Genomic DNA, 134,908 nt, shown 5'->3' with positions numbered 1-134,908 from the left:
TAGTGATGATTGGGTTGCAGACTTTCTCCAGCTCCTTCAGCTGATGTTCATACTCCTCCTTATCAGCCAGCTGGTTGTTCTCTAGCCAGCTGATAGCGGCGTTGCATTTGTCAATGACTTTCTTCTTGTCATCCTCACTGATCTTGTCTTTCAGGTTCTCATCTTCTACACTGCTCTTCATGTTGAAGGCGTAAGACTCCAGGGAGTTTTTGGCAGCAACCTTCTCTCTTTGCAGATCATCTTCAACTTTGTACTTGTCTGCGTCCTGCACCATTCTCTCAATCTCCTCTTTGCTCAGTCTGCCCTTGTCATTGGTGATGGTGATCTTGTTCTCTTTTCCAGTGCTTTTGTCCACCGCTGACACATTTAGGATTCCGTTGGCGTCAATGTCAAAGGTCACTTCAATCTGCGGGACTCCGCGTGGTGCAGGTGGAATTCCTGTGAGCTCAAATTTACCCAGCAAGTTGTTGTCTTTGGTCATGGCCCTCTCTCCCTCATACACCTGGATCAGGACACCGGGCTGGTTGTCTGAGTAGGTGGTGAAGGTCTGGGTCTGTTTGGTGGGGATAGTGGTGTTGCGTTTGATGAGGGCCGTCATGACTCCACCTGCAGTCTCGATGCCCAAAGAGAGTGGCGCAACATCCAGCAGCAGCAGGTCCTGGACATTTCCAGATGTGTCGCCCATGAGGATGGCAGCTTGCACCGCTGCACCATAAGCCACTGCCTCATCTGGGTTGATGCTCTTGTTCAAGTCCCTGCCGTTGAAGAAATCCTGCAGAAGCTTCTGGATCTTTGGGATTCTTGTTGATCCACCAACCAGAACGACGTCATGGATCTGAGACTTGTCCATCTTGGCGTCTCTCAGGGCTTTCTCCACAGGCTCAAGTGTTCCCCTGAAGAGGTCTGAGCACATCTCTTCAAAGCGTGCTCTGGTGATGGACGTGTAGAAGTCGATGCCCTCGTACAGAGAGTCGATCTCAATGCTGGCCTGAGAGCTGGAGGAGAGGGTTCTCTTGGCTCGCTCGCACGCTGTTCGCAGCCTCCTCAGTGCCCTCTTGTTCTGACTGATGTCCTTCTTGTGCTTCCTCTTGAATTCATCTACGAAGTGATTCACCATGCGGTTGTCAAAGTCCTCGCCACCCAGATGAGTGTCTCCGGCGGTGGCCTTGACCTCAAAGATGCCATCTTCAATGGTCAGGATGGACACGTCAAAGGTGCCTCCGCCCAGGTCGAAGATCAGGACGTTGCGTTCTGCTCCTTTGCCTTTGTCAAGGCCGTAGGCGATGGCTGCAGCCGTGGGCTCGTTGATGATTCTGAGGACATTGAGCCCAGCGATCACTCCAGCGTCTTTAGTGGCTTGCCTCTGCGAGTCATTGAAATAGGCAGGAACTGTGACAACTGCATTTGTCACCTTCTGCCCCAGATAAGCTTCAGCAATCTCCTTCATCTTCACCAGGACCATAGAGGAAATTTCTTCAGGATTAAATGTCTTGTTTTCTCCTTTGTATTCGACTTGAACCTTTGGCTTTCCGCTATCACTGACGACTTGGAAGGACCAGTGCTTCATGTCAGACTGCACTACTGGGTCATCAAACTTCCTGCCAATCAGCCTCTTGGCATCAAACACGGTGTTGTTGGGGTTCATGGCCACCTGGTTTTTAGCTGCATCTCCAATGAGCCTCTCTGTGTCAGTGAAGGCAACATAGCTGGGTGTTGTTCTGTTCCCCTGGTCATTGGCGATGATCTCCACTTTCCCATGCTGAAACACCCCCACACAGGAGTAGGTGGTGCCCAGGTCAATTCCAATGGCTACTCCTTTTGCTGATGACATGTTTGGGTTCTTTTAATGTCTACCTGTCTTCAACAAGCAAAAGAAATAGGAAAATTACCATGTAAATCCGCTAAATTGTAACCATGAAATTAATATTATGCAGTTAATATATTATTGCAGTATATATATAGCCTAATATAATTGTCTCTTTATCATTTTTTATTTTTGTATGTTAATTGTTCACACTAATTATTTGAAAAAATGAGAAGACCATATTATTATTATTAATAATGTATAATAGGACTAAATATAATACATAGTAAAATATAATTCTTTGTTAAAAACGTAAATCAATTCTTAAGTAGGTTATTAATTCATTAGTTGGCTCTTCATCACATATTTTTGTTGACATTTAATCATGAAACAGATAAGTAGTATATTATACAAAATGATTTACTGCAAGCATTTCATGTCTGATATAGTGGTAAATGTACAAGTTTATGTCGTAAGTATATAAACTCAATAGAAAAAGAACAGTTGTAGTTTAAATTAATTTTCCACTTACCTTTTATGATTTAGATATTTTGTGGCAGGCGTATTGTGGCTCGTTGTCTAGAAGATGGCACACTTCGCTGTGTCGCTCTTTCCACAATGTTCCGAACTATCCCGCAGTTTATAACGAAGCACTGCCACAGTCCTATTTTATATTCTCTTACACAGCCCTGTTGAAGTTTCTCGAAAGCGCCAGCGAGTTCGACCAATCAAAAATCAGCACAGGCGGAATGGCTCCACCCACTACGCTGTATCATCATAGTCCTGCTCTAGCTATTTCTGGAGGTTTCTGTTGGGAGTGGGACTGGGACCAGATATGAAGTCATAACATTTCAGTGGTCTCGTAAACGCTGAACAGTTGTAACTCTTTATACTTAAGTCCGTGAGGAAATGCAGTAATGTATATGCTTTATTATTTTAAACATAATTTATTTTACAGCTCAATTAATACACAAGTGTTAACAGATTAATTAATGTAAGTTCTTTTCTAAAAGTATAAGCTTCACATTTCTGCTTTTAAATCTTTCACAAATTCCTATATTAAATCCGTAATTTACTTAAATAATTTAAATATTTTATTGTAATAATCAACATTATGCCACTTGTTTAAAATATGTATTTAATTGCTACACTTTTTAAAATAAAAGTTCTTTAGTTGGAATATGGTTCCATGAAGACCCTTTCAAATCAATAAAAACTTTCCACTATACCCAAAAGGTTCTATATAGTGGAAAAGTCTTTTAAGATTATTAAAAATCATCATCACACACACACACAAAAAAAAGGTTATTTCAAGAACTGTTCACTGAACGGTTCTTTGAATCCTAGATGGTTCTTTCGCGTCATTGTGAAACTGTGGATGGTTGGCATCACTTTTTTAAAAATTCTTCTTTCTTTAAAAAAAGAGAGATAATTTGTGTTTTCTCTGAATATTTGTCAATTTATTAGTCATACGTATAAACGGTCATATACATGTTTGCAGTCACGTGGCCATGGTGAACAGTGTCACCTGTGTACTTAATCTTGAGGATGTATTGAACATCAATAACTTCACACATATAACACAGAATCATTGAAATAGGATATGAGCAGTAAAAGTAAGAGTCACCTCATGTACTTTTGTGCATCTTTGCAATGTGTGCTACAATTTGACATTCAATATCATTTTAGTAACTCCAGATGGTGTTGCACTCTAGTCTAGATGAATTGCATAATTCCATTAAACATCTGATGTATGTGTGAGGGATTGTTCCACGAAGAAGCCAGTTAATTAGTATTGGAAGGGTGTTTGGATGAGGCAGGGATCAGTCTCTAAAGTCGAGGAAGATAATGTCATAGTCTCTTTTTGGCTGTGCTCATGCCTGGGTTCAAAGCCTTCCAGGAAATACGACAGAGGGATTTGTGTTTGTCTGTTTTACAGTAAGTACGTACTGCCCCCTGCTGCTTATGTCAGTAACTGCAGCATAAATGTGTAAGATACAAATCCATTTAGCCCAAAGTCATCAGTGAATCTGCTCCTTCAACTCTGGTTATAATCTCGGTGCATTTTGTGTTATTATGTCAGTCTTTATGGCCTGTAGTCATTTTTGATAGATATTCATTTGATATATGCAATGTGACAAGTCCATAATACATGGATACTGCCTGACTCTTGTTTGAGAATGCCATCTACTGGTTTGTTTGTTTATTTATTTGAAGAAATATAAAGTCACTGTTTAGATTTATTTTTAGAGTACATAAAAAAACGACAACACTTTTTGAAATAAATATTAAACATTTTATTTACATAGTTTACATAGTACATATACCACAACATTTATCAACATGTAACTTTAGGAAAACATGAATGAAAAATAATGTAAAATCACCTCTTAAAAATGTCAAGCTTATTTTTTTAAGTCAAAACATATTGACTAAATTAATGTCAAGTTGCAGAGCACTTTGTTTAGTAGCAAAATGTTTTCAAGAGCAGATGGAGTAAACTAATACTATGCAGTGATATGATGGTTTACATTACATTTTTGGACTGAAGAAAGGTGTGAGCATTAGGGGTGTAAAAAAAGGAGTCCCTGCACCATTCAGTTCATGAGGTGTTTTAATCCACCTCTTCAATAGTTGGTCCCTGGGAAGCGGCCCCTGATCCGCCACGTGCCTGAGCTCCACAGCCTCCAGCTGGCATCCCTCCCTGATAGAGCTTAGTGATGATTGGGTTGCAGACTTTCTCCAGCTCCTTCAGCTGATGTTCATACTCCTCCTTATCAGCCAGCTGGTTGTTCTCTAGCCAGCTGATAGCGGTGTTGCATTTGTCAATGACTTTCTTCTTGTCATCCTCACTGATCTTGTCTTTCAGGTTCTCATCTTCTACACTGCTCTTCATGTTGAAGGCGTAAGACTCCAGGGAGTTTTTGCCAGCAACCTTCTCTCTTTGCAGATCATCTTCAACTTTGTACTTGTCTGCGTCCTGCACCATTCTCTCAATCTCCTCTTTGCTCAGTCTGCCCTTGTCATTGGTGATGGTGATCTTGTTCTCTTTTCCAGTGCTTTTGTCCACCGCTGACACATTTAGGATTCCGTTGGCGTCAATGTCAAAGGTCACTTCAATCTGCGGGACTCCGCGTGGTGCAGGTGGAATTCCTGTGAGCTCAAATTTACCCAGCAGGTTGTTGTCTTTGGTCATGGCCCTCTCTCCCTCATACACCTGGATCAGGACACCGGGCTGGTTGTCTGAGTAGGTGGTGAAGGTCTGGGTCTGTTTGGTGGGGATGGTGGTGTTGCGTTTGATGAGGGCCGTCATGACTCCACCTGCAGTCTCGATGCCCAAAGATAGTGGCGCAACATCCAGCAGCAGCAGGTCCTGGACATTTCCAGATGTGTCGCCCATGAGGATGGCAGCTTGCACCGCTGCACCATAAGCCACTGCCTCATCTGGGTTAATGCTCTTGTTCAAGTCCCTGCCGTTGAAGAAATCCTGCAGAAGCTTCTGGATCTTTGGGATTCTTGTTGATCCACCAACCAGAACGACGTCATGGATCTGAGACTTGTCCATCTTGGCGTCTCTCAGGGCTTTCTCCACAGGCTCAAGTGTTCCCCTGAAGAGGTCTGAGCACATCTCTTCAAAGCGTGCTCTGGTGATGGACGTGTAGAAGTCGATGCCCTCGTACAGAGAGTCGATCTCAATGCTGGCCTGAGAGCTGGAGGAGAGGGTTCTCTTGGCTCGCTCGCACGCTGTTCGCAGCCTCCTCAGTGCCCTCTTGTTCTGACTGATGTCCTTCTTGTGCTTCCTCTTGAATTCATCTACGAAGTGATTCACCATGCGGTTGTCAAAGTCCTCGCCACCCAGATGAGTGTCTCCGGCGGTGGCCTTGACCTCAAAGATGCCATCTTCAATGGTCAGGATGGACACGTCAAAGGTGCCTCCGCCCAGGTCGAAGATCAGGACGTTGCGTTCTGCTCCTTTGCCTTTGTCAAGGCCGTAGGCGATGGCTGCAGCCGTGGGCTCGTTGATGATTCTGAGGACATTGAGCCCAGCGATCACTCCAGCGTCTTTAGTGGCTTGCCTCTGCGAGTCATTGAAATAGGCAGGAACTGTGACAACTGCATTTGTCACCTTCTGCCCCAGATAAGCTTCAGCAATCTCCTTCATCTTCACCAGGACCATAGAGGAAATTTCTTCAGGATTAAATGTCTTGTTTTCTCCTTTGTATTCGACTTGAACCTTTGGCTTTCCGCTATCACTGACGACTTGGAAGGACCAGTGCTTCATGTCAGACTGCACTACTGGGTCATCAAACTTCCTGCCAATCAGCCTCTTGGCATCAAACACGGTGTTGTTGGGGTTCATGGCCACCTGGTTTTTAGCTGCATCTCCAATGAGCCTCTCTGTGTCAGTGAAGGCAACATAGCTGGGTGTTGTTCTGTTCCCCTGGTCATTGGCGATGATCTCCACTTTCCCATGCTGAAACACCCCCACACAGGAGTAGGTGGTGCCCAGGTCAATTCCAATGGCTACTCCTTTTGCTGATGACATGTTTGGGTTCTTTTAATGTCTACCTGTCTTCAACAAGCAAAAGAAATAGGAAAATTACCATGTAAATCCGCTAAATTGTAACCATGAAATTAATATTATGCAGTTAATATATTATTGCAGTATATATATAGCCTAATATAATTGTCTCTTTATCATTTTTTATTTTTGTATGTTAATTGTTCACACTAATTATTTGAAAAAATGAGAAGACCATATTATTATTATTAATAATGTATAATAGGACTAAATATAATAGGCTACATAGTAAAATATAATTCTTTGTTAAAAACGTAAATCAATTCTTAAGTAGGTTATTAATTCATTAGTTGGCTCTTCATCACATATTTTTGTTGACATTTAATCATGAAACAGATAAGTAGTATATTATACAAAATGATTTACTGCAAGCATTTCATGTCTGATATAGTGGTAAATGTACAAGTTTATGTCGTAAGTATATAAACTCAATAGAAAAAGAACAGTTGTAGGCTAGTTTAAATTAATTTTCCACTTACCTTTTATGATTTAGATATTTTGTGGCAGGCGTATTGTGGCTCGTTGTCTAGAAGATGGCACACTTCGCTGTGTCGCTCTTTCCACAATGTTCCGAACTATCCCGAAGTTTATAACGAAGCACTGCCACAGTCCTATTTTATATTCTCTTACACAGCCCTGTTGAAGTTTCTCGAAAGCGCCAGCGAGTTCGACCAATCAAAAATCAGCACAGGCGGAATGGCTCCACCCACTACGCTGTATCATCATAGTCCTGCTCTAGCTATTTCTGGAGGTTTCTGTTGGGAGTGGGACTGGGACCAGATATGAAGTCATAACATTTCAGTGATCTCGTAAACGCTGAACAGTTGTAACTCTTTATACTTAAGTCCGTGAGGAAATGCAGTAATGTATATGCTTTGATTATAGGCTAGTAAGGCTACTCATGTAGAAACTTTTATTTCAATTATGTTCGAACTTCGAATGCCATAAAAAAATAAGTTTGTAATATAAATATTGTAATTAGAAATAACCAATAGTGTTATCTTTGTGAATTAAAATCGATGTTTAATTAAACTGTCCAAATAATTAAATAACTTACAATTAATAAAAAAGTTTCATAGGAGAATGTGTCTAGCCAAGCTTATTTATTTCATTCCAGAATTATTTTTTGTGGGAACTGTCCTTTTAAGTAGCCTACCTGTATTTCTTTGTATGTTCCCTTTTTCTTTTTGTTATTTACCCTAAGTTTTACACTTCTGTATGACTGCGGGGATGATTCTGGAACATTGTGACTTTGTGGCACGTTGTGTCATTCTGCTCTATTGTCAACAGAGGTCACTGTGAAGTGCATTCAGGGCGTTATTTGTTTTTCTCCCATTTCACTCATTATTCTTTCTCAAATGTTATAATGTAATACAATTAGCCTATTCAATGCGTACAGTTGAGAATTTTTTCTTTATACAAATTATAGTTTATTCCATCATTAATAACTGTCTGATATTTTATTATAACAATCGTGTTGCCCTGGGGGGAAGCATCAAGCTTCAAGCTTTACTCCAAACTGGAATAACACAAGATGCCATATTCAAATAACTTGACATTTAAGTCTGTGAAATTGATGCCTACATAACGTTACATAAACCAAACAAAAAGTTCAATTTGGAGTGAATATATTGTTTACTCAATGTTTTTAACGATCATGATCAGTTAACTCATCAGGCGCCGCAATCATTACGCGATTTACAAACTTAAACCATAGATAGTTAAAAGCACTATTAAGCTCTTATATAAAATACTTGTTTAATAACTGCAGGGAGGCCTAATGCCATTTTATTTTTTATCTTAGTCTACGATAAAGTGACCAGACTATAAACCCCACTTTGTTCATCTTTCACTAATTATCAAGCACTCAATTATGACAGCTAAAGACATCTTTTTATAGTTCATTGCAATTCATTTGACTTTTCTTCTCTGTTTGGCGTAATTTCACAGCACAATTCTGGAAGCGTCCAGAAACTTCCTCTCAGTGACAGCTGACGTGACGCTGCCGCTTTCTCTGTTTTGATTGGTCTGATTTCACTGGACTTTTCCAGAAGTGTATAGAGTTTGAACGGGTGCGCGCTCTGGTGTATTTAAAGAGCGGGTGTGTGGCAGAAAACGAAACTCATCCGAAGAAGAGCGATCTGTGAGCAATTAAGCGATAAAAAACCCCAGTCTATATTGACTTTTTCCGCGACGAGGTGTAAATTAATTTGATTGAATAATCACTCTACGGTAAGTCTACATTTATTTTACTTTAGGGTCTAGGTTAAATGCATTGTGTAGTAGCCTACTACTCATCTACTCATCCATCTACTTAATATGTTTCAATATTAGCTTTGTATATTACTTAAATTATATTTTACATGCAGACAGCTAGTCTATATTCTCCTGAATAAACAAGCAGGGGCCAGGTTAGTTGCATAAACGTAGCCACCTGTGTAGTTTGACCAACTAGCAGTTTACCAAGATTTAAGTGAATTTTGAATTCAAATTAGAATGATCTACCATTTTATGTAACTTAAAAAAAAAATAGGTCCAGTCTTGAAAAAATAAAATTCGATGACTAATTTGTAAGAGTAGTCTAAGCAGTTTATGCAACTGGCCACTATATTCACTGTTACACTTTTTTTTTTTTTGCATTAAGAAAAACTTTTTGTAACTTTTATACTGTATGAGCACAAAACCTATTTTCTTTGGACACATTTTTTTTATACATTTAGAAAAATTCTTATTGTTCTTTTTTGTGTTTTAATAGTTTTTTACTAGTAACCAAACATGTCATCAGCAAAAGGAGTAGCCATTGGAATTGACCTGGGCACCACCTACTCCTGTGTGGGGGTGTTTCAGCATGGGAAAGTGGAGATCATCGCCAATGACCAGGGGAACAGAACAACACCCAGCTATGTTGCCTTCACTGACACAGAGAGGCTCATTGGAGATGCAGCTAAAAACCAGGTGGCCATGAACCCCAACAACACCGTGTTTGATGCCAAGAGGCTGATTGGCAGGAAGTTTGATGACCCAGTAGTGCAGTCTGACATGAAGCACTGGTCCTTCCAAGTCGTCAGTGATAGCGGAAAGCCAAAGGTTCAAGTCGAATACAAAGGAGAAAACAAGACATTTAATCCTGAAGAAATTTCCTCTATGGTCCTGGTGAAGATGAAGGAGATTGCTGAAGCTTATCTGGGGCAGAAGGTGACAAATGCAGTTGTCACAGTTCCTGCCTATTTCAATGACTCGCAGAGGCAAGCCACTAAAGACGCTGGAGTGATCGCTGGGCTCAATGTCCTCAGAATCATCAACGAGCCCACGGCTGCAGCCATCGCCTACGGCCTTGACAAAGGCAAAGGAGCAGAACGCAACGTCCTGATCTTCGACCTGGGCGGAGGCACCTTTGACGTGTCCATCCTGACCATTGAAGATGGCATCTTTGAGGTGAAGGCCACAGCCGGAGACACTCATCTGGGTGGCGAGGACTTTGACAACCGCATGGTGAATCACTTCGTAGAAGAATTCAAGAGGAAGCACAAGAAGGACATCAGTCAGAACAAGAGGGCACTGAGGAGGCTGCGAACAGCGTGCGAGCGAGCCAAGAGAACCCTCTCCTCCAGCTCTCAGGCCAGCATTGAGATCGACTCTCTGTACGAGGGCATCGACTTCTACACGTCCATCACCAGAGCACGCTTTGAAGAGATGTGCTCAGACCTCTTCAGGGGAACACTTGAGCCTGTGGAGAAAGCCCTGAGAGACGCCAAGATGGACAAGTCTCAGATCCATGACGTCGTTCTGGTTGGTGGATCAACAAGAATCCCAAAGATCCAGAAGCTTCTGCAGGATTTCTTCAACGGCAGGGACTTGAACAAGAGCATTAACCCAGATGAGGCAGTGGCTTATGGTGCAGCGGTGCAAGCTGCCATCCTCATGGGCGACACATCTGGAAATGTCCAGGACCTGCTGCTGCTGGATGTTGCGCCACTATCTTTGGGCATCGAGACTGCAGGTGGAGTCATGACGGCCCTCATCAAACGCAACACCACCATCCCCACCAAACAGACCCAGACCTTCACCACCTACTCAGACAACCAGCCCGGTGTCCTGATCCAGGTGTATGAGGGAGAGAGGGCCATGACCAAAGACAACAACCTGCTGGGTAAATTTGAGCTCACAGGAATTCCACCTGCACCACGCGGAGTCCCGCAGATTGAAGTGACCTTTGACATTGACGCCAACGGAATCCTAAATGTGTCAGCGGTGGACAAAAGCACTGGAAAAGAGAGCAAGATCACCATCACCAATGACAAGGGCAGACTGAGCAAAGAGGAGATTGAGAGAATGGTGCAGGACGCAGACAAGTACAAAGTTGAAGATGATCTGCAAAGAGAGAAGGTTGCTGCCAAAAACTCCCTGGAGTCTTACGCCTTCAACATGAAGAGCAGTGTAGAAGATGAGAACCTGAAAGACAAGATCAGTGAGGATGACAAGAAGAAAGTCATTGACAAATGCAACGCCGCTATCAGCTGGCTAGAGAACAACCAGCTGGCTGATAAGGAGGAGTATGAACATCAGCTGAAGGAGCTGGAGAAAGTCTGCAACCCAATCATCACTAAGCTCTATCAGGGAGGGATGCCAGCTGGAGGCTGTGGAGCTCAGGCACGTGGCGGATCAGGGGCCGCTTCCCAGGGACCAACTATTGAAGAGGTGGATTAAAGTTATGGACTATATGTCATGTGTCAGTTAGAACTCACTTAAACTTTGAGCAAGGATTTTTTAAATGACATTGCTGCTTTAATAGTCCTGTTTTGTTATTTATTAACCATAAACCACTGTATTTTATGTACTCAATTTGTATATACTGTTACGATGTAAATAATGCAAGCCTGATTATCTTTTATGGACAATGAAAAAAATTTTTTTATTAAATATTAAATGTTTTCTCATTCAGAAGGTCTAGTCATGTAGTTTCTTTTTTTCAGTTATAGCAGTTACATGTGTAAAGTGTTCTCTTTTTTACACTCTTCGCAAGCACACTTGCAACCAAATGATAATATAAAACATGATGCACTTTTTTAATTTGTTAATACAAGTTCAGCTGAGTTATTTTGTTCATTCTACTTTTTAAGGTGCATCTTTTGCAACAGATTTCAAACAAGTTTACTGAACCTGGTGTTTACTGAACTCTTCCTGGTTAGAGTTGTATAATGTATTGTGAAGATATAATGAAGAGATGAAAAAAGAAATGCTATATTGTGTTTTTAAAAAATGAGGTCTTTTTTTATTTAAGATGAAGGTAAAAAAATGTATTGTTAGAAGAAGGTACAAAATTGATTGTGTTAGATGAAGGTAAACAAATGTATCTATCTCACCCTAAAGACCGCAAGACAAATCCTGTTAATGAAAATATTACTCTAAAGTATTTAAAGACTAAACTTTATGAAATGTTCCTATCTTAAGAGGGACTAGTGAGTATTTTCACTAAGTATGACATCATGCAACAGCCACACACACACAGATGTCAACACTCAACAAAGGTGATGATCAACAGTTTCCAGTAAAAAAAAAGAAAAAAAGTGTACAACAATTTTCACTCAGAAATGCTTGCAAATTTGACAATTTATTAGAGAAACAGCAAGTAACAATACATTAATTGTGAAAATCTGAAAATAGTTTTTCTTGCAAAACAGGTAGGCTACTTCAATAATCATTTTATTTACAACTTCGAAAAATCCTTTTTACATTGCTGTTAATATCTCTTTTATCTGTCTTCAGCTGTCAAAATCACCAAGAATACCAATACCAATATTTCCAACCAATATTCTTATTTATTCATTTATTCAAATACATTTTTCATAAAGGAAAATTCTTTATGAAAAATTGATTTGAATAAATGAATAAACAAAATATTGATTTAGCTATTACCAAAACCATTAAAAAATCGATTAAAAATTAGATAATTAAAAACATCTGATTGCGTAATGCACGTTACTTGTAACGCATTACTTTACTCGTAACATCAAAAAAGTAATTGATTACATTACATGTTACTTAATAGTGCGTTACGTAATGTGATTGAAAACACCTGATCATTAGGTTTTCTCAGAGGAGAGCTATGTTAGAAATGTGTCCATCTTGATACATAATCTTCACATAATCAAAATTATCAGCTAATAAATTGACATACTCTGGTACACATGGAGGGAGAATCTGAGTTGGTTTCTGTTGTACTTTGACAGGCTGTAGAGATCTCTGGAATCACGTCCTTATGTTCTGATATCAAAGATACGCGAAGTTCAACTTGTATGAAGTTAAATTGCATTTGCAATATTTCGCATTTATATTTTTTTGTATATATTTGATAGTTTTCACATGTTTTTGTTTCACATGCTTATTTGATAGTTTTCATTTTATATCATTTTATTAGTTAAATATACACAATATCGCTGTGTTATTACTGTATTATGTTTAATACAGTATCTCTTCGGTTTAAACCATAAACCCATGCTTCCTCTCAAGTGGACATCTGAAAATCTCTTTGAAAAATATGTGTAAAAAAATAATAATTCTAATAATTAAAACTTAAAAAGTTTTTTTTTTTTTTTAGTTTTTTTCCTACGTGTTTTTATTGATCTTAGGGCATGACCCCTAAGAGCAATAAAAACACACACAAAAAAAAAATCCTGACTAAGATTATCATAATTCATGCATGAAAGGGTCAAAACATTGAACGTATGATTAAAAATAAGATATATAAATGATTGATTCCACCCATCATAAATTGAACATTCTCAAAAAAAGAAGTTATTTACTGAATATTTCTTTTCTTAATGTTATTTAATATTTACCACGGCGGGTGACGTGTATCAATTCGAAGTTGCACCTGCTGAGCAAAAAAAACAAAAACAAAAGTGTGTGAAACCAGAATGTTTACACCAAGCTGGCCTTGTGATATCAGAGAAAGCTCAAACATTTAAATCAGAGACAAAGCAGTTAGACGGACCACTTCAAATGCAGCGCTTGTCTCTGGTGTGCAGACTGATGTTTTATTGCACAAATGGAGCAGAAAGTTGTTCTCATTACTGGATGCTCTTCAGGGATTGGGCTCAGCCTTGCTGTGCATCTCGCGTCAAATCCGTCAAAAGTCTACAAAGGTAACTGATGTTGTAACAAAACAATGCATTTCTATGGTTCATTTTACTTATAGTTTATACTGACATGTATGTCTAAAAATGACTGTTAGTGTTAGTGGAAAGAGAGCTTTAGTTACAATCATTGTTTAAAACAAGTAGCCTACAAGTGATTATTGATGTTTAGTTTACGCTACCATGCGGAACCTGGACAAGAAGCAGCGGCTGTTGGAGAGTGTGAGAGGACTGCATAAAGACACTATGGCCATACTACAGATGGATGTGACAGATCAGCAGTCCATTCTTGATGCCAAAAGAAATGTTACAGAGGGCAGAATTGACATACTGGGTAAGAGAACGTAAGACATTATGCCCTTTCGAAGGGAAAAGGGGTGTATAAAGATTAAAGTTAAAAGTCCACATGAACAGGCATTCTTTATATTCACTGCTTACATGGTTTATATTATATAAACCCCATGTTTTAACCAAAGGACTTTGGGATAAATGATTTAATTGATTCCCTCCTAATATCTTTGTTTTAGTTTGTAATGCAGGTGTAGGTCTGATGGGCCCTCTGGAAGCTCACTCGCTGGACACTATACGTGGAATCCTGGACGTCAATCTGCTGGGCACACTTCGCACCATACAGACCTTCCTACCGGACATGAAGAGAAAGAGACATGGACGAATCCTTGTGACAGGCAGCATGGGAGGACTACAGGGTGAGTGAGTGGGGATGGAGATAGAGAAAATGAGATTTTTCAAAAACATGCAGCGATTCATTGCAAAATTGAGTTTCTTAATCAGAATATCTCTTGTTGTCATGTTAATTTATATAGCACTTTGTATAATACAGATTGTTGTTTTCCAGTTTATTACCGTGGAGTTGCATTGACACAGTGTTGATAATGTTGGAGAATTCATAAATTATGAAACAAGTTAAATTCAGATATAAAGCAGCTCTAGAGGAGACGAGTCATTATCCAGCTCAATTCAGTTCACATTTTGTTCACATCTGACAGTGTCAGTGCAGTTGATAATATAACTGAAAATGTGTATTTTAAACCCCAACTGAGCATGCCAAAGGAGGCAACATCCTCATAAGAAGTGAAATAATTTTCAGAGAATCACTTGGAGTGTTTATTTTTCTTACATCATCGGCAAAATGCTTTTTTTTTGTTTTAAGCTTTAATCCTGTAAGATTTGTTTTGCTTGCAACAAGAAACAAAACCATATAACTTGCCAATGGGGTTACATAAAAAATAACCGTGTATGTTCTCTGTCTGAAACTCAGGTTTACCATTCAATGAGGTCTACTGTGCTAGCAAATTTGCAGTAGAGGGCGCTTGTGAGAGCCTGGCTATTCTACTCCAGCACTTCAATATTCAGTGAGTATATAACTATACAATGTGCTTGTATAACCAAACAGAAGCTTTTTGACTATTAAATGTTCTTCAGATAAATTGCTTAGGCACCCATACAGTTAGCTAAGGCCATCTAAACGTTCCATCTCCCATGCTGCAGTGTGAGCCTGATTGAATGTGGACCGGTCAACACAGACTTCCTGATGAACCTGAAGAAGACTGAGGCCAGCGACGAGGCGCTGGAGGTGGACGCACACACACGCAGCCTGTATGATCAGTACCTGCAGCACTGCCAGTCTGTGTTCCAGAACGAGGCTCAGGATACCGATGACATCATACAGGTGCTACATTCAGCACTGGCAGCAAGCCGTCAACCTCTGAGTGAGGGTGTCCGATTTAGAGTTAAATAAATATAGATTTGAGTTTAAATTATTTTATAATCTTACCTGAATATTATTTTAATGCTTACACACACACACACACACACACACACACACACAAAAAGGTATGTAAGTAATTTACAAGCAATCGGCCTATAGCAATACGAAGAAAAATTTAATAATATTAATCTTAAAATAATAAAGTAAATACTGAAATCCTATGAGGCCCTTTTTACAACAATAATAATAATAATAATTTGTTACATTTATATAGTGCATTTAACAATCGCATATGTAATTATTATTTTATCTGAATATCAACATCATTGAGATTTAGTCTGTCGAAATAGTTTTGAGATTAATTTATCTAATATTGTGTTTATTCATTGTTAGATATTCTATACCAAATATATTTCCGTGACCATTTTAACATATTCCATCCTGCTCTTAATTCTACTTTTAGGTGTATCTGGAGGCAATTGAAGCACCGACTCCATTCCTCAGATATTACACGAACAGAGCCCTGCTACCCATGAGCAGCCTGAAACTCACCTCCATGGACGGCTCTCAGTACATCCGGGCAATGAGCAAACTCATCTTCTCTGCACCCGATACAGGCCCAAAGATATGATGCTAATACATCCTGTACCATTCTTTTTATAAAGACCTCAACTATGAAAAACAGAACATTTACAATTTAAAAGTTTTGATATATTAAGCATTCAACTGAAACTGAAGTGTCTCTGCTGGCACTTTATGCTCGAATCACTAACATACTCTGAATAACTGTGATTTGTACAACAGAGCCATGGAGTGAAAATAAAAGCTTTGGGTGTTTTGTCTACTAGTCTGTTTTCTTCTTTATGCCTTTAGTCCTTGAGTTGAAATTCTGTACAGAGTTCAGCACTGTCTGTTCCTCTCACCTAAAACCGTTAGTTTTTTCACATCTTTTGTTTACTAGAATCAGAGAACAGCGAGTCTGTGCAAGGTCAATATTTTTCTCTATAATGTGAGCGTATCATTCCAGGACACTGATCTTGATCGTCACATGCAGACGTCACTGATGCCCAACATATCACAGGGCAGGCTCACAGAAGCCTTACACCTACATTCTCATTTTTTAAATCTGTAGAATATATATAGCATTTGAAATAGCTCCTTAACCTAAGCTAAATCAGTTATGAAAACATTGTGTGATACTTTGCAAACTATACCTTTCATTTGCCCTAGATTAGGAAAGAAGATGAGATCTTTCATTGATACGGTGCAGTATCTTCCTTATATAGGGACTCTGATCAGGGACTGTATGGGATTAGATCTAACACGAGAGATCTGTTTTGGTGGGACAGTCACATAACTTAAGCCACTTAATGCAAGGATCAGCCATTGCAATGCATAGTTCATGGGTTTCAAATAAATCAAAGGGGTGACCCTTTTGTTTAAAGTCATAATATATTTCAATTTTAATAAGTGGAATAATACCAATAGAATATGTTGAACTTTCTTGGCCTTGTAAGAAAATAAGACTGATATCGGACCTTGTGAAATAAATATAGATATAAAATTTTAGCAGCCGGGCCATTTTAGCAACTGTGTTTAATCTTGAGCATGTCTTAGTTATAAAGCAGTATACAATGTGTGTTCCCGATAAAAGCAAAATAGTTATAATGACCAAGTGTGTTAGAGTGCTAACTTAACTCTTTATATCACATGCACACACACACTGCTCCTCTCGGCACTAGGCTGATAAAGTACAAATATCATGGACTGTCTTTGCCATGTGTCCCGCAGCGCCAACTCACCTGAAATTGTGGACTCTGATCTGACTGAGACTCTCTGAGAGACCACATTCTCTATCAAGACCATTTTTGCAATGTCAATGTCCTGACGTTAGTTATTACACAACACAAATAAGTTGCACTTTGCAATCCTGTACCAACTGAAAAGTTAACATTTAAGCCTTTCTGTGACGTTGCCTTAATTCCAAAGGCGGCGACTTACTGAATCTGCCTTATCAGGATTATTTCTGTTCCTCTTCATGGGTTAATGACATGTTGGGTCAGGCTGAGGCAGAAGCGCATGATTCCTCCCCTCCAGTCGTTTAGATCAGGTCATGGCCCATATTCTCTGTAAAACATATTTGATGGCAAATATCACATTCAGAAAAAGATAATAATTGAATTTAATGTTTTAGGGCAAGTCAATTTTTTTCAAGTAGTTATAGAACACAACAAAAACAATTCTGTAGGAAGAAAACTGTTGTTGTAGGATGCCATTGGTTATCTGCTCCCCATAAAGCAGTGATTCTCAAACAGGGGGCCTCAGCAAACTTCCAAGGGGGTCTCAAGACAACTTAAAATAATTTAAAGTCAGCAAGAAATGGAAACTATGATTGCCTTTCCTTTTAATATATTGATTGACGTAAGCTATATCGAATTTTTTTGTTTGTTCACTCTCTCAACATCTGCTTTCCAACATAGTCCTGGAAAACCTGTACTAGGCTACTAGTAGGCCTACTACTATATATGAGTTTGAACATCTTTATCTTTCATCTTTTTATCTAGTAAATCACAAACAACTGAAATGTCACGAGGGCAAATGTTGTTGAGAACAATTAAGGGCTTTGGAGTCAAAAAGGTTGAGAACCACAGTCCTAAAGCTTGTTCCAGACAGTCGACTCGCCAGAGTGAAACCCCTGAAGGTGAATGACTTCATGCAATCGACTAAGCACCTGCGGGAGTCTCCACTCCTCCCCTCTCAGTGCGTCACGGACTCTACAGCTCTGCCCTTAATAGTAAACCTCTCCACTTTCGCTCAGACAGTTACAGCGGAGCCGCAGGTTATTACGGCCATCGACACAGTTAGCATTGCGCAGAGCGCTTTTTGAATAGTTTCAGTGATTTCACAAGCTTCGAATAGCACAAATGGCTAAAAAGGCCACTTCGCTTCTACTCCGGGCTCTGGAGATGTCGGAAAGACAGTCGTGCGATGTCATGAGGAGAAACTCCAGCTGCTCCCTCAGGTAAAAGCGCATCACTCAACTTGTACAATACTAACTGCAATGTAAAAACTTTTTATAAAAAAATAAAAATCGATTATTTATTACACCTAAACATCACAAAAAAAGCTATGTTGAAGAACGCCTAATGTAACAGATAGCCCAGGCTCCTTTTGGTTTGTTACAACATAGTTTAAAATAAGTAGGCCTATCTTGTGTTTATTTATAATGGTTGCTGTGGTGAAAACCTGTTGAATTGGGCGACTATGTTGTAGGTTGTTGTCAATTGTGTGGGAATGTCGAACAAAGCAGAAGAGCAGCTTGTAGTGTAGTAAAATAACTCACAGGGAGGGGAGTGAGAAGTCACGAGACGGTGAAACTGAAAGTCCTGTGATGGAAAAGTACCAGAAGAAAAAACGATAGTATTTCTGTCAAATATTCCTGATTCTGTATGGTAAATATATCATAAAGCTTTCATCCAGTATATACATTTTGCTTTTGAAAGATCTGAAGGATTTTTTTTTTCGATTAGCAAAGCGCGTTCATCTTTTGAATAATGCAGTGCCAGCCCAGTGCGCGCGCTGCTGGCCGCGTGCCATGCAATGCAACTGAGAAACAGGGTTACGTATTGATCGTCTACTCTTTACTATTTACTAGAATGCACGTAATTTTACCGGGTCAACACAGAAATGTCTTAAAACACTGCGTCACACAACGTATTTGTAGAGAGCAAACCTGTCAACATGCAAGTTGCATAGTGCAACCCTCTAGACACATATCGACATATGACAATGTATTCTAATTTTGTTAAGTGAATAACTGTTTATGTTTATTCTGTAGACATTTGAGCTCATGTGGCATCTTAGAAGCGCGACGGGTGAGTTTACCTCCTCCTCCAGCTTCTTCTCAAGTGGTGCCTACCCGGAGCTTCATTAACTTGTTATCAGCCCCCCTCATAACACGGAGAATGGAGTACTTAGAGAGCCGAAGCATTGGGTACGTAGGGTACACACTAGATATAAAAACCATAAAATCTTCACTTTTAATCCAAATTAATTTTCATTTAACAATATCTTTGGTAACGCAAGTTCATTTCCCCCCCAGTTACTCACCTGAGCAGATGTACAACGTTGTTTCCAGTGTGGACCAGTACCAGCAGTTTGTGCCTTGGTGCAAGAAGTCAAAGGTCACGAGGAGGCGGAACGGCGACATGCAAGCTCAACTTGAAATCGGGTTCCCTCCGATCGTAGAACGCTACACCTCTGAGGTCACAGTCATCCCGAACCACCAAGTCCGAGTGAGTCTTTTTAGAAATTAGAAAGCACATGTTTCAATTGTGAATGGAAGACATTATTCTTGTTTTGACAAAAAGAGGTAGTGATTTGGAACTAGATTTCTTTAGATTGAGTGATAATCATTTAACAAGGGTAAATCTGACTTAAGCCTTCAACATGTCCATGCATCATATGATCAGCTTACATATTGGCCAAGTAAACTGTCTGTGGCTGTCTGTCTGAAGTATGTGCATGTGTTTCAGGCGCTGTGTACAGACGGGACACTCTTCAATCACCTTGAGACATTGTGGCGATTCACTCCGGGAGCTGCAGGCCAAGCCGAATCATGCAATGTGGAGTTCTTTGTAAGTAGTGCAATCGGCAAAAACAGACACTTTTACAATCTACATTCATCAGTTTGACACTTGCTTTACTCCTGTTCTTCCTCTTTGGTGGGTTATAATCCAATAATTCCTGTTGTGAACAGAAAGTGATCAGAAGTATTAGACCAGATTAGTGGCTATTTTTACCACATGTGGGTTGCCTTTCCGGTTCTCCTTAAATAGCCAGTAACGAAGACAGGCATGATAACCATTCAAGTGCTGAAGGGAATTATATGACCTAAATGTCACCGGATTAGACGTGGTGCGATGAATATCACAGGAAAGCGACAGGGATTTGGGATATTGCAGGAAGACCCATTGAAGAAGAATCAAAACTGAATGAATGTTAGCATCAGTACAAAGCAGGATTATTATGTTATATACAAACTAAAACTAACACCATAAAAAAAACAAAAACATTTTTGTTACTAAAACTGAAATAAAAACTATATAGACAAAAAAATAAACAAATCAAATACAACAAAATACTAAAACTTAATCTTGAGGCCAGGGGAGTAAGATTTACACGCACAGCTTTTACTGGCCTACGACGGTTACATAAAGATAATAACTAATTCAAAATATCTCAATGACACTGGTATAAAGCCCTTGTTGAATAAAGTAAATAAAAAAGAATGCTAGTTCGAATCATACAATTACATAAGTTCATTTTTGCAAATTGTGCTAATTTTATCCAAAAAACCTTTGTTCCCCTCTCTAGGTGTCATTTGAGTTCAAATCTCTGCTCCACTCACAATTAGCGACAGTATTTTTCGACGAGGTGGTCAAACAGATGGTCAACGCTTTTGAGAAACGAGCAAACAAACTTTACAGCACCGGCATCCATCGACAGCAGACTTCACTCAGAAGAGCAACCTGAGAACACAATCGACACAAGGAGTTACATTACAACCACATACCGGTACATTGTTACAATGTATCAGTTCTGGAGAAGAACTGCTCCTCTTTTTAATCCAGTTTGTTGGATTTTGGACAGTTAATGCCAGCACAGATTTTTGTCTTGTGTTTGGAAAGTCTATTTATTTAAACCAAAAGAGTTATAATTTATGGAGATGAGCGTGTGTGTATAATTTATATCAGTGGAATGAAAGAGGAAGACGATTGCAGTAAAAAGTGTTGAGGAAGGATGCTTTTTCATATTTATGATAATGTTCATATGGTTGACCAAAGGAAAAAAAAAATCTAAATTATTATTCAGTGCACTTTTTCCAGACTTGTAATAAAACTAAATATTTTCTTAATCCTGTTTTTTCATGTATTTATTTGCTGTCAGAAACACACAACACTACAGTCATCCAAAGTTCAATCCTTTAAAAAAATTAGTTAAAAAGAGTTACAAAAATAAACCTTAAAATCTTAAAGGGATAGTTCACCCAAAAACAAAAACTCTGTCATCATTTACTCAACCTCATGTTGTTCCAAACCTGTATGAGCGTATGTCTTCTGCTGAACTCGAAGGAATAATTTTTGAAGAATGTTGGTAATCAAACAGTTGACGGAAGCCATTGACTGCCATAGTAGGAAAAAATACTTTGGAAGTGAATGGTTACCGTCAACTGTCTGGTTACCAACATTCTGTAAAATATCTTCTTTTGTGTTCAGCAGAAAAAAAACTCATACATACAGGTTTAGAACTATTTGAGGGTGAGTCAATGATGACTGAGTTTTCATTTTTGGGCGAACTATCCCTTTAACATGGCCAGCACAGTCAATATTTTGAGCAGGTTCATTTTAAAGCTAATTTTCTTACTCTAACTCAACAATATCTGGTTTTCTTTACACAATGTTTTTGAACACATATACGAAAGATACAAGACATGACATAATATATGCATCACTTCCTGTTCATGTGTAAGTGTATACCTTCTCCTTTAGGTGACGTCACTTGCCATATTTCAGCCATATCAAATCACGATATGCTGAACTCTAATTAAGCTGAAACAACAGCTTATGTGCCTGATGGGTGCAACTATTTTATACTTTATCTCGGCATTATGTGTCTCACAGTATCATGTTCAAAATGCTCTTTCAGTGTGAAGTCTTGAAGATGTTCCAAGAAACTCACATGATTTCAGGATCACTTACATAAACCCAAGCAGAGACCACACCCCATTCTTTCTAACCAGCCAATTTCTGCCTGTTTCTTCAGTGTGTTGACCAATCACAGATGAGCTGATAGCACCGCCTTTAGAGTGAAAATATTTTCTTCCTAAGACATTCTTGGCCCAGCATAACAATGCACAGGAAGAAACTACAGACCTCTCAGAACAGGAAGACCACACAGACCATTCAGAGCCAAAAAAAACAAAAGCACCATGTGAAGGAAGTGCCCCACATCTCAGTCCACAGAAGGGCAAATGCACATCTTCCAGAGGAGGTCAACTTGAAGAATGCAGTGCGCTGCAGAGCGACAGGCTGTTCTGGGAAAACTCGAGTCCAATGTGTAACATGCAAGCTGTTCTTCTGCTTCTTCTGTTCTTCTGAACGCAACTGTTACATAGTCTTTCACAGGGGTAAAGTGTGATCAACTGTTCCCACAAACAAAAAGGACATTCCTAGTTTGGAGTAGTGAAAGTTTTGGAGTGTTACAATAAAGCAAAAACGAAAAAAAAATCTAATTGTCAAGGTTTTTTGGATATAGCTTGTTTCTTATCAATTTTGTTTTTCCATATCCATGTTCAGAAGTTGAAACAGCTATATATGCAAGAGTAACAATGTAAAATGTTCAGACAGTCCTCAGGCTGTAAATAAAAGAGATTTGCACTTTGTTACACAATGGAGTCTTGATTGTTTTCTGTGTTTTCTGTACAGACCGAGTGTCCACATATGAGGACATAATACATAAAAAAAAAAAAAAAGATAATATCTGGTAATTATATTTATTGGTTCCTCCTAACTCCAAATAGCTAGAAGAAATCTAAAATGCAAGCCAAACCAAAGCCCGGGTCTCAGGAGGTTAAAGAGGTTCTTACACACACCCTAACTGAAAATGTTTCAAGAGTCAGCCTAAAAGTTTTTTGTTCTGTCTATATATATCTGACTGTCAAATGTCACATTGCTATCATGATGGTGCATTTCCAGCTAATAGCTTTTGTTGTTCCCTGCAATGCAATGCAGTAATTCGACCTGAATTGTATTTCAGTTATGAAAGAAATTCTACTCAAACAATGCATTATAATGCACGCAGAATGCAAAACAAGTAAACCAAATTTGTGTATTATTTTGCTATTTGTTTCAGAGGCAGCTGGGATTTTTCATATCATGTGGCACCCCAGGATGCAGCCTGGAACAAACTGCAGAGTAATTAAGTCATATGATAGCCGAGCTTGTAGATCATGACTCGTTCAGGGCCGGTATCTCTGTATATCAGCATCTCTCCCAAATATTTTTGCTGAAGGGGGTGGATTTACAATCCCTCTTCTTGTATTGTTTTAATAATTGAGAAATCATAGTTTTCTTAAAACCAGTGTATCTATTGTAGTATTTCTGTTACAGGTAATGTCTGCATTTGGTATCTGAGAGGTGACTGAGGGCCTGACCCCATGTCAGGAATGCAGTTACCGTTTTTACTCATTTAGCCTGGCTTCCAGTCAGAGAATAAATATGTACTAGTTTTGCACTTAACTCATTCAACCAAAAGGAACCAAGAGTCATATTTTGTAAAAAGAGAATTGTCGGTTTGAACTTTATTATTATGATAGCTGTATAATAAGACATGTAAAGGACAACAATGTCTAAGATCATGAAGGTCAAAAATGTATCCACTGGCATATGCATATTTAGCATGTGTAATTCTTTATAGCACCATTGGTTACTATTATGTTAAACTATAACCATGAATCGTGTAGTAGCTTCTATCAGTGGATGTAGTTTTCATGTTTCCAGGAAAAAGTCCCAGATGAGAAGAGTCCTTCCTGAATTTATGATTTAACTGTAATCCTTAGAACAAACAAAGCGTGTCAAAGATATTGTCTCATTTGCGTAAAGAACAGAATACAATTTTCGGATCCTGCTAGAATTATCTGTACTGATAACTTATAAGAACTTGTAGAAATAACGTCAACATCCATATAATCGTTGTAAACTATATGCCTTATGCTTCGGACTCCTGGGTCCGTATGAATTAGCTCAAATGATCCATAGGGAATTTTAATAACTAATCATGAATATGATTAATATTTTGCATACTTCAGTTACATTAAATTGTCGAAAGTGAAGGGGGATTATATGAATATATGAATAACCAATCACAACGAATTATAATTCCTCATTCATATATCAATAATCCTACTTAACCTCGATTGCGAGATAATCTTTAAGGGAAATCAATGTAATTATCAGATCGTTGTTCGTCCAGCGACCAACGATTAGATTAAGTGATTAATCTCTCAATAAAGTTATCCTTCCTTATAAACTCCAAGAAACACCAACCTTCTGGCCGTGAACATTAATATTTCTGGTGTTTATGAAATTAAAACTACTTAATGTAGTGAACAGGGAGCGCGGTAGCTATAATCTACCTCATTGACGTTTGTGGTTTTACGAGCGTTTTTCACAGACACAGTCTTGAATACATTGTTTTAATAAATGCAAACTACAGAGTATAACGGATTACACATAGTGATTATAGGTTTTATACGTCTATGTACAGTTACTTACATTAAACAGACAAGACAAAAACGGGTAACAGCTGATGAGAGAAGGAGAGTTATAGAGAGTTGGGGAGGGGCGCTATGGGGCCCGCGCTCGATTTGATTGCGGGACAGAGAGAGAGAGATAAAGAGAGGATGAGAGAGAGAGAGAGAATGGTCACGTGTGACCATAGAACAGCAAACATCACAGACCTTTGAGAGAGACATCAATCAAAACAAACCTTAAAACATTAACACTCGTCAGAGTTTGATACTTGCAAAAAAGGTTCGTTTGTGTGTGATGAGCTGTGTCCAGCATGCGCGTGTTCTCGTGTCTGAGGCGCGTTCTCCCGTGTCGTTTCGGAGCAGGGCGCGTGCTCGTTGCCAGAGCACGTTTCCGCGGGAGCTTTGAATGCTGGTTGAAAGTGAAGTTGCTGAAGGAATTCAGGCTCCGTTCGTTCGACTCGTAGGTGGAAACGACCAAAGGAGAATTTGAAAATGGCACAAAAGGAACTTTATAAAGAAAATAAAAGCAGGGAACTCCGTGAGGGAGTTTAGATCGGAGACGTCACATGATGAGCAGTGATGAAGGCAGGAAGCGCAGAGCAAGAGAGCGCAGGAAGAGCTTTGCTCTTTCCTTTAAAGACTGTATGGGTCACTCCTTCGTTCGGCGCGTTGTCCAATCACCTTCAGTGATCTGGGAGCGGGAGAATCTTCTTTGTCCTGCCAGAAGACCCCAGTCTGTGTAGTTTATGACAGAGCTTTGCCTTAGTCATTTCTATGACTAAAAAGGATTCATCTAGTAATAATCATATCATTGCAGTCTATTATCGAGATTCAACTCCGTTAGGTCTCAAGATTTAAAATGGTATCAAACACATTCAGGTTGGATTATATGATAACGAAGTTACATAAGATATACAGATTAGAAGCATTTAGATTTTGATTAATACACATTAAAACTTACATTAAATCCCAAAACTGTCATGACATATAAATGGCAACACATAATACATTTGGTAATGTTTTAAATATGATTCGTTTGAAGAAAAGTCTCTTGTGTGTGTGTGCGTATCTCTCTGGAGACGTGGGTGATCTATTTCGACCTCACTCAGACCGTCACCACGGTCTTACCTTGAATGACGCCATTCTGCTAGCTCTCCTCGAGACCTAATGTAAACAATGTCAGATGACTGACCCCAAGTGGTTGGTTCGCTATAAAACATCCGGATGAACCGAACACTTCCTCTTTGCCTTTCTCGCCTCTTTAGAGACCGGTTTGGAGAAAATCCGCGTGTATACAATACGCTGTTATTTGGAAATCTTTACCCATTCAATCCGTCACTGTAGTGCAGGCGCCTGGTGCCCCTGAGGATTGCGGTAAAACATTTTTTTCCCTTTTTCTTCTATATTTCAGGTGAGTGGTTGGTATTATTTACAAATTTACGAATTTGATTCATGTTAATATTTGTTTTGTAGGAATTGTATTCCGACGCTTGTATTCCGACGCTTAAGAAGCGTACGGAGGTGGTGAGTAATTTATTTATTTATTTGCTCAATTATTCACATCAGTTGAAAGGAGGTTTATTTGTTTACCCGCTGATCTGCTGTTCGCAGCTGAGCGGACTCTGTCACCTGTCTTGATCTGTGCGTACGCGCATAGATAGGTGTTAATAAAATAAAATAAAATAAAAAAACCTTGAAAAAAAAAAAAAAAAGAAATTTAATTATCACACTGACTCCATTGTTCGCAGCGGCTCAGTGAAATTAAGTATATATATGATTTTGATTGTGTATACACACATTTACATATAATTTGGCAAAACTCCTGTGCGCAGGAGTAGAGTATTCATATTTTTGTGAGTTATCCGAGCTACAACTGTACGCAGCTGTCCTACAGTCATGAGTCAACCTCTGTGCCATTATTGTCATGCTACCATGCATCCTCGGGATGGACATCGGGAGTGTCCATCATGTCTGGGTATGGCCCATTTACTGGAGGACATTGAAAAACCATGCCCTGCCGCAGCTGAGTTCTCCCTACAAGAGAGAGTGCAAAGAGCTAGCCTTTTTGAACGGGCAGCTCATGATAGAGGTGCATCAGGATCAGTGGTCGGTGCACGCTCCCTTAAACGGAGAAGGGAACATTCTCCTGTTGAAGTCCATGATGGACCTAGCTGTTCTGATGGAAGAAGGTCAAGGGCTTCAGACCCTCAAGCTGACACCCAGATGCAAATTCTAGCAACTTTACGGGATTTGGCTGGGAAAATGGATGGTTTTAGGCCCCACGGTAGGGGGTTAGTTGGACAACAACATGCAGCTCCATCTGTTGTCTCTGAGGACGATATCCCTCCAAATCAGGGAGGAAGAGGTAACATTCCTGACACTATTTCTCTCCATGCTCATGACTCTCTTTTTGGTAGTAATGATCAGGATGTGAGTGAGGAAGATCAAGGAGATGAGTCCAGATCTTCTGTTATTGATAGAGACAGTACACAACCTGACATTCTTAACAGAATTCTTAGCGCTGCAAGAATTTTAGGTTTGGAAACCCAGGCTGAGGCATCAACGACACCAGTGGTGCAAGGAGTGTGGACTGGGGTCTCCCAGTCTCAACCATCTGTTTCGATTCCTGTTTCTGAGGACTATTCACAAATGCTAAGCAAAGCTTGGAATCACCCCAAAGCTGCACCCCAGTTCAATGCTGGTTGCAGACGTTTTGCTAATATACAATATGCTGCAGAAACAGGCATGGGAGGTATGCCAGCGGTGGAGCGTGAAATGGCATCTTTAACGCCTTTGGGTCTAGACCGGGTGACTGATGACCCACGCTGTCCCCGGAAAGAATGTGAGAAGACCGATAACCTAGTGTGTCGAACCTACAACTCAGCCACACGTGCAGCCCGATCTGGTAATGCCTTAGCCATAATTCTGGCTTCTTTACGGAAACTTATAAATCCGGAGGATCAGGACGTTATGGGTTTGGTTGATGCAGCCCTGGTTACGCACGCCCAGCTTACTAGAGACATTGGGGCTTCTATGTCGTCTGCAATCCTTTCTCGTAGACAGATTTGGTTGGCACAGACCTCCCTACCTGATACTATCAGGAAGGAACTGACCTACATGCCCGTCACACCAGGCCGTGTGTTTCATCCAGACTCTCAAACGACACTCGATAGAGCGGAGCAAGCGCGGCGTAGAAGAGAATCAGTGCAACGCACGTTTGGTCCCGCTAAGGCAACTAGACAGTCATATCGAGGCTATCAGCCCCCTCATCATCCCTATTTTAGTCGGCCAGGATCATGGGAGTTCAACAGAAAACAAAATACCCATCCTCAGAGGTTTGATAACAGCCAAAGTGCCAGACAAGTACCACAGCATTCACAAATGGCTCGGTCTCGTACATCAGTTAGAAATGCACCACAAAAGAAGCGAAACCCCAGGGGCTCAGGCCCCTATGGGGGAACTGCGTAGCAATCCTGGAAGAGCCGCCGGAATCTCCTCCCAGCTATGCCTGGACAGCTGGGAGAGAAAAATCTCAGATCGTTGGGTACTCGCTACGATAAAAAGCGGATACAGAATCCAGTTCCGGCGGCGACCGCCTTCGTTTTCAGGGATTCACTTAACTGTGGTCAAAGACTCAGTCCAGGCAAACATTTTATCCAAAGAAATCGCAACCCTTCTTGGGAAGAAGGCAATTACTCAGCTACAACCCAACGAACAGCACACTGGGTTTTATTCGAACTATTTCCTTGTGCCCAAAAAAGATGGTGGTCTCCGACCCATCTTAGACCTAAGACGTCTGAATGCATACATAAAAGTGTTGCCATTCAAGATGCTGACCACCGCCCAAATCTTGGAGGTTATAGAGCCAAACGAGTGGTTTACAACACTAGACCTCAAAGATGCATACTTTCATGTGCCCATTCATCCAGATCACAGGAAGTTCCTTCGCTTTGCTTTTCAAGGCCAAGCATATCAATTCGAGGTCCTTCCATTTGGCCTTTCCCTCTCTCCCCGTGTATTTACCAGGGTGGTGTCAGCCGCTCTTTACCCTCTTCAGGCTGTGGGTATAAAGATCCTCCCATACCTGGACGACTGGTTGATCTGTGCACCAAGCCGTCACCAGGTTTTAAGAGATACAGAGGCTGTTATCAACCATATACAAGAGCTTGGGTTCCGCATGAATCACGAAAAGAGCAATGTCGAACCACGGCAAGAAACCGTATTTGTCGGGTTAGTTTTGAACACCTTAACAATGACAGCATCTCTATCTCCACAGAGGGTAGCAAGGTTATCTGCCCTGGCACAATCCTTCCGCTTAGGCAAGCGGATGGAGTTGGCACAATTCCAAAGATTACTGGGGATGATATCGGCAGCAATAAAGGTAGTGCCTCTGGGATTGCTCAAAGCACGACCACTGCAATGGTGGATCAACAAATTTCAACTCCACCCCAAATTACACAGGCGAGTGAAGTTGAAGGTCACGCAGAGATGTGTTCAGGCTCTGCGTCCTTGGATAAGGAGCAGCAAGTTGAATCAAGGTGTTCCGCTGGGGAATATACCAGCGAGGAGAATGGTGGTGACAACCGATGCTTCTCTGACAGGATGGGGGGCTGTCTGGCAAGGAAGATCAGTCAGAGGCTCATGGATGTTCCCCTGGACCATGGAACACATCAATGTGCTGGAGCTCAGAGCAATCTATCTGTCTTTGAGACACTTGATTCCGTTCCTACAGGACAAGCATGTCCTTGTAAGAACAGACAATATGTCGGCAGTTTATTACATCAATCACCAAGGAGGCACCAGGTCATTGCGCTGCCTCCAGGAAACCAGGAGACTTCTGTTTTGGGCCCACCCGAGACTTGCCTCTCTCAGGGCAGTCTACATACCCGGAGAAGTGAACCGGGCGGCCGATCTCCTCTCCCGAACTGGACCTCTCCCGGGGGAATGGCGATTACACCCGGAGGTGGTGCATCTGATTTGGACCCGTTTTGGAAGAGCCCACACCGACCTGTTTGCATCAGCCGAGACAACCCATTGCAAGATGTGGTTCTCTCTGAGCGGCCAAGGGGGGCCTTTGGGACTGGATGCACTGTCTCACGAGTGGCCGGGAGGTTTATTGTACGCTTTTCCTCCCCTACCATTGATTCCTCATGTGCTCAAACGGGTGGATCTGGGACATTGCAGGATCTTACTGATTGCCCCGAAATGGCCAAAGAGACATTGGTTCCCACTTCTCCTACGTCTGGTACAGGGCCATCCGTGGCCACTACCAATCAGAGCAGACCTTCTCTCTCAAGTGGAGGGACAGATCTGGCACCCGAGCCCAGCCACGTTACAACTCTGGGTTTGGCCCCTACTGAGCCCCTCTCTTATCAGCTAGAGGAGGCAGTAAGGAAAACCATAAACAATGCTAAAGCGCCTTCCACTTGGGATAACTACTCGAGCAAGTGGCGTGTGTTCTCTAACTGGTGTCAGGACAAAAATTTAGACCCTACAAATTGTGGTCTTGATTCTATTTTATGCTTTCTTCAGTCACTTCTAGACTCAGGAAGAAAAGTCAACACAATAAGAGTTTATGTGGCAGCTATTTCTCATTTCCACAGTATTGTGGAAGGTTTATCAGTTGGTAAACACATGTTGGTTACTCAATTTCTCAAAGGTGCACGTCGCCTCTATCCAGAGAAAAGGCTGAGATCACCATCCTGGGATCTTCCCATGGTTCTACAGTCATTGACTAGAGCCCCATTTGAACCATTGGCCCAAGCGGATCTTAAATCACTGACGTGGAAAACAGTTTTCCTTCTTGCTATCTGTTCAGCAAAGAGAGTGGGTGAGTTACATTCTTTAACAGTAGATAAAGACTGTCTGAGATGGAAAGCAAACTATTCAGGGGTCTCTCTTTGGCCGAACCCGGCTTTCCTGCCTAAAGTTCTTAATACTTGCACGATCAATCAAGTAATCGAACTTGCAGCGTTTCAACCTGATCCTGATCTCTCTTCTACAGAACTTGATCTTGCTACCTTATGTCCAGTTCGAGCACTTCGCACATACATTGAACGGACACAGTCGTTACGACATTTACACACTCAGTTGTTTTTGTGTTTTGATAAGAAAAGTGTCGGAAAACCAGCCTCGAAACAGCGCCTATCACATTGGATAGTAGACACTATTGCACACACATACTCCAGTCAGAGCTTACCAGTCCCAGGGAACCTGGTAGCTCATTCTACCAGGAGTCTGGCCACATCCTGGGCAGCACTGAAAGGGGTGGCACTAACGGACATATGTGCAGCGGCATCATGGAGCTCACCTTGTACCTTTGCCCGGTATTACAGGGTCAATGTGGCGGACCCAGTTACGCTTGGGTCCACAATTCTGCTCTCGGCCGCTAAGCAGGGATGTGAAGAAGGAGAGGCTTACATTCCCTCGTGACCTTGATGGCACTAGTCATCCAAGGTAAGACCGTGGTGACGGTCTGAGTGAGGTCGAAATAGATCGTAAGTTATGACTATAACTATGGATCTATGAGACCGAATGATGACCGTCACCATTTCTTGTCACTCGGGATGAACTGAGGCGTTCCAGGCAAGAGGAAGTGTTCGGTTCATCCGGATGTTTTATAGCGAACCAACCACTTGGGGTCAGTCATCTGACATTGTTTACATTAGGTCTCGAGGAGAGCTAGCAGAATGGCGTCATTCAAGGTAAGACCGTGGTGACGGTCATCATTCGGTCTCATAGATCCATAGTTATAGTCATAACTTACGTTCTGTCACGTGTGTTCCTTGGAATTTTTGGGGTGTCGTGTTACGTGTCTCTTTGTGTGTGTGTAATGGAGAAAGAGACAGAGACCTCTTGTTTGTTCACACAACGAATGAAGTGTTTGCAAGAAATCACGATTCACTAAATTTGATAAGCACCTGTCCGGATGTCAATGTTGCTACATCGTTTCTTAGTTTGAGGCTGGATCCTTTGGAACTGTGGAGAACTTTGTCTTCAGTAAACTCTGTGTCAACTGATTGAACCTCAACTTTGACTCCTGGTCTTCATTAATTCTCCTACATTGGGTGCACATAATGAAGTATTATGTTTGCAGGCACAGCACCTCAGCATTATCTCCCTCGCAGCTCAGTTAGCATGCTAAGGTGTCTATATACAAACCCTAGGGTTCATATCTGAACTTATTTTGGGATTGTCCTGGGCTAGATTCAGGGTGCTCATCACGCTAGCAGCCTAAGATAGTTGCAGGTCGACAGTGTACCCTGATACTGTGACATGCAAGGACAGATGCACTGTTTGCACGTCTCGCACTGCTTTGACCACATTCACCCTCCTGACCTTGCATGATACAGCACTCAAACCTTTACTGGCATTGACTTTTTAGTGGTATAGGATAACAATGCAGATAGGTTTTTATTGCTAATCTATTTTTGATTATTTTTATTAAATAATGCATTTAAAACAGCGTTTTGCTTGCAAGGCAGACCTGTGGTCACAATATAATATTGCTACATTGCAAGGATTGGTCTACTTATGCTGTTCCATATCTAATCAACTAATTTAACTTTTAAACACCTCGTACTAGAAGAAGACAGGTCTTCACAATGCATCATGTTGCAGCCATGACTGTAATATCTGATCATGTTGCTGCACAGACCGTAGTATCAGATACAGATTATGAAATCCTAGTAAACTCATGCTGGCATTGGTGACTGCGATCCTTGGTTCCTCTGACTCAGCCATCTCAACTCACCTCAGTTTTACAACCTTCAGCAGCCAGTTTTACAACCCCCTAATTGAGTCTTAACAGGACTTAAGACAACACAATTATGGCAGTGTTCATTTAAAGGGATAGTTCACCCAAAAATGAAAATTCTGTCATAATTTACTCACCCTCAAGTTGTTTCAAACCTGTATGAGTTTCTTTCTTCTGTTGAACACAAAATAAGATATTTTGAAGAATGTTGGTGACCAGACAGTTGCTGGACCCCATTGACTTCCATAGTATCTTTTTTTCCTACTATGGAAGTCAATGGGGTCCAGCAACTGTCTGTTCACCAACATTCTTCAAAATATCTTCTTTTGTGTTCAACAGAAGAAAGAAACTCATACAGGTTTGAAACAACTTGAGGGTGAGTAAATGATGACAGAATTTTCATTTTTGGTTGAACTATCCCATTAAGGCACGTGTCGCATACAGAATCAGAAGTTAAAACGCTTTGTGCTTTGGAGGAAATCAGACAAACAAAAACCAATGTTTTACTAAGAATTACAGGGAGGTTAAAAGTATCAGAGCACTTTGGAATTCAGTCCCCTCCCTTCCATCTGAATCTAAAAAAAATTAGTTACATTAAAACAAGATAGCCTATAGGTAAAACTTAATGAAAAATAAATACTCAAAATAGTATTTAGCTACAGTTTACCGGTATACAATTTTAATTTCAATGTTTCTTTTCTGGAAAATCCGTAATCCGTAGTTCAAACAGCATTGATGGAGGTCTGGAATAAGTGGGCCATTTTGTTCCCTTTCGAACGGTCACTTCGTATTGCGTAGCTAGCTATACGGGAAACTCCCTTTCCTCAATTTACTAAAGCTTATATGTAAAACGCATTTGCAGCTGCACAGCTAGCACATTGAGCATCTGAACCGCTCATAGGCTGTGCTGCAGCAACTGCACCCCCCTAGGGTCGTGGCCTTAGCATAGCCCCGCGAATTCGCCATTATAGCAGATCTGTACTCCTTCGCCGACAACTTCACATCTATGATTGATTACTGAACTTCGACGTCGAACAAGCCCTTCAGCCTGAGCGAGCATCATCTTCAGCAGACTATGCCTTCTCAGCCGTTTTCTCCTGACGCCGTCTCACTGGCTGACATCAGTGATGCGCGGGTTGATCCTAAGTGAGTGGGTGCCTGCGGTCATCCAAAATGACCGAGTTACGCGGGTTACGAGTCATCCAAAAATATTTTTTAATGATATTCGGGTCGCGGTCGGGTCGTTTGAAATGAAGATGCAAATTCAACCTTTGTAATTTCTATAGTACTAGACACAATTTTCTATGAAATACATAGGCCTACGCTTTATTGTCTGAATAGCCTATCTGGCGCGAAGATGACGCACGAGCTCAGTCTGCAGGCAGAGATGAAGGTGGGAAATTCTTATTTACCTTTTGAATGTTGAGCGCGTTATTAACTTTTTAATAAAAGCTGACGCGGGACAAAATGCCCGATTTCCCAACACGTTGAACTGAGCAATGCCATGTGCCATTTTAATAGGCTACTTTTAAACGCATATAGATAATGTCAGTTTTATGTATTTTCTGAGAGGGGGCGGGATCTTTGTTGGGAAAGTCGGGGGAGGGACGCATACTTCGATTAGACTGGATAAACACACGCATCATCTTAATTGTTAAGAAAATGAAACGAAATAAATGAATAAATCAAGCCTTTATTACATAACACTAGGCGATATCAAACAGCATTCAGAAAAATGCTGCACCCGCACCCCTAGTTCCTATGTCTATGGCCCAATGATGCTACTATGAGCATTTAGCCTACTAGCTACTTTAAAAAAATGCGGATCAGGTAGAGGGTCGGGTACAATATTTTCTTTCTTTTTTTTTTTGCGGTCCGAGTTGCGGGCGGGTTAGTTGAAAACGTCGGTCGGGTACGGGTTGTTTATACATTGACCCGCACATCACTGGTGGCTATCCGGCGACGACGCTATATCCTTTTTCATCTGTCTTAAATTGTGCGAGGCGTTGTTTCAAATGCTTTGCTCATCCTGTGCCACGTGCGGAGGCAAGTTGCACAAGGCCGATGAACACGCAAGCTGCATTTCATGCCTGGGATCCAACCACGCAGAGAATGCACTCTCGGCCGGCGGATGTGTGGCCTGCGAGAGCATGCCCATCTCCATGCTGCGAACTCGGCTAGCTCTCTCTCGAGACGGCGACGCCGCGTCACCCGCACTTCCCTTTCCGGCCCTACTTCAGCGGAGAAAGAAGAAGCGCCGCAGCCAAAGGCATCCGGAAAGCATGGACGTCAGTGAACGCACACCGGCCACGTCCCCACGTGGTTCACTGTCACCAGAGCAATCACCCTCACCGGTCCTGTTCGCGGGAGACCACGTGGCGGGCTATATCTCCTTCGGCGAATCCGGCGAGCACGACGACAGCCCCTCTTCCCAGGCAGAGAGCAGTGTGTCGGCTACCAGGACCAACTCCAACGCTAAAATGCTTCGGATCCTGACAAAGGCCGTCGCGGACCTCGAGTGGTCCTCGTCCGAGGAGCCTCCTCGAAGCCGGCTGGATGGCTGGTTTCTCCCGGGGTGCCAACAGGCCCTTCGTCACAAGCCGCCGCTATTTTTCCCAGAGGTACACGAGGAGCTGACCAAGGCGTGGCATACGCCTTACTCAGCACGTGTGGGATCTTCGGTTTCCGCAACGCTCTCCTCCGTGGACGGGGCTGCAGAAAAGGGCTATGAGTCGTTGCCAATCCATGGACGAGGCTGGCCCGGACCCTGAGGCCTTCCGCGATCTCCAAAGTGCCACGGACTTGCGCTTTGCGTGCTACCAAGGCAACAGCAAAGGCCATCGGGAGGAACATGGCGAGCTTGGTCGTGCTCGAGCGCCACCTCTGGCTTAAGCTCACTGAGATTAAGGACACCGACAAGACGAGGTTCCTCGACGCCCCGGCCTCTTCGGCGCTTGGGCTCTTGCCCAAGCGCTCGAGCTCAGCGTCCAGCAGACCCAAGCCAGCACCGTCTTCGAAACAGCCAGCCAAGCCGGCGAAGCAGGTCTCTCAGCCCCGCCCTGTGGCTGACGCCAGCCACGTTCAGCGAAACGTTTCCTGACACCCCGGCGCCAGGGCCCGCGTCCCAGCGTCGTGCTCGATGTGGTGCCGCCGAAGTCGTCCTAGCATCAAAGGTAAAGAGAGAGGGCTCGTGTCTTGCGCTAGCCGGACCACCCTCGAAAAGACCTCCAAAACTTCCCACAGCTCCCTGTTCAGTTCAGCCGGCTGGGGATTTTATTATTGTAAACAGGCTGTGAGCGCGTCTCTACAAACAAACGCCGTTTTCACGGCGACCCAAATAAAGCACAAAAAGGGTATGTTTCACAATCACAACTAACGGGTTTACGGCCCCCCTTCACCAGGTGGCCCCTTCCCTGTTGTAACACTGACTTCCCCTTAGGCGAAAGCCTGCACAGTCAGTCCAACACTCAGTATGTGCACAAAACACAATATAAGGGTGCTAGGTCCCCATATATTAGGCGACCCATTCCAATCAGTCGAACCCTAGCCACACGGGTGCTGGCCTGGCAAGCCATCCCGATGTGTCGAGTTGGGTCATAAACACTATTAAGGTTACTCACTCCAATTTGTTAGCACACCCCCAAAGTTTCAGGCGGTTATCGAGACTTCGGTGAGAAGCAGCGCGGGTCACGTGCTTCGCGCCGAAGTGCAGAATTTATTAGCAAAAGGGGCGATAGAGATAATCCCCCCGGCGCTAAAAAACTTGGGTTTCTACAGCCGCTATTTTCTAATCCCAAAAAAAGACGGCGGTCTCAGACCCATTCTAGACTTAAGACATTTGAACAAGGCTCTCATGAGACGGCCCTTCAAAATGTTAACTATCAAACATATCCTTGTGCAAGTTTGCCCCCCGGGGATTGGTTTGTCACAATGGATCTGAAAGATGCATACTTTCATATTCAGATAAACCCTCGTCACTGGCCATTCTTGAGATTCGCCTTCGAGGGTCAGGCTTATCAATACATCGTTCTGCCGTTCGGCCTGTCATTAGCGCCCCGTACATTTACAAAGTGTATGGATGCAGCGCTTTCTCCCCTGAGACATCAGGAAGTGCACGTGCTGAATTATCTCGGCGATTGGCTGGTGCTAGCACAGTCGAGAACCGAGCTTCTACCTCAAAGGGATTTGATTTTCGGCCATTTGGAATGCCTGGGTCTCACAATCAATGTTTCCAAGAGCAAACTGATCCCCAGTCAGAGCGTGATCTTTCTGGGCACGGTTTTAGACTCTATAACGATGACAGCGCGGCTCACACGCTCTCGGTGCGGACGCTGGCAGCCTCGTTCAGAGCGTGCGCCCCTCAGGAAATTTCAGAAACTTCTCGGTCTCATGGCAGCAGCATCATCAGTACTCCGTATGGGATTACTGCGTATGCGCCCGCTGAAGCGCCGTGTGCCAACCCATGCATGGCAGTCAGGCAGCGGTGAATCACGGTTATTTGAGAACACTGATTCCCTGGCGGGCTCAGAACTGGTACAACGAGGGTGTGACCATGGGAGTAGTTTCCACCTAGGTTGGGGAGCGCTGCACGAGGGCAAGCCTGCCTCCGGCAGAAATTGTCTAGAAATGAAAGCAGTTGGTTTGGCCCTCAAAGCATTTCTGGCCAATCTAGTGGGTCACCACGTCTTAGTCCGCACGGACAACATGCCGGTGGTGGCCTACATAAATCGCCAGGGTGGCATCAGGTCAGACAGCCTGCATGCCATGGCGAGAGACCTCCTCATATGGGCACAGACCAATCTGAGCTCTCTGTGAGCAACGCATATCCCGGGCATTCAGAATCTGGGTGCGGATATGCTCTAACGGGGCAACACTCCCCTAGGCGAGTGGTCCCTGGACTCACAGATGGTCAGTCTGATATGGAGTGTGTTCGGAGAGGAAGAAAATTACCTTTTTGCCTCGAGAAGCAACACTCACTGCACAGTGTTCTTCTCGAAGAACAGGGACGCGGCTGGCCCAACCGCTCTCTATATGTTTCCCCCCCGGTTTCGATGATTCCACAAGTCATCAAACGGGTCAGGGAGAGCGGATGCCCAGTCCTTCTGGTAGCCCCTCTCTGGAAATCCAGGCCATGGTTCCCGGAGCTGGTTCAGCTGTCAGACACGGTCCCGTGGCCTGTTCCAATGCAGAAAAACCTCCTCTCTCAGGCAAACAGGACAATATAGCATCCCCGACCCGACTTATGGTCCCTCCATGTATGGCCCCTAAACGGGTTCCTAGGGACCTTCCTGAGGTCTCAAAGTGTGTATGTCATGTTAAATTTGTAATTATGATTAACACAAATAGTTAGGGGAAATACACGTTTGACAAGTTGATGTATTGTTTTGTATGTTTTTCGATACCTAAAGGCAGAATATAAGATGAAAAAGTTAGTTATTTTCAGTACTCACTTAAAACTGCTCCTCCCCCCAAACGAATCGCTTGACGTCATACGAGGGAGACGTATCCCCAGGTCGCTGAGCTGTGTTGATAAATGAACGAGTGATAGAGCGAGAGAATTAGTGATTAGGACATTTATTTATTTAGTTAGTTATTTAAGTTAGGTAGTTAGTATACGCAGGTGTATTTTCACGATGGTGAATTACTGCGTTTGTGCTGGGTGCAAAAAACACAGTTTAAACCAGTCACAGAGTCCACTTTTTCCCATAAAGCAGGTCTGTGTTCCGTGCCTGGGTCAACTTTGTTCGGACAAAACGTGCTGACTTCAGTGCTGCTTCGGTATCCAAGACTTCGGTCATTTGCAGCGCCCATTTCACTGAGAAGGACTACGCGGTTGGAGATCTCATGAGTTATAAAATGGGATTTAAAACCCGAGTGAGACTGGTAGCTGATGCGGTGCCTACGGTGTATGCTACTGTAGTAGAAGCAGTCGATCGCGCTTCAGAGCTAAGGCGGAGCTACAGATTAGGTGTCCCTAAATAACCCGCGTATCTAACAGTAGTTCCGCATTAATTCATTTGCACGCAAGTTTTATTTATTTTTATAGCGTGTATTCTCCGTGTATATTCATGCCCCGAACCGTGACGCCCGTACCGTTTCGGTTCAATACGAATACATGTACCGTTCCACCTCTAATACCCCTTTTCCACCAAGGCAGAGCTGGTGCTGGTTCGGAGCCAGAGCCTAGTTTCAAATCGGTTCTTTGTTTTTCGACCACCAAAGCACCAGCTCCGAACCAGTAAAAGTTCTTAAGTATGGTTCTTAAGTAGCACCAAAACATTTCTGGGCTAGAAGTAAGAACCGCTTGCGTCAGGGGCTGGGGGCGGGGTTACCGTGACCAACAAGACGAAAAGAAACTTGTGACCGCCATTTTTAAAAAAGCTGCTAATCAAGCTAATAGCTGCTCGATTGTAATCTCAGTCTATGCAAGTTACGGCGAGCTGCACGAACGCGTTTGATTCGCCGTGTTTGGATGCCGATGTAGGTTCGCAAAGCCATAAGCATGAATAGTAACGCAACGACCGCCATTGTTGATGTAAGACTTGTTCGAGATGCATCGGAGCGGCGCGGACCGATCAGAGCTCCGGGAGTGTTTGGAGAGCATACGACTCCTTGTGCCTTTGGATCGCTTTCGCAGTGCTTTGATGTCTGCGAGAAGCCGAACCATCTCGAACAAGCCTGGTGTGTTTTTGTTTGGCGCTGCCGCGCTAGCGTTGCTGGGCAACATGAGATGTATACACAGTGACGTAAGATCTGGCTCTGTTGTGGCTCTCTAGCATGTGGAAAGGCAAACCGGTTCTTAGAAGACCCGTCAGTAGAACCAACTCCGAACCGGCAATAGCTCTAGCTCTGAACCAGCACCTGGTTCTTGCTGGTGGAAAAGGGGTATAAGTTATGCCTATACTTACCAGACTCCTGACCAACTCTCCACTGGTTCTCTTCACACCAGATATTTATGTTTCTTCGATAGGAATTATAAAAATTTCTGTTTGGCTCCTCATCTGTCTCACGCCTGGGAGGCTCAAAATTGTATGGCTGTGGGCCATCGTAGGTTTGAGGGGGATTGTGGATCTCCTCAGACTCAAAACTCTCCATACTTGAATAGAACTTTGTTGGCACGTCTCCCTCCTCTGACGTCACAGCTCAGCTGTGTTTTAAAAATACGATCTTGACAGAAATGGCTATAAAGCTTATTGTAGGGCAGTTACAGTAATAATATTAATGGTAATTACATTTTCACTCAAACATCTAAACCTTATTTAATATATCTAAAAAAAAATGTAACCTGACATACACACTTTAAGGTCTTAAGCACTATCTCTGAAGCCAGGGCCCCATCTACTCGGCGCCTGTATGCTTTGAAATGGTCGGGTTATTTTTGACCCAGAGTCATGTTAGGTCTCTTTCCTACAGGAGCTGTTGGATGCGGGTCGTTCCCCGTCCACGCTCAAAGTATATGTGGCAGCTATTGCAGCGCATCATGCTCTGGTAGCTGGCCAATCATTAGGAAGAGATGAACTGGTGGTACAGTTTCTGAAAGGTCATTGGAGGATTAACCCCTTCAGACCTCCTTCTGTGCCTCCTTGGGACCTTTCCACGGTCCTGGGAGCTCTGAAAGGTCCGCCCTTTGAACCGCTCCAGTCGGTTGACTTTAAACCTCTCTCGCTAAAGACTGCTCTCCTGTTGGCATTGGCATCTATCAAGCGAGTAGGTGATCTGCAGGCGCTCTCTGTGAGCCCCTCCTGTTTGGAGTTTGGAGTAGGGAACTCTAAAGTCACCCTCAAACCCAGGCATGGTTATGTACCTGAAGTGCTCTCAACGCCGTTCAGAGCTCAGGTTATCACATTATTGGCCCTTCCCCCTTCTGCCGAGGATGGGGAGGTTAATCTTCTCTGCTCTGTCAGAGCACTGAGAATCTATCTGGAGCGTTCTGCGTCTTTCAGACATTCAGAACAGCTTTTTGTCTGCTTTGGTGGACGATCCGGTCACTAAACAAAGAATGTCTAGATGGATAGTGGATGCCATTTCTATAGCTTATACCTCAGTGTGTCATGTCTGCCCCATAGGTATCAAGGCCCATTCGACCAGAGGCATGGCTTCGTCATGGGCTTGGTCAGCTGGGTTTCCCATTCAAGATATAAGATACCAGCCAGCTGGTCCTCGCCTTCCACATTTATGAAGTTTTATAATTTGGAGGTGCCTTCCCTTCAGACGAAGGTGTTTTCGGTATGATAAAGGCCTGACGGTCTCTGGTCTGGTCTAAATACTACTATGCACAATCACATTCAAATATAAAACCTGCTTTTGCTGGTTAGAGATTCCCATACTATATCCCGACGGTGTCGGGGTTATTGGGTATATTATGTCGGTGGTAGTACTGACACATATATATTATTCTAGACCCGACGGTGTCCGGTCTGTTATATATATGTATATATTGGGTTTTCTGGCTTGTTCTATGTGCTCAGGGGACCTGAGTCACTTTGGCAACCAGTTACTTATGGTGCGGCGTTTTGCATGGCGTCCCCACTGCGTACAGCTACGCAATACGAAGTGACCGTTCGAAAGGGAACTACTCGGTTACTATCGTAACCTCAGTTCCCTGAGATAGGGAACGAGTATTGCATAGCCGGCCGCACCATAGTAACCTGGAGAGTTGTTGCTTCAGTCGTTAAAACCTGCTACAATGGCGAATTCACGGGGCTATTATTGGACTAAGGCCACGACCCTAGAGGGTTCTGACGTGCATGACGTAGGCCTCACTCATTGGTCACGCGTCAGAGGCGCCCACGCCATTTGGTGTGCAGTTGCTGCAGAACAGCCTATGAGCAGTTCAGATGCTCAATGTGCTAGCTGTGCAGCTGCAAATGCGTTTTACATATAAGCTTCAGTAAATCGAGGAAAGGGAGTTTCCCCACTGCGTATAGCTACGCAATACTCGTTCCCTATCTCAGGGAACTGAGGTTACGATAGTAACCAAGTAGTTTTTCTGCGAGGCCAGAGCACCAGCATTTGTGCATTAGCACACTGCCATCTAGTGAGCATTGCTTTTCAACAAGTCATCACCACCAAAGTTCATAAAGTAAACGGTCTTTGATATCTTTATTCATTTTTATAATTACTACAAGAAAAAAAATACAGAACCAATGCATCTGCTTTAAAACAAATTAAGGTTAATGGTCATTACAGATGATATTGGATGTAATAAAAAAAAGTACCAGTATATTGAATATCTGTAATGAGTTTATTTTTTAACCAGCTAATTTAAGTAAATATTAGACACTGAACTGCTTCATCTGATCTTCATACAGCTGCACTGGCAGACAGACTGTAAACATTGTGAACTTTATGGCACACTGTATACGTTTACAAATAACATTGATGGCCAAAATACCAGTTTAAACTGTATATATATATATTAGTTATTAAAAATAGCAACTTACTTTTGTTCCTGCAAATTAGTTGATCTGACATTTAAGACAAGCCTTATAAAACACACACGAAGCTATTGCTCGCTGTTAAGCGCAGTGGATTATTGCACTGTTAATTATAGACATCACATCACCATTGACAGCACACTAAATAAAATAACATTAAAATAAATCACAATCTAACTATTGGGACACTTAAGTCTGCCAATCTCATTCTTTAAATGCTTCTTCAAAAGTTCAGTTTAAGGTCATGGCTGCTTGGAAAAACATTACGCTGGGAAGATTCCAGCAACCAGGCATTTTAGTTCCCTTTTGTAGGCACACTGACATGACAAGCAGATTTACGTGTTGCAGATATACATGAGATGTTTACTACAGAGATATGGAATGTGTTAGGATGTTTTCACAGTTTTAAAACGGCTTTGCAATCAATACTGGGCAATTAGGCTAATGACAGGTTACAACTACAGTTTATAGCAGGACAGTAACTCAGGTTTTACACACTCAATTTTCACAAGATCAAAAAAACAGAGAGAAAAAAAAGAAAGAAAAATGTAACACACAAACAGCTGGAGGAGTGTATATACACATTTACACAGACACACAAACATCTTTTGACTTCATAGCATACAGGTTCAGCGAGATCTGGATTCTGTCATCACATGGTCATGTGTTCCGGAAGTACATAAGAAATATCATCCCAAGGATGGCGGTACAAACCCTGCTTCAACCGCTTCTGGTCCAGATAATGACCTGCATAAAAAGAGATAAGGTTGTTTAAAGTACATTACTTTATAACAGAGACAGAGATCTCTCACATACACACACACACAAACCTATGAATCCCATGCTGCGTCCCAACACAAAGATTCCATTCAGTGCTCCGATTTCCACAAACTCATCTGCCTCATCGCTGTGTGAGAAAGAAAGTGCATGAAAGATCAGTCTTATTTTTACGACTATTTACATGAACACTTATCTTCACTAGTATCATTATTGTTGTTATCTAAAACTTTTAAAAGCAAACAATTTTCGTTTATTGAAATAAACTGAAATAAGTTTATTTTCTAAAATTAACTACCGGTAATTCTAAAATAAGTTTATAACTACTAAAATGACAAACTGAAATAAAAATAGTTAAATAGAAATATTAAAAAACTACTAAAAAAGACAAAAGCACATACAATTACTGAGACTTAGGGCATTTTCAACACCTGGCTTGTTTTGAGTGTTTGTTTCCCGTTTAAGCATATAGGAACATGGCAATCGCGCTCGGATACGCACCAAAACAATCATTCTAAGATCGCCTGAACGAGGTGGTCTCGTCCCAATTGAAAATGAACTCAACAAACCAAGCAGTTTCAATTCATAACGGGAAATGTCATATAAAAAGCAGCAGTGTCTGATTCTGTAAGAGAGCACATTAGGTACACAGTTGAAAACTAAACCATCATCTTATAATGTTGTTAACTTGCTCTTTTTCATGCATTGGAAGAATGCTATCCAGAAGAAGCCTCCAATCCAGATAAAAATATAATTAAACGTATAATTTATCAGTTAGAGCAGGAATGACTGCTTTATTGGTATTACGTGTGTCACGACAGCTACAGTTAAAGCCACAATAAGCCCACAGAGTGACCTTGTCAATCAATCATGATGGATGACGCAGAGGAACGTAAACAGGTGAACTTTGACCAATAATTACTCACATGTGACTTTCAATAAACACATTTTGGTAGGCTTTGAACTGTTGCCTTGTGAAAGACAACCAAACCAAGAAAAAAAAAATCCAACATTGTAACAAGTTAAGTCCCTGTTTTGGAACAAGCAAACAATCTACAGGTCTGAACCACTCTTAAAAGAAAGTTAAAAAAATAAATAATAATTATACTATAATAGTATATAAATAATAAAAAAATAACCCTGTTCTTTTACACAAGATGTTTTACTCCTGTTTTACTGACCGAGTGAAGCCGCCACAGTTCCTCAGCAGATCCACAAATGCCACTCCAATGAAACCATCAACATTCAGGATAAGGTTTGGTTTCTGACAGAAAGAGAGATTTTATGAAATTAAAAAAAACAACAACACAAAACACTATACTTGAATTTTCATCTCGTCACAAACATTCAATTACTACATTTATTATTTTATATTCTATTTTAGCAAAAACAGATTATCATCTCATGTTGTTCTGTGTTTTTCCTTATTTTCCTTTTACAGCTGCAGTTCACATTTGCAGTTTTTCTGTGAATATTCACTGTCAAAATCTAGCCTTTTCAATTGGAATCCATGCATTTGGGAATTGTGTGAGAGCTCGACTCGTGTCACTAACTGCGTTTACATGGACCCTAATAATCTGTTTGTAATCGGACAAGAAAAAAAAAAAAAAAAAAAGTCAAGTCAAGTCGATCAGGGTTGAATTAGTCAAATCAGATTTAAATTTCCGTCGGATTATAAATGGTGGTTTAAACCTTTTCTAATCCGTTTGATAGCACATGTAAACACTTGATCGATCGAATTGAAAATTGAAACTGGAAAGTTCTGTGCATGTGAAAAAAACCACAGAAATGGCACACGAACGAGCTGTTGTAGTTGAATATACTGTCATAAATGACTGTCGTGCCATTCTTAAATTCTCCTTCCACTCATCATCTGTGAAGTGGCGCTGGACAATGTTGTCCCACCAGTCCTTGCTTCAGACTCTCGTTCAGACAACTTATTTTGGACAAGGGAAGGGGCATTTTACGGATTAATAAATAAAAGCAGCACTATTTGATTTGAATCTGATTTGAAGCTTGTGACATAACTGCGCACATCCACCTGATCGCTTTATGTAAGTTCATGTAAACACGATGTTCCGATTGAAAAAAAAAGGGGTTCATGTAAACTTTTCTACTGTTAATACTAGTGTTGGGTCCGAGTCCACCTTTGTCGAGTCCGAGTCGAGTCCAAGTCCTTAACAACCGAGTACAAGTCCAAGTCCGAGTCCAAAGAGGGTCGAGTCGGACTTGAGTCCGAGTCCTTAACATCCGAGTCCGAGTCGAGTCCGGCCGAGTCCACAAAGATTTAAATGATTTGAAATTGACCTTTCACAAAGACCCGCCCCTCTTGGTTACTGTTGCTACGTCCGACAAGCCATTCCTCTCTCACTCCACATGTTCTCGGTCGGAGCAAAGAGGACACTAACAATGTGCCAACAGACAAGACAGAGCAGGGTTTTGGTTTGAAATAAAGTCTCAGCTTTCAATTTTTTAAATTTTTATGAAATTCAAACGATAAATACTGTTTTGTGGTGCTTTAATGTGTAGGCCTCAGTTCAAGCAGCACGCGAACTGATAATCTCTTCTAGTTATAGCACAAATTTCTAAAAAAGAAATCAATACACACTATTTTTCAAGTTAAAGTCCACTGCCTTTAATCTACTAACTGATTTGGTTTGTTTGTCGAACAAAAATGGCGTGTATCTGCATTATAATTGGTCAGATCACCTGTCAATCAAATCCCGGCGAAAGGTCTCAACACTGAGCTCTTAAATTAATATTTTAAACCTTACAAAATGATTGCAATGTATAGTTACAGTCATACGTTTACCTATTGTACATCTTTTAGAATCTGCAAGGTAATGCTTAATAATGCAACACGATGCATTAAGAGCCAGGGGTAAACTTTTGAGCAAGATGATGATGTTTAAATTTTTCTTATTGTGTTGTACATGCTAATATCTTATTTAGCCTCTGAAGGGTTGGACTAAATTAATGAATGCATTTTTAAACAAATAAGACCAATTTACACCAATGATCCAGTTCAAAAGATTACACCTCTTGGCTCTTAACGGATGCTTCCTTCTTGTGCATCACTAAATGTTTGCAGGGTTTGTAATAGTTGTGTATGAGTCCCTCAGTTGTCACCAGTGTGAAAGTATGGATCTTACAATCATAGTCACTCTTATTAAGGAGTCAAATATGCAGAAGATGCTGGAAAAGCAAAGAATGTGCAGGAGCTGGATGATTTTTCCTCAACCATTAAAAAAAAAAAAAGTTGTGGATCATTCAGGTAGGCTAATGACACAATATTAAAATCGAGCCTATGTAATTTGTCTTTATTTTGTGTTTGTATTTTATTTAGGCTATTAAACATCTGTTATGTGAAAAAGCTTTTTCAGGGCAGTACTAAATAGAAACAATGTGTATGATCCGTCTTATTAAAAAACATAAAAATAACATTTTGGAGATTCTGCAAGGAGTATGTAAACTTATGACTAAAGTATAAATGCAACAAAAATGATAACATTATTAGACGCCAAAATGTTGCTATGGTTATCACGTTCTTATGTTGCTAACTTATGTGTCAAATCATCGCAATTTCATGACTCAAAGGACAAAAATTAAGTGGATTCAATCCCAGATTTAAATGCAGTTATCACTATTTATAATTTACAGTGTGAACGTAACCACTGGTCCTCTAGAAGTATGAAAAACAAAACTATTTAGATTGTCAACAGCGCTCCCTTTAAGCCATCACTTACCGCGTTCGGCACTCTCCCTAAAACTCTCGTCATAAACACTGACTGAAGTTGTCCGCACTGCACAGTGAATATCTTATTTATATTGCGTCTAGAGAGACTTTGTTGTTTATGAGGGGATTTGCGAAAGGATAAAGCTCGTGCTGATTCTAAACATACATTTTGAGCGAATTATTCGCATGCGGACTCTAAAACGCCTCTGATTTGCCACTGTGTTTATGCACTTAACTGTGATTGGCTACAATGCTCAACGCTGAAACAACGTTGTTTCGTTTCGTTTTTGAATAAAAAAAATTCACAAAATTTAGTTTTGTGTCATCCAGTGCCCGGACTCGACTGGACTCGGACATTTTTCCGAGTCTAAAATGTCCCGAGTCCGTGTCAAGTCCGAGTACAAATTCATTCGAGTGCGTGACAAGTCCGAGTCCATTCAAAATTGGACTCGAGACCGGACTCGAGTCCGAGTCCGAGTTCGAGTACCCCAACTCTAGTTAATACCAGGTGTAAACGAGATCCAAAACACATTTGTACCTTTGAGGTGGTGATCTTCTCCACCTCCAGAGCGTAGTCCAGCAGCTGAGTGGCAGGAAAATGCTGTTTCACAAAGTCTTTGAGGATCTGCACCCGCATGTCAGGATTATTGATCTGAAAATCAATCAATCAAGCATGAAAAGCAGTGAGAAATTGACCCATTTGCAATATTACAGGTTTGCGAACATTTTAGATTTGTGTGTGTTGGTATACTTACCGATTTTACCCGGTGTCCGATGCCCATAATGAGTTTGCCGTCTTTCTTCATTTTGTTGACAAACTCCATAGGCAGCATGCCACTGTCAAACGCCTTACTGAACTGCTTAGCAGCTGCGTCCAGGGCACCTCCAAAACGGTCCCCCTAAACACAAACAGAACCAGTGATGAAACGGATGCTCTTCTGATGCTAAACAGACTGCATGTGGAAAAGTCTGTTTTCCGTACAATGGTCAGGAGTCCCGAGGTGAGGCTGGAGATCAGGTCTTTGCCAGCACGTGCACACACGATGGTGTTATGAGCTCCAGACACAGCAGGGCCGTGATCCGCCGTCACCATCAGACACATCTCGATGAACTGACATGCATAGCGCGGCAGCCTGCAATATGCACATGAAAATCATTTAGGACTGAGTAATTATGTGAGGTACTGGTGGTAAAGAGTGAAAGAAACATGGCAGTTTTCAAAACAAAGAGTGAAACACACCTTCTCTGAAACCAGAGCAGGCCGAGGGTGCCGCCCAGCCCGATCTCAGACTTAAAGACCTCAGTAATAGGCATGCCGGCGTAAATGAGCTCCTGCCCTCTCTCATCACAGATACTCGTCATGAAAGACGCAGGCTTACGGATCAGACCCAGCTCCTACAGAGAGAAGGACAAACAGATGAATATAAACCACCAGGCGAGACTCAAAGTAAGTGAGTATTTGTCATCCGAACGTATAATGTTCATACTCACGCGTGCCCAGGAATAATCCATTGGCACTGTGGGCGGAGGAACCTCTTTAGCAGGCACAATCACACCCTTGGCTACTAGATTATCATACACAGATCTATAGGATACACAAATATGTGGTTACTGAAGGCCAGTTTTAGTTGTTAAATTCATAAGTAGACAGTGGACATACTTGATGAGTTCTCCTAGCTCATCAAAGCTCTTGGGCACAAATGCTCCTGCCTCTTCCAGAGATTGGTTTTTAGCCACTGCAGTCTCAGACGCCTGGTTAGCACAAGCTCCAGCGTGGCCAAACTGGACCTAAAGACAAAAGTCAGGTTAGAGTCAGTTAATTCAGCCATTAACAATTGAAAGAGATTAAAATCACATTGGTGCCATAAATAAGTCATTTGAACACATTATACTCAACGCAAATGCTCAATACAGTATGTCTAATATCACTGGGTCATAGACACCTCAGAGGAGAACAGGGTGGCACAGGTTCCGATGCACCAAGAGACCACAGGTTTGGTGATCCTGCCTTCTTTAATGCCGTTGCAAATCTTGTACTCTTCGTTTCCTCCAATCTGTAAGTGAAGAGAAGACCCATGGATGTCATATTGCAGTTTTATAGTGACAGTAAACTCTTATAATATTTAAAAGGCAGGCATAATGGTGTAAGTGGCTGAATAAATGGCACACTCACCTCTCCAAGCACAACGATCATCTTGACTCCTGGTGTGTCTTGATACCTCAACACGTGATCCATAAACACGGAGCCTGGATACCTGCAGGAAAGACATAAGCCACAGGTTTAAACTCTCACGCAAATTGTTAAACTGATGAAATGCATCAAACTATATTTAGTATCAAAGAGATGTTGACTTGAACACACACCTGTCTCCTCCGATGGCAACTCCTTCATAGACTCCATCTGTAGTGCGCGAGATGATGTTGTTGAGCTCATTGGACATTCCACCAGAGCGGGAGACGTAGGCCACACTGCCCGGCCTGTACAGCTTAGACGCCAGGATGTTATCCAGCATCCCACCCGTATTACCAATCTTAAAACAGCCTGGTTTAATACCGCCGACCTACAGCATACATAAAACATACACCCACAGCACAGACTTTTATTATCATCAATAAATCATAAATGATATGATTATATATAAAATAAAACCTCATTTTTATTTATATACATTTTTACATAATAAATTAATTATAGTAGTAATAATAATAAATTGCATACGCATTATAATTCAAAAATATATATTCTAAAAATGTATAATTTCATAATAGCAATATTAAATTATTACTAATTCATTAATAAAAAAGTTTAACTATTAAAAAGTATTATTTTAAAATTAAATTATTACTACTATCATAAATAAAAAATTGTTTTAGTTCTAACAAAGTATTACTACTAACAACAAGTAATACTTTTATATGCACTGTAGAATAAATACTTGTCACTTGATTCTAAAATGTATAGTTAATAAATATCTATTTTATAATAATATTAAATAATATAATTTATAAGTCAAATCATATCGTTATTTAAAATGCATTATCTTAGAATAATTAAATTATTACTACTACCATAAGTTATACAAAACATTTTTTTTTATCTAATAAAGTAGTATTACTAATAATTTTATATTGATTGTAGAATAAAAAAAGTTTCAGTAGAATAAAACATCTGTATTTTTATTTAGAAATGTGTAGAATAAATATATTTTCTACTACTACTACATATATTTTTCTATTATTATATAACAACACATTTATAAATAATTTTTCCAATTGAAGAATTTCTGGTCTTCTTTAATTGGCCTGTAGATGGCACACAAACCTACCATTAATCCAACCAATTTGTCCCCAAAGTTTTTTTTTCTTTCTTTTTTTTCTTTTTCTAAGTGTGTACACAGACACACAGTTTAGAGTCATACCGTTGCAGGTCCAATGATAGTGACTCCCTTTTCATCTGCCATTTTGATGATCTTACGAGTCAAAGCCTCCGGGATACCTTCAGCTATGATCGCTATTGTGTGAATCTGTATATAAAAAAAACACATGAACAATCAGACCACATTGGTTTGTGAACATGTAAAGATTTGTCCACTGCACAGCACAGCCAAATAAATATATACAGTCAGCTGATGCGGATCTCAGACCTGTGGGTGCTGCATGGTCTCTATAGTGCTGTCATAGGCAGAGCGGAGGGAGGCAAAACTGATGAGCACATCCACTTCTGGATGTTTCTTCATTGCATCAGCCATGTTCTTATAGACCGGCAGCAGGATCTCCTTATGGCCCCAGTAAAACTTCTGCTTATGGTCTCCACTGATTAAAACAGAAATAATGTGTATTAACATTAGATATAGATATGGGGTTAAGTGACAAGCTCAAGGCCACATTGTTGAATAGAAATTCACTCAAATACAAGGTTTCCACCACTAGATATCACTCTATAATGACAGCCGTTCCAAACTAGGGTTTTAAATGCATTCATAAGACTCACGTGAAGGGGTAAACCATGGCTGCTACTGACGGCTCCTGACGTGAGCACACATAATCAAAGTCCAGCATGCCCTGCACCGCACGTGTCTGCATCCCCCACACTATGGACTTGGTTTGGTTACTGAACAGAGTGGTGCTTTTGGCTATAGAGATAAAGACAGGAGGACAAAGAGAAGCAACAGAGGGAAGAAAGAAGAAAAAAAACATTACAGTGCATCTGAGAGTATAACAGTCAATGGGTATAATATTAATATTAAGTCCATCAAAGCGCATCCATCCGCAATAAAAGTGCTCGAAACAGCTCTGGGGGGTTAATGAAGGCCTTATGAAGTAAAGCGATGCATTCATGTAAGAAAAATGTCCATATTTAAAACTTTATCGACTAAAATAACTAGCTTCCGGCAGACAGCCTACGCAAATCGACTTACACCAAAAGAGTAACACTTGACGATGTGAGATGTAGGAGTAGCGTAAGCCTTGACGCCTCTGGTGGTTCAAACAAACAGGGCTGGGCCACCGCGTTCATCATTACGGTGTGTGTCAAGTTCAAGTGTTACTCTTTTGGTGTAAGTCGGCTTGCGTACGGCCGTCTGCCGGAAGCGAGTTATTTTGGTCGATAAAGTTTTAAATATGGATATTTTTCTTACACGGACGTAACGCATCCCCCCAAAGCCGTGTGGAGAACTTTTATCACAGATGGATGCGCTTTGATGGACTTCCAAAAAATATACCCATTGACTCCCATTATAAAGCTTGGAAGAGACAGGACATTTTTTAATATAACTCCGATTGTATTCGTCTGAAAGAAGAATGTCATACACCTAGGATGGCTTCAGGGTGAGTAAATCATGGGCTAATTTTCATTTTACATAAAATATAGAAAATCGTTGTAGAAATTAACATTACACACTGTGACCCAAGAAAACAAAGGCCATCAATGTTTAATAAATAGTTTAGTTTATTAGTAGTAATAAGCATATAATAATATGCTAAGATGCAGGCCATTTACAGCAACTTGCCACATTAATTCAGGATATGCGGCCAGAGTTTACAATGAATGTGTTTACAACAGCTTTGAACATAGCTGTAAATAATTCATTTAATTATCGACAGGTGTGTTCGTGTTTGATGTCATACACAGATCGGTCTGGGCAGCGCTACTTTAGGTCGAACACAACTTTTGAGTCCACGACTGTTTAAAATCCTCCTAACATGGGTCCGTAGGGGGCGCACAAGCCTACCATAAATCTATTCAGTTACTGTGATTGCCTCCTTGTGAGTGTGGTCAAATTTGCACTAACCTGCAGGAAGTCCAGCACGAGTCTTTTGAGCCAATGAGTTTTCTGCTCCAGTTTTGACCTCAGAAAAAGAGGCCGATCTGGAGGATGCGGGAGTCTGGGAGCGGGAGAGAGGGCGGTAGTAGAAAGAAAGAGAATTATGTATTGGTCATAATGCGATTTTGTCACTTTACGGTGACACTTAGGGGCACAAACAGCATATTAAGATGTGATCTCTAAAACCAGTGAAGAAAGACTAAACAGAAAACTTTACTGAAAGCCCCGAATCATCAAATGACATCCTTGAGGCTATGAGACGTTTTTAATGCAAGCACACTGAAAATAAGACACAATCACTCACCGTGGTTCCACCGCTAGCGTTGAGAAGGAAGTTAGCGGTGTGGGCGGCACCACGAGGCTGTGTGGCGATTGGCCTATGACCTAATGCCATCCCAACAATAGCGGTCATGTGGGTCTCAGTGCCAAAAACATGAATGGGGATACCGGTGGTCTTTCCTACGCACGCACGCACACACACACACAAAAGACATTAACATGAGATCAGGTACGGAACTGTTGATTTTTTTGTACACCACGCACACCTGAACAAACTCACCAACTTCCCCCATCACTCTTAAACCTTCCTGGTAGTTTGGTCCACCACGACGGACAAATACAGTGACCTCATGCTCTTTTAGCGGGTCCTGGTAATCTTTGATAGCCCTGACGATACCCTGGTATATACAAAACAGCAAAACAAACACATAATGGGTGTGGGTTACAATATTGAATGAATGAATGAAGCACGCACGCACTAATATAGCGCTTTCATATGTACTACTGTACACCAAAAGCGCTTTACAATCATATCAGGGGGTCTCTCCTCAACCACCAACAGTGTCCAGCATCCACTTGGATGATGCGACGGCAGCCACAGTACAACAGCGCCAGTGCGCTAACACACACCAGCTATAGTGGAGAGGAGAGAGAGTGATGGAGCCAATTCAGTGGATGGGGATTATTAGGAGGCCATGATTGGCAAGGGCCATTGGAGGGAATGTGGCCAGTGCACCGGGGTTACACCCCTACTCTTCACGAGAAGTGCCATGGGATTTTTAATGACCACAGAGAGTCAGGACCTCGCTTTTACTTCCCATCCGACTTGTTACAGTATAGTGTCCCCATCACTATACTGGGGCGTTAGGACCCACACAGACCACAGGGTGAGCCGTACCCCCTAGCCTCACTAAGACCTCTTCCAGCAACCTGGTTTTCTCAGGAGGTCTCCCATCCAGGTACTAACCAGCCTCAACCCTGCTTAGCTTCACTGGGCAACCAGTCTTAGGCTACAGGGTGATATGGCTGCTTGCATATCATATATATTCATATTCTGCTAATGCTAATGCAATAATATTCATATTCTATCATATTATGCAGATAGATAGCAAAAATGCACATGGACAGCTTGAGGGACTCTCTGATCTAACCTTGAATGTTGCTGCTACGTTAGTGAAGTTGGCAATGCTGCCTCCAATGATCAGGACTTTACCTACACAAGAGAAACGAATGGTGACACATGCGATACCACAAATACATGACACTTCTTTAACATACAGATTACAGAAGGTTTCATGTAACATCGTTTCAAACATAATTCAAATTCTCAGACAGCAACCGGTTTTGTAATGACAGCAGTATTCGCACTAATAATTATTTCTAAAATAGCTGTTGTGGTTGTTATTCTCATTAATAATAATTATTTCTATATCACTAAAAATGCTTTTTATACTTTCTATGTTCTTATAGAGGGAGATTTGAAGTCTGGGTGTGGGACAACCCCCCCAAAAAATGTAATTCTTTCAAGTGAACAACTTTAACATGTCAACACTAAATATTAGGGGGAAACGAATAAAGAGTTTACACAAAACCTTTTAGACAAAAATTGTTGTTAAATCATTCTAATAAATCATTCTAATCAGTGAAAGACTAATAAAGAAGCACTTAGACAACAAGATTATAATGAACGTACCATCAGGGTGTTTCTCACGGGTCATGAGGGAGAGGATGGTCTTAGCATAATCATATGTTTGTTGCTCACTAGGAGCTCCTGAATACTCGCCGTAATTGGCCAGTTCATTGACACCACCCAGGTCACAAATTGTATCACTATGAGTGAGGGAAATTATAATAGGTTAAACTGTTGACTAGTACACACAGACAGACACAAAAACGCATAACATCAAACATGTGAAGTCAAATGTAATGTCAAAAATATTTATCAGGGAGATCCAAATTAAATCCCCAAATTGCAGAGCAAATAGAGCAAGTCAAATTATCCAGTAAATCTAGCATGGGTTTTATTTGTTTTTTTGTGAGCATTAAATAAGAAAACATTTGGTTTCTTGATCCTCCACTCTCAGAGGACAGCACATATGCATCCTAATTAGTCTCTCTCGCTCTATCTCCTCCCTCCATCCAGAGAGAAGGACAGATGCAGTAGTGAAAGATAAACCTCCAGATAATAGTTATCAAGCATGGATGGGTAACGTCATTTAGCTCTCAGCGTCTGGCTCAGACAGGTATCTGCTTCATCTCTCAGACCATGAAGCACAAGAGTTCTGCTCATTATACCAGCATTTCCCTTCTAACTGTCTCAAACTATCATTTTGCTATTCCAAGCTACTCTATTAAGATTTAGGATGACTATTTTGTCTGCATGATTTTTTATCTTCTGTGGAACACAAAATATAATATTTTGAACAATGTCTTGGTCAATGGTGTCCAATGTTGTTTTGGACCCCATTGACTTTATTTGTGTGGGCAAAAGAGTTAAGATATTTTTCTAAATATCTTTTGTGTTCTGAAGAAAGTTATACAAATTGAGAATGCCATTTTTGGATGAAATATCACTTTCAATTTACTTTACTTTATAAGTCCCATCGCTGGGAAATTTGTCTTGGACAACGTGCAGTCCATACATACAAAACAACATAGTGTTAATTGCTTAAATCGCTTTTAATGTAAGATTCATCCATACGTGATCCATTTGCCAGTATATGAAAACTGGACTTAACTCTTGAGTGACAGGTACCTGTACACAACAGAAGCTCCGCCCCCAGCCACCATGGTCCAGATCCGTCCGCGGGGGTTCAGGAGAGTGAGTTTGAGGCTGGCGCCACTCTTAGCATCTAGATCAGCTATGTATGCCTCCTACAGGAAGGTTATAGAAAGGCTTTTATCATGCAAATTTTTGTTAATTCACATATTGTATCTCATAATAATTCTCATATTTTGTTAATTCCCATATAGCTGGGTTTGGTTAACATCATTTGGTTAAAAAAAAAAGCAACATGAACATGTCAGTTCAGCAAAAGTGGATATACTAAGCAAATGCCATAATGAAGCAAATAATTTGCGCATAAATTACAAAAAAGTAGAAACTTGAAAATAAAATGTCATAAAATGGCTTGTGAACAGTGTTGGCAACATACTTAACGAAGCAAAGACTCGTCTCGGTTCAACCCATATGGACCAATTATAACAGCACATCAAACAGAAAGGTAACACATTGTACCTAAAGTTATTTATTAATAAGCCAACTCTGATTTTATTCCAGCTAAACCAGTCTGTTATAACAGCTATTGTTTCTGTGTGTTAGAGACCAATTAAACCAGCCTTCTGTCAGACAAATACATCCTGCCAACAGTGACGAAGAGCAGGAGACACACCACTATCTCCCTGCAACGACTCATCACTGTCTGTATGTGGTGAGTTTGGACGCCATTAATGATTTATGAAAGACTGCTTCCAATTAATTATTAAATCATATACTTTAGAAGTGAAAGTAAGCCAACGCAGCGGAATACGAGAAGCACAAGCTTCCGATTGATGAATCGACAAAAACAAAGTGATAAAGGCAAGCGATTCCTTCCTGTTCCTTGTTGGGCTTGTAGATGAACTCAAAATAATATTCAAATTAATATTTAGATGGCAACTGAAAATCTACAATTCTATGCAACAAAATACATGTGACAAGTATTGTTACCTCAGGATAGGCCTCTCTGCCGAAGGGAGGGGGAAACTCCACATCACCCCACTTGGCCTTACACAAGTAATCGGCTGTGGCATCGATTTTAGCAGCCATGTCCAGCACATACACTCCATCCTTAGTGACCACTGACAGAGAAAGAGAGCATTTGTTCTTACCGGCTAGAACTTCACAAACTGATTGCACTTTGTGTTTTTTGCCTGCCTTAGGCAATAATGAATTTAAATCTCAGTTACTGAATGCTTTGGGTTGTGCTGTGGATATGTGATGTTGAGGTGATGGCATGTGTATTCAGCCACATCCAAGTGTGGCAATATTTAGACATTTATTGGTGTGTGTATATATATATATATATATATAAATATATATAATTCTTCAGTCATGCATTCCACTGGATGACAAAGCACTTTTATGGTTTAAAGAAAATGTGAAACTGTGCAGACAGAGCATATTTTCTAACAGGCCGAGAAGTAGACTTTTCACACGTGTAATGATAAAAATGTGATTTATATAGACAAATCACAAACAGGAACATCAAAGGAAGTTAGAAACTCAGTTCATAACACAGAAACAGATGCCACAGGGCACAAGGGATTATTAATTAGCGCACTATGAAACATCTCTAGTCACCATCAAACAGCATCCATGTTAATTAACTAGCAATCTATCGCCTTTCATTTTCTCAAAATTAAATCTTTCCTCAAAACATTCAGATTTTTTTTTTTTTTAACACCAGGTTGGACCAGAGTTCGGCCTTTAGTAATGAAAGAAAATAAGGGTAAAATATTTTTAACATAAGACTTGTTCTTAGTCATTCAAACATAATGAGCAAGTAGAACTTTACTGCCTTGAAAAGAACAGGAAGTGGTTTGTCTTTGGTCTCCATAGAGCGAACCAACAGTGCCAAGACCTTAGGAAGAACTGAATCAGAAGTCTGGCTGACAGCTGAGGTGGGCTGTGACTTACCAAGAGGGTTGATCTCCAAGTATGTAAAGTATAAGTCTTCATACAGGTTGAACAATCCCACCAGGAAACTAGTCAACATCCTGCAGAGACAAAAATAATAATACCTCCATGTTAAACTGACACAAAGTAGTTTATTTTAACACCACAACATCCCATCACTGACCTAACACACAAAATAAATATGGATTTGTGGTTTAATGACTGTCATTTAAAACTCAAATAAATGAACAAACAAATGAAAGTACAGAGAGTCTGGAATTAACCTTATTTGTCTTACTCCATTGGCACAAATTTCTAAAAACGTTTAAGAAAGAAGTCTCTTATGCTTACCAAGGCTGCATTAATTTGATCAAAAATTCATTAAAACCTGCAATATTGTGAAATATTACTACAATTTAAATAACTGTTTTCAATTTTAATATATTTTAAAGTTGCATTTATTCCTGTGGTGACAAAGCTAAACTTTCTTATTATTATTATCAATGTTAAAAACAGCTGTGCTGCTTAATTATTTTAGTGGGAACTGTTGATACGTTTATACCAGGATTCTTTGATGAAAAAAAACATACATTTATAATGATTTCGGTTTCAAATAAATTATTTACTGTCACTACTGATCAATGTAATGCTTCCTTGCTGAATAAATTAATTTCTTAAACAAAAAAAACCTGACCCTAAACCTTTGACTAGATTTTAAGAGAAATATAATACAGACTGTGTTGATGTGATATTGCAAGCAAAACTAATTGAAAACAGAAAGTGACTGGAAACAGTAACAACACTCAATTTAATGACAGAATCGGTTACCAAAACAGCTGGTGTTTGGAGTAACGAGGGAAAATAAAGGGAGACGTGAGGGAGGAGAGAGTGAGAGAATCAGTCATCCACCTCATAAAAAAAATAAAAAATAAAAACTGTGACGGCCCGTAGTCCAGAGAACACAAATTACACACGAGAAACGACGAGGAGACAGAATAACTGGAGGAAGAGGGATGGCCTCGTGGGATGCCAGTAAATCAGTAAATCCACTTAGTGAAAGATGACAAAAGGAGATTTAGGAGGAAAAATTATCCTTTATGCCGCAATATTTGAGAGAGGGAGTTGTGTGCCGTTTTTCAAGCTGTAATTTTTCTTCTAAGAGCGTTGTATGCATGTCTGACTGAGAAAGAGAGAGTGAGAGGAAGAGTAAAAACAGATGGATGAATCGAAAGAGAAGTGTGGATATCAGCCAATGTTGCCAAACAATCTCCCCGTCAATCTCAATGTCAGCCAAGACGGTGAGGCCAGCCAGAACGAGATGTCAGAGTATGTGTGCGTGTGTGCCATCAAAAAGACAGACAGGGTTTATAGACGTGAACTGAATAATACTGGGGGGTGGGTGGACACGGGGAAAGAGGAAAGATCTCATTTGAGTAATGGATCAAAGTGCCTTCAACTACTGCCAGCACAGCTGAGAGCACCTCATTTGATTGTTTTTCCTCCCTTCCCCTTCCTCTTCCACTCTCTCATTTTTGCTCACCGTTCTCCTGATATGCATGTACCAGGAGAACCAAGAATTGCCTGCAGCCTCTTGTGTTCAGCGATACAGAGGGGACCCTTAAAAGGGTTTTGAGGCAATTAAATTATGCTTATATTTCCCCTAGAGTGGTCTTCACAAGGAAGCTAAATCAACAAAAAATAAAGAGAGTTAACAGACTTTGATGATTGTCTGATTTAAAAAAAAGAAGACTGCCATATTTAAACTTATTTAAAAAATAGAAAATGTAGTATAAACACCTCAGCACAACCGAGAAAAAAAAAAAAGCCAAATAAACTATACAAAAAACTATAGATGACTAGAGTTAGAGACTATACATGTCACCCCCACAACAATTTTTGGGAGAAAAATAAAATCAGTGCAGTCCTGCTGAATGGAATTAAACATGGTAAATTGTATTTATATTCATTCAATATGTTCCATTTATGAATTTGATCTGACTGTCTGACTCACTCTTTCTTATCTGCAGCAGCGTGTGTGAGGAGCTGACTCTTGACTGTGTCCGCGCTGATCTTCTCATCCACTCCCACCAGGAGTTTCATGGCTTTAGAGTCCACGTCACCCACGTCCACACCGCCCTCATGATGGAAGAGCACGTAATCGCCTTCACGTGTGGCATAGATGCACACATAAAACTCCTCCTCCTGAGGGAAAGTCACGATTGAACAATGTTACCTCTCTTTTTCTGAATTTTTGCTCATGCCATGCTGTAATCCATTAAGATACATAATATATATTCCCACCATGTAAATAATATAACCCCTACTATAATAATATGAAATATTTTTGATGTAATACATTTTTATTATTATTAAATAATTCCAATAAATATATTAATAAAATAATAAAGTATAATACAAATATATTAGATGCAGAATTGTTTAATAACAATAATATAATCATTCTGCTTCTAAAATGAATTATAATTATTATCAGTAGTAGTAGTAGTAATAATAAATATTACCAATTAAAATTATTATTATTATTGTTATAATTAAATAAGCCAATTTATTCATGGACATAGTACATAGCATTTACTGGACAGGCTCACCTGCTTGTGGGCTACAAAGGGCTCAATCAGGAAGTTCTTGAGAATGCCTTTAGCCTTCCCCACCTGAGAGACAGAGAGATTTTAAAAGCTTATGCTTGTATACCAGGCGTTCCTTAAGGGATTAAACATCAGAAACTGCCTTCAGTCTGAATCTAAAAGCTTCTCCTAATGAAAAACACACAATGAAAAGAGAATTATGTAAGAGGCAGAATAAAAGGAGGCCAGGGATGGGGAGGAGGAGGTAGAGAAAGAGGAGAGCAAGTGTTCAGACAGTATAAAGACTTGTGCTGTGCACCAGTGATTGTACTTCAGTGTTTAGAGACTCGCTGAGAAAAGTGAAAGATTTGACAAAGAGCTGCAGGCCAAACACACACACACACCAATCTCATTTGTGCTGCAGTCACAACAGTGTGCCAAAAGGCCAGTTGATATAAATCAGCTAGAGAGAAAGAGGAAGGCGAGGTGACATTTCAAAGAGAGGGAGAGAAAAATAAAGGGATGACAAGGTGGGAAAAACAATGAAACGCTCCCATGAAAGTGGGAGAGTCAACAGGGGCTATGACCAGTCTAGCAGAAGAAAGACAGAGAGATAAAAACATTACAATATTAAAATTATCATAGAAAAATAAATAAATAAATATGTCTTTCTCTCAGCAAAAATGTTTTTGGCCCTCAGGCAACAATGTATGCATGGGCATGACATATAATATATTGGGATGCAAAAACTGCACGAGGCAGAGGTATTTGTCCGTACCGCGGTCTCCTTCATAAGGCGTGGTTTGATCCATTCCTTCACACCCTTCAGATCCAGGTTCACACCCACCAGTCCCAGTTTCCCTCTGCGCTTGATCAGCTGATCTGGCTTAACGACTAACCGCTGGACAGAAACATGAGAAACGCATAATAATCAAATATTGATTATAACTTACAAAGTCATGCTGCTAATATTATTGCAAAACATTGAATGGAAAATACACAGATGTTACAATTTGTGACAAAATCCAAATCTGAACTAAAGTGAAATGGACTATAAGATCTAAACAGTTTGTTTGAAAAAAAAACTCTAATTTTTAATGTGGTCACAAACAGAAGGCAGGAGGACGATCAGATGAAATTTGAGATCTATATGGGACTTCCTAATTAAACCGTTCTCTATAGCAGTCTCGGTCGCTGGAGAAGGAGAGACATGAGTCATATCTAATATGATTTTACCCTCTGGGCTCCTCCATAAAGGTGATTAAGAGTGCTTTTCCAGCAGAAACTGTCCCTGTACTATCATTTGAGAGATTCTGCTATGCTCACTTTAGCTGCTTTAATTGACCTGCTAGTGAAGTAGCATACTAATGACTGCCATCCTCGATGTCTCTCTATATGATTTCTTTTACTCATTGACCCCTCATGCTGAGCCCTCAACAGAACTGCCCTGCATAAAGGTCTCAGAAGTCTAATTAGATGGACGTGTTGGCAATAGTAAGATTTCACATGATTCCTGAATCATTTTAAATCAGGTACAACTGCTGAGAAGCTGAGAACCCCCCCAACCCCCTCCCAAATGAAGATTCAAAAGACATAGCATTATTGCGGCAAACAAGTAAACCATTGAATAGAGATTAAAAACAAGTCACCAATTACGGTCCAAGAGCACACAGCCTTGGTAAATCTGTCTGACTCAGAGACACAGAACGAGTTCTCTAATTTTACTTGCACTATTTTATCATTTTTGGCCTTTGTACAAGTGCCTCATGTTCATCGATCAAGAGATCTTTGGTTATTGAGTTGCACCACATGGCCGTATCAGTTTCATCCCAAGCCCAAATGTGATCCTATTCCCAACAGCGGTCTTACCTCCGTCAGAAGCCAGGGGTGATCCTGAGCCAGTCGCTCCCAGTCAGTTTCTGCTGTCACATTAGCATAGCGGAAGCGGTTCTGTACGGCGGCTGTAGTGCAAATGTGTTTGTAAAGGAATTCCTTCCCCGTCTGCTCGGAGATGGCTTTGGCTGACATGGTGCTAGATGACTGCAGAGAAAGACACACAGCAACTCATTAACCATCAGCCACTTGAGACCAATAAATAAGCAGCAACCTTTCAAAATGCTTTACGAACCTGCAGCGGGTATGCATGCCTGATCAGTGCAATGAATAAATCAATAGAAAGACTAATAAGGCTAAATAAATAAATCAACAAAAAAGCTAAATAAAAAGTCATTAAAATAAATATGCTAAATAAACAACATATATACATAGTTTCTGCTAGATTTGCATATGTTAGGTTGGTATGTCTTTAAAATGCAATATACAAATTTAACACATGGCTTTACAATAATTGCTTCGTCCGTTTCGCTTTATCCAGGAAACTGACCAAGAACTTGAGTGGCTAAGTAAAACTAACACAGGTAAATAGCACATCGACATAGCATCCTGCTGAAACAAACGTAACATTTACAAATATTCTGTAGAATTTGTCATTTTTGCAGGCATTTTCTTTTATGCTGGATTACATTTGTCTTTGTCACCCAGTTCATCTGCTGGTCTCTCTCTTTTTACCTTTTCCTGAATTAGGGAAGGCAGCTAAAAATAGGCGTGATGCTCACCCTGGTTTGATTAGACATGGACTTCGTGCTGTGCCACAAGACAAGAGCAACCACTGCAGTCTGACTGACATAACAGAAGCACAATCGGGTACAACTGCACTAATCTACTTATCTTTCTTAAACCAAAAGAAAAGAAAAAATATCCAAACATGCATACAGTATAGTATGACAGTCCTTATAACCAATTTCACCAAATCTTATGGCACACAACACCTATACGAGCTAGAAGTTATTATTCCCATTCTCTCAGTCAACAGTGGCAAGCAGTGAAAACTCTCATGCATGAGTGCATGTGTGATTGGCAGGCTAAAGTCCCATTCAAATGACATCACAGCCGCCTGTCTGAACCCTGTCAGGACGTGCAGTAGAACTAAAGTGCCAAGCTGTCAGCGGGGTCAACACAACCCGTTTTTGTTTAAAAAAGACAAGATAAACCAGTTGGCAGAGAATGACAAGCGGGGCCAAATATCTCAATCTGCATTTAGCACTCTACTGGTCTGTGTTGTTTTAGCAACATAAACTAATGCTGCAAAAATTATCACACAACCATTCAAAAGATTTTTGGCCGGGTGTGTTATAAGAAATTACGAGTTTTACAACTAGAAATTGTTACTATTACTTAGCAATGCATTAAATTTATACAGTAAAAGTATCAATAAAAGTTACAGTAAAAGACATTTACAACATTATACAAGATTTCTGTTTCAAATTATGTTCTTTTATTATGTTCTTTTGAACATTCTATTGCAAAATCCTGATTTTTTTTTTTTTTGTAATACTGTTTCAACAAAAATATGAAGCATCACAGCTGTTTTCAACATTGATAATAGTGATAAATGTTTCTTGAACATGAAATTATCATATTAGAATGATTTCTGAAGGATCATGTGACACTGAAGACTGGAGTAATGACGCTGAAAATTCAGCTTTGATATCACAGGAATAAATTACATTATAAAATATATTTTTATAAGTAGCCTAAAACATAATTATTTTAAATTGTAATATTTCACAATATTACTGTTTTTATTTTGATCAAATAAGCCTTGGTGAGTACAAGCGACTTATTTTAAAACAATTGAATAAATCTTACTGACTCCAAACTTTTATATGGTGGTGTATGTGATATTCAGAATTTATTTTTTAACAGATAATAAAAATTTTCCATACACAAGCATCAGCAACTAAATGTTCATTACAAGATCAAACAGTCTTTAAACAAAAAATACAAACAAATAGGCTTCTCACAACATTACAAAAAAAAACTTGTTACTAAGGAATGCTCTAAATAAGAATTACATTTTATCTTCTTTATGCACGTAGATAATAGTCTAACTGTTTCTAAAGCTCCCCGTCTGTAATGAGAAGGAATGTGGATGCATGTGGCGAGGACAACAGAGCGTTCAGTTAGTAGACAGTCAGGTCCTTGACCCAAACGATTTACTAATGAAGAGAGAGGACCACTCCACCCCCAACATCCTCCCTGCACACCTCCCATCCAGCTCACTGGAGTGCTGCAGACTGAGAAGAAAGCAACGGATTTAAAGCCAAAAAACTAAACAACTTCTTACTCGCACAAATACATATGCACAAACACACATTGCTGTATCAAAGTAAATCTAGACTTGATATCCAGGATCACTGCAAACATCCGCCAAAAGGAAGTGATGAGTCATTGCACTGGCCACACTCGACTCACAGGTCAGTGATATAAAAGACGTTAACCACAATACGACAGATAACCAAGTAGACTTGTGAAACCAACACTGCATCCAACAATATTTAATGTGCAGCTTTTAAAATGAAATAACCAAATAGAGACAAAGCAGGTATATTATGGAGCAAAGCTATATATAGCTATATACAGTATATTACATTTTTCTGATTTTTGCTGTAATCTGAGGTCTACAGTCACATCTCCTAAAAAAACTAAAAACTAAATCTCCACCAGTAACTTCCTATTAGCCAATTTCATCAAAACAAGAAAGTACTGTGAATGATTCTGACAGCTTACAATCACTGACAAGGATCTCATATTTATTAATTACAGTTTAAAGACAAGAAGTGCAGTAACAGTGATGGTTTCTGTGGTACATTTTTGTAAGATGGATGAGCAAGAGAAAAACTGTCGGTGTATCTCTAGATTCAGTAGATAGTCTCCACTCCAGCGACTGATGTGTCATGTACTTTCCTATATTACTGAGAGCGCTGCGGAGCTTTTTAGTATTGATTTTACTGCACGCTGAATCACATCACCAGTGCCCTGATCTGATCCCGTTTACAATGGTGCGGTCAGATGGTAATGCCGTGGTACTTTTCTGTTCACCAGCTGGTTAAGGGGTCATGCATCACACTAGTAGTGATGCAGCTGATTTATAACCGCGTTTCCCTCACTCACAAAACAGCAGCTGTATCATTCATCACATAGGAAGGATGCAGGGAGAAGGGGGAGTCACACTAAAGATATTGATCTTAGTATCCTCCACACAAATCCAACACACAGGTCTTGTCTGATACAAACATTTGTATTAGACTGTTCATTTTTGAATAACACTAAAGAAATTGCAACACCAAATCTAAAGTTTATGACTGGCGGTATTAATCTCATCTCAATCCTGATTGATCTACTCATCTAAAGCGCAAGGATGGATCCTCCTTATTTAAGCTCAAGCTTATATAATGCTTTATTCAAATGCAGATTCACTTTAATTTACTTTTTTTATATGCCACACTACAGCAATCCATTTTAACATTTATTCTTATAAAACTAATCAGTATGTTAGTTGTTACTAGTATTTTTTTTAGTTTCTAGCGAGTAATTCATTTGAGACTCAATTCCACTAGTAACAATTATTTAGATACAATTACTTATTCCTTTGGTAGCCTACTAGTCACTATACTAATAGAATAGTTATTTGGTGCTACAGGGATAGTGACTAGCAGCAAGAGAATAAGTACTAGGATTTAATGCATAAGTACTAGCGACTAATTGATTAGTCATCACTGCAGTATACACTAGTGACTAATTGAATAGATACTAATTAATAGAATTAGTAACAGTGTGTTGTACTCAAATCTAATGGTAACATAAAATAGATACTGGTACTTTTAAGGAATATATGTTTAAACGGCTTGAAATAACCTGACACACATATCTAGACTACAATTAACTAAAGGAAATTAACATTTGTTATAATTATTGTGTGCTGGATTTGTTTATTTTGTTTTTCAAGAACATAACATGCACCTTACACTTCCGTATACGTGAAAGGTGTTAACACAGCCCTTTATTCGTTAATTTAAATGACAGGTAGAGACCAGTAGAACCTGTCTCCAAACGGCTCTGACTGATATTCAAGAACAATACATGTTGATAAGCAAAGCTACAATAAGGTTCGTCAACACTGATCTCTAAAGCGTTTTGAGCAAAAAGAGCTGTGTCACTGTTTCATTTATTTCGCTAACGTTACATTTAACTTACATCCAAATGAAAGACTGCTTTCAGTAGTCAGTGTTTATATTACTACTAGTAATGTTACCTTGAGTCTTAAGCCACTTACCGGTCTATGTAAGATTAAGGATAGCAAGTTTTCTCCTTTGAGGGATTTCCTACTGTGCGAAGTCTCTCTGAGTGTGTTGACAGTCGAGATATGGTTGCAGGAGGAGACACTTTTCCTCCAGACAGCGTGGCTGCTCGATCCCTCCCTCACTATCCTTTCAGCCCGTTCCTGTTTTCTCTACGCCGACATCTGACGATGGCCTTGGCTGATTTCTTCGGCCTCTGATTGGCTCTCATCATCCGCCGTGATTCGAGGCCGCGCCCACTTGAACAGTGAGCGATTCATCGGACCAGGGTTTGATTGGCTAATTCCGCGCTGCTCGGCCAATCAGACTGCACCATCAGGCGTTTAGCAACGCGCCTCAATGAACCCCATTATGGAGAGAAAATGACCCGAATGTGCAATGTGGACTTGAGTTTTGAAAGTGAGGATTTCTAAAATTAGTTGTCACAATCATGTATATTTTGCCAGACAAGTAAACAAGCATTGCTAGTAATTGCGTCATAGTGCACACAGAGTCTGGCCACATATTCAGGTCATATATTAATTATATTATTTAATTTATAATAACTTAACTATGGATTAGCAAGAAGAGTGGCACTTATACAACAGATAAAGCAAACAAAAGTATTGAAAAGTACAACAATCATTATTGTCATAAAATAATATTCACATTTGCCAACCAAACATCGAATCATTAATCATTATAGCCTACACAAATTCAGAGGCTTTTAAAGGCAGGCTCCCCTGGCAGCGCAATCTTTCTTTTAAAATTACATTTAGCTCCATATCTAATGCTCAATCGCAGATTAAATCAAAGTGATGCAGCTTCTCAGGTGAATGAATTGGCCTTTACAAAGGGCATTGCAGCACTGGCTGTTGCTAATGCACGGTTTGGCTCCTCTGTCCACGGCAGCATCAGTTAATGGGTTTGAAGGGCTCCAGCCAAGAGATATGACTCAAGCTGAATTTACAAAACAGACAGTACAGGCTTTAAATAGAAACATTGCCATTGATCACTGGATGTCACCAGTGTTTGCAGAAGCAAGACTTTGATAAGTCAGTCACAAGTTTAACAGCGTGGCATCGAGGGCCAGTGCCCAGTTGCAAGAAAAGCATCAGAATATGTGAAAAGTTAGCTTTACATTTGTAATGGAGTGAATTTTAATGCTAAATCCATCCACACACACACACACACACACATGCATACCCTTTTTTTTTCTCACACTTGCTGCTGCCTATACACTCCATACACATAATGACAAAACAAACAAACAAACAAACAAAAAAACAGATCTGTGAAAACTTTGCAAATGTATTAAAAATGAAATAAGTTTAACATTTACAGCCTCAAGTCTTTTGGGGTATGATGTGACAAGCTTTGCACATCTGCATTTGGCGATGTTTGGCCATTGTTCTCCTCAGATCCTCTCAAGCTTTGTCAGGTCAGATGAGGTGTTCCAAACTTCTTCCATTAAGGATTATGGAGGCTACATGCTTCTGTCAACCTTCAATGCAACAGTCAAACTTTTTTCTCTCTTCGTCAGATCTGTCTTAATCTGTGTCCTGTCTCTGAGCTCTACAGACAGTTTCTTTGGCTTGGTTTTTGCTCTGATATCCATTTTCAGCTGTTTGACCTATTATTGAGAGGTGTGTGCCTTTCTAAATCACACCCATTCAACTAGAAACGAAATTGTAATTTCAGTTTTTTTATTTTAAATAAATGTACTAAGTTGTCACAAATCTGTTTTTGCTTTGTCGTTATGGTGTATGGAGTGTAGATTGATGTTGGACAAATAAAGTAGTTTAACAAGGCAGCAAAATAATAATGTTAAAAAAGGAAGGCGAATACAGTGTTTGAATACAGTGTGTGTGTGTGTGTGTGTATATATATATATAGTATATAAAAGCACCTCAAGCACATTTGGAGAAATGAGACGTGGCAGGAAATCATCACCTGGCTGGGATCTATTGAACAAGCTGATACAGACATACTGTCAAGGCAAGTCTTGCGTGTCAGAGAGAGACAAATAAATGGGGGAGGGCATTTTTATATCAAGACTTAACCAACATATGCTTGCCTCTCTGACTCACTAGCTGTTAAGCTACATCAGCATGATTACATGGGCTTCCATCTAGATTCTAGAAGCTTTCAGTGGTGACATCACCACCTACTGGCAAAAGCAGAACACTGACACATCCAGGACTGAAATAAGAACGAGAAGATGCACTTCTGATGACTGTCAAGAACTAAAACTTGTCTATTCACAAGCATCTCAAACCACAGTAATCATCATTTGAAGTGGATCAAAAAAAAAAGAAGTTAATCAAAGTTATCCTAAGACAAGAACAGGTAGTGTTCAAAATTCATGTATAACTTTAATGAACGCTTTTGATTCACTTCAAATGTTGACTACTGAAGTTATTTCCCCTGCATTTTTAAGATAGCTACATTTCCTATGAATGCAGACACCGGTGCTGATTAGGAACCGGAGGTTAGCTGCGTTTACGCATAAACTCATTTTGGGCAACGGTGGACGTTATTTGAAGTGGAATGAATGATCATTCAACCACCCATTTGGTAAAATGATTACATACGCCCTTAATTAGAACAAGCTAAAGAATAAATTCAATCCTAGAAACATCAAGAACATAATTCACTTAAAGCAAGAACAGAAAGCCAGGGTTGTCAGAGCCAAGCACATTCTTTATTAAGTGTACAAAAACAAATGAAAAACAAGGTAAGTGCAAAAATGTAGTGCCTTGATATCAGAGACCTACACGAAGCATGGCTTCGGCCATCTAGAAACCTACAGAAGAGGAAGGCACCAGACAGATGCTTGTCACAGTATTAAGAGTGCACATTTTTTCAAAACTGATATGAATGAGCGAGAGAGAGAGAGCAAATTTCCTATCACATGTGAATATACTGGATTTATGAAAGAGCTGATCATACAGATATAATGAAGAGAAGCACAGGCATGTCTGACATCATGGGCTATAAATTCATAAAGATGTCTCCGATGGTTTGACCAGCACTGTGTAAACGGTAAGACAGTTTAGGAGAATGTTCACGGAGACAGACACACACATACACACTTTAGCATAGAAACGTCACAGAGAGCATGTAGTCTTATTGGATAAAAAGAAAAACCTTGGTAAATATTACATGATTGAAAGAATAATGTGGGTTGTTTTTTTGCAAAAGGCATGCACGCACACGCTCACACACACCTGATCACAATCAAGAGTAGTGAGAATAACAACGGTGCAGAATGAATTCTTGGAAATTATCAGCTCCACAGAGGCAGAAGAGAGGGACATCACATACTAAACTAACAGATTTATACTCAATACCAAGACATCCTGTGTTGAAAGATAAAAATGCTCTAGATTTCCTGAAATAGATCTAAATGCAAATTTAGAATGAAAACCTTCTAAAATACAGCAAATTCAGTTTGAGACTGGTTTTGAAGGCAGTTCGAACCATGTTTCTGGACTAATCAACAAGAACGGAGCTTGGACAGAGTACAAATCCGTTAATCAAACCAGCAAAGTTGTGCTAAATCTAAGTGTACTACATGAGTCACTTGTAAGGAAGACCAATCGTGAATGTACCTGTGTAAAGGGAACAGGGATGGTGTGGCGGCCAAACAGCCGTGTGAACTAGCTCCTAACGCAAAGTGAACTTTCCAGCAGAGTGAACCATGACCTTAAGGCAGATACTAAGGCCTCTGAGCTTGTGTTGCCAGGAAAAAGCTAAAAAGGCACCAGCTAAGAGAAACCCGGGAGCCAGCAGGCCGCTTTGGAACGTCTGGTCTCACTGCCTGCCAAATCATCCCAAGCCATCCCTGTGCACACACTAAAGCTGCGAAACATACACGCAATCCACCTACACGCATGCAAAAACACAACAACATCCTCAGCCAACCGAGGGCCAGAGCCCTTAGGAAAAATGTCTTCTTCCCCCTCTCTTCTCCTCATCGCTTTCCACTCACAGGATGGTACACTTTTTCTTTTTCTTCTCTCCATCCTTTTTGCCCTGGTCACTGGCAGGCTTGTCCTCAGAGAAGCTAGAGTAGGTGGTGTCTGCGGTAATCGGTTCCCTCAGGGCAAGGAACCAACGGCCCTCGCTCAGGTAGGACAAAGTACCCAAGTCCATCTCAACCTGGGTGCCCTCCTTGCCCTCTTTCTGCAGAGCCAGGATATCCAGCAGATCCAAACCGGTCTGAACCGACTCCACGCCAGCAGAGCAGCCTAACGTGACGTGGGCACGGCTACCCCCTGGGAGAGACTCGGCGCTGGGCAGGAGGGCCGGAGGAACGCCTTCCTTGTCCGCTCCCTCGGGCCACAGCTTCATCTGGGTTTCGGTCAAAGCCACACGGGCCCCAAACGTACGAGGGGTCACTATGAGAGCAGTGACTGAGAGCTCATCAGACTTGCCAAACGATTCTTTGACCACCTGCAAGAAAAATGATGGTCAAATAAGTACTGTATATTTTTGTAGGACAAATGCAGTTGGTTTCATGAACTAACAATTCTACAGCATTTTATTAATTTACAGTCATTTACACATGTATCCATATATACACACCGACACATTTACATTTTATTTACTTTTTGTTCTGTTTATTTGTGCTTTATAAATTAATGAAATTACAATTGTATTAAATTATTAGCTACCATTTTTTTCTACTGTACATAAAAATGCTTTAAAGATTGAATCCAACTGTAATATTATAACACTAATATTTTATATTGAAAAAAAAAAAAAATTAGCCAGAGTATTAGTTAATGGCTACTAAAGTAAATATCTTCCAAAAACACACCTGTAGCTCTGCATACTCTTTTGCCCCCTCTGCTTTGCCATAGTCACAGAACTTTGTAGTGCAGTGGAGGGGCAGTGCATTCTGGAAGTACTGCTCAAGATCCACCTCTTTCTCTGCCTCACCAGTAACTGGGAAACCAAAACCAAAATCAGCAACATATCCACAAGCTCTGAGAATAATCATGCGTATGCGTTTACACGGGCAACTCACATTCACTGATGTGTTCTTTGAAGGCCTCCAATGTGTCCAGAGTCTTGAGAAAATCCATGGTTGCACACTTAATTCGCTCCTCTTCCTCTGGAAGCAGGAACCAGCCAAAGAAGAAGGGCAGCTCTGGCTCTTTCTGCTGGGTCTCTGCCTCTTTTGGAAGCTCGGCTTGAACCCCATCACCCTCTGGTTGTGGTACCTTATCCTCTCCTCCTCCTGTCTTAGTCTCCTCACCTTTATCAGATTCTTCTGGCTTGGCTTCATTCACAGCAGTGGGTTTGGACTCTACCTCTTTGGCAGACGGCTCCTCTTTCTTAGGCTCCACCTCTTTCACAGCTTCTTCCTCCTGCTTCTCGGGTTCGGAATTCACTTGAACATGTGGCTCCTCGGATTTCTTCTGCTCTTCTGGCTGAGGGAGTTTCTCCGATGACTCGGCAGCTGGGGTTTCCTCGGGAGATTTCGCTGGAGCCAGCTCGGGTTCAGATAGTTTGGCAGGAGGCGCTTCAGATTCTGTCGCTTTCTCCTTTTCGGGCAATTCCCCAACAGAATGCTCCATCTCAGGGGCTTTCTCCTGCACAGAGGCCGCTTCTGGAGGACCTGCTGCTTCTGAAGGTGCCTGAGCCACCTCTCCAGACTTGGGCTCCAGTTTCTCCTCTTGCTGCACTGCCACTTCCTGTGTCTCAGCAACAGCCTCTGGAACTTCCTGATTCTGTTCAGCTTCCATTGCTACACAGCAGGCCGCTTCTAAAAAAAAGTACAAGTTTGCAATAGTGAGTGAGACTGCATTTAAGGGAGACCACAAACAAGATGAATTACATGATCAGAACTACATGCAAATGTTAACTAAGGGTGAAATGACAGGCAGGTCCAGGAACGCTTGGTAAAGATTAACTAACTCACTGCAAGCCTGTCTCTTCCAATTGCCCAGAAATGCAAAGCAATATACACCTGAAATTGGTAGTTGAAATGACAACTTCTTTAGACCCTTCACAGCACGTAGGCTCTTGGAAATGTCAATTTTACTACCCACAACTGCATATTTCAGTTCAGCAATCTCTGTACGGAGCCCAGCTCTTGTCCTTCCAAGAAAATCTGAAAACCACTGCCCAGTTAAGACCAGTGCACATTCAAATTCATATGAAATAAAACACCACAGTACATTTCTTGTGAAATTTGAGCAGCCATCAGACTGCCAATGCAAGAGCTGCTTTTTCTCTGGCTTACACATTACTCTGCTTTTTAATCAATATTTCTCTTGGTCTCACATCTTTAACTCTTTTAAAGAGGCCTAAAGAAACCGACAGAAACTATGCTGGAAGACTTCCGTTTCAATGATTCTTAATTTGGACCGTCATATAGCGGTCTTCTAAAGTAGGCCTAGTAGCTGCTAGATTTCAGAATAATAAGCAGAAGTACAGCTGTAGCCCAGATACATGAAAGAGTCATCCGATGACATGCTTTTATTGTGAAACCAGTTGTCAACATCTTCTGGACAAAATACATCTGTTCCCCATTTTAAATGGAACTATGCAAATCTTTAGCGCATAATCAAATGACAAACCTATCAGCTAGGCAAGACCATTCACATCTCATGGGTTCAAAAGGCACATATTACTTACACTAAATAACATGAACTCTTCAATGCAGAGGATGGATTTTAAAAAGTAAGGCTTTAATTTAACCGTAGCCACCCACAGTCCAGATTCTGATGAAAGTGTGTGAAAAGCAGAGGCCTGTTTTACTAGAGTCCAGCAGGGAGCCATGAGACACAAACACCTGCACATAATTTGGGCCACTTCTTTGTCGCTGTGCCTAAATATCAAGTGTGCTGCCTACTTATAATGGGTTTGCGTCCTAGAAATGCTTTCTGAGTCATTTCAATGTGTCTGATTCCCAAAATGCTGTCTAGGTAGGCAGCTCACTGGATTTTGAAACGCAGCCTTTGTGTGATCAAATTAGATTCGGGCACGCCACCTAATCTATGGAAGACAAAGAAAACCCAAAACGCCCTAGATTCACTAGACAGTAGCGACGAATCAAGCAGAGGTCACGCGACACACGCACATAACCGTACTTGATTTAACGACATTGAGCACACACATTACAGATAACTTGGTGGCCAATTTGTGGGCCGATTCAAAAGAAACACAAACTACACTTCATTCAACGAATGTCTAAATCTAGAGAAGCTTGTAAATGAATATGGTGAAATAAGCGAACTCCGTTAATTAGCGGTAACAATGTAAAGCCAGGGATTCGGGGAGTGGCAGTGCCCGGCCACGCTGCATGCAGACAAAACAAATCAGCGTGGCAATGCCTCGCGCAGCTGGAAAAGAAAGCACAGCACAAACACATTTTTTTTGTTTAATCTAAACCCTCTGTTTTCTCCCCGTTTTGCATAAACTTAAATTTGCATAATCAAACTTATTGGTTGCAAATATGATAAACAAGATTAAAATGTAATAGTCAGTGGACAGCGTAAATGCAACTCACTTGATTACAACGTTGGAAGATGTATGAAAAGCTGTCACCGTTTCCCGAGGCTAATGGTTCAAAGCACCGTACAGCCAAATTCCACGTTTCTCCAGAGCGCTGCGCTGAAAACCCCCGCCTGGCCGAGCACTAGCAATAATCAGGAAACAAAACGGAAACCACTGGCACTTGAGCACGCTGCGTGCACGAGAGCGCGGACACGGAAGGGAGAGGCAGATAGGCAAATTTTAAGCGCGCTCCCGCTACTGGTATGTGCACGTCACTAGCCGGAATTTGTAGATGTACTTTTTTGACATCTTACTGCTAATTTTTTTCTCAAATTATCATATGGTTTAATTCCTACATTACAGTTCCATCTTAACTTTCATTTTTATAACAATGACAAATGTTAAGTCTAAATTGGCTACTGTAAATCTCTTAACCCCGTTTTCACAGACAAGGTTTTGCTTAGTCCCAGACTAAAATGCATGTTCTTAACTGAAAGCGACTTAAAAGGCGTATCTTAATATGTCAGTGCCATTGTTTTGTCTAAAGATATACACACCAGTATTGTTTTTTCTTTCTTTCTAAGGCATGTTTATAAAAGATACTTAAATGTCCTAATTGATCATGACTTAATCTAAGCCGTCTAATACTGTTAGTAGAGGGTGCGAATCAATTATGTTTTGGAGGGTCACATACAGGGCAGGACTGAGGGTCCCTGTACTTGAGTTTGTGTTTGGGCCCTACCTACACTATGCCATCAACTAGAACATCGTTATGGAGTAGCACAAACTACACAAACATTTAAATGTTTTGAGGTTCCTAGACCAATTGATATGCAACATGCCTAGCCTAGTCAAAGTAGAGGTAATGTTAAACATTCATTAAATTCAATAACACACATGACATTCTCTCTCTGTTGAAAGATCAAAACCCTGAAATAGCCTGCAATAAAGCCAAAGAAGAACAGTCTTTTTTAATGCATTCTTATGTCAGATTCTTACATTTAATCAATAAATTCAATCAGAATTAAAATACACCTCAATCAGAATAAACCTACAACAGTAAAATGAACCTGCTGACAACAACAAACCACCACACACACACACACACACACACACACACACACACACACACACACACACACACACACACACACACACACACACACACACACACACACACACACACACACACACACACACACACACACACACACACACACACACACACACACACACACACACACACACACACACACACACACACACACACACACACACACACACACACACACACACACACACACACACGTATGAACTTGACTTCTGGCAGACTAAAAAGGAATATGAAGATTGTCAGATTATATTATAATGAATTACATTTTCAAAGTATTAATTTCCATTGTGCATTTTAACATTTTTGAGGTTTTGGAAAGATTAAAAAAGGATCCATATTAGGCACCTCTTATTCTTTGAATGTATGCTTACAGGACTGTTGTACAAGAGCCTACCTAGCAAAACTGAGAGCATGTTATTTCTTGCTGATGTCTGTGAGGGACGTGTGAAATGTATGACGGGCGGCAGAGTGGTTATGCGCTTTGACATTGCACTGACAGGTTTTGCAGTTAAGAATCGCTTCAGCTTATCATTGTAGACTTCAGCGCAAATGCAGGTTGGCTGCGACCACTTTCTCACAAGTGTTTGTGGTGTGTTTACGTAATTAGCAGATGTAACACTCACAAACTCTCACACACACAAATTGGCAGCAATCTGTCAGGGCATATACTTGTGTTCATTTTTGTTGAGCACATATGCTAAGTCAATATCGACTCAATAGATGGTGTAAACTTAAGAGGTCAAACCAAAACTCATTTGAATGACGTTCAATTCAAACATGTTTGGATTATGAGTATTTCTCTTTATCAACAGAGGGTAACAGCACAAGTGTGTGTCTATAGCAAAACATTAACAGTATCTGGGCAACATCGCTTGGACACTGCATCACAAATATCAAACATGACTTGTTATAACTCTGAAACTGTGACAGTCTGTTTATGTAAAACTATGCAAAACATCTTTTTACCATATGCAAACAAGCACAGAGAAGGCAGTCATAAAGTAATGACATAACAATGACACCCGAATGCAATCCAACACAATGTTCCTCAGGCAGATTTTATTCCACTAGTAAGGATCCATTAGTTCTGACTTGTCTTGGAGGTGGATTGCAGACATTTTATTCAGATGGGTTTCTCGTCTTACTGGGTCACTCTGTGTCTCGCTTCACGAAGAGCCTGCAGGGCGAGAAATAGAGGAGTTGATTAAAGTGAGTCAAATAATAGCAGAGCTACATGAACTATGATATTAGAGCAACGGGATAGTCAAGAATCAGGTAGCATGCAAAAAATGAAAACTGATCAATGAATGCATGTAAATATTACAATTATCAGTTCATATTATGATAAAACAACTACCGTAGTATTGATAAGTATTCTGTCACCATGTACTATCTATGCACAACGAAGTTCTAAAATGAAGACAACGTTTTCGTAACTTTTTATTTTTATGACTTCTAAAATGCTTCTCCAAGCATAATCTTTGTCATTGCTTTCTTACGAAATTCACAGTGGTTTTGTCATATAATATAAGCTATATTTCTTAGCTTCCATAATCAATCTCGTTTTATCCACTTTTAATGCTTAATATGCACAAGCCCCACAAGGTGATGCCATAGAAATAGAAACCAAGCGAAATACAAAATATAGTGTGGCCTGACCAACAGTGAGTAACAGTTCAAAGGGAATTCTACAGGATAGACATTGCAGAATATTACTACCCAGACTTGCAAGGTGTGAGGCTTTAGGTGTGGTCACATTAGCGAAATTTCGGCAAAATTTTGCTGGCAAAAAAGGTCCGTTGTCCATTGTCAGTAGCGATGTATGAAGCATAGGCTCACAGTTTCAAACCAAGCAGCTTTACAAACCAAGCGTGACAAATATAAACCCAATGCAAAATCTGCATAGGGGAAATCTTTTAAAAAATTTCTGATCGCATGGCTTCCAATTAAAATGACTGGAATTTGCCTGCAAACATTAGCCGAACAATGGTAAATGTGACCGCACCTTTAGTCAAACTGGCAATAACTTCCATATTGGTCCTCTGTGACATACAGAGAAACAATAGCGTGCATCTTGTGTGATTTAGAATCTCAGTCATTTTAATGTAGTTTGAAGGGGACCATGAGCGAGATGGGTGGTGAGAGGGATGAGGGAGAGAGTGAGAGAGCAGGACAGGAATGTCTGTGTTGACCTTCTGGATGGCTTCGCTGGCAGAGTCGTCCTGCAGCAGTTTTGCCCGGTCCAGTGCTCTCTCAAAGTGTAACACACTGGCCTTGTAGTTACCCAGCTTCACTATGTAAGAGAGAAAGAGGAAGTAAAGTGATCTAACCGCACAGCATGGCATAGATCAAATATACATAACGACCACATTAACTTCCTATTGATTCTGAGCATTGTGGGAAATCAGATTATTCATGGTCACAGAGTGCATTAAACTGCTGAGGATTCTGGGTGATGTAGTTGGACTCACATTCGGCCTGCGCCATGAGCACACTGGCATTGAGCTGCCATTTCTCATCAGTGATGTCATCCGCGGCCGTGAGCGAGCGGGAGCCATAGTCTCGTGCTTCGCCGTAGCACTTCAGCTCAAGATAACAGCGGCCGATCTCATGGAACAACCAGGCTTTCTCTAACCCGCCACAAGCTAGAGGCACCTTCTCCTCCCAGCTATGCAAACACATACATAAACACACACAGAACAAAATGAAATTACTATTACAATAGACTTGTCTGTACATCAACACCAAAGTAAACATTAATCAAAGACAAATGCACTTACACTTCTATAGCTTGTTGGAACTTGCCAATCCGTGCGTACACACGGCCAATGTTGTCCAGAGCCCTGGATTTACTGTCCGTCAGGTCGCTATGACACAAAGCACAAACCAAACACACCTGATGAATAGTAGTTTATTAACCAACCAAGAAAAACAAAAGGTAGTTTTCCTGCTCTCATGAGCGCTCACCCTTTCTTGGCCAGCTCCAGATCTTTCTCATGATGATGCAGAGCCTTGTCCATATTCCCAAGATCCATCAATGCATTGCCTACACAGAACATAAAAGAAAATCTTGTATCTCTGATTCTTGTGCTATTGATATTATATATTTAAGTATTGAGCAGATGCGATTCCCAGACTCTACCAATGCAGCTGTGCAGGTTCCCAAGCACTTCTCTCTTATTGGGCAGCACCTGCTCAGACCATTCCTTCACCCCCTTCATGAGCTCACGGGCCTTCTTCAGGCCGCTTTCTGCACTGCCGGCACTCAAGGCTGCCAATTAAACAAATCATTCTCAATAAACCATATAACATACAGAACATTTTCTGAAAATGTTTGCTCATCCAAAAGTCATGCGATACGATGTTGCTAAGATTGTTTCTATGAGTCTATAGGATTTTTTTGGCCTGTTTTATTGTCCACCAGGCAAGACAAGTCACCTAAAAAATCTCACAAAAGTCATTTTCAAAACAAGAAGTTTTCTGTTGGTCAACGTGGTGAACCCATGTGACAAATGTGAATCTCTTGTGAAATTTGTTTCGCCCTCATGTGAAATTCCAGAATGTGTGGACTGGATTCCCATTGAAAAGACTGGATTTCACCCACGAAAATTCACTGAACAACAGTAAATCTGCAGCAGCTTATAAAAGTGATGGCACTTCTCAACAAATAGCAGAATTTGATGTATTGTTCATGTCCATAGCACAAATGACACAGTTATGTGCCAACGTTTCATAGTTATATTTAGGGGTTTGTTCAAATGGGGTTTCGCAAGCACTATTTCGCAAGCACTATAACTTTTATTAATAACATTTAAATAATCAGCTGGGTGTGTTATGTATCTGGTCTGCTAACACAAACATTGTGGACTGACCTAGAGAATAATTAGGACCATAATTCCAACATTTTCTCCAGGTTGTCATAGGTCAGTCACTCATCAGTTAGCTAATAAGCATAGGCATACACTGCAGTTCAAAAGTTTGGGGTCGGTAAGTTTTTTTTTTTTTTTTAAAGATAAATGACTTTTATTCAGCAAGGATGAATTCAATTGACTGACAGTACAGACATTTATAATGTTACAAAATAAATTATCACATTTTCCACAAAAATATTAAACAGTACAACTGTTTTCAACAACGATAACAATAAGAAAAAAATGTCTTGAGCATCAAATTAGCATATTAAAATGGTTTCTGAAAGATCATGTAACACTGAAGACTGGAGTAATGATGTTGAAAATTCAGCTCGGCCAAAAGGAATACATTACATTTTTCAAACAGAAATTCCTTTAAACCGTAATAATATTTCCCAATATGATGGAACAAATGCATCCTTGATGAGCATAAAATATTTATTCAAAAAACATAAAAAAATTCTTACAGACCCCCAACTTTGACAGTAGTTCATGATTTTGCATGTGCAACATGAGTATGCAGCTAAACTTTCTTGTTAGGAACCTAATGCTGTGAACTTTGACCCCTCTCAAACTCTGCAGAGGTTCACCTTTGTCAATATCCTCCAGACTGGTGAGGACATATCGGGTTGGGTCTGAGGGTGGCTTGTGTCGAACCCGGTTCCACTGCTGCTGCATCAGTTTTCTGTCTCGTTGACGAGCATAGATGGGCTTCTGCTGCTGCCAGAATGCTGTCCGCGTGTCCAGATAGGAGATACAGCCCACGATCAGATCTTGCACACGCTCTCCAGTTCGTATCTTACCTTTTATTAGATCTGTATAGGAGCAGATTGCCATACTTTATATAGAATATGCACCCTCATAGATGCAAACTAACATCAAAAAAGGCCTAAAAAAAAGGAAAACCCCATGAAAACAAACACCTTCATCTTGTAGAAGTTTATCTAAGTATTCTCTGTCACTGTACAGTTCTCCCAGAAGTTGCTTGGCTGTTTTTTCATATTTGCTCATCTTCTGGCCATGCTTTTTGGATTGCTTCTTATGAGAATGATTCAAATGCTTGGGACGAACCTTTGGGAACGCATCAAACAAAGAAATATGCATTATTAACTGCTAAAATGAACATAAACTATAAACAATGGTTGTATGAGTGACGGGGTAGGTGGTATAACGGAAGAGAGAGAACGAGCAAGAGATAGCTCACCCCATTAGACTTGTGGAAGAAAGACAGGTCTCCTTTATTTTCCAACTTCACAGAGGAAGGACCTTTTAGGTTGGGGAGAGAGAGGCAGATGAGGGTTACTAACTTAAGTCACTTTGTTGTGTAACCAAAACATGAACTCCTCATTTCTCATCATGTTGTGTCTAAGGACTTACTGCCCACTGAGTTGTCGATTGCCTCTTGAGCTTTCTGGATTCCCAGCCTGAACTCCTGTAGCTCTGGACGTAGCTTATGGCCTCTGTGATAGTAGACCAGTGCAAACTCAAAATCACCCATAGTGTAGAGGGCTTCAGCCTTCTGATACAGACCCTGCAGGACACAGGATGGAGAACCAAAGAGAATCAGGTTACTTGTTAGCACATCAGAAATGGTAAAAACAGGAATATTGTAAACGATTATTACAATTTATTAAAAAATAATTGTCTTATATTTTAATTAATTTTGAAATGTAATTTTCAACATCATTACTCCAGTCTTCATTCATTATGTCACATGATCCTTCAGAAATCATTCTGACATGCTGCTTCAGTGCTCAAGCATTTTTTCATGATATAAATGTTGAAAACAGTTGTGCTGCTTAAAGTCCCCCCCGTAGTCATTCATTTTATCGTTTAAAACTCATCTTTGATTGATAACTAAAATTACACATTTAAACGTTTTTTTTTTTTAACTCTACATGCACCCTTGCTTTATTTAGTATACGCGGATTCATGAATATTTCAAATTAGCCCCGCCTCCAGTCACTCACACCAGCTCAGAGACCCTCTCAGTCAACTTACAACGCACAATGATATCGCTCGACTTTACAACGTCGGACACATTTTTTTTTTTTTTTTTTTAATTAAGTATTTACTATAACTTTGCATCCTTTGTGAATGAATAGTGACCCCAAACCTTTGCTAAACATCAGATAATTCAGATATGCTAGCTTTTACTGTGATGTTTAGAGAGCTTATAGTGGCTCTACAAAAGCCACAGTTAAAAATTCATGAATTTCATTGGATTACATGCAAAATACCAAGCTAAGTGTCAAGAGTCGTGACGTTACACTTTCCACAGAACGAACCTCTCTTTTCTTGGCTATTTAGCATTTTAGTGGATTTCCCCCTCACAGGTATGCATGCAGGTATCACAGGTAACGTTATAGCCTGTTTCACCAAGTGTCATTTTTGCCTTACAATTTTTTGTGTTAATCTTAAATAGTATATTCATTCACAAAGTTATATTTGTAACATTTTGTGTTCGAAAAACGTGCTTGTGACTGATTATATCAAGGTCACTTTTTCTGAGACCGAATCGTCATCTGATAAAGTATCAGTAAATTCGCCCCCTTCAGGACAAGTGTCTTACTACAAGTACACAACGATACAGTGACCCAAAGCTGTGGCTGGCACTTTTGGAACAAACGATGAGACGGAGAAGAAAAAAAAAGCTAGGACGGATGAACACACCTTGAAGTAGTTTTTGTTGTCTTTGAGGGAGGTCTCGGCGTCTTTCAGCGCGCTCTCTGCATCACCTAATTTCACATAACACCTAGATCTGGCGACCAGACAGTTCTTGTCATCCGGCTGTAAACTTAAAGCCTGTTGGATAGCAGAGAAGACGCTTATAAAATGTAAAATAAAGCAATCAATTTTAATTTCGTCTGAACTTTAAGCAATGCAATGTGTGTTCCGAATAACAGTTAGTTTTTAGCTCACCATGGAAAAGCACTCGATAGCTTTGACATACTCGCCCTTCTGAAACAGCTGGTCACCTTCAGCCATATAGGTGGTAAAGGTACTCTTCGGCCCTTGTTCTTCCTCGTTATCAGACATTTTTAATCGTATTCTTAGCAGAATTATATCGAAACCTTTCAGTACACATCAACAAGAGCAGTTGTAGTATGGGAGCGTCCCGTCCGCTCGTATCCTAGCAACTCTTCTAACAAAACCCAGTGGGAGTGGGGCCTAGGAACTTCACATGCCCGCACGTACTACGTCATTCAATCCGAAACGTTTAGGTATAATGAAAATATATAGTTTATAAAACGTAAAATAATACTTCGTCCAACAAACGTTTCTTAAAAAAAGATATATATATATAAATAAAACGATTGTTAACATGCCTGGTGACAAAATAATCTGAGAAAAAAAATAAAATAAATCTATATATTAAATAGAGACAGAGAAGTGAAGTATTTGGTGAAGGGGAAACAGAAAGAGGCTTACTTTATTTACATGGCTTTTTAAAAACGGTCCATAGTCAAGACTGTTCCAGCGGAGTGAGCAAAGTCAGTGTGGAGGTTGACTTTGAATACACTGAAGATCTTGCAAGATAAACGATATGAAAGTATTCTGACAAATGCTCAAATCTTACATTTTAGTACATGGTCAGGTCAAACAAACAAGAGAATGCTGGAACACAACAAATCTTCAGCAATCCAATGTCAAGGAACATTTAGTTCAAATGGGAGAGATCCCCAAACATGGCTCACTGATCATGCCTGCAGTTTACATGGATCAATATTACATACACTGTGGAGTTAATAGTATCAAGTCCACAAATAACCAGATCAATTAACTTCCGACATCACTCCCTCCGGAGGCTCTTAAATTCAGAAGTAGCCAAGCATGGTCTCTCCCTGGGTTTAACCTATAAGAGTGCAGATCATAGTGTATTTAAAGATCATCCATCCGTCCGAAGCTCACATCCAGCAAATTTACAATAAATATACATATCAAAAAAGTGTGTATTTCAGTTAAAAAAAATTAAACAGTCAAACTATCAACACAAAGAAACACTTTACATTCCAGTAAAATGTACAATGCAGCAAGGGGTTGAATGGCAACATTGACAGATGAACCTTACAGAGAGCGGCTTGGCCAACCGGTGCTCCAATGAACTCGCTCTCCCTGAACCTCTGTATGCAGTAGTCCAACAATCCTAATGCGTGCCGGAATCGTCGGACGAGAACTAGCGTTATTCTTACGATGAGATTTGGCATGAGGCACTGCATTCACATAAATTTGCTGAGGTCTTTAAAATGGTTTGCAATGTTGCATAAATATAATCTGTGTGAATTCTGGCTTTGTACACATTTAAACAATCTATACGTCACTAGCAGTAATGAAATTCCTGTGCTAACCAGTGTTTTTTTCTGACATGCTTTGGATTTGGACCATGTGAATCTGTAAAATGCTTGGTAGCAGAGCTGTCCAAGGGGCTGATGGGAAATGAGATTAGAGCATTACCTACTCCTATGCAGTGTCAGGGAGAAACAGCAGATTTGCATCAATTTGTAGTTTCAGCTTTTGAGAACTAAAAAAAAAAATTCAAACTGATTTTCAAAATAATAAATGTGAATATGACAATGCAGCCGGGTACATTCAATACAGAGGATTAAAAAAAACAAAAGAAACTAAAACTAGAGCTGTATTATAAGGGTCAAAAAGGGCACTGATCAGAAAGAGAAGTGCGCAATGCATCATGTTTTTCCTGGTACAGAAAGGTCATGGCCCAGCCGTTGTTGTCTTTGTGCGTAAGCAGTAAAACAAGTCAATGGCACAGACGCAGGTCCAACCGTGGGGCCTGAGGGCCCGTTACACCAGAAGGCAGGGATGGAGGGGAGCAGTCCGGTTCAGGGGAATTCAGGGGTTGTGGAACTACTGCATACATGCTGGATTCTGCCAAGTTAACCAAACTGGAAGAAGAAATTTCCTGGTCCAGAAGCTGCAAGACAAAAAATAAATTAAGTGAATAAAAAGAAAAGAATCATAAGTGAAGTAAACATTATGAACTCAGATGCTGAGAGTATTTTTTACTGTTGTCTTAATTTCAGACACGTACAAATACAAATTCAGGGTCAGTAGGATTTGAAACCACAACAAAAAATAAATGAATACTTTCATTTAGAAATGATGCATTAAATTAATCAAGTGAAAGTAACATTTATAATAGGGACGCACATCTGTATCTGACCGATAATGTGCTCGTGTACTCAAAATCCACACAGCGCGTGTTTATGTCCAGTCAAAGAAACACGGACAACTGCCCACAAGCTCATAAGTGCAACGTGGAGTGGATTAAGAGCGCAGCATCCCTTTTCACAGGAAAATGACATGCGATTACTGTGCCACTGGACTAAGGGTTAATGACTTCAGATTTTTGTCAGTCAACATTTATGTGATTAAAGTTGTCGACTAGTCCCGGAGGACGTCATTAATGAACAAATAAGCCTGAAACTCATGGCGAGACTCGAACGCAGGTTTCCTTCTGCACAACAATGGCATATGACACAGCACTCAGTTAAGTTCTTTTGGTCATATTTCCTCACAGATTTCTATTCATACATGTTCTAAATCGGATTTAGATTACATGAATGCATTAGAGAGAGAGTGACTGCGTGTGAATTGCACCTGGCAGCGTCTCTCTACTACAGTAAGTAAAGCTGTGGGTTTTAGTTACTAAGAAATATATGCTAGAACTTTTCAGTTTCCAAGTTATTTTATTGATAAATCAAATAACTGCGATAAATACATTTCTGAACGTTTGTGTGTGGGCAAGACGCACCTGATGTGCGAGCTTCTGTCTGTAAGTGTGTGTGCGTGCGCTACAATGCAGCAGCGCATTAGTTCAGAATGCGATTAACTTACGCGTACAAAAAGCGGTTTAAATCGTTGCATTTACCGGAACAATTTTGAGCATACAGATGGTATATCAAACATATCTTGTGGAGTGCTCTCAGAGCATTTATTTGTCATTTTAACTGTTAAAAAAAAAGTGGCCTTCATAGATTTCTTGTCCTGTTGCGCCCTCTATAGGGCATAGTCAGTGACTAGTCGACGTCAAGCTTAAAGCGTCATGGCAGACCATTAAAGTCGACTTGTCTGTGCAACCCCTACACCGGACAGGGCTTGAAAATATGGACGATAATAAGAAATGTTTCTTGAGCATCAAATCAACATGATTTCTAAAGTATCATGTAACACTGACAACTGGAGTAATGATGCTGGAGTAATGGTAGCTTTGCCATTACAGTGATAAGTTACATTTTAAAATATATTAATAAAAAAAGACAATAATAGGGATAATTTACATTTTAAAATATATTAAAATAGAAAACAATTATAGGGATAAGTTACATTTTAAAATATATTAAAATAGAAAACAATAATAGGGATAAGTTACATTTTAAAATGTATTAAAATAGAACAATAATATCAGGAAATATTTTTACGGTGTAAAAATTTAGTTTGTTGCATTTAAATTAAATAAATGGTTTCTTGCTAAGCATAAGAGACATCTTTCAAACACATTTTAAAATCGTACTGCCCCCAAACTTTAGAAACTTTTGTATAGTTTATTGTTCAGTCTGAGCATCTGAATAATGGTTGATTATGAAGAGAAGTAAAAAAAAGCACTGCCTTACATGAATTGCCTTCGAAACTAAACCCCCCAGGGCCGCCAAAGAACGCTTTGAAGATGTTGTTGGCATCAAAGTCTGAAAGAGAACAAAAAAAAAAAGACACGTAAAATCATTAGTCATCACATGCCAACATGCAAGTTTTTTTTAAAGCTTCAGTTTCATGTACAACAACCACAGTACTAAGTAATGAAGCATGAAACATTCAAATTAGTGAAACTCCAAAACAAAATTGTGTTGACAGAAAGGGGAAAAAAGACAAGAGCCTGAATGTGTAAAGAGACAGACCCATGTTCATATCATCATCCTCCAGGTCGTGGCCGCTGTCATAGCGGGACTTCTTCTTGGGGTCAGAGAGCACGGTGAAGGCCTCGCCCACCTCCTTAAACTTTTTCTCTTCCTCTTTCTGCACCTCAGCACTCGCTCCACTGTGTCGATCTTTGAAAAATACAAGAGATCGACTTTGTCAGGGAAGCAGAAAGAAAAGCAAACATCTTGAGGACTTTTACATGCTGCCTATAGAACAGATTTATGGGTAATGTCATGGGATTTTGCAGATAGAGACTGTATATGGAGAAAACGCTTGATTCTTTCAATGAAACACGTACCCGGGTGGTGCATCAGCGCTCGTTTGCGGTAGGCCTTCTTGATTTCATCTTCAGTGGCATGTTTATCCACCCCCAGAACCTTGTAATAATCTTTTCTTTTGCTTTTCTTCAGCTCTAATTGAGCGATCTTCAACAAGTTCTTGTGTTCTGAAACACACCACAGATGAAATGAGATTAGGCATTAAGGGACATGAAAAACATTTTCATATCCAGTCAAGATGGAGACACACCTTTAGTCTTCTCTGTTTGATAAACCTTCTCATAATCTCTGACAGCCTCTTCATACTGCTCTGTGTCCATGTAACTAATACAAAATGCACAGATTAACATAACCAATAAATAACCGTTTAAAGTGCATAGAAAGAACTACAAACGTACCACTGGGCTCTTCTCAAATAAGCCTTAATATAGGTCTCATCCAGCTTAATAGCCTTTGTGCAGTCCTCAATGGCCTGCTCCAGTTTGTTTAACTGAAGACACCAAGAAGAGAGAGAGAGAAGCATGTGGTAGCATCAAACAATGACAAAAATGAGACTGACACACTTGAGGAAAAAGGTTGTGTCTGGCTTTGTGGGGCACTCCAACACTGATAATGCATTCAAACAAAATGTACAGAAGTACAACTCCAAAACAAGGAGTAAATCAAATGCTGACCTTGGACCCAACAGTGGCTCGGTTGCAGTATAGCTTGGCGTTGGTTTTGATATTGTTTGGGTCGATGGTCAGGGCCTCAGAGTATAGGTCATATGCTTCCTCATAGCTGCCATCTTTAAACGCTTTGTTGCCTTCCTCTTTCTTTGCCTTTAGGGCTTTAGCATTCTATAACAGAGAAACACAGACACGGCACATTTAATATAAATACTTCGATGCAATCAGTTAAAACTCCCAAGTAATGCTGCACTTACTCTGCAGGCTAGACGGGCCTTCTCATGGTCTGGTGCCATGCGCAGTGCTTGAACGAAAAACTGCACAGCTTTATCAATGCAGTCTTCATAGTACAGACATAATCCTCGCACGTAGAGGGCATCACCGTTCGTGGAATCCATCCGCAATATGTCGCTGAAGGTACAAAACAACAAGTTATATATTAATATAAAAAATATATGAATTGCTAACTAATATGTATTTTTCAATGGATGATGAAAACAATAGCTTAACAATAGGGTGCAACAGCTGATAACAATAGCTTTAATATATAGAAACTGTGCAGTCTGAAGATTCAGACTTCTGCTTAGCCAATCAAGCAGTGTTTTAGCATAGTAATAAAACATAGACCAACATTGTCCTCACGTCCACTGCTAATCTACTGCTCAAGCAACTCAATTCTGAAAAAGTTCAGAAGAAAGTTTTTGGCTGATAGAAGAAAATCATATACACCTAGGACGGCTTGAGGGGTGAACTATTTAGTACAATTTATATACAGTACCAGTACCATACATGGACATTTTGCTCAGTATACCTGCTCTAGAATTTTTTGCTTTTTAATGCCATGTCAGAACCAAAGGCTGTTTTACAGAAATAACTAAATATTTTAAACAAGACAAATATCTCTTACAGCACTGTTATAAAAACTAATACATATTTCAGAAAATAACTTTCCTTGTGAGCTCTTTTAAAAACAAATAAAATAAATAATTATTTCTCTTTTAATGGGCTTTTAAGAGAAATTTGATGCATATAATTTGCTATCATGGAATGTTGTCTAGAGGTCGACCGATTCATCGGCACCGATTGTTGACTGGTGGAACTATCGTTATCGGCAAAAATATATACCGATAGTTTTTCCTGGTTGCGTCCATTGCTGAAGCGGCTGAGAAGCGCGCGCTGTCATTCAATACACAGCGTAAGAGCTGAGAAGGGTCTGCTGGCATGATGCAGTACAAGAGCGGCCTCTAGAGGTGTAATAAAAACTTGTGCCTCGTGTTGTTTATTTCGACACGTGATTCTGCGTGCTGCACTGAGAGCACATGCTGCGTGGAGAGCGCTGACATCAGATGCGCGTTTAAAGCACCGACAGCTCAAATGTATGTAGCCTATACAGTACATTTTGTCATATCATTATAAAGTGATTAATTTGTTGACTAAATGCTGCATTAGTAGAGACAGTAGGCGTTTGTTTGCCTTCGAGGCTGAGAGGACGCTAACATTAGTAGTACCTCAAGCGGTTAAAACACTGACAAACATAAACGTAAGCCCGACCCGAATGTTTAATGTCACAATTGTTACCTCTATTTGCATTAGTTCATATCCAGCTGGTCACTTTTATGCATTACATATGCAGATAAGTTGCATATTTAAAGCTAGAGACGTAAGCAAACTGATATGTTCATACAGCCGACAGAAACATAAACGAATCAGAAAAGCATTCGATTTCGGTAATTTATTTTTTTCATCTTCACTTTAATAGAAATTTAGTTACTTTTTAATTAATTAAGTTGGCTTGAAAAGAACAGTTAAATAGTTACATTTTGAATGTAACTGGTTTTATTTGTTATTTAGAGTATTACTTTTTGTTTCAGTTTGAATGAATGTCTTTTATTGACTTAAATATTTATTCACATTTATATATTTATTTCATTTAGCATGTTTTCATGGTTCAATACAGTTTTTTTATTTTTATAATAAAGTTCAGCACTGTTTTACTTGGAGTGTTATGTTTGTTTTTATCCAGTATCAATTTTAAAAACTATCGGTTCATTAATCGGTTATCGGCAAGTATGGCCCAACCTAGCTATCGTTATCGGTAAAATCCACTATCGGTCGACCTCTAATGTTGTCCACTACTAAACAAATTTCATAATACTGTAATGCTATTACCTGGCAACAGATTGTGCCTCTGGGTAGCGGCCCAGCAAAGCCAGACACTCTGCTTTCAGCACCTTGAACCGATGACAAGCAGATGCAGACTCTAACGCCCGATCCATACAGAACACCACCTACACAGAGACAGACAGGCACATATTTTAGGGATGCACCGATATGAAACTTTTGGCAGACACCAATAATTATTTATATTTGAAACCTGGTAACCGGTATATTGGCCAATAAATCTGAGTCTATACAATTTTTAGGAGCTTAATTACAAAAACAAAAAGGTCTCACCATTAAAAGCCATGTCCCAAGCACTTCAACATTGGTTCAAACTAGGCTACTGTATATGTTTGATTTGTGTACGTTTTAAAATTAATTTTACACTCCTATGGCCAACTTTCTTAATAAAAAAGTCGATTGCCTTAAAAATAAATAAAATAATGCCTAAATAATGCAAACAAGTCATTGGACAACAGTACTTGCGAATAAATAATCGAAATGCATGTGCAATGGATAAATCAAATGGATTAGCCCCCGCATGGACAATAATGAAATTATATTAATTAAACCATATTGTTAAAGAATATTTTTTTTATTAAAAATGTAAGTACAAGTTATTATTAATAATGCATCAGTGATTTAACTGACTTTTAACTTTGATTTTTAACTTTAACCTGAAGAGAGAGGTGTGGAGAGGCGAGGTATCCAAAGCACATCAACTGACTACAGGGGTTCCTCAGGGTTCAGTTCTTGGACCGCTCCTCTTCTCCATTTACACCACATCACTGGGACCCATCATACAGACACATGGTTTCTCTTACCACTGCTATGCTGATGACACCCAGCTCTACCTCTCATTTCAACCTGATGATCACACAGTAGCTGCACGCATCTCAAGCTGCCTGGCGGACATCTCGGCATGGATGAAGGAACATCACCTGCAGCTCAACCTAGCAAAGAATGAGCTTCTCGTCCTCCCTGCCAATCCGTCTCTACAGCACGACTTCACTATCCAGATAGATTCAACGTTAATCAGCCCATCAAGGTCGGTCAGAAACCTTGGAGTAACATTTGATGACCATCTGACCTTCACAGACCACATCACAAAGACAGCTCGATCATGCAGGTTTGCACTGCACAACATCAGGAAGATCAGGCCTTTCCTAACTGAGCATGCAACACAACTTCTTGTCCAGGCCCTGGTTATCTCTAGGCTTGATTACTGCAGTGCTCTTCTGCCTGGTCTTCCATCATGTGCAACTAAACCTCTACAAATGATCCAGAATGCTGCAGCTCGTCTTGTCTTCAATGAGCCCAAAAGGGCCCACGTCACCCCTCTGTTCATCTCTCTGCACTGGCTACCACTCGCTGCTCGCATCAAGTTCAAGGCATTGACGCTTGCTTATAGATCGACCACAGGCTCAGCTCCCTCCTACGAGTCTACATCCCTACCAGAAGCCTGCGATCGGTCAATGAGCGACGGCTCGTGGTACCATCACAGAGAGCCACAAAATCACTCTCCAGAACATTCTCATTCACGGTTCCATGCTGGTGGAATGATCTCCCCACCCTCATCCTGAATGCAGATTCCCTAACTACATTCAAAAGACAACTGAAAAGTCATCACTTCGTGAGCACTTGACATAAAAAAATTAAAAATCTTCCTTTAATCCTCCCTTGTTTGGCTTATGCTACTCTGAGCAATGCCTGAACTATGTATTTTGAGCACTTCTTGCGTTATTTTTGCCTCTTCACGATGACTCGCTTGCTGTAGTCCTCAGTTGTAAGTCGCTTTGGATAAAAGCGTCTGCTAAATGACTAAATGTAAATGTAAGAGCTCAATGAACATCGGGAAACTGAAGTGCGTTGCTAGCGAGTAAATTAACTCCTCCTATATGAGATGAATTAGATATTTATTATTTTTTCCTTGTGAGGAAAAAATAACTTTCCTCACAAGGAAAGTTATTTTTACTATTTTAAAGCAGAAATGAATGCAACTAAATTCAAAATTATAATAAACAAAAATGTTAACATGTACGGGGTATGAAGAACTCGTCTGAACTTAATTATACATTAATGGGCTATTCCAACAATAGTGACTTTACTGTTATTGTTCTCATAAACATATATTTATAAAAAAAAACATTGCCGAAACAGTTATGGTGGCCGATATATCGTGCATCCCTAATGAATTTATCTGTAAATCAGACCAGCAGCAGCTAGAAGAGCAATCTCACCATCCTGAAGTCTCGTTTTTCAAAGCTGATCTCCGCCATGCGCTCATACTCCAGGATGGACTCTGCGTTCTTCAGCTGCAAGAGACACAGGAGGTTAGAGGCTTTTTGATGGACACTTGCCAAATCATGGATGTCTGCAAGTGGTATTTATGGTCACTCTACCTCCTGCTGGGCCTGGCTGTTGTCTAGTTCCAGCTCGAGAACCCTCTGTAAGCAGCGGCTGGCGGCCATAGCATTGCCAAGCAGGAGGTGGCACTTGCCCTCACGCATGTGGCCCTGTGGAACAGAACCATAATGATGAGTGATATAAAATGTACATGTAGTCAGCACGCTTTTGAGTGCTTTTAATAGTGCATTTATGCATTTAGCAGATGCTTTTATCTAAAACAACTATAATTATATAAATAATAACTAACTTTAATAATCAATTCATCAAATTTGTTTAATTAATCAATTTGATTCAGGCAACACCTAAGTTGTACAAACATTTAAAATGCACATAAAGCAGATTTTATATTAACTTTTTTTTTTTTTTTAATCTGTTGTTGAAATATAATCATTTAAATGCTGTAATTTTTTTGAAAAAAAAAAAAAAAGGACTCTTCTGCTCCCTAAGGCTGAATCTATTTGAATGACTTCTGAAGGATCATGTGACCCTGAAAACTGAAATATTACTACAACTAAAATTCTCAGCTTCCATTATTTCACTGTATTTTTTATTTTTGATCAAATAAATTCAGCCTTGGTGAAAATATGAGACATTTTAAAAAATATTTTAAAATCTTACGGACCCCAAACATTTGAACTGTAGTGTATATTTAAATGAACAGTCACCGCTTCATTGAATGATTTCGCCTTCCAAAACCATTTTAGACAATACTGAAAAACTGCTGTTTTATCTAAAAAAAATTTGGTTTCTGAATTTAAGTGCACAACTAATATTTACTCCAAGTACTCTGACATTTTAAAATAATATTTAAACAATTTAACACCACATTTACAGCTCTCTGATGTCAGTTAACCATCACATGACATGCAGGTAAACAAATATTTGGGCAAATGTTTTATTTTTGCTTTTATTAAAAAATATATTTACATTTTTTACATTTTTGGGATTACATTAATTATTAGCGTTTCCTCAACTCACGTACCCACTGCAGTTCCCTCACAAACCCCAGTTTAGGGAAACCCTGAGCTAGACCATGGCTCCAACTGGAACTTTTTGAGATCCTAAATGCTCAGAACGTCAAAAGGGCTCCAACCCTTGACGTCTCACCTTCATGAAGGAGTCATCTAGTCGCACGGCCTGCTGGGAGTCCTCCAGTGCCTCTCTGTAGCGACTCAGCATCATCAATGTGGCTGCACGGTTGCCGTAGTAACTGGCATTTTTCGGGCACAGGTCTGTTAAAAGGACACAAAAAGAAGATGTAGACACTTCAGTAAACGGTAAGAAAAAAAGTGTTATAGGTTTTGGTGATCTTTTTCTTTCTAAAACCAGAGGTTGCATGACAGAATCCTTTCTGGTAATTAAGTTATGAAGTTATAGCCTTCAAGGAAAACATGTGGTAAATCATGTGCCTATGAGTGAGCATCGAATCTAATCTGAGGGCAGCATATGAATCAGAAGCGTGTAGGAACAAACCAGCACCATAAAGGCAATGCAAAAATTGGCTACAGAAAGCTAGGCAGACAGACAGAGCGGGCAGGATGAGAACGGCATAAACTAGATAGCCTAGCACACTTTTAAGGGTTCTTACCGATGGCCTTGGTGTAGAAGTCGAACGCGTCAGAGTAGTCCTTCTTGACATAGTAAGCATTTCCCTGCTCTTTGAAGCCTTCAGCTTCCCTACAGATTCAACAGACAAAAATGATAATATCACACCAGAACATTCAAATTGTGCTGACGAAGACCCAGAGAAAGCAGTTATCAGCTTCACCAGTAGGCATTATTCATGTCACAAATATTCATATTATAACAGAGGTACTGGGATAAAAATTAGTTCAGATATAAACACTAATGTCTATTGGTAGCCATAAAAATTTAGCAAATAACCTTTTTTAAAGCAACTTGGCACTTCAAACGATCATATCAAATATATTGTTACACCAGTAGGTAGCAGCAAGTGACTTAATGTACTCGTCATTGAATCATTCATACAAGAGATACATTCAAAAATGCTTATTTATGCAGTAATGAAACAAGTCAAGTATTTATGAGTCATTGGGTCTCATTCATGAAACATTCGTAAATATACGAGTAAATATGTGAGTGATCTGTGCGTAAAGAGACCTTCCCGAAAACTCTTCTCCTGATTCACAAATATTTTGTAAACGTCAGATGTGATAGTGAAATGTGTGTGTGTTAATGAATTCCAATCAGTCATAAATGGGATGCGCGTGCACGCTCATTCTCAATTACCATAAATCCCGCCCGTTAAATCCGAGTGACAACTATATATGGGCATCATATTATGACACCAAACGAAGGATTTCAACATCTCTTCTAAAAAAGCGAATGAAAATGAAAAATTTATCATAATATTTTATTATCAGAAGTTCATTCAAAACGCCACATTTTATTTTCAAGCGTACATAGGCGTATAAGGTCCTAAAAAAAAGGAAGCTTGACAGCATATTACCGATGCAGTTAATGGAGTTTCATCTGTTAATCGAACAGTCCCAGAAATGAAAAGAAAATGGTTCGACATGAAGCTTGACTGCAAAAAACGAATTAGTTCACTACGAAAAAATATAGCCCAGCCCTATTGAAAGCAATTAATTATTTGATTAAAGTGTTCCGTTTGCAGATGCTATTACTGGCTCTCATAATAAAAGTAAAAAGAAAACCCGAATGTAATTACTATATATCAGTGGTGGTGGGCTGTCAGGGCCAGCAAGGCCTTCTCTGCTGGCCTAAACACTATGAGAATCACTGACTTGCACTTTAATATATTTTTTTTATGAATGAGTATTAAATTATTCCCAATAGTCCATTCTCATAATTTCATAGCTTTTCTCTTAGTTGCGATGCTTCCAGTAGTGTATATTTATTTTAGTGCTTTTATCCAATCATATTTCAGTCATCATGTGTTGCCAGGGTCAAATATATCTGCTTCGAGGCCTTCAGAATCGATAGTGCGGGCGCCTGGAGCTTAAATGAATGGCAATGAAACTGTTGCTTTAACCAATCAGATAATCGGTCAGATTTAATCAGCCAATCAGATTTCGAGTTGACTGCACCGGGGGCCATCTAGCAGGCATACAATAACGTAAGCATTTCCACACACTTTGATTGGATGGTCAGAGCGTGTACTATTATTACTGGTAGTCCGAGCTAGCTAACCGCATCTGTTGCGAACTGTGTAAACTAAAATACCTGTAGATTTAATAGTTTTTCAACCCACAAATTCATGTTTATTTCCTTCCTCGACCATCAGCAGGTTCAAACCTACCGGAAAAAATCCCTTATTCAGCTTACGCAGAGTCTCGGAACTATCGATCTGTCCGGGTAAAAACAGAACAGACTGCAATGTAAAGTTATGCCAGGACTGATTTTGAAGGCAAAAGTCCCGCTGATCTCATTGATATCGTTCAAAAATCTGTGTGAGAGCTTGTGTCGGCTGAAACGTTACACATAGTCATGTTTTGCGGTGTTTTCCCTGTTTAACGTTACTGCTTCTGTCGAGCAGACACTCTCAGCACTAAAGCGAATTAAAACTTATGACAGAAATACGACGGGACAGACTCGACTTTCAGCACATTAACCTCGATGGCGATAGAAAAGGTTGCTGGGACTGAAAAGCACAGACAACCTGTACAACCAAGTAATTCAAGTCTTTTCGAGGAAAGAAATTAGGATGGATTTTGTGTAAAAAATCAGTTTTGGAGAGTATAATGCATTTTTTGCCCCCGTTTTTGTCCGTGCTGAATATGATTTTCTTCCTAATTTTTCTTGTAAATTTATGATCGAAACAACTTTTTTTCAAACATTAATACTATAGCCATTGAAGGATAAGACAGGGATGAGGATCCGTTTCTGAATTTATAATCGGAACGCATGAACCACTGTACACAAAAGCCGAACTCAATTGCTCGTTTCTCTCTACCTGGCCTTTCGCAAACTCACCGCAGTAGTAAGCAAAATTAGTAAGCAAAATGTTCGGATGGTAAACGCATATTTACGCGTGGCTGGGAGCAGGTGTAGATTTCTTTCGTATCAACTAACATTTGGAAAATACGAACATTTTAATGAATCCGAAAATTTACGCCAGAACCACTTTACACACGATTTAAACAAATTCGTTCTGCTCGTGTTTCATGAATGAGACCCAGTGAATCATTCTTTCAAACAAAAAAAATCATATTTAAACATTTTAAATAGACTACAGAAATTAACAATTTGCCAGAACCTCCAGTAAAGTCAATTACGTTATTTTGTTTCGTCGTTTCAGAATCTGTTTGAAAAAAGAAAAGAAAAGAAATTGTAATTCTCAATTTATCCAGAATCTTGCAGCTCTAAAAATCTGCCTGCCTCTATGGGAATTTAACATGCACCCTGTATTTTAAGGAAGAACATTTATTTATTTTCCGATACATTATTCATTCACAAAGAAAATTGGTGTCCTTAAAGGTTGGAGTTTTCCTATTTATTTTTTTACATTAAGATCAATGGTGTCTGTTAGAAAATAGAAAAATGGTAAAACAGAAAACTTCAACCAGCGGGTCCTCTTTGTGCTGCGGGACAAGCATATGGCACAGGTCCTCACAAAAAACAGGATATAGATCAGAAAACGCTGCTGGCACATGCATATCACGTCACAAATCTAAGACCTCTGAAGAATGAGCGGCATTGTCAGGACGCAAGCATCAGAATACCTGCCTACACAGGAGTAACAAATACTATAACATTACCAGGGTGTGTGTCAGTCACTGTGTCTATTTAGTGAATACATTATGTTCTGAACTAAAGCCGTCTGGTGGAAGCGTACAAAGTCAGATTAGCCTGCTAAACATAGATCTTTCACTACCAACCAATGGTGTCTGTTTTAAATCAATCAAAAAGACACCACACAGATGTATAGTCAGGAGGGATTGAGTGACTTCTGGGAAACCATGCAGGGCAGCAGCATACGTTAAAAGAAGACTGGAGAACAAGCGTCACATTACCAGCTTTTACTACCTATACTAAAGTATAACATATGACTGGGGCACAAGTAAACAGTTCTACATATTTTATGACAATATGAAGATGATTTTTGGCACCATTTTGGCACCATGCATGCTGAAAATAGATTGGGTGAATTTGACTCTTGAGACTTTAGGAGCCTTTCTTGAATGCTAGTAGCGTTATTAATTTAGTTGTATACAAGTATACATTGACAATGAAGCCATTCAATTCAAGAGCTTTCTTGTCAATCTGAAGTGATTTCTCTAGATTACCTTCAATCTGGTCACACTGCCCAAGACCACAATGGCATCACGTTTGACTTATTTACAAACCCCTGACTAGGACCCGTTGTCACAATGGCTAAGGAAGTCAACATGCCACCTTCCTCAAACTGGTTTACCTATGACAGGTGAATATTGTAACGTCCCGTGGATGCATTTGTAAAATATGGGTGATTTGGGGAGAGTTATGCTACTTGAGCGTGCAATGTGTTGTGTACTTCCCCTCTTCCTTCTGATAATTGGGTTCCATGCTGATATTCATGAGCTGAGTGAATGTTGCAGAGACCTCAAGCCCTACAATAGAGTGGAGAAACAATGCTAGAGTGCTGACGGCCTCACTCTTTTCCCTTGAACCAGAATTGTGACCTTATTGAATTGTCTTTGGTGTAAATGTGTACAACTGAAGGCGATCTTTGTCTCTCAACTATGTGAATGAGTTGCGTAACCACTAGCTGCGAGAGAGCATGCGAACGCTGATTGTGTTCATTTCTTATGTTTCTAGAATTTTTTAATTTTTTATTTTGAAGCTCCAGGGAGTGTGTTTCTTTGCCATGGAGTGAGGTAAGACTTTGTTTATTTGTTTTCTTTTGTATATGTTTTATGTAGCCTAATGCTACCCTTGTCAGTTAGAATGTTGTGTTTGTTATGTTGACCTGGCCCTCTTCTGAAGATTTGCTTACTTTCTTTTGTTTCTTTTTGTTAAAAATAAATTAAGAATTATTTGCTTTAATATGGTGTTTTGTTGTTGCTTTTCTGGATCAGGGAAATTAAGTGGCTGTCAGTCTTTTTCGTTATATTTATTATGATTTCTTTTAATTTACAATAGTTGCATCCTCTCCTTCCCCTAAACAAACGGGGAGGTTTGTAACAATATTCTGGAATATTCTCAGGGGAGATCAACAGTCAAGTCTACTTAAAGGGAAACTTGAAAATTGTAATTTACTCTCCCTCATGTTGTTCCAAACCTGTATGAGTTTATTTCTTCTGTTGAACACAAAGATTTTGAAGAATATTGGTAACCAGAGAGTTGATGGCCTTTGACTACCATAGTATTTTTTTTCCTACAATGGAAGTCAATGACTACTGTCAAATGTTTGATCACCAACATTCTTCAAAATATCTTTTGTGTTAAACAGAAGAAAGAAACTCTTACAGTTTGGTACAACTTTAGGGCGAGTATGTGATCATTTTTATTTTTGGGTGAACTATCCCTTTAATCACACACACCAATGTTCAACCTGTCTTGTCTGACAAGACAGCAGCTGTAGAGATGTGCGCTCATGCAAATATTGTGCTTTATTCAGACCTACAGTATGATGACGTCACGTTCACACACCCTCCAGTTAATCTGAAAACCAAAACCAGGCTGGTGCTTTCTCAGAGAGAACAGTGCAATGATGTGAATCATTTACAGAACAGCTACATGAGCTGACAACAATTTAGATCATTGCGCAATTCATAGGCTTTGTATTGAAACGTAGTAGGTGTTTCCTATACGTGCCGGTTCCCTTTTTCAGTGGCCTTGGTTCTAGAATAATTTTTTTCCCACAAGGATTTAAAAAAAGGTATTTGATAAAAAGTTAAGCCATGAACCAAACCACCAGGTGAATCGCATTACAAACTTTGAGGGAAAGAGCTGCAATCCCACGAAACATTGTGAATCACATATTCCCAATTAAACATGAAGGATACACAATAGGCATATAAATGCTTAAAAACCAGTTCATCTATGGATAAAAGTGAATAGGATTTTTACTTCCAAAAGCCAACTGGCACAATTAGTACGTCCAAAGTGCAAATATTTAAAGTATTGGTAACCGTAAATAATACTATATAAAATAGCTTATTAAATGAATATCAATTTTAATGTCAAGTATTTAAAGTTCATCAAGAACGTCATTATAACATTAGTTTTGTGTGACTCGGTAATACTCCAACTAGCCTACTCTGTTCGCATGACGAAAGTTATGAACAAACACGATAACACGAGTTATCCTCGCGCGCATGCGGCATGTAACGTTAAACCGACCGCCGAGAGTCAACGTACAAGTTCACGCCATGCGTCCGTCCGTCCGTCCATAGACAGTTCAGACAAACCGAAAGTTCCAGAAGTGATCATTTCTAAGTGTAATAAACTAGTGCTCATACACAATGCTTCGGTGTTCAAATTAGTGTCTAGACTAGAATGCCACCTAAATTGGCAATGAATAAATATAATCGAAAATCCAAATACATTTAAACTAAGCGACAGTACACCCCAAATTAACAAAGAATCGTTCATCAAAGCAGACGTCAGGCAGAATGTTAAGGAGTGTCAGCGTCGGTCACCGTTCACTTTCTGTTTTAAATAAAACAGAACGGTGACTGAGGATGTCATTCTCCAGAACGTGTCCTAAATCAGTACTCCGAGTGCGTACAAGTTATAATAATGCTTACATTTTGGGATGAACTGTACCTAACCTGACCCTAACCCTATAAGAGATACATGTAAAAAAAATCTGCGAGTTTCTAACTTGGACAATTTTTTCACAAAAGCGTCAGTAGTAGTGTCCCCAAAAGATATGAGACCCGATATGAGGTAACGTTAGCCTACAGAACGTCATTTCCTCTGTAGTCACTCTTATATGCATGTGCATTTTTTTGTATTGTAGTCACCTAACATACTCAGGATATCATTCAACAACTATAAATGTTTCTAATATACGATAGAACAATGCCATCGATGAACAATCGTATGATCGGCTGTCATGTGTGCGGGTTTAAGAGAGTCCGCATTGTGTTCTTAAGAGCATGATGATGTCACGTTGCCTTCAACCTAATTCTAACCCTAAAACTGTGTCACGGCGAACAGCACAGCTGTCGTAATAACACGATGCATGGCACCCTTGATCGTCGCTTTAAAAGGTCAAAGCTCATGCAAGATGTACGTGAATAACAGCAGGTTAATCGCAAGGCACCCCAACACTAAAAGCAGCTGCCTGGCACGCTAGGCCATGGACACCCCTTGATTTTCAAGTTATGCGGCAATCACGATCTCAGGGTCCTTTTACATCTGTATTCCCGATCGGAGCTTCCCTAAAATCCAGCTGCCGCACAGACGGATCGCCCGGACTCTAATTAAAATGATCGATCTTTTCGGGTACCTCTCTAACTCCTCGTCGCTGGTCAAGTCCATCTCTGGATCCGCGGACGAGTCGAAGTCAACAGTCGCCATTTTGCTGTAGAGAGGCGGAGAATGAGACGAAGCATGTGTGCCTTTCATACTGCCTTCAGCTCCGCCTTCCGCAGGCGTGCGCAATATGCCCATAGTAGGTCAACGGATACGAGATCCTGCCAAAAGATAGTGTGGATAAACATTTCAAACATCAACTTGAAGGTGCCTTAAGGTTTAACTCAAAGCATCTTGTCTAGTAAACGGCGGAACTTAGTATTTATTTCAAAACCGGGTACTCGTAGCGTAGGCCTACACTTACACAGTTTTCAAACTATAGAGGCTGCATACATCTCTCTCTCTATATGTGTAATAACTAAAACTTGAGGTATTTATTTAAACATACCTGGGGATTTTTACAGAGGATTAATTCCTCCGACTGCATGATCAGTTCGGAGGTAACAGTGCGTTATTACACCAGTAGGTGGCGACAAATGACCGCATTTTCGATTTACAAGTACAGCCATGAGGAGGCACAATCAGGATAAACAGAAATAATAATTAAACAAACTAAAAAGATAGACATAAACACAAGAAAGGTTAAATAAAAAATTCTGGAGGGTGGGCAGGGGAGCACCCGTAATCCTTTCATCAGTCCACTATCTCCTCCTGATGACTTAGGTAAAGTTGGTTTTATATTCGCATATTCGCACATTCGCGGACTTCCGCGTTCAATAACTCGTGAACTAAACGTTTTTGCTACACAAAACACCTATCACATATAACTACACATATAACACCAGAAGCTACAACCTATTTTTCCTCAAAACGATCTTTCCTTCGCAGTGGACAAAATACATTGATCTCTATGCGCAGGCTTCTAAGAAGGGACCATCTGCAAAGTGCAAACCTGAAGGAAAGCTCGTTTTGAGGAAGATTAAAATATTGAAACAATGTTATTTGTGTAGGAACAATATTCAGCTCACGAGATATTGAATATCTCGGTGAATATCTGAATATAAAACCAAATTTACCCAAGGTTCAGACTGGATCATGACCTTCAGTACCACATACGTGGACAGCGCCACGGACATAGTCAAGTTTTCAAAAAAAAAGTTGCCAAACAGGGTAAACATAGTTTTAGGTTTGATATTTGATGCGTATTCACCTAGACTGCTTTAGTTTACTTTTGTGTATTCTACATACAGTACGCAAATATTTTGATGTAAAACTTACAGTAATTCACCAAATGGATTTTTTCATGTTCCAAAGGTTGTAGTACTTTCCTAGTGACCAGATTGACTTACTACAGGTCAAATTGTGACAACAACTCCCTTACTGTACGTACAATTGACGAATAAGTTTATGAAAAAATGACTGTGATTCGCTGTAAGTATTTTTTCGTGTTTCAAAGGTTGTAGTACTTTCCTAGTGACCAGACTGACTTACTACAGGTCAAATTGTGACAATACCACCCTTACTGTACGTACAATTGACAAATATGTTTATGAAAAAATTACTGTAATTCGTTGTAAGTATTTTTTCGCGTTTCAAAGGTTGTAGTACTTTCCTAGTGACCCGACTGACTTACTACAGGTGACATTTTGACAATACCACCCTTACTGTACGTACAATTGTCAAATATGTTTATGAAAAATTACTGTAATTCACCTAAAGTATTTTTTCGTGTTCCTAAGGGCGTAGTGCTTTCCTAATGACCTGACTGACTTACTACAGGTGAAATTTTGCCAATAACTCCCTTACTGTACATACAGTACACAAACATTCAGGCTAACCATAAGCTACATTAGCATTAAGCTAATTTAGCTTGCCAATCTGGTTAACATGCTTTTGTGTTCTCATTCTTACACTGAAGGCTCTCCTCGGCAGTTTAGTAAGACAGTATCAACTGAGTGGCACAAGCTGCTAAACCACGTACCACGAGCCCCGAACCATTCCGGTCGTGGGTTCGAATCCTGTGTGGCACATGCCCAGACCGCAAGAGGTACTGTGGCCTTAAGTGGTGGAAAAGTAGCTTCTTTTCCAGATATGGTGTCTATATGTGAAGGAACTCAATAAATACCAACATGCAGCAAATGTATATAAAAATGTATAATTTTGAGTAGCTTCTCACTTGAAGTATGGACCTTATGCACAAAAACACAACTTCCCAGTGGCGCAATGAGATGAGAGTCAGGCATCTGACCCATAGTGGGTTCAAGCCCGTGTGGAACGACTTTATAAAATTGTGTGTAATGTTGTGTCATATCGATTCCTTTATTATTTAACATTGTACTAATCTTTCTTCCTCTTGGGTTAGAAATAAGTTTGTCTTGTTCATTATGTGTTCATTCTCATCTGAACTTCTGTTCATTTTGAGTTAATTTTCACCTGTACTTCTGAACCAGCTGTTTTTTCATGTATGTTCAATTTCTGCTGTTTTTACTCTTCCTGCTCTTGCTGCTGCTTCAGGGGCTTGGCCCCGTATCGCTGCTTGCAGCTATATTTCCACTTGTTCCTTAACCTGTAACCAATAATACTAACACACACAGACACAGTTTCTTCAAGATTGGATTTGGCCAGGCTTTAACAATAAACAGGAGAGTATTCTCAAAACATCAAGATAACATGTTCTTTCTCTCACACTTTAAATCAACTGTAAAGTAAAGACTTTAACTAAGAAATGGTCTCTCAACTATAGACTTCAATGACCCCTGCTGAGACCATTGCTATCAGGGTACCCTAGAAAAGCAGATGGATGTAGTAACACCTGTTAAAGAAGTCCATATTTCATCTCTGGAAGCCGGGCTAAAGCTGAAATTACAGCAATTTTTTCATAATACTATGTATGTACTGTACTTACAGTAAGGTCGATATTGGCAATATTTAAACTGTAGTAAGTCAGTCTAATCACTAGGAAAGTACTACAGCCTTTGGAATATAAAAAAAAACATTATAGGTGAATTACAGTTTATTACATAAACATATGTAATAAACATGTAATAATGTGTATTACATAAACATATTTGATGATTGTACAGTAAGGGAGGTATTGTCAAAATGTCACCTGTAGTAAGTCAGTCGGGTCACTAGGAAAGTACTACAACCTTTGAAACACTAAAAAATACTTACAGTGAATTACAGTAATTTTTTCATAAACTTATTTGTCAATTGTACATACAGTAAGGGTGGTATTGTCAAAATGTCACCTGTAGTAAGTCAGTCGGGTCACTAGGAAAGTACTACAACCTTTGGAACATGAAAAAATACTTACGGTGAATTACAGTAATTCTTTCATAAACATATTTGATAATTGTACGTACAGTAAGCGAGGTATTGTCACAATTTGACCTGTAGTAAGTCAGTCCTTTCACTAGAAAAGTACTACAACCTTTGGAATATTAAAATAAAATCACTATAGGTGAATTACAGTTTATTTCACAAACATATGCAATAAAAATATGTAATAATATATGTAATAATATGTTTATTACATAAACATATTTGATAATTGTACAGTAAGGGAGGTATTTTAAAAATTTCACCTGTAGTAAGTCAGTCTGGTCCGTAGGAAAGCACTACAGCCTTTTGAACACGAAAATAAACTTACTGTGAATTACTGTAATTTTTTTAAAAACATATTTGTCAACTGTACGTACAGTAAGGGAGTTTTTGTAAAAAATCTCACCTGTAGTAAGTCAGACTGGTCACTGGGAACATGCTACAACCTTCGGATAGTAAAAAATCCCTTTGGTGAATTAATGTAATTTTATTCTAAAAAGTACTTATGTAAATTATGTACAGTGAGGCAGGTTTCCTAAATACAATCATTATAATGCACTTTTTATTGTTGCTAAAGTACAATCAATAGCATTAGAACACATAATGTGAGAGATATTTGCTGGTACATCTGTAGTTTGCAAAAATGTAGTTGTCTGTTTGCACACAATGAAAAAAAAAGACAACTTTTTAGACGGTCCCTATCTTGTTCACCGCACTACATTGGACATTCAGTGAACATTCGCAAGTTTGTATGCCATTAAACCAATACTTGCCCATTTTGATCGATTGTGGAAAATGTTGTAGTTCACCATCCTTGTCCTAAAGATCATGTAGCTGCTTTTATTTTGCAAAAATATGCTTTATTGCATATGTTATTGAGACACTTTTTAAGCAAAAAAGTGTGAATGTGCGAATATAAAACCAACTTTACCTAAGTCTCCTGATGTCTGATTTGGAGCTGAACCAAACCAGACAGTTATGAAGTGCACAGACAACGACAGCTAAATAAAAATGGGTAAGCAGCTCCTGTGGCAGATTTACATTTATGTATTGGCTTACTCTAAATTTACTTAGCCTAGTGGTCAGCCAAATCATTGAATTATTCATTCAATCAATTCACTAAAAACAAATACAGGGTCATTCACAACAGAAACAAGCCTCCCTGATACAGTATCCTTTATAAAAATGTCATTCAATCAGAGAGCGTATTTGTTGTGTAGATCCAAACAATGCTTCTTCACAACCTGCACTCGATATATTGGCATAAGCTGTCATCATTTATTAGATAGGCTAAATATTGAATTTGATCTTGTTAACTAAGAAGAATGTGACCGGTTCCTGAAAACAATATAATATTTTGATGATATTGATTTAATCTAGCCTATTTTCCATGTTTTCCATTTTATTTATTTATTTTATAGTTTGATTCATTTATTTATAGTGTTTTTAATGTAATATGAGACCCACACCATAAAACCAGTCATATCAATTTTTTTGAAATTGAGATGTATACATCATCTGAAAGCTGAATAAATAAGCTTTCCGTTGATGTATGGTTTGTAGGATATGACAATATTTGGTCGAGATACAACTATTTGAACATCTGGAATCTGAGGGTGTAAAAAAAAAAAAAACATTGAGAAAATCACCTTTAAATTTGGCTGGGCGATCCCTTAGAGATAGGGTGAGGAGCTCAGAGTAGAGCCGCTGCTCCTCCACATCGAGAGGGGTCAGCTGAGGTGGCTCGGGCATCTACTCCGGAAGCAGGGAAGGTGTTCCGGGCCAGGAGGAGACCCCGGGGAAGACCTAGGAGACGCTGGGTATGTCTCCCGGCTGGCCTGGGAACGCCTCGGTGTCCCCCCGGAAGAGCTGGAGGAAGTGTCTCTCTAGGGAGAGGGATGTCTGGGCATCTCTGCTTAGACTGCTGCCCCCGCGACCCGGCCCCGGATAAGCGGAAGAAGATGGATGGATGGATGGACCTTTAAATTTGTCCATTTATGCCCACAATTGTGCTGCATCCACTCACAAAAATAAATGTTTTATATATTTACGGTTGGAAATATAAAAAATATCTTCATGGAACATGATTTTTGGCATAAAAAAAAATCAATAATTTTGACCAATGTAGCCTATTGTTGGCTATTGCCACAAATAAATCCATGCGACTTAAGACTGGTTTTGTAGTCCAGGGTCACATATATTTAACTCATGTAATTTATAATTTGTTTATTTTGCTACGGTGTTTTTTCCTCGTTTGTGTTTTCGCTTGTTTGTTTTGTATCGATGCTCTTTAATATTCTCCTGAAAGTGTTTGTACAATAATTTGTTTTTCATTTTTTTTTGTTTTGGCTTTGACTTATTATATATGCAACAATATACATGTGAGATTCATGTCTCAAGTATTAGGCTACTTTTGTTCTGTTGAATCCTGTTTTTTTTTTTTTGTCTAGTTGAAACTTTACATGTATTTTGCTTAATGCATGACCAAGCTTGACACAGAGGAATAAATGTGATGTAGCAGGGCATAATTTTAACCTATTCACCTTATTTACTTTTTAGTTATTAGATAATTTATTCTTATCGGTTATTGAAAATCTGAAATATGGTTATAGCCATTTTTCGGCATGTATTGCTGTCCTCCCGACAGAAGAGGGCGCACTGCAGCTCAACGGAACTGGTGTCAAATTCGTCAAAGTCTGTACATAAACAGGAAGAGAGTACGGTGAGTTCAGCCTTTCTTTAAACGTTCACTTTAGTTATTTTCATTGATGCATTTGATTATCTATTGAAGATATAATTTAGTATTGAACGTGCGGTGATCTGATGCACTCTGACGATGTAAAGGTGCAGCTGCAGGTGCAACGTTAGCCATATGCAGGTCACCGGGATTTTGCCAAGAGTAAAAGACGTGTTCCTGGATAAACATATTTTGTTGATCCTGGAGCAACAGGCCTGTCTTAATTTTCCCCCATAACCTAACCCAGTCCATAAGTTATATCTAAAATCAGAGGAAAATTATAGCTAATAACACTGATGTGAATCGTAAAAGCGCCTACCTGGCCTTGTAAGCCTAAACTTGATATAAACTGTAACTTGTGTCTCAAATCTGATTGGTTGTTTGGAATGTTGTTCCAGGATCAACAAAGATGTTGATTCAGGAACGTGTTGTACTTGGTAAAAGCACATTCACCATACAAACCACGGTAGCATTACCGTTATAGCACATCTGTTCAGTATTCTCCCTGTTATCTTGTGTTCTTCCTTTTACTCTACTTTATTTCTATAGTTGAATGAAGACAGAGCAGTTGTAATTGATCATGGGCAAGAGCTGCAAGGTGGTGGTGTGTGGCCAGGGATCAGTGGGAAAAACTGCAGTTCTGGAGCAGTTACTGTACGCCAATCATGTTGCAGGTGAGTGTTTTGACGGCTAACTTACCTACCTACCTGACTGTAGTTTCTCAAAATCATGACAGATTACATAGTAAGTTACCCGCTTGACAGGTTCAGAGACCATGGAGACACTGGAGGACATTTACATCGGGTCTGTGGAAACGGACCGCGGCTCCCGAGAGCAGGTGCGGTTCTACGACACGCGCGGGCTGCGTGACGGCCAGGAGTTCCCGCGGCACTACTTCACTTTCGCGGATGGATTCGTGCTCGTTTACAGCATCGACAGCAAAGAGTCGTTTAAACGTGTAGAGGCACTGAAGAAAGAGATAGACCGCTGCCGTGATAAAAAAGAGGTTTGTGTGCTTGCCTTGTTTCATACGGTATCCTTCAAACGGTTGGGGTCGGTATGGATTTTCTTTTTAAATGCAGTCTTGGTGAGCAGAAGAGACTTTTTTTCAAAAACATAAAAAAAATGATTACCGACCCCAAACTTTTGAACCTTAGTGTATATTTAGCAAAATTCTCTTCTCTAGAGTTTAATTATTATTTTTTTAAGACGAAATAGATGCTGACATAGTCAAAACGTGCTATTAGAGAACCGCTAATTAAACTGTTTGGCCCTTCAAAACCATTTCATCCATAACAAACATTTCACAATATTACCGTTTACTGTGTTTTTGATCAATACATGTAGCAGTTATCTTTTATAAATTGTATTTCATGGGTGACAAAAGCTTCCATATTAAAGGGCTCAAAAAATGAGAACTAACATTTCATAATTTTTTAAGCTAAAAAGCTTTTACTAACATTACAAATGGGCGTAATGAAAAACAACCCGTTGTCTTCCCGTCTCCTAGGTGACTATTGTTGTTGTGGGTAATAAGTTGGACCTGCAGGATCAGAGGAGAGTGGACAGCGAGGCGGCTCAACAGTGGGCACGGCAGGAGAAGGTCAGGCTGTGGGAGATCTCTGTGACCGACAGACGAACGCTCATTGACCCCTTTGTCCATCTGGCCAGCAAAATGACTCAACCTCAGAGCAAATCCACCTTCCCACTCAGCCGCAACAAGAACAAGGGCAGTGGATCCCTGGACAGCTAGAGAGCAGAAAGATGGCAATAGAGCTGGCAGAATGTTATAAGGGAGATGTGAGGCAAATCTCTAAAGAACTACATCAACAGAAACTCAATTTTATATCTTTGGAACATTTTAACTTGGAGTGCCATTATAAGCTGTACGTGTTCAGCACACTGTATGAAGTTACTGCTTTAATGAAGTTTAAAAAATATATATATGGAGTTCATATGTTGCTGTGCGATATTTATGTCGTGCTTATCTTAAAACGAAAACAAAATACTTTTACACTGAAAAATATATACCTCTACATTGCAAAAAGTTGTTACATCCTATGTGAAAGCAGCTAGGATAATTGGTCTTGTTCAATTAGATTTTAATGATGTTTGAGCTATGATGACTGCTATTTTTGTGACATCAACTTGACAGAAGAATGTCTTAATTTAGGTAATGCAGACTGGATGGATATTTTACGTATTTTGTGAGAACACATTCCTATTTCTTAAAATGTTTACTGATGTATTCCATAGGAATGTCTCTCGAAGTAAGTCTCCACAAGTGAAATTGTGTCCATGTGATTGTTTGATTGTGTATGAGTGAGAGAGTTAAAGTATCACCACTGTGCCACTGAATTTTGTGAGGAAACAGTCATATTGAAAAATGTTCGCTTTCAGTTGAAACTATTCTGGGTGTTTTTACATGGAAAAAAACTTAGCTGGGATTGCTTTCAAAAATGTTTGTTTAAAAGCATCATAAAGCATTTTTTGTCTTTTGTCCTAACAAATACTGTATGTGCAGCTTTTCAAACATTTCAATAAAGATGTTTGCCTGGAATTGTTTACTGCTCATTAGTTCAATGTACACAATGGTCAAAAATGTAGATAAAGTCCTGTAAAGCACAGATCCGTACCTAGTTCAAAGTCTGTCTCTTGACAGCACAGCAGCCATTACGACTAAATAAGCCCGACATAACGGCAGTCTCTCTCATTCTTTAGGGGGAGTAAACGGGAGAATTGGTTTTATTTGCCCTTTATCTGTCTTTTTATGGAGTAGATATTTCATTTCGTTCATGGCTAGATCTGCAGTGACCTTATAATAGAGGGCTCTTCTCCACTTCTGCCAGGGAGAGAGAGAGTGTGTGTGTGTGTGATGAACAATGTCTGAAGTTAATGCTTGCTTTAAGCTACCCTTCATTTAATGAAGCTTGTATCAGTGTGCATCAATAGCGTTTACAGTTCACAGATCAAAGATTTCACATTATGCAAATTAATCAATTTCGAACTTCACACAACACATAGCGTTTCAAAAATGTCACTATCTCAAAAGGTCTGGGAACTTCAAAAGTCGCATGCTTTACAACCAATTAGCTATAGAATGTGGAATAAGATTTGTGGCAAATGTTTTGAATGTAACTTTTCAAAAAACTAATACATATATAAATTGAAAATGGATAAAACTATTAGAAACTGGACAAAATGTTATTTTTAAAAACACTGCATTTTTTGGTGTTTTCTTTTCATCCTTTCACTAATCTGAACTAACTTACAAATGTCAGAGTTTTCGTTCGCCTCTCTGGCACGAATCCTTATGGAATTAGATTTGTGCCAAAAAGCTAATCTAATTCCATAAATGTACTGACATCCCTTAAACCGAGCAAAAAGTAGGCTACTTGTGAGATGTGAAGGGGGAGGGGTGTCAGTAGAGTAGCTACAATATATATATATATATTTAAATCTTTTTATTTTATTTTTTATTATGTGAAAAATATTTAATTGTAAGTGAAAATTTGATTTGTATATTATTGGTTATAACAACACATTGTAAAAAATAATAATATCTGAATCTCAGAGTCCATGCCAATTTGTAACCAGTAACAATCTAAATATACTAGTTAATAGAGAAATAATGACTATTATTAGCTTCAAAGTAGCAAATGTAAAATGTTTTATGAATGTAGAGGTTTAAATGACTTACCATAGTTTGTACAACTTTTGAAAATACATAGAATTATTAGGCTGCACCTGTCAGTAATGCTTAAATATTCTTGCTGTTCTCATCATAATCACAAGGTGGCGCATGATTGTTAAAGTTGAGGTGAATGATTGGAATGAGAAAGTGTCCTTTAGTGTAGTGTTTCTTAGTGTGTAACAGATGATAGACGTTTGCCTAGTGGGCCTTGGTTTATACAAAACTGAGAAGTTTCGACATGAATGTCATTATAAAGCAAGACTTCATGATATGCTGTCATCCTCTCATCAATAACCAGGAGTCCCATAAGCCCTTAAAAGAACAGCCAGAGCACCGGGGTGGAAGATCTAATCGATTTATTTCTCTCTCCCATTCTCTGCTTTATTTCGTTTTTTTAATGCATTCACACACACCCTATACAGAGAAATAGCAAACGAGTCAGAAAACCAAGACGCAAAATCCTATGAAAATACGTTTCCCTTTGTGTCATCTGACAGGTCAGATCAATGTAAGATCAGTCACAGACAGAAATGTATTGAGCACAAAGAACAAATACCATATATAATGTCTGTCAATATTTAAAATATGCAATACTGGCCATGTCCCTATTTAGTATTACTGAAATCTCTTCTTTGTTCATGCCTAAGAAACATCTAGTTGGATTGGACACAATTCACATGTTTTTCAGTTCACACGCACACATGCACATTTTCACACGAGGCTCCATGGTTTTTAAACACATTGATGGGAGAAAGTTTTTGTGTGCTTTTTGATCATGTGACAGTTTTGCTGTCGTGTGTGCAGTGATTATAAAAACAAACAAAACAAAAACATACAACCTTCAATTTGGCATTTAGTCATTAATGAGAATATATATTTTGGCACAAGGCAGGCAAACTAGTGCAGGAAGTAAAAGGGAGTTTGATTTGAATAGTAAAATGAGCCCTGAACCAACACGGAAGAAATGGAAAATGCCATCCACTGTCTCGTCACTGCTGGCAACGGATGTTTCCATGACTGTCATGTGACAAACAGATTCCATCGGTGTATAATAAACAGGGAAGTGTCAAATTAAGCTTTCCAATGTCCTTCAGATTGGCAATAGAAACACTGTCCACCCTATATCATTAAGAGCGCTCACAACATTAAGAGACAGAGGGAAAAAACATCCTCTAAAGATAGAGAGAGAGAAAGAAATGGAATCATCTTCTGTTTTCATAAAAAGATTCCAGTTTCCGTCATTATTGCTTAAAGATTGAATTTCACTGAACTGAAAAAGCAACAAATAAAAAACAAAACAAACAACCATAAATATATTTTGGAACTGTTCCATTTGGACAACATATGAAATCATCCACCTATCAGAGACCATCACAGTCATAAGTATCATAACCAGCCATATCTGCTGTATGGACCTCATAAGGACAACACAACAAGGAATGGTGCAGTTACGTTTGTTACGTCTTCTTGTGCATAAAGGTATCAACTGAAGAACCAATGTTATTTATCATTCACTACATGTCTTTCAATGGACTTTATGGAGATCAGTTTGACGTTCAGGAGTTATCAAAACACACGCACACAAATAGGAGAGATTGATCCAAGCAAAGTCCTTGTTCTAAAGTGTCCTCAGAAAAAAATCTGAATTTGTCCATGTTGTGCCTCTTGTAGTGTCAATATGGCTGTTGTTAGTTAGCTCTGTTCAAGGCCCCAGGCTTCATTCCCAAAATGGCGAAACGTCCTCTGAAAAGCAAGAGCCCTGAGTGGGCTTGAGACTCAACCGTGACCCCAGGCTCTGAGGCCTTGTCTGGGTGTTCGAGTCTCAGCCCGTTTTTAAGCAATATTTCTTATATCCCGTCGCCTTCTTTCTCTTGCGTGTGATTCAAAGCACTTTGATTTACAATTTGACAAAAAAACTACTTAACCTTATCTACTTTGCAATAGGATTATCTCCTTATTTCAGTATGCATGTCTCTGCAGAAATGGCGACAAAAAGTAATAACTTCATCAAGTAAAGATCGTTCTTATTATCACATTAATTACAATACCCAGATAAAGAATCTACTTTAAACATCTCATAAAATTCTACATATTTACTCTAATTGTATATATTATAAATGTTAATGATTCACTTTTAAAAGCTGTATTCATAAAATATTTACAAAAGCTCTTTATCCTAGGGCATGTTCAAAAAAAAAAAAAAAAATTTAGACAGATGAAAAATGGCTCTGATGAAACAACATTGACTTAACAGCAACATCTAATTCTACAGGTCTGGAGTCAGCTGACAGTCTTAATCCATCCAAAACCATCAGATGATGACACTAATCTGGGGCCAAGCGATGTGACTGTGCATTCTGACAGGAACACTTGTATACTTGTAGTGGGCGAGTTTAATATATTTGAAATTTAATACGTAGCTATGCAAGCGGAATCTTAAAATACTCCTGCACCCTCCTTTTAACAGTACTGATAGTGTGTATTCACTAAGCACCATTATGGTCATTATGTTTTGGCAATGGCTCCTCTGTGCAACTAAACCATTGACGCTTCCAGAATCGAAAATGTTGTTCCGAATAAAATCAAAGGAGTAATGAATTCATGACACACACACACACACGCAAATCACATTGTGAGGGTTTAGATCTTAATCAAGATGGGACGCGGACAGATTTTTGACAGGCGTACTGACCTTTGTAAAGTCCACAATAAGGAAATACTGAGAACAAAATATGCAGACATAAAAGGCCACGTCAAACTGTGACTGAACTGTAATCATCTCATCTAAGATCGTGAGTGTGAGTGTGTGTGTGTGCAATCTCAAATCACCTAATCTATGCATCAACACTGAGGAAATTTCGACACTGATTGGGAGCGAGTGCGTGTTGCCTTGCTACCAAATTGTCACCTTTGTCTATTAGACTGGCACTCTGTGATTACCCATGACAGAAAGCCTTAGCATCTGTTAACTGACAGACCAATGAGGTTTATATTTGTAACAAAAGTCGGTCAGATGAGGTTACTCGAAATGCATGTGAATACAGACCGACAGCAACATATCCACGTGGAAAGACATGAAAATAGACTAATGACAATTGAAAATATAAAAAAAAACTTAAAACAAAAAGCATCAAGTAAAGGGATGTTTGCATTTCCTCACTAAACAAACAGCTAGCGCAGTTATAGGTCTCTAAAATTGGCTTTCCTCTAATAAATTATTGAATAAAAACCTGATTAATATCTGTATAATGATAAATATCTCATAAAGCAAAGCTAAATATCCTTCTTATAGCTCTTTCACTCCCTTATCAGTTACGTCCTGTCAATCAAGCGTTCATCTGCATAGTGCATGGTGTTAGCAATGAGACCCCTCCCATATACCATATATGGTCTTGCTATCTCTATCTCTCTCTCTCTCTCTCTCTCTCTCTCTCTCTCTCTCTCTCTCTCTCTCTCTCTCTCTCTCTCACACACACACTCTCTCTCCCTTTGCTGCATAGTTCAAGAGTGACACTCAGAGTCACTGTCTTTGAGGAGGATTGGGAACACTATGGTGTTTATATATGTGTGTATACAGCGTGGAGAGAGCGGGAGGACAGACGAAGTTTGCACAGAGACCGTCAATACTGAGATCGGATCGTAAGACTAAATCATGTGAATATGCACCCTTGTTGAAAGAGCATGTCTATTTCGTTTATGGGTGATCAATAAGGGGAAAATATGATGGGAGTGTGTGTGGCTCTCAGAGGTCCGGGCGCTGGCCTAAAGAGGGCGGGGCCGAGGATCGGCGTCTGAATGAAAGTAGTGCCCGGTGGGTGTCGCAGTGCAAGCGGATTGGCCGCGACTGTGCAGAGGGTGGGCGGAGTCATGTGGGTGGGCAGGAAGCTGGCGGTCAAATTTTTAGCCAATTGCTTCTGTAGAACCAGTTTAGTCTGAGAAAGAGAGAGAGGGGGGGGGGGGGGGGATGAATCATAATGAAAACAATTTAATATATCACAAAGCTTTTTTCAAAGGTGCAGCGCATAATTTCTGTGCCACTAGCTCAGTGATTCTCAACCTTTTTGACACGAAGGCCTTCCCAAAACTATTGTTATTAACAGAAACTGGGAGTATTTATATCATACCTAATAAACCACGATTCATTTGTTAATCCTGAAGTTTTAAAAATGGTTTCTTCTATTATTGAGGTAGAAAAAGATAATGTAAGGGATAATCCAAGGCTAGCTGTCCACTAAATGCTTTTAATGCACGACATGGAGGCAAAGAACCACCCGATGCGAAACACAATCTCTGATCTCTGTGTGCGAGTGATGTTTGTGTGTGTGCTTCAATGTAAATATAGGTAATATAGAACGGTAATTAAACTGACTGAAACTACCTGTGAATTAAACAGTTTTAATGCACAACATCCAGCCAATCAGGATCAAGTATTCAGTTCAGACAGACCATGATATCAATCATTTTATATGTTTTTAGCCTTTTTAATTTGGATTAATAAATTAAACAAATAAATTATTAATGATTATTTTTTATTTAATGAATATTTTTTGTCATCCTGTGACCCCCTTGTAGGGTTCCTGAGTTGAGAACCACTGCACTAGCCGCACCATACAGAATGACTGTTTTCAAACTAGTTTCAACATTATGTCCTGACTCAAACAAAGTCAAGCAATCAGTTGATCTAATGTGTTTATGTGGCGCATAATTATACACTACATTTTAAGAGAGTCTAACTATGGACTGTTAGTTGGCTTTAAGTTCTGTCACTCACCTGTGAGGATAGAGAGGAAAAATTGCATTGGCTGATAACTTTCTTCATCGCAGACATTGCACCACTCGCATAACCGTTCCATCTGATACCCTGCTGCAAAAGATCAGGAGAGATGAGCTGCTATAACAAAGTGTGTGAGAAGAAGACATACAAATAATTTTAATTATGCAAAATTACTCCTTGTATCAGGATGAGCCTGTTTGCTGGCATCCTCCCCTCAGTGACTTCCTCCCCTTCCCATTTCCATTCTGTCATGCTGAGAACGCATGCTTATTATCTTATCCAGTCAATCATCGTCAGTTCTATTGTTTGAAATTAATTTGTACTACATCAGTATATAAGACCATAATGTTATTTGACTTTTTTTTTTAACTGCTCTCTGCTGATTAGCTGAATACGATTATTACATTTACATTAAATGCATTTATCAGATGCTTTTATCCAAAGTGACTTACACTGCATTATCTTACAAGAAATATACAAGATATTCAAGTCATACATTCCCTTGGAATCAAACCCATGACTTTGCCGCAGCTTGCATCGTGCTCTACTGTTTGAGCCACAGCATAGCAATAGCTGTCATTTCACTATCGGCTAACTATAGACCCGATAAAGTCCGGCTATGGGTAACACTTGTAGCCAAAATAACCTTGAATTTGGTAGTTTTTGCCAAAATAACTTGCAAGATGTATGATATTTCAACATGTAAGCAAAGTCAACAGTGATTACAAGGTGTTTGGTTTCATTTCTTTGACATGTTCTATGCGTTGATGACTAGTCTATTTTTTGGGCGTTTTAGACGTCTATTAAATTTTCACTGACAGCCCGCATTTTGCTTTGTTTTAGCCTAGACGTCAGGGCTGTGATTGGACGGCTATTAGACGTCTTTTAAACGCAAAATTGCTTGCTGGGTATATGTAAACCACAGAAGTGTCTTGAGTGTAACCGTGTATTTTTGTGTGTATTTATGTGTGCTCACCGATGCTGCTGAGGTAGGCTGGCTCTTGGTGTGAGGGTTGAACTTGGGCTTCGGAGGTTTCCCAGCCAGTCTATCCTTGTGCCGTCGGCTGTTCATGTGCTAAACAAATACAGAAATAAAAGTGTATTTTTAGTGGTGCATTTTCAAGCCTGACAGATTGTCAAAGGTGTTTTTACTAATAAACAAAATAAGTGCAGCTTTTCCTATTTCCCTAAAAAAATCTTAATTTTTCACCTTAATTTCACCTCTTTCCCTCCCCTCTTTCTTTTTCAACAGGCTTCATTTTGTTTACTTTACACTTCAGAGACGGCTTAAGGCAAGCATGAAATACCATTAAATGTCATGTTCCTCAGGCCTGAGAGGACAACAGGCCATTAACAACACACACTACATGTTAGGTTTTCGTATCTTTGTGGGGACTCTCCACAGTCGTCTACACTAACCCTAACCCTACCCCTAAACCTACCCATCACAGAAAACTTTCTGCATTTTTGATTATCTTAGTATGATTTATAAGCCTTTTTTTCTCATGGCAAAAAAATAAGGCCGCACGCACGCACGCACGCACGCACGCACGCACCTCATTCATGACACACAAGCAGAAAAAGTGTAAAGTGCTTCGTAAAAGCTTTTTATGTCAGAATGGTTCATGAGGTAGAGCTGGTAAAGTGCTGGTCTAGCTGGTGGACCAGCATAGTCTTGCTGTTCTCAAGCAAAACAGTGTAAGTATTCAAGTATACTGACGCATCTCACCAACCAGCATCTCATGATGGACCCAGGATGCAAAATCTTATGTTGGTGACCAGCAATGCTGGATTTTTCAGCAGGTTGTATAAAAACTACGGCAGAAGATTTTCTGATTAGCTCCACAATGGCATTATGACAAATTTGGTGAGTCATATTACCAGGAAAACTTCACAGACCCCAATGAGGATTAATCTTACATCTGGATTAATTCTAGTATTCTGTTGCACCGAGCTTCAAACCTTGTTTTAAAAAAAGCAGGTTTAAATTCAAGCCATCATTTTGATCCTGGATTTAATTTATATTTAAAATAGATTAACTTGAATCCTGTTGCTCAGATTTAAATCTAAATCAGGGATCAGGAGGTTTAAATAAAATAAAGTGCACCTGGCTACAATTAAAATACTTGGCTGATTGAACAAAGACAGAAAGAGTGGATGTGTCGTCGGGTCTCAGAGAGGTGTTTATTACAAACAAAAGGCAGTGTGAGGGTCGTTCGAGTCCGTCTTGGTGCACCTCGGTGTCGGGCAAAGAAAAGAAGAGGAGTATATTTAGCATATTTCGCTGCCGCACCTCTCGTTTCTCAGGCCCGCTTCACTCAAGCGGACAGGGCGCCGCTGTCAAGAGCCAATCATGGCAGGTTGTTTTCCTATCTCGGTTGTTTTGTCATACGTTGTGCTGCCATATTACTCCATTAATTGCAACTATAAATATATTTCCAGGCTTATGAAATGCAATATTTGCATTGGCTGCTGCGAGATCAATAAAGGTCTCTCTACGTAGCAGTTTATAAAGACAGCTGACATAAATTTTTTTATATATTTTTTATATTTTAAATAAAAGGAAGTTTATTTCCTTTATCGGCAAGAGCTATTATTACAGAGAAGGAAATAGAACATTGTTGCTATTTAATTAGGTACAATGGCGAATCTATCATGGCGGAGAAAAATTATCGTAAATGGAGGTTTTAATTGCAGGTTAGAATTCTAATTTGTTAATCTGTGTTTAAAATTAAGTGGTGCAACACAACTCAATTTAAAATAAAGCCTAGATTACCAAATCCTAGATTAGCTTTAAACTGGATTAATTTAACTTAATCCTTATTGGTGCAACCCACCCAAGGTGTCAATAATTTAACCTCCACCAGCACACAGACACCCAACCAATCCAATATGCACTGGAAACTTTATAATGAGGGTCTCAGACTGATTAGCATATTCCTGGTATACTGAAAATTCAACCCAGAAACGAGACCATGAGATGTGTGTCACCTGCAGAGCAAGATACACTTTTAAATGTATTAGTTTATGTTTGAAACTCTAGTACATGCTTTCCCCAACACAATTATACCAGGTAACAGACTTGGCTGAGGAGAAATGTGTTTCTTCCGAGAAACAGTGAACCTGCCAATAACGCCAGGATAAACTATGTGTCTGTTAATGGTGTAGATGATCGCCAGCAGCTGTTCTGTCAACTTCTAGAAGAAAGTCATTTCTGACTGGATCAAATAACAACCCTGCAATGTAGCTACCAGATAGTTACATTGTCCTTATAATAGAGAACACACAAAATGTGAACATGCATCTGTGTACATTTGTTTTGTTACCTGGCTGAGTTGAGTCTCAGAGTTAACATGGATCTCGCAAACTTCACAGTAGAAGCTCTTGCTGGCCACGCCCACACTTCCCTTGCTGGCCAATCGCTTGCTTTTACATGAGGTGCGGGATGACATTGCCTTCCCTCGTCTTCGGGGCAACACACTCTGTCCATCCATCATTAGTTTATGCTTGGTGCCTGTGACATGAAGAAAAGGTGAAGGAATTCACATGATGAAGTTTACTTATTTATGCACAAATACACTCAATTAATGGGGTGAATTCATGGAATTATATTGAAAATGAAAATGTGTAAAACAATTTAGGTAAATGTTTGCAACAAAGGTGTTGAATAAGTATGGACCAATGGTCTATAATTAATGATTATAATAATAATAATGTTTAATTTATATATCGCCTTCCGGAGCTCAAGGACGCTTCACAAAGAGCAAAAACACAATTAGTAATTTCACATGAACAATAATAATAACATTTGCCCAGTCCAGAACAAGAGCGAATGTAGTTGCCTATAGCAGTAATATCAAATTGTGCAAACATTTAAATCCATGACAAAGAACCGTAACATTGTGTAGACAAAGTAGAAGGTTAGACAGTATAAAGATACGAACACAATCCTGAAGCACAAACACAACATGACTGCTAATGTTGGAAGAACACATCATGACTGATTATATTCGGCGAACAAATAGTTATTGAGTTGTGATTTGAATTCATGGATTGAGGTACTTGTCCTAAATGTCAGGGGGAGTGAGTTCCATAGCTTAGGTGCCAGAACAGAAAAAGACCTGCCACCCATTGATGATGATAGGCGAAATCTGGGGACACAGAGAAGTTCACACCCAGGCGATCGGAGTGATCGAGAGGGAATATAGGGAGAAAGTAAGTCAGAAGGATAAGAGGGAGCAAGACCATTGAGTGCCTTAAAGGAATATAGTATATAATATTGTATATAATACGGGAGGACACAGGTAGCCAGTGGAGGTTAAATAAGATGGAAGTAATATGAGCAGATTGTTTAGAGTAAGTTCATATTCTCACAGCAGAACTTTGAATATATTGCAATTGGGTGAGTGCAAAAAAAAGAGTGTTACAGTAGTCAATGTGAGACGTAATAAATGCATGTTCTAATGATTCAGCATCTTTTGAGCTGGCGTTGGGATGAAGTTGGGCGATACGGTGAAGTTGGAAGAAAGCTGCTTTGGAGAGTTTGCTAATATAGGCATCTGGGCTCATACCCAAATTTCTGACTGTGGCAGATGGAAAAAAATGATGTAGCATCAAGGTCAAAGCTAGGAACATTGGTTTTATTTTTTGTTTAGTAATTAAGATCTCAGTTTTGCTCAAGTTCAAACTGAGAAAGTTGGAGTTTAGCCAGCCCTTCAATTTATTAAAATGTCAATTATGTCAATAATTACAATATCGTTTAATGGAAATGGATTTTCTCAGATGATATATAAATTATTATTTATTACAGAAGTGATGAAATATTAATGCAGTACGGTGAAAAATGCGTGTTGAATTATTCATAGTTGTATATATTTGGTAATTCATTTATGGGGTTGATTTAGGGGTTTACAGACATAAAAATAGTAAAGTAAAGTAAAGTAAAGTAAAGTAAATACACAAACATTAAAAAGTTTGGGGTCAGTAAGACTTTTCAATGTTTTTCAAAGTCTCTTATGCTCACCAAGGTTGCATTTATTTTAATACATTTTAAAATGTAATTTATTCCTGTTATGCAAAGCTGAGTTACTCCAGTGTCACATGATCCTTCAGAAATCATTCTAATATGATGATTTGACATTATAACATTATATGTCTTTACTGTCACCTTTGAACAATTTTAATACATCCTTTCTGAAAATCTTACTGACCCCAGTAGTGGAAACAGTAGTGTAAATAAATAAATAAATAAATAAAGGTATGCACCACTATTGTGAGCTTCCATCTGATTGGTAGAGTTGACTGTGACTTTGCAGATGGGGCAATGCAGATGTTGTTTGGCCGTTTTTTTGGGGTCTTTCTCTGCCGGTGTGTCCCCTGTAGGGCTGTCCTGCTGAGCGCCTGTGTCACTGGTGGCACCGGCAGGATCCAGCAGACCATCTGGGTGCTGGGAGTGAGGGGAGGAGACAGACAGGTCCGCAGACGACACCTCTGATATAGGAGTCAGGACCACTGAACTAGATTGAGCATCATCCACCCTGGCGACAGGGTCTGAGTCACAGATTGCAGCTAAAGAGAGAGAGAAAGAACATCAGACTGCTGTTCCCCTTCACATATAATTGTAACTGCAGGAGCGTTTCTGGATAAATGAGTTTGATTCTTTTTAAGTTTTTGGTTTTAAAGAGACAATTGACCCACATAACTGCATAAAAATGATGTCATCCTTTACCCACGTTGTTCCAATCCTGTACGACTTAATTTCATTTGTGGAACAGAACACATATTTTCTATATAATGAAAGCAACTGAGAACTAGGGCTGTCAAGCTACAAAATGACAAAAAAGCACCATAAAATTATCCGGAAATATTTTTAAAAGTAGTCCAAATATGCATATTATATTATATTATATATTATATTAGTCATACTACAGCTCAAGTAGGGCTGGGCGATAAAACGATAACGATAATTATCGCGATATAATTTTTCTCGATAAAACGATATCAAGAGTTCGATAAATGTTCGATAATGTTTTTGCGCCAAAAGCGGAACGAATCTCATTTGAACCGCGCGCGCCACACGGACCGTTTATCCGCTCGGCTCAAAGTCCAAACGGCAGCGCGACCTCAGCTCACTCGAGCAGACACGTTTACTCTGATCGGTCTCGGACAAGAGATCCAGTGAGAGCGCTTGAATTCAGCGAGGAACACAAATGTCTCAGTGATTTAAACCAGTTTAAAGGCAGATGAGACCGCGCTGACGAACAGGAGAAGCACTGTGCGCAACGATACAGTCAGAAGCTTCTCCGTCTACACATTCCCATCATTTACCACGGACTTACTGTAACGTTAGCCTAGTAAGTTAATATTAACTCCTGCACCATGAAATGTGGGATATATATATATTGAATTGTATAATATTATTAATGTAGACAATGTATTAAAGGACTAATGGAATATAATTACAGTTTTTAATAATGTATTTAGGCTACTGGGTTTCATAAATACCATAGAAACCATAAAGTTACATTGTATCTGTGGTTATCATGATCTAAATGCATGATGCTGGATGACCAATGGTTAATTTTAATAAAACTAAAGAATATTACATTTTACCAAATAAAAATAATGTTACTTTTTTTTAACAGATGTTACTGTTTTTGTTAATGAACATAAATTGTATAAAGTAAATCTGCATCCTAACTCAAGCTAATACTACTGAAATAAAGATATTTATTTTGTTAAGGAAAAATGTCAAATGTTTGAATGTTCTACCTCGGATTTGTGAAATGTTCCCCTGTTTGTTAAGTGTTTGTCATGATATGTTCTGACAATAAAGAGTAGTTTAAAAACATAACGCTCTGGTTTCTACAGCTTTCACTTAGGAGTACAAATCTGTCTTTAAACTTGAAATAAATAAAGATTTGACATTTATCGATAATTATCGATATCGACTGATATAAAAAAAAATATCGTGATATTTTTTTTTGGCCATATCGCCCAGCCCTAAGCTCAAGGTTGAATCAATCTGATGTAAAAATGAATCATTCAGACCGATTTTGTGAACGAGAGCAAGCATTTCATTAAGAAGAGGAACTCAAAAAATAACTTCTTCACAAATGGGACATGGTTACATCAATACATCAAATTGAATTATTCTTCAATACATCAACATGTCATGGACTATTATTTTCAGTTGGTAATTACCGGTAATACTTTTTTAATGGTTTTAGATGAATTGGAAAATAGTACATCATATGGACCAGTTTTGTGGTACTTTTTTTTCATTTTCATTTCACCTTCGTTATATTGAAAACAATGAGATTAATAATTTTTTTGGGTGAACTCTCCCTTTAAGAGTTTTAAAAAGCCTGTACAACCAATGCACTTCTATAATGAGATGAATGTGAATACTGAAACGGTAACTCTCTGCAGGTATTTTAGACCATGATTTAAAATGTGTAACAAACAGATAGACACAAAGAAAGCTTCACAACAGACCATTTGGGAGACATCTGTAAACTAGATGTTGTGTGTATGTGTGTTATTTTACATATTAGCTGAAAATCTATATAACAATAAGTAAGTGCAGGCAGTAAGCCAGCGGCAGAGCACCGCTATTCAGCATAAAAATATCCTTTCCGCCCAAACATCTGAATGTCTGCGAGCTGTAATTTAGCTGTGGGCTAGTATCCAAATTGGCAAAAATGTGCAGTACACAGGAACACAAACATAAATACAGACACTTTCAGACAGACTGTTTTCGGCCATGCAACATTACTGAGGTTGAGCTTTTATAGACCGGTGCTCATGTGTTGAACTTCAGAGTACTTTATTTTCGGTAAGTCTGCCTTTGAAAATCCAGTGTCATGTCCTTTTATTTGATCTGTTCGGTTGAAAAATAAGATAAGGGCCATAGCAGCATGTGCAGTGAGAAATCAAATGAGGTGCTCTCACAGTTTCAAAAAGCACACAGAAACATTTTTTTAACCTCTCTATTGACTTTCTAATAATACAGGGCTACCCCCGACTAAAGATTTTTCTAGTCAACTAGTAGTCATTCATGTGAGCCATTATTCGACTAATCACATGTTTATGATATTCATTTAATTACTTAAATGTATAGCTGGGGGTGACATCGGTTTTAGGGTTGAGAAAGAATATTATATGTAAAATTGCTAACATTGTTCTACAATGCAGAGAAATACCACACCATAAAATGAAGCCTTTAAAATATAAATTACGCACTCAAGCGTGTGTTGACTCATCATCTCTGCAGTATAGTGGGCGTGCCTATGCAGAGAAAAGCACATTTCATTCATATTACAGTGAATATTTGTTTTTGATTTGAATTGGTTAATTTATTTCTAACATATTTCTCATGTCTAGCTGTCTGTGAGGCAAGTATACGCTGAGTTTCTGTTGCCGTGTTACGATCTGTCCGTCAATCTTTTCAATTACTAATGTTTGATCGACTATTAAGGGGTAGTCCTACAATACTATACAATAATAATACCACAGGCTTGGAACTGGAACCAGATTTTGTGATCATCTTAACAAACATAATACAATTGTTTACTAGAAATAACTATAAAAAAAAAGAAAAAAAGGAAGGAATTATGGCTCAAATTTGACCCATATTTGAAGAACCTATTGCCATTTAACTTTGGCCTTCCAGGATGTTATGGAGCTTTAAATATTGTGGTAACACTTTACAATAAGGTTACATTAGTTAGTTAACAACTTTAGTTAACATGAACAATGAACAATGAACAATACCTCTACAGCATTTATTAGTCTTAGTTAATGTTATTTTCAGCATTTAATAATACATTATTAAAATAAAAAGCTGTATTTGTTAACATTAAATATTGCACTGTGAACTAACATGAACAAATAACGAACAACTCTATTTTTATTAACTAACATTAATAAAGATGAATAAATACAGTAACAAATGTATTGTTCATTGTCATTTCATGTTAGTTAATAAATTAATGATGTTAATGTTATGTAATGTTAATGAATGAGACCTTATTTTAAAAGTGTTACCATTATTGTTTTTGTAAATCTAAGAATCACATTCACAATTCACATTTGCATAAATGTTGCTTGTAACAACTGTCCTCTTTACAAATTATCGTACTCTACAAATATTCAATTAAAAAAAATTGTTGATTTGGATAAAAGCTTCTGTCGAATGCAGAAATGTAAATTGCCAATTATGCAGAGGCCTGCATGGACAGGATACGACACGCTTTCATCCTCAAAGAAAAAGGTAAAAGAAAATACGACCCAGACTACATTAAACACAGGCTGAAGGGAGGAACAACATGTTTTGTGCTGATCACAATGTGTTTTCTGAAGTGAATTATTGGCTATTGTTAGCATGATACATACCATAGAAAATCAAGAGACATTTAAAAACCAAACACTAAAACAAACAAAAAAACAAGCCTGTTGAGTTTTTATTTAGGTTTCATTCAATAAACAATTGTTTTTATGGAAACCTGAAAATCTGGGTCCTGAAGCTAAACCACAGAACAAAATGGTGATAAATAACACATTAGCAATGTCTTTAGCATATGCACTATAGCCATTCCAGATGCCAGTAACGTCTGTGTGACAGCTTTGTCATAAAACCAACACCTCACCTAGCAGGACTGCCTCCTACATGACATGTACAGTAATAGGTGTTTGTGAATTTATGACCCACCAGAGAGTGCAGCACTGACCTTTACAATCACGGTAGGAGTCCTAATGCCTTAGTTTTGCTGAGTAATTTAACAGGATTTAAACACATGAAAACAGGCATGTGTGAGAAGTGAGACTTTTTTTCATCACACTGTTGCATTTTTGATATGTGCACAGATCTGGGCAATCAGATAGACTGACCCTTCTGTGTCTCGTTGAGATTTAGATTATACCAATTCCCCTAAAAGGGGTCTCCTGAGGGGGTGCAGAGGAAGAATGTGAGGAAAACAGAGCATTGAATGGAAGGTTGTGTGTGAGCACGTGTGTGTGGGAGTTTTGCCTTCACACCTGAAAAATGTGCGAAAGTTAATGAAATGGAGAGAATTGCCTTGGGTAACACTCTGTGCCCATCTCTCTTTGGAGCGTGTGTGTGTGTGTGTGTATGTGTGTGTGTGTGTGTGTTTATGTGTGTGTGTGTGTGTGTGTGTCTTACAGTGGGACTTGTACAAATGATCTTCAAAGACTAATGTGATCTGAGTCACTCTTTTTAAATCTTTTCCGTTTTGGACATCTCAATCTTCGCAAAGAGATGTGCAACATGAAACAGACGGGGACAGATGTGGAAGAATGGAGTGACGGATAGCGAAGAGAACAGGATAGAGCATGATGACTGTCTATATTTAACTCTCTCTTTGTAAAAAAAAATCAGCAAATGTAAAATACTGCGCTTGTTCATACTATATCAGCAAGCTAATGATGAAAACGATCTGAGAAATCTGACAGAGAGAGCACTCAACTCTGTTGAGAGAGTTTCAACAGCGGCTATAAAATGGAGCCCTTCTTCTAGAAATTTCCAGAACCCCCCTCCCATTTCCAGCATCTCATGGCTGTTAATAACAGCTGACATGCTTGTAGAGTTGTGATTGGCCCCTGCAGCTGCGAGCTTAATGATGGAACACTGCTAATTTCATCAGGCAATCAGCTCAATTTGTGTGTGTCTGTGTGTGCGCGCGTTAGCATAAGAGCATTTCAGAACCCACTGAATGATTAGCTCTCGTATATGTGAATGTGAGTGAGACGACACTGGGTTTAAGAGTGTGCTATCTGTGAAATGAGAGCGTTAACCCATCAGTGAGCAAAATTAAACATTGCAACTGACTGATGCACATATGCTGATGTAGGGATGTTTTTCATAATAAAAAATACCAAACATTATACATGGAGCTATGGAACAGTCAGAATATTTAAATTCAACATATAAAAATAAGGTTTTTGCATTTTTTTTTCTGCAGATGTTTCTGTTTTTGTTGATAAATTGACATCTGCATCCTAACTCAAACCACTGCTCCTGTGAACTCAAGCTACTGTCAAATGTACATTTCTAAGAGACAAAACATGTAATATTATTAATATTGCAGCCTGCACTGCAAACTGTGCTGAAGATACGTGCATGCCATCAAAGTCAGGAAACACAAACTATCACGGAACATGCAGAAACTAAGAAATACATTTCTCTATTAAGACATTTATTTTGTAATGGGAAAATGACTGGGAAAGTGTATGTTGTGTTCTGACAATAAAGAGTAGTTTAAAACCACAATTAATTTTTTGGTCTCTACAACTTTTACTTAGGAGCAAAAATATATCTTTAAACATGAAATAAATTTTTTTTTGACATTTATCGTGATAATTATCGATCGACCAATATTAATTATTTTCTTTTGGGCCACGTTTTTTAAGTGAAAGTCCTTCTACTTTCTGAAGGTCATAGATAATCCACCAGGGGGCAGAAGACATGTAGTATTTTATACAAAAGGACCATATATTGATGTAGAAGCCTTAACAAAAAGCCACATAACAAATATAATACAATGATATTATAGGGTTAACTAGCATGCTAACAGTGTCCCTCCACATGCATTTTTAAGACACAGTGTCAAGTTAACAGTAGTCCAACTTATAAAAACGCATCTTGAGACCCATGCATTTAGTTTTGGAACGCTATAAATGTGCCTTTAATAATTACACCCTTAAAAAGGCTCGGTTTGAGGACAGGTGAACCTGAATATTTGGGCAAACCAGCCCAGCGAGGACATTTTAGAAATATGTATTTCATGCTCATTTGCTAGTATGAGGAGTGTGTTGGCATGTGCATGAGAGCTAATCCAAACACAAAGGCTCTGAGACAAAAATGCAATGGCTAATCTTCTCATTTTCCATCTCTGCAGCTCTTTTAAACTCTCTCTCGCTCTCTCTGTTCTCTCTCATCTAATCTCCATTTTTCTTCCTCTCTGATTGTACGCGCCCTCTCACCGTTGTCGCCATGAATGGGGCCGAATATTAAAATGTGATTTGATGAGCTTGGTGTTCTTGCTCTCTATCTTTTTGCCCTCCACTTTCATGTGCTTTCTCTCACTCTTTTTCGCTTGCTTTTTTGACTCACAGTCTTGTTAAAGAAGGATGTGGAGTTTCTAACTCTCTCCTCTCTATTTTTTTTTCTTTATCGTATCCCTTGGGCCCATATTCGGTTTGCTTTTCAAATCATATTCTATAGAGTTTGGGCAGAGGAGAAGAAGAAAGAGTTTAAAAGGGATGAAAAGGTAGAGATTATTGGAGAGGGATAGCTCAAAGCTCTCTGTCGGCTTGTTGTTCTGCTTTCTGTCACAGTACTTCCTCATGACAAGAGGTAAGGCAAGTCCTTCAGTAAGAAATGAAATCCCCATCAATCCACAGGATAGATCATGAAGAGCAGGACTGGAGGATATTCACAGCAGTGAAGGAACTACAGGCAAGCTCAATGCATGGTTTTTCTAAAACGCATATTAAAATAAAATGACAAAAGTCAAAATTTCTCCAGACACTTAGTCTCACAATAACACTTATAAATATAGCCCAGATTTTTCACTCTCAGCATTTTATTTGGGTCTTTTCAACAAGTCTTTTAACAAGTTGATTGTTAATCAATAGCTTAATATGTAATACTATAAAAAAATTCAAAATATTTTATTTAATTTACAAGAACAATTTTCATACAATTTCAACACTGATAATAATAAGACATGTTTCTTTAGTAGAAAATCATCGAAATATAATGATTTCTGAAGGATCATGTGACACTGAAGACTGGAGTTGATGCTGAAAATTCAGCTTTGCCATCACAGGAATAAATTACATTTTAAAATATTTAAATACAAAACATTTGTCACTTGTTTTAAATTGTAATATTTCACAATATTATTGTTTTTACTGTATTTTTGATCATATAAATGCAGACTGTGTGAGACTGCTCCCAAACTTTTGAATGGTAATGTCAATATAATTTATTTAATATAATTTATTAATATGCAGTGTTTTCTCATAGGCGTTTAAAAGATTATACGCAGACACATGCAACCTATAATAATAATAATAATCACAAGTCCCATCCAACAATATTTGAAGCCCAATACTCTCTGATTATCTACACACTCTGAAATATATCTAATCCCAGAAGTTAAATGCTTCCTGTAGCACATTTTATTAAGGCATCAGGCATATTTTTATGCAGTAATGAAAATTCCCACTCACATAGCTAATTGTCAGTGAGTTGACTTACTTCCCTCCACGGCGGTGTCATCCAGCAGAGCAGGAAGTGGATCCGGAGCACTCATTTTTACTCTGTTGCCGTCTCTCTCCCTGTCCCTCTCTCTCTCCTTCTCTCTGTCTCGGTCTCGGTTGTGATGCGCGTTGTCGAGTTGTCGTCTTTGCTGTTTGTTCTTCTGAGCCTCTAATGCCTTCAGCTTACGAGCATGTTTATGGCCTTTATAATGAGCCTCAGCCTGATTCTAGAGACAGAGACAGAGAGAGAGAGAGAGAGAGAGAGAGAGAGAGAGAGAGAGAGAGAGAGAGAGAGAGAGAGAGAGAGAGAGAGAGAGAGAGAGAGAGAGAGAAAGAAAGAAAGAAAGAAAGAAAGAAAGAGAGTGAGTGAGTAAAAGGACTGAAAAACCTCACATTTACAGAAACATGCAGGCATACACACTACCAGTCTACCACTACATTAGAATTTCCTTACAATGCTAACATTTAATTAGATATGAAATTAATTATTATAAATGTGCTGAGCATACATGAGAACTTAAAAACATCAAAGGATGCACATCAAAAAATTGGCTGAGAGAAGTCCAAAGTGTGCAGAACTGTTATTAAGGCTAATAGCAAAAAAAAAATTTATTTGTTCAAGTCCATGAATGTTTTAATGGAATGTTGCAGTACTTATTATAAATTATTTATCCGTGTATCATTATTTTTTATTTAATTCATGTGCTCTCAGAACATTTAATCAAAATAACTTCCCCTCTCTCTTGCAAAGAAATCTCTTCTGGCGAAAAGGCGGGACAACCTGTCACTCATATGAGATTACAGCAATAGCAACCGTCCATTCAATTCCTGATGGACAAAATCAAAATCACCCACATTTTTTCTTGTTCAAGAAGCCAATCCACTCGGATATACACAGATGAGCTAAAACATTATTCTATGCTTTCACTTTCCTTTAGTACCTCCCTATTCTAGCTTATGATACTCTAAGCAATGTCTGAAACGCTGTATTTTGAGCACTTCTTGTGTTTGTTTGCCTCTTCATGATGAATCACTTGCTGTATTCCTCATTTGTAAGTCGCTTTGGATAAAAGCGTCTGCAAAATTAATAAATGTAAAATGACAAATAAAAAATTGCAGGTGGGTCCAACTGGCAGCACATGCATATGCACAAAAACACAAACATGTTTATAAATAATTGGGTGTCTACACACACACACACACACACACACACACACACACACACACACACACACACACACACACACACACACACACACACACACACACACACACACACGCTTTGTTGGGGGATTTCTGTGTGTCTATGCAGCAGCAGCAGCATCTCTTGCATGCTCAGCAGCGTGTCTGTGTATCTATTAGCAGTAGCAAGTTCATACTTTCTCTGCAGCAGCAATCATCAATAATATATATATATTGAATAGCAGAAAAAAAATTCCCTGTAAGTTTGCTAAATCTGAAAATAAAAGTATTATTATATAGAATATTGAATAAAATGATTACTGGTAATGTTCAACATGTGTACCTGGCTAATCACCAGTGTCTCGCATGAGTTAGAATCAAAACACTTTTTAGAATTGTAACATGTGGTTCACATAAGTATTTTAGTCATGAAAACGAACCTGTACACCTAAAATTTATATTTGTGTGTTCCTGATGTGCTGTGGAAAAACTATAGATTAGAGATGTCACCTGTGGTTCTGTTCTGCTGTTCAGTTTTCACTGCTGTTTGGGGCATTTTTTAGCCCAGCTATTTTCTGAGAGAGAAACCCAACAGCGTTTGCTCAGTTAGACGTCTGAAACTCTATCAATTGCTCATTAGTTTCCCTCACTGCTTGTGGTTCACCATACAACACTCTACCTCTGTCTTTCTTTTAGTTTCTCTGTTTGCCCGTCTGTCTGTTTCTTCTTGTCTCCTCTTTCTCTCTCTATTTTGCCATTCTCTACAGATTTGATTTATTAAACTTCACAGATCATTTTAATATGCTGATTTGCTTTTCTTAACATTTCTTATCAATGTTGAAAACAGTTGTGCGCCTTAATATTTGTGTGGATATCGTACAACTTTTTTTCAGGATTCTTTGATGAATAAAAAAAATTCATATAAGTTCATTTATTTGAAATATAAATCTTTTGTAACATAATAAATACAAAGTTCTGGCATGAAAATCTAGATGGTGCAGGCTAATAGGTCCTTTAACTCACTTGTTCATAATCCCATCGTTGTCTATAGGGCACAGTTGATTGGTTCCCGCTGTATCAGTAGCCAATGAGCTCGCTGTTCCTTCAAATACTTGGGTAGCATTTTCCTTAGCAGTATCCTTGGTGAATAAATCTTCCTGGCACCAAACTATACTGTATAGGGGTGTGTATAAACATCCCCCTCCTCATCTGTTCAAAGCAGACAGTGTTGTCCCCCCCGTCCATCTGCTAAGTACTTAAGAGGATTTGAGCGGGTTGATTAGTCCCTCTGGGCCCACAGACTCATTTCTGCACTGATATTAGCCTGAGATTTGCTTGATGAACTGGGTGTCAGCTTTGATTTCCAATTTGAAAAACTTTAACCAACTGCCATTCCATTCACAATTTTAAATGTTATTTCTATGCTTTTTAAATAGTGTTGATGTCATTTTCAAAAATCAATTCGATTTGTAAAATTATTCAGTATGCAATATGGGAATCACAGTTCAGCATGTCAACTGATCATGTTCCCTTTAATTACATGCTGCATTATTTACCCTTTAATTACATGATGCAGATATCTGGATTACAGCTCTAGATGATTGCTGAAGTCTAGAAACATTCACTTTTAGCTTGTGTGTGGTGTGTGTGTGTGTGTGTGTGTGTCTCTTTAAATACATAACAATGCCTCTCACTATCTCTCACACTCATACACTACTTTTATCAACAATGTAATTATAAAGTGTATTCCATTTGACACCTGCAATTGTAATTCAGGTCCTCTGCTGGGCATTTACTCTTATCACCCTCATGCAGACAGTGTGTGTGTGTGTGTGTGTGTGTGTGTGTGTGTGTGTGTGTGTGTGTGTGTGTGTGTGTGTGTGTGTGTGTGTGTCTCACAAACTCCTCTGAAATGATGGGCACTCAAGCTGGCGGATGTGACAGTGTGTATCCTGGAAGCTATTTGGTCAATATAACATTCCAACCATACTACCTTACACATTAAACATAAAACATAGTCTCTTTCAGCTTTATCACAGTTTTTGCTGAATGCTAAATATTAAATTGTAATTTTACACATTAGCTCTAAATAAATAAATAAAACACTGACACTCCTGCATGAGCAACACTGACATAACAGTTCCCCCAAAAATGAAAATATGGTCATCACAATTCTTGCAAACCAGCCTGAAACTGAACAAGTGTCGCTCAAAGGCTGACAGACACTATAAGTGAGTGGGACATAATTATTTATGACAACACAAGCAGCATGAATCTGGCAATGGAGATAAGAATGCTTTCATTTCTCATGCACATCATCTCATCTGCGCGGATCTTCTCTCCTCTCACACATGGCATAAAGGCAGTTCAAGCTGCACTACACTGTTGAGTCATTTACAAGAAGCCATACTCTAAACCCATATGATTTTTTGTTTGCTGTGGAACACACGAAAAGACGAGGGGCGGTTTTCTCGTCAAAAAAAGGTACAAACAATAACCATGAAAGTAGTTCTAATGACAAACATTATATGTCAAGTCTTCCGAACAATAGCTTTGTTTGAGGAACAGGCTGAAATTTTAGTCATTGTGCAATATTAATCTGAACCTCTGAAATGTAAAAAAAGTGTGCTGCAACCAAATGTGAATGAGATTTGAGAGCTGTGGCAGAGGAGAAGATCTTTAGCGAATGACCTACATTTTAGTCCGTTCTTCACACAAAGCTTGTATATGACTCCAAATATAGTGCATGAGTCATATGACACTTTTATAGTGCTATTTGGTGCTTTGTTACTTTAATTTCCTATTATCACTGTAAAGCTGCTTTGAAACAATCTATATTGTTAAAAGCGCTGTATAAATGAAGGTGACCTTGACAGCTGTGATCACCATGAAATTTTGTTGTATGAAAAAAGAGATTCTTCAAAAATGATTTTGGAAAAATAACATCATACAACTTTAGAACAACATGACCGAAAATAATGACCGAATTTTCATTTTTGATGAATTGTATGATTTCAATCAAATATTTGAATGAAAATTTCTGTCCTTGATTTTATGTAGTACCAATTTTATATAAGCAATAAGAGACTCAAGGCTGTGGTATACTGTATTAATATACAGTAACACCTTATATTGCTTAATAGGATTTGGTTACAGATAGTCTGCAGTAATAATAATAATAATACTACAATAGAAGTCAATGGAAGTACCATTTAACTGTGTGTGTGTGTGTGTGTGTGAGAGAGAGAGAGAGAGAGAGAGAGAGAGAGAGATGTTAAAGATAAATTGTCAAAGACGACAAAATGAGAAAAAAATACCAGAAAGAAAGAAAGAGAAAAAGAACAAAAGAAAGGATAAATGCTGTAAGGGATGAAACAGCTTTTACCCATCTAGCGTGATGTTCACTGTCTGTCATCACAACTGTGGAGGGTAATACACACACACACTACACACTAACCGTGGAGTTGAAGCGCAGGTGGCAGATATTGCATGAGATGACCTGTTTTTTCTTCAGAGACTGAGGAACACCAAACGTATGGTTTATCACGGCCTTCTGCACTGGGTCCATCTGAGGGAGGGTGAGAAAATTATGTTAAAATGGACTGTGATTTTTTTTTTTTAACAAATCAGTTACTTCCAATCAATCAACTGACTCTCTCTCCGGTCATTCAAATACATTCCTTCCATTCCAGCGGCCCTCGGAGCAACCCAGAACCTGACGCCCGGGGCCGAGGGACTTTCCCCTGACACTCCTCGTCCTCGCCATGGGAATACACACCACATCACAGTGACTCTGCAGCTGGTCACACGTCTATTTGTTTTAGAGCCTCGAGAATGTTCTCGTTGTTCATCCGCAGTCATCCCTGACCGGCTGGGACGCTGCCAGGTCAATGTGTGTGTGTGTGTGTCACTGAGTGTATGTGTCTGATGAAGCCTATTCTCGACTCTGCGTACTGGAGAGGATCGGAAGATAAGCATGATACTACTGCAGGAATGAAGGAGATGAGAAGAGAAAAGAGATGAGGGAAGAGAGGATGATGACCAGAGCGGAAGACAAAATCAGCAGTAAAAAATTAAATGAGATAAGAACAGATTACACAAAACAGGAAGAAAATGCAGGAGATGAGATGAGCAGATGAAACAAGACAAAAGATGCAATAAAGAGATGAGAAGAGCAGAGCGAAGTCACGTGATGTGCTCATGAAGCTAGTTGCACTTGAGTAGAGCTCCATACATTTGGCCCCTTTTTTGTTGACAACGAGTGATACGGTTGACAGAATGGCTAACACTGTAGCACCCTTTGAGGACATTCTTAAAACTGAGTTGACAGCGATGCGGAGTGAATTTGCCTCTCACATGTCAGCTGTCCAGTCGCTATGCTCGAAACAGGTGAGAACAACAATTTGGAGGGAAATGAGGGAAGCTGGCATCCAGAATTTCCCTCTTTTTTAAATTTCTTTTTAGAAGATTTTTGCCTTTATTGTGATAGGATAGTATAGAGTGGACAGGAAGCAAGGTGGGAGAGAGATGGGGGACAGGATCGAGCAGGGATTCGAACTCGGGTCGCCCGAATTGCAATGACGCTATATGTCGGCGCTGACCACGAGGCTATCGGTGCCGACCAGAATTTCCTTCTTTATCCTGCAATGCTGAAGGTCATTCTCACTCAAGCCGAATCAAACATGCTGTATTCCCCAGAGGAAGCAAGACACTTTCTCAGTTGCCATTTAGCCTCTAACCCCAAGTGAACTTCAGCTGGACATTTGCTGTCTTGGAAAATTGGTCTCGTCTGCCTACTTCTTTTCATGCTCGTATATCGGTGATTAAAATGAATGTTTCATGAATGTTTCAATGAATATTCATTTCTTTTCATCTATGATTTCTCTTTCTCCACATGCTGGCTACTGGAACAAACTTGATGCATACGTTTCTCGTTATATATGGGATGGGAAAAGTCCTCAAATCAAGCTGACTACCTTACAGCATTGCAGATTACATATAGGTCTGTCTTTACCTAATTTTAGACTGTATGCTCAAGTCTTTACCCTCCGCCCTTTATCAGTCTGGTTTGATCTTAATGCTTCTGTGTCATGGAGAGCAATTGAGGAAGTTTATCCCTATGAACTGAAACATCTAGTTTTTTCAGTGTAAATAAAGAGGCAGTGTAAATCTCATGTTTAAGCTTTCTTCAAATAATTCCAATGATCAAATGATACACTGGAAATTACACCATAGGGTTTACTTGACTCCAATGAAACGTTTCTATATGAATCTATCCTCCTCTCCAAAGTGTAATCTTTGTTCCCAAGCATCTCTAGGCACATACATTTGCACTTCTTTTGGGATTGTCCCTCTCCTCTCACCTTTTTGGACCCAGCTCTCACAGGACTTATCATATCTGTTGAACGTTGATATACGTTTGACCCCACGCCACTTTTGTAAAAGGATTTTTGGGAACTTACCTTATCCATTCAACAAAGATATTTAGCCGCTCACACAGCGTAAAAAAAAAATGCTAGTCAACCGCTGGAATCCTGCTCACACAATGCAGGACAGACGAACATGGGCAGTATCTTTGTTGGACATTATATCTATAGAACTCTCAACTTCTCGTATGCATGGATCCAATGTCAAGACTGTGAATTTATGGCATGCTGCTTTTGATATTGTGTCAACTTTTTTAACATCTTTGTAAACTTTATTTTACTTTAATTATGTCTACATTCTGTGTTTTTATTTTATTTCTATATTCGCGAAGTCTACCAGGGGTGGGATGGTTTGGGGTAGGTTCTAGATTTGTATAGTTGCTTTTTGCTTTCTATTTTTGGATTTCTTGGCCTATATATATAAAAAAAGAAAACTAAATAAACAGTTGTTAAAAAAAGAAGAGCAGAGCAAAGATGAGATGAGAAGAAACAAAAAAGAGAAGAGACTAGAAGACCCTAGAAGATAAGAGAGGATATGACAAGAGATAAAAAAAGACAAGACGAGACGAGAAGTGGAGCAGTAATATCAAGAGAAGAGTAGCAAGAGACGAAAAAAGACGAATAAGGTGAGATGAGATAAGACGAGAAGCGAAGCAGCAAAAAGAGAAGAGAGGAGAAGAGAAGTGAAGAGAAAAAGGAATAATTAGAAGATGAAACAAGACAACACAACATGAGATGAAAAGTAAAGAGACAATAAGGAGACAATATGAGATAAGACAAATCAGCTGAAAAGAGAAAAGCAGAGAAAAACCGAGTAGAGGAGAGCAGAAGAGCAAAGACAAGACAGAGAAGAGATGGGAATACTAAAGCAGCAGTAAAGAGAAGAGGAGAGAAGCAGGAAGGAAAGCAGTGGAGCTTAAGAGAGGAGAGGGGTCACTGACAGCTACTTTGCTGTAGAGACAGGTGCATTTATCACTCTAGTACACACACACACACACACACAGAGCGGGAACCATCACCAGACTATATATTAACAAACGCATATATGCTATAAAGACGTGCCCTTGGTGTCCAAGATATATTATTTTGAGTCGACCTACAGTGTACTCAAATACATAACACATGGAGAGTGTGTAAATGTATGAGTGTGTGTCCAGAATGCAGATATCAGAAGAAAGAGAACCCTGTTACACACACACACACACACACACACACACACACACACACACACACACACACACACACACACACACACACACACACACACACACACACACACACACACACACACACACACACACACACACACACACCAAAACTGTTCACAGAGTCTGAAACTAAATCTAGATCCTAATCTGAGTTGCTGCTTGAGTCTTAAATCTAAAATTACTATCTAATACAATACTCCTCTGTTTAGCGGGCCTTTTTACAAAGATTCTGCACTTTTAAAAATACCCTGCAGCCTGCTAAATCGTTCCTGACATTTAGAGCTGACATTTGGGACCCAACGCGACGCCTTTAAAATGTTCGGAGTTAACTTTAAATGATGACACATCTGGAAAGGTGAGGTTTAGAAAATAAAACCGAGAATGTTGATTAACTCACGGTGTTGAAGTTGGGGAACAGGCTGAGGGGAGAGGAGCCACTGAGCCGGAAGGGCAGGAAGTGTTTCAGGTCCAGAGGGGTCTGCAGCGGGCGACCCTGCACCTGTAATGAGGCCAGCAGGGGGCTCCCCTGAGCAGTCGTACCTGAGAAGAGCAAAGACAACAACTAACACATATTAGAGAAAATCACCAATGTGCAGGCCAATGACA

At 39.5% G+C, this 134,908-nt stretch overlaps 11 protein-coding genes across 26 annotated transcripts in view; 4 read left to right on the top strand and 7 right to left on the bottom strand.

The window, feature by feature from the left end:
• The window catches only part of LOC307002266 (heat shock 70 kDa protein-like), a 2,877-nt gene extending 437 nt beyond the window's left edge, over positions 1-2,440 (bottom strand). The window contains exons 1-2 of one of the 2 annotated variants that reach the window (XM_079619718.1): positions 2,337-2,440; positions 1-1,858 (exon numbers count right to left, since the gene is read on the bottom strand). The exon at positions 1-1,858 is cut by the window's left edge and continues 437 nt beyond it. In XM_079619718.1, coding sequence (XP_079475844.1) covers positions 1-1,831 — 1,831 coding nt within the window. In that variant the 5' untranslated portion in view covers positions 1,832-1,858; positions 2,337-2,440. The remainder of the gene's footprint in view (positions 1,859-2,336) is intronic. The other variant, XM_079619719.1, reaches the window with a different exon arrangement.
• Positions 2,441-4,087: 1,647 nt separating this feature from the next.
• Positions 4,088-7,042, bottom strand: LOC306996111 (heat shock 70 kDa protein-like). 2 transcript variants are annotated; one of them, XM_079608249.1, is made up of 2 exons: positions 6,866-7,042; positions 4,088-6,377 (listed from the first exon to the last, which is right to left on the bottom strand). In XM_079608249.1, the coding sequence occupies exon 2, from the start codon at positions 6,348-6,350 to the stop codon at positions 4,419-4,421; it is 1,932 nt and encodes a 643-aa protein (XP_079464375.1). In that variant the 5' UTR covers positions 6,351-6,377; positions 6,866-7,042; the 3' UTR covers positions 4,088-4,418. The 2 variants fall into 2 exon arrangements, with proteins under 2 accessions (XP_079464375.1, XP_079464376.1); XM_079608250.1 differs by having other exon boundaries at positions 4,088-6,373; positions 6,866-7,031.
• A 1,424-nt stretch (positions 7,043-8,466) lies between these two features.
• On the top strand, positions 8,467-11,620 carry LOC307006849 (heat shock 70 kDa protein). The gene is made up of 2 exons (XM_079628295.1): positions 8,467-8,618; positions 9,142-11,620. The coding sequence occupies exon 2, from the start codon at positions 9,162-9,164 to the stop codon at positions 11,091-11,093; it is 1,932 nt and encodes a 643-aa protein (XP_079484421.1). The 5' UTR covers positions 8,467-8,618; positions 9,142-9,161; the 3' UTR covers positions 11,094-11,620.
• Positions 11,621-13,348: 1,728 nt separating this feature from the next.
• hsd17b1 (hydroxysteroid (17-beta) dehydrogenase 1) lies at positions 13,349-16,096 on the top strand. Its single transcript, XM_079628265.1, has 6 exons — positions 13,349-13,531; positions 13,695-13,856; positions 14,050-14,229; positions 14,802-14,895; positions 15,032-15,212; positions 15,715-16,096. The coding sequence occupies exons 1-6, from the start codon at positions 13,435-13,437 to the stop codon at positions 15,880-15,882; spliced, it is 882 nt and encodes a 293-aa protein (XP_079484391.1). The 5' UTR covers positions 13,349-13,434; the 3' UTR covers positions 15,883-16,096.
• A 1,802-nt stretch (positions 16,097-17,898) lies between these two features.
• LOC307006835 (coenzyme Q-binding protein COQ10 homolog, mitochondrial) lies at positions 17,899-21,168 on the top strand. Its single transcript, XM_079628251.1, has 5 exons — positions 17,899-18,273; positions 19,090-19,245; positions 19,354-19,546; positions 19,787-19,888; positions 20,628-21,168. Exons 1-5 carry the CDS (start codon positions 18,176-18,178, stop codon positions 20,784-20,786), a joined length of 708 nt encoding a protein of 235 aa, XP_079484377.1. The 5' UTR covers positions 17,899-18,175; the 3' UTR covers positions 20,787-21,168.
• Positions 21,169-41,398: 20,230 nt separating this feature from the next.
• aclya (ATP citrate lyase a) lies at positions 41,399-65,534 on the bottom strand. Of its 2 annotated transcripts, none has more exons than XM_079623973.1 (28): positions 65,291-65,534; positions 60,985-61,155; positions 59,894-60,016; positions 59,140-59,202; positions 58,542-58,732; positions 56,552-56,631; positions 55,583-55,713; positions 54,629-54,747; positions 53,567-53,703; positions 53,025-53,086; positions 52,154-52,271; positions 51,899-52,053; positions 51,562-51,655; positions 50,262-50,403; positions 49,915-50,083; positions 49,690-49,794; positions 48,635-48,831; positions 48,444-48,525; positions 48,214-48,324; positions 47,931-48,058; positions 47,762-47,855; positions 47,511-47,665; positions 47,253-47,403; positions 47,026-47,169; positions 46,809-46,922; positions 43,716-43,798; positions 42,588-42,664; positions 41,399-42,504 (listed from the first exon to the last, which is right to left on the bottom strand). In XM_079623973.1, exons 2-28 carry the CDS (start codon positions 61,141-61,143, stop codon positions 42,410-42,412), a joined length of 3,279 nt encoding a protein of 1,092 aa, XP_079480099.1. In that variant the 5' UTR covers positions 61,144-61,155; positions 65,291-65,534; the 3' UTR covers positions 41,399-42,409. The 2 variants fall into 2 exon arrangements, with proteins under 2 accessions (XP_079480099.1, XP_079480100.1); XM_079623974.1 differs by having other exon boundaries at positions 59,140-59,706; positions 65,291-65,441.
• Positions 65,535-67,976: 2,442 nt separating this feature from the next.
• cnp (2'',3''-cyclic nucleotide 3'' phosphodiesterase) lies at positions 67,977-73,073 on the bottom strand. Its single transcript, XM_079620165.1, has 4 exons — positions 72,820-73,073; positions 70,330-71,070; positions 70,120-70,247; positions 67,977-69,752 (listed from the first exon to the last, which is right to left on the bottom strand). The coding sequence occupies exons 2-4, from the start codon at positions 71,048-71,050 to the stop codon at positions 69,285-69,287; spliced, it is 1,317 nt and encodes a 438-aa protein (XP_079476291.1). The 5' UTR covers positions 71,051-71,070; positions 72,820-73,073; the 3' UTR covers positions 67,977-69,284.
• Positions 73,074-74,421: 1,348 nt separating this feature from the next.
• Positions 74,422-81,049, bottom strand: odad4 (outer dynein arm docking complex subunit 4). The gene is made up of 12 exons (XM_079611749.1): positions 80,754-81,049; positions 80,505-80,636; positions 79,209-79,362; positions 79,036-79,097; positions 78,755-78,902; positions 78,422-78,646; positions 77,063-77,191; positions 76,888-76,966; positions 76,701-76,787; positions 76,392-76,588; positions 76,113-76,213; positions 74,422-75,097 (listed from the first exon to the last, which is right to left on the bottom strand). The coding sequence occupies exons 1-12, from the start codon at positions 80,868-80,870 to the stop codon at positions 75,062-75,064; spliced, it is 1,467 nt and encodes a 488-aa protein (XP_079467875.1). The 5' UTR covers positions 80,871-81,049; the 3' UTR covers positions 74,422-75,061.
• A 181-nt stretch (positions 81,050-81,230) lies between these two features.
• On the bottom strand, positions 81,231-99,198 carry dnajc7 (DnaJ (Hsp40) homolog, subfamily C, member 7). The gene is made up of 15 exons (XM_079611064.1): positions 99,119-99,198; positions 98,705-98,891; positions 91,871-91,959; positions 91,390-91,514; positions 90,276-90,389; positions 90,114-90,188; positions 87,883-88,001; positions 85,971-86,124; positions 85,720-85,884; positions 85,444-85,535; positions 85,296-85,369; positions 85,066-85,212; positions 84,746-84,895; positions 84,464-84,535; positions 81,231-82,764 (listed from the first exon to the last, which is right to left on the bottom strand). Exons 2-15 carry the CDS (start codon positions 98,866-98,868, stop codon positions 82,727-82,729), a joined length of 1,578 nt encoding a protein of 525 aa, XP_079467190.1. The 5' UTR covers positions 98,869-98,891; positions 99,119-99,198; the 3' UTR covers positions 81,231-82,726.
• Positions 99,199-102,944: 3,746 nt separating this feature from the next.
• On the top strand, positions 102,945-107,349 carry nkiras2 (NFKB inhibitor interacting Ras-like 2). 6 transcript variants are annotated; one of them, XM_079611208.1, is made up of 5 exons: positions 102,945-103,009; positions 104,642-104,716; positions 105,281-105,405; positions 105,496-105,737; positions 106,242-107,349. In XM_079611208.1, the coding sequence occupies exons 3-5, from the start codon at positions 105,312-105,314 to the stop codon at positions 106,482-106,484; spliced, it is 579 nt and encodes a 192-aa protein (XP_079467334.1). In that variant the 5' UTR covers positions 102,945-103,009; positions 104,642-104,716; positions 105,281-105,311; the 3' UTR covers positions 106,485-107,349. The 6 variants fall into 6 exon arrangements, with proteins under 6 accessions (XP_079467334.1, XP_079467339.1, XP_079467336.1 ...); XM_079611213.1 differs by lacking the exon at positions 102,945-103,009 and adding an exon at positions 105,130-105,197 and having other exon boundaries at positions 104,646-104,716; XM_079611210.1 differs by lacking the exon at positions 102,945-103,009 and adding an exon at positions 105,130-105,168 and having other exon boundaries at positions 104,647-104,716.
• A 1,416-nt stretch (positions 107,350-108,765) lies between these two features.
• Positions 108,766-134,908, bottom strand: part of znf385c (zinc finger protein 385C) — a 114,155-nt gene continuing 88,012 nt past the window's right edge. For 3 of the 8 annotated variants that reach the window (XM_079623605.1, XM_079623603.1, XM_079623607.1), the window contains 8 exons: positions 134,700-134,842; positions 131,126-131,236; positions 126,485-126,713; positions 118,465-118,767; positions 116,526-116,713; positions 114,176-114,274; positions 113,197-113,289; positions 108,766-112,357 (listed from right to left, as the gene is read on the bottom strand). In XM_079623605.1, coding sequence (XP_079479731.1) covers positions 112,130-112,357; positions 113,197-113,289; positions 114,176-114,274; positions 116,526-116,713; positions 118,465-118,767; positions 126,485-126,713; positions 131,126-131,236; positions 134,700-134,842 — 1,394 coding nt within the window. In that variant the 3' untranslated portion in view covers positions 108,766-112,129. Of the gene's footprint in view, positions 112,358-113,196; positions 113,317-114,175; positions 114,275-116,525; positions 116,714-118,464; positions 118,768-126,484; positions 126,714-131,125; positions 131,237-134,699; positions 134,843-134,908 lie in introns of all 8 variants that reach the window. The other 5 variants (XM_079623601.1, XM_079623606.1, XM_079623600.1 and 2 more) reach the window with 5 other exon arrangements.

The sequence above is a fragment of the Phoxinus phoxinus genome (assembly GCF_949152265.1).
Source record: "Phoxinus phoxinus genome assembly, chromosome: 1".
NCBI classification, from domain to species: domain Eukaryota; kingdom Metazoa; phylum Chordata; class Actinopteri; order Cypriniformes; family Leuciscidae; genus Phoxinus; species Phoxinus phoxinus.
This window is presented reverse-complemented; position numbering and strand designations above follow the sequence as displayed.

Bases quoted from the DNA above. Each gene is read 5' to 3' on its own strand.
- LOC306996111 (XM_079608249.1), bottom strand. From the start codon at position 6,350: ATGTCATCAGCAAAAGGAGTAGCCATTGGAATTGACCTGGGCACCACC.
- LOC307006849 (XM_079628295.1), top strand. From the start codon at position 9,162: ATGTCATCAGCAAAAGGAGTAGCCATTGGAATTGACCTGGGCACCACC.
- hsd17b1 (XM_079628265.1), top strand. From the start codon at position 13,435: ATGGAGCAGAAAGTTGTTCTCATTACTGGATGCTCTTCAGGGATTGGG. The intron at 13,532-13,694 runs GTAACTGATGTT...ATTGATGTTTAG, and splicing joins TCCGTCAAAAGTCTACAAAG to TTTACGCTACCATGCGGAAC. The intron at 13,857-14,049 runs GTAAGAGAACGT...TCTTTGTTTTAG, and splicing joins GGGCAGAATTGACATACTGG to TTTGTAATGCAGGTGTAGGT.
- LOC307006835 (XM_079628251.1), top strand. From the start codon at position 18,176: ATGGCTAAAAAGGCCACTTCGCTTCTACTCCGGGCTCTGGAGATGTCG. The intron at 18,274-19,089 runs GTAAAAGCGCAT...TTTATTCTGTAG, and splicing joins AACTCCAGCTGCTCCCTCAG to ACATTTGAGCTCATGTGGCA. The intron at 19,547-19,786 runs GTGAGTCTTTTT...CATGTGTTTCAG, and splicing joins TCCCGAACCACCAAGTCCGA to GCGCTGTGTACAGACGGGAC.
- aclya (XM_079623973.1), bottom strand. From the start codon at position 61,143: ATGTCAGCCAAAGCCATCTCCGAGCAGACGGGGAAGGAATTCCTTTAC. The intron at 48,526-48,634 runs GTGTGTGTTCAA...TCTTTCCTGCAG, and splicing joins GTTGCCATCGGAGGAGACAG to GTATCCAGGCTCCGTGTTTA. The intron at 43,799-46,808 runs GTACAAATGTGT...TCTTTCTGTCAG, and splicing joins AGAAGATCACCACCTCAAAG to AAACCAAACCTTATCCTGAA.
- cnp (XM_079620165.1), bottom strand. From the start codon at position 71,050: ATGGAAGCTGAACAGAATCAGGAAGTTCCAGAGGCTGTTGCTGAGACA. The intron at 70,248-70,329 runs GTGAGTTGCCCG...TTGGTTTCCCAG, and splicing joins CAAAGAACACATCAGTGAAT to TTACTGGTGAGGCAGAGAAA. The intron at 69,753-70,119 runs GTGTGTTTTTGG...TTTTTCTTGCAG, and splicing joins AAGAGTATGCAGAGCTACAG to GTGGTCAAAGAATCGTTTGG.
- odad4 (XM_079611749.1), bottom strand. From the start codon at position 80,870: ATGTCTGATAACGAGGAAGAACAAGGGCCGAAGAGTACCTTTACCACC. The intron at 77,192-78,421 runs GTGAACCTCTGC...TTTAATTGGCAG, and splicing joins TCTGGAGGATATTGACAAAG to CCTTGAGTGCCGGCAGTGCA. The intron at 76,214-76,391 runs GTGAGTCCAACT...TCTCTTACATAG, and splicing joins GCTCATGGCGCAGGCCGAAT to TGAAGCTGGGTAACTACAAG.
- dnajc7 (XM_079611064.1), bottom strand. From the start codon at position 98,868: ATGGGCATATTGCGCACGCCTGCGGAAGGCGGAGCTGAAGGCAGTATG. The intron at 85,213-85,295 runs GTGTGTCTCCAT...GGTGTGTTTCAG, and splicing joins TCAAACAGAGAAGACTAAAG to AACACAAGAACTTGTTGAAG. The intron at 82,765-84,463 runs GTAAGGCAGTGC...TTTGTCTTGCAG, and splicing joins TAGTTTCGAAGGCAATTCAT to CTTCTGGACCAGGAAATTTC.
- nkiras2 (XM_079611208.1), top strand. From the start codon at position 105,312: ATGGGCAAGAGCTGCAAGGTGGTGGTGTGTGGCCAGGGATCAGTGGGA. The intron at 105,406-105,495 runs GTGAGTGTTTTG...CCCGCTTGACAG, and splicing joins GTACGCCAATCATGTTGCAG to GTTCAGAGACCATGGAGACA. The intron at 105,738-106,241 runs GTTTGTGTGCTT...CCCGTCTCCTAG, and splicing joins GCTGCCGTGATAAAAAAGAG to GTGACTATTGTTGTTGTGGG.